The sequence below is a fragment of the Cyprinodon tularosa genome, unplaced genomic scaffold (assembly GCF_016077235.1).
Source record: "Cyprinodon tularosa strain WSP-4 unplaced genomic scaffold, ASM1607723v1 ctg364, whole genome shotgun sequence".
In the NCBI taxonomy this organism is placed as follows: domain Eukaryota; kingdom Metazoa; phylum Chordata; class Actinopteri; order Cyprinodontiformes; family Cyprinodontidae; genus Cyprinodon; species Cyprinodon tularosa.
Window position 1 is genome coordinate 321896 of NW_024039079.1, and position 143222 is coordinate 465117.

At 37.0% G+C, this 143222-nt stretch overlaps 5 protein-coding genes and 1 long non-coding RNA gene across 10 annotated transcripts in view; 5 read left to right on the top strand and 1 right to left on the bottom strand.

Moving 5' to 3' along the window:
- Positions 1-2476, top strand: part of si:ch211-106h4.4 (MAM and LDL-receptor class A domain-containing protein 1) — a 41055-nt gene extending 38579 nt beyond the window's left edge. The window contains exons 45-51 of the mRNA XM_038295973.1: positions 276-513; positions 681-840; positions 915-1029; positions 1762-1876; positions 1992-2088; positions 2187-2262; positions 2336-2476. Of these exons, the coding sequence (XP_038151901.1) occupies positions 276-513; positions 681-840; positions 915-1029; positions 1762-1876; positions 1992-2088; positions 2187-2262; positions 2336-2428 (894 nt within the window). The 3' untranslated portion in view covers positions 2429-2476. The remainder of the gene's footprint in view (positions 1-275; positions 514-680; positions 841-914; positions 1030-1761; positions 1877-1991; positions 2089-2186; positions 2263-2335) is intronic.
- Positions 2477-7733: 5257 nt separating this feature from the next.
- LOC119790463 (peptidyl-prolyl cis-trans isomerase FKBP1A-like) lies at positions 7734-12030 on the top strand. Its single transcript, XM_038295992.1, has 4 exons — positions 7734-7872; positions 7953-8000; positions 8471-8583; positions 11308-12030. Exons 1-4 carry the CDS (start codon positions 7836-7838, stop codon positions 11431-11433), a joined length of 324 nt encoding a protein of 107 aa, XP_038151920.1. The 5' UTR covers positions 7734-7835; the 3' UTR covers positions 11434-12030.
- A 6377-nt stretch (positions 12031-18407) lies between these two features.
- Positions 18408-57182, bottom strand: LOC119790464 (rab effector MyRIP-like). Of its 3 annotated transcripts, XM_038295993.1 has the most exons (17): positions 56954-57181; positions 54139-54310; positions 45382-45603; positions 43714-43850; positions 34671-34751; positions 33327-33424; positions 32364-32444; positions 32004-32147; positions 29577-29712; positions 28647-29197; positions 23662-25407; positions 22389-22445; positions 21725-21898; positions 20969-21130; positions 20686-20784; positions 20529-20589; positions 18408-19791 (listed from the first exon to the last, which is right to left on the bottom strand). In XM_038295993.1, the coding sequence occupies exons 2-17, from the start codon at positions 54246-54248 to the stop codon at positions 19772-19774; spliced, it is 3879 nt and encodes a 1292-aa protein (XP_038151921.1). In that variant the 5' UTR covers positions 54249-54310; positions 56954-57181; the 3' UTR covers positions 18408-19771. The 3 variants fall into 3 exon arrangements, with proteins under 3 accessions (XP_038151921.1, XP_038151923.1, XP_038151922.1); XM_038295995.1 differs by lacking the exon at positions 20686-20784 and having other exon boundaries at positions 56954-57182; XM_038295994.1 differs by lacking the exon at positions 22389-22445 and having other exon boundaries at positions 56954-57180.
- A 2851-nt stretch (positions 57183-60033) lies between these two features.
- On the top strand, positions 60034-63150 carry LOC119790467. Its single transcript, XR_005281722.1, has 4 exons — positions 60034-60166; positions 60260-60304; positions 62461-62553; positions 62767-63150. It is a non-coding gene; the product is annotated as an uncharacterized LOC119790467 (long non-coding RNA).
- An 11454-nt stretch (positions 63151-74604) lies between these two features.
- On the top strand, positions 74605-91183 carry LOC119790461. Of its 3 annotated transcripts, none has more exons than XR_005281721.1 (4): positions 74605-74728; positions 74869-74943; positions 75556-75642; positions 89616-91183. XR_005281721.1 is itself a non-coding variant. In XM_038295989.1 (2 exons), exon 1 carries the CDS (start codon positions 82567-82569, stop codon positions 88801-88803), a length of 6237 nt encoding a protein of 2078 aa, XP_038151917.1. In that variant the 5' UTR covers positions 81205-82566; the 3' UTR covers positions 88804-88807; positions 89616-91183. The 3 variants fall into 3 exon arrangements, 1 of the variants encoding a protein (XP_038151917.1); XR_005281720.1 differs by lacking the exon at positions 89616-91183 and adding an exon at positions 80789-81165 and having other exon boundaries at positions 74610-74728; XM_038295989.1 differs by lacking the exons at positions 74605-74728; positions 74869-74943; positions 75556-75642 and adding an exon at positions 81205-88807.
- A 38831-nt stretch (positions 91184-130014) lies between these two features.
- On the top strand, positions 130015-140182 carry ackr4a (atypical chemokine receptor 4a). Its single transcript, XM_038295974.1, has 2 exons — positions 130015-130103; positions 138889-140182. Exon 2 carries the CDS (start codon positions 138894-138896, stop codon positions 139989-139991), a length of 1098 nt encoding a protein of 365 aa, XP_038151902.1. The 5' UTR covers positions 130015-130103; positions 138889-138893; the 3' UTR covers positions 139992-140182.
- The last annotated feature ends 3040 nt before the right edge of the window (positions 140183-143222 follow it).

Below are 143222 nucleotides of genomic sequence, written 5' to 3' on the forward strand. Positions count from 1 at the left end.
GGTATATGGTTCATTCATTCAACAGTTGAATTGGATCGGTATCGGATATCAGCCGATAAGCTCAACCCAGGTATCGTATCAGATTGGATCAGAAAAAAGCCTGGATCGGTGCTTCTCTAATTTTTAGTCCTAAAGATTTTAGAAAAATCTCAATTTAGTTTGACCCTTTCCTGCTGTTATATGCATAGTTGTAGTTAAAAAAAAAAAGAAAGAAAAGAAAACTCCTTATAGAAACATTGACTCTGAAAATAGGGACATGTTGTATATATTTTTAGATTGTGGTGGAAGGTGTGAAAGCCGGCCCGACCATCGAGGGAGATATGGCCTTTGACGACATAAAACTCACAAATGCAGAATGCATGAATCATAGTTTCTGTGACTTTGAGAGCTCCTTCTGCCACTGGAGCAATGTGGGTGGGGGAGTTGACCAGGGAGATTGGCTCCTTGGAACGGGAGACTCCCCAAACCCCAATACTGGACCAACTGTTGACCACACTACCAACTCTTCATACGGTAATATGATGTTATGTACTTGATTGCATAAAATATTTGTTTTATAATATATTTGCAAGATCGTAGGTGCACCGATCTTAGTTTACTTTCGCCAGATCTTAAATAATTGCATTTCTAGTCTTATTATGTCATGGGAAATTTGATACACCTTGCCATTTCTTCCTCAGGTCACTACATATATGTTGACAGCTCAGTGGGTGAGTGGGGAGACATGTCGTACCTTGTCAGTGGTGTGGTCCTGCCATCCTCAAAAGATCACTGCATTAAATTTTGGTACCACATGTATGGCAGCCATGTTGGGACCCTTAGCATCTACATCAGTGACAGGTGTGAACATTAGCATCAAAATGAAAGTTTGTTAATTGCCACATATTTTTTTTTTAACTTCTTCTGATTTACAGGAAAAGTCTTGCTGAAGGTAACGGGTTAGAATATCTGAAGTGGACTAAAACGGGAAACAAGGGAGACCAGTGGCTGGAGGACAGTGTTACTGTTCAACATGAACATGATTTCTGGGTAATAAACATATATGCATTCTAAAATATGTCTCAACTGTTAAAAAATCTAAAATGTAGAATTAATTAAATTAGTGTCACTACTTTAATACAGTATTGCCACAATTTCCCCTTTGTGGGACAATAAAGGGATTTTCTATTCTATTCTAATCTGTTTTATGCTACAGTATGTTTTTCTTTAGAATACAGTTAATGCCAATGCTATTTATATCACTGGAAAAAATCTGATTTTAAATTATTTACATTCCACCAAGATCCAGCTGGGAAGGTTTCCAGCAGACAGTACTTCTTAGCACCTTCAGTGTTTGCAGCAAAATCCTAAACGTCTTAGATGATAGATAGATATAGAGGGTGGGATTATTTCTTCCATAATTCACCTCAAATTTCCACAGTTAGTTACAATTTTTAGGTATCCTGGCATGTGAAGTTCTTTTAATTAAAAATGCATTGACACTGGTTGTGCTTTTTTTGTTCTAAAAGTACAGAACTAATAAATATCTGCTTTATCATCTAAATCCAACATCAAGCTCAATAGATAGTACGGTAAAAGAATTTAAATTTTTTAAAGAGATTACAAAAGATGTTCTATTGCCCACCACGCTAAACAGAGCAACTCTCTACACTTGTTTGATGAGATGCAGAAATGTAAAGGCAATAATAAGAGTTATTGGGAAATTAAAGTTTGTAAAAAGATATTGCTAAATCATTGATTGTTATATTTTTCTTCCTACAGCTAGTGTTTGTGTACCAGAGAGGAATGAGTACAGGTGGAGATGTTGCTCTTGACGATATCACCATCCTTCCCTCAAGCTGTGTGCATCCCATCTCTCCTCCCTCAGATGATACAAGTATTCCTCTTACTTAAATCATGCGTACCTATATGCCATTCTGTCTTGAAATAATTACTTACTTAATTACTTCAGTTGCAGGTATTTATCTCAACATGGTTTCCTGTTTCTGCAGATATGCTGTCTGTTGGCCTTGCAGTTGGTCTGACTTTGCTGATTGGAATCATCATCTCCATTTTCCTTTTTATACTAAAACGAAAACAGAATTCAGTGTATGCTTTTTTGTTTTTTGTTCACGTTTCACATATTGTAAACATGATGTGTAAAAGATATTATGTTGTTTATTCATTTTTTGTCCCATATGTTACAGGAACCAGTCATCAATAATCAATAATGAAGTAACTAATGAAAACTCTGTGTTCGACCAGTGTGACAACACACAACATGTAAGTTAGTATTTGTATTAAATTCAATTATATTATAGAGAATTATATCATATTATCGTTTGTTCTGTTTCAGGATACAGAGCAGGAAGCTGCACTTGACTTCTCCTTCTTCAACAAACTTTATGATCCATCAACACACACTCCTGAAGCTTCCTCTGAGGCTTAGCCTGTGTTTTATTTAGTAAAATATATAAAAACATCACGTTTGTATTAACTATATTACTCCTTCTTTCCTGCAAATACTACTAATCCTAAAAGCCATACTGTAATTTAAAAAAAAAAAAAATTTCCAAAATTGAAACGCAATTATCTTTTTTTTTCCATTTTACTAAAGGTCTTTTGCTCTGTAGATTCAAAATAATTAGTTATATTTTAATCACAACATAAAGTGAAAATTGTTATGCTAATTTTGTTTGACTTTCAACATGTTTGGTAAACTAAAAAACTAAATCATAACTGCTAAACAATTAAATATATGGTGGTAAATGTCTACCGTTAATGGCTGAAATTCGAACATTTTATGTAAAATCAGTCAGTAGGGTTGTCTGGCACTTTAAAGGCAGTTACTGAGTTACTTGGCTGTGGTGCATTGGAAGTGTATATATATATATATATATATATATATATATATATATATATATATATATATATATATATATATATATATATATATATATATATTTATTTTTTTTTTTTTTTTTTTTTTTCCCAGTAAGTTTTTCTAGATATAACTGAGTAAATGTAACTGGTGACTACTGCCTTTGCCTACTACCTTTGAAGTAGACAATTAACCTGGAGCTCAGTTAAAGATGAAAGACAGCCTTTTTTTTTTTTTTTTTTTTTTTTTACTCATAGAGAACATGCATTTGTTGCATCTTTACTGGGGGGGTTATGTGCTCCCGGGCCTTAGGTCCCTTAGTCAATGGCAGAATCTGTTCCTGTGTAACCAGCTGCTGGAGAGGTCATGCTAGCTGATGTTCAGGAAGTATTTTAGCCAATTCAACACACAACAAGCCAAAACATCATGCCAGATGCATCTGATACAATTCTAAATGGGGACATCTGCTGGATTGATATGAGACCTACCTTTTAGTGGGTATCCTAATGTCTTCATTAATTTGTTTGTTCCATAATAATACTTCTGATAATGATAACATGAATATTTAATAAAAAAATAAAAAAAAACAATTGTATGACTTGTTAACTTCTAATAAACAGCCCTTCTGATGCACAACAGCACATGAATGTTGTGTATATGTGAAAGTGTAGTCCTGTTGTACCTCAGACTGATGATGCACCCCAGCTTCTACCCCAGGATTCATGCAAAGGTCTGTGGGATCAAATCTTGCCTGGGTTCTGTTGCTTACCTTGCCACATATGTTATTGAATGTTGTGCAATTATGCCTTTAACTATAATACTAGGTGGCTTTTTGAATGTTAATGAGAATATTGGAAGGGTAGTGCTTCTGCAACTGGGAATATGATAGTTGTGCTGCTTTGTTTTGTAGTTCAGGAATTTTTATTGAAAAAAAAAAATCATTTTAACAGTGCTTGGATATAAACTGCTCCTCTTCTGCCTCATTACCTTTCAGGCTCTAAAGAAGACCTGCATATATTTCACAGATGTTGCTGGCATTAATAAATTGTTTTTGCTATTTTATGTAATTTAGGATACACAGCAGTAGGTTTGGCACAATATTTGACTGGCTCCTATATATATCTTTTTATTTCCACTGTGGTATCTGCTGCCGCACTGTGTGTCTTCCATGTTGCATGTACAACAAAATTAATACCTTAATGAATAATCGTTGAAATTGTTTTTAGATGTTTTGATAACTAAAATGATATAAACGAACTCTGCTGTCAATTAGTTCCCACAGGCTTTTCCCGTTCTTATAGCCATATTCCTTCTGTGGTTCTGCTGATGAGGATGACCATTTTAAAGAGAAGAATAAATCACTAAATAATTCAGCAGTTGATCTATGGCACTGACTCTCCTTCCATATTTCGAACTCCCTTTACTCACTCGGTCACTAGAGACTGACACTGGAGTGGATTTTCACTCCTGTCCTGTCCCACTCCCACAGAAAAAAATTGTGTCCCGTCCCGATCCCGGGCCAGAGTAGAAATCTAAATCCTGTCCCGTCCCACTCCTGGTGAAATTACTCCCACTCCCATCCCGCTCCCATTCAGAATGACTCCCGCTCCTGCTTCACTCTCATTGTTGTTGTTATTTATCGAGCGCTGGTGAAAAACTCAGAGCGGAAGCACTGTTGGTTTTTGGGTCGTGTAGTTTTTTTTTACTCGCATTATAGTGTAGGCTTCAAGGAAAAAAACTACAAAATGGTGGCGCCAGTACTGGATTTCTTTTTCTTTCTATTTTATTTTATTTTTTGGCATCGATCCTAGTTTTTTTTTAGTTACTATTGGTTTGCTCCCGCTCCCGTCTGCTCCCGTTAATGTTTAATCCTGTACCGTCCCAATCACGTGATCGTTACTAATACTGACTCCCATCCCACGGGTCACAGGATTCCCGTGGGATTCTCAAAAACTGTCAGTCTCTATCGGTCACACACACATACCCTGAGTCACAAACCTTTCACTTCAACACAACACAAACACAAATCCTTCTGTCAGTAATTAAATTCAATGATCTTCTCTAAAGTGAACTACTAAAACCTATAATCTAGAACTGTTTAGTTGTGCCATGGAGATAAATATTTGTTGTAAATAAATAAGTACCGTAGATGGGCTTCACAGTGGTGCAGTGGGTAGCGCTCTTGACTTCTGGGAAGAAGGTTCTGGGTTTGACTCCTGGCCCAGGGGCTCTCTGCGTGGAGTTTGCATGTTCTCTCTGTGCATGCATGGGTTCTCTCTGGGTACCCCGGCTTGCTCCCACAGTCTAAAATCATTCTCTAAAATTTTCTTGGATATGAGTGTGTGTGTGCATGGTTGTGTGTTTCCGTGCGATAGACTGGTGACCTGTCCAGGGTGTACCCCGCCTCTCGCCCATAGACTGGCAGAGATAGGTATCAGAATGAGGATAATTTTTCCCAATTTTTGCACCAGTTGTTGTGATGACATATTGCTGGTCCATAGGAGCTGTTTTTCCAATTAGGTTTAGGGCAAGATGCGACTTGGTTTAAGTTTCTGATTTGAGTGAAACTAAACACAACTCACACTGGTAATGGTAAGGTATAGGGTTATTGTCAGGGTTAGGGCATAAAAGAGGGTTCAAGATTACTAAAAATCAATGGAAGTCATTTGGAGTCCACATATATCCCTCATTATCTATAGCCAGGCGTATATGCTGCTGTTTTAGAATAAGAGTGAGGATCAATTTAGTTTGTGTTTGTACATGTCTAATTTAGATGTATATGTGTATGCAGCAAATTCTAAATTATAGCTATAAAATATGATTTCTGTCTCTGATTTAAACTGTAAATGACATCAATAACGTCGCAAGATCAATCAAATTTCCAGCGGAATGGAAAAGAGGTTGTAAAGTTGAATTTATTGTTAAAAAAAATGCAAGATTATATAGTAAGAATAGAGAAAATGGAACATCGTTGATGATTAAGAGGTATAGAGGCTGATCTTTTATATTTGGGTTCATCATCTAAATAAGTGGTCCTCCTAATTGTCAGTCATTCTGGAGATATGCTTACATAAGGCTGTCCTATGTGCTTGCCCCCTTAGCTATCTGTTTCTTCTGCTTGTATCATGCACACTTTCAGCCACATATGTGTGGTGTTCTACGGTTTCAGACAGTCATTGAAGCTCACCTTTATCACTGCAGTTCTTTGAAAATGGCCTGGGGTCGTAAGAGAAAAAGTACCTACAAAGTGTATGAGAAGAAAAAAAAGGCCTCAGAAGAGGCAGATATATCTCAAAATGCTTTGCACTGGGAGCTCTCCTCGCAAAGCACTATGGGATGTGCTGTCATGGCGGCCCGCTTTCCCCACAGGCTGTCAATATCTGACAGCAGCGACTAATAGCAAAGATGGCACAGGAACTGTGCAGTGAAGGAGGAGTTAAGTGACCAACGGGGCAAAAAGCAGTGATCATCTGTCTGAATGGTCAGTTAACTGAGTTTGCTTTTATGTGCTATGAGAGCAGCACATTTTAAACATGATGTGCACCAGGTGAAATGGGCCAGTGCATGCTCTTCCATGTGCATTTTTTTTTAATTGGAAAATTAAGAAATTCACAGTTGTTCTTAGTTAAAAAAAAAACAACTAAAGTTATGGTATTTACAAAGGAAAATAGGAGAGGGTATAAAATTAAAGCCATATAAACAAGAATTAGAACAAGTAAAAAGTATAAAGTTTCATAGGGATATGGTTTGATGGAAAAAAAATAACATGGAACACTTGATATATATATATATATAAGAAAAACACAATTAGCAATAAAATATTGGTTAAATGGAACAGTTGAACACGTAATGTTGTACTGTAATAAATATGATGAGGAGAGACAGCAATTAATTCAAAATTTAAAGTATAAAAGTTAAATTAGATTTATTTAATTATTCAGAAGTCATTCAGACAGTTGCATTTACAGGATAATATTTCGATATCTAAAAATAACACATTTGTATAATAGAATTTAGTTCCTGAGAGTCATTCCGGGTGATTTGCACAGATTCTAAAGCTGCAATAGAAAGCATTCATTCAGGAGGAAATAATAGGAAAGACTTAGTACTAGAAATTTATAAGAGTTTGTTTAGGTTATTTAGCTATGGAATAGATGTTCAGTTCTGTTGGGTTCCAGCACACAATGGGGTGAGAGTAAATGAAATAGCAGACAAGATAGCTAAAAAGGCTTTAGGAAAGCAGAATTAGGTAAATCAATAATTAAAAAATAAATAAATAAAATTAAATTATGGCAACAAATATGGGATGAAGATGAGAAAGGAAGAAGATTATATAGGGTTAAAAAAATCTGTAATTGTTAAAAATTATGGAGAAAAAAAAAGGGAAGAGATCATTTATTCTAGATTAAGAACCAGATATACCTACTTGAATGAAATTTTGTCTTTACTAAGGAAGAGAAATAATTATTTATGTAAGGATTGTGAAAGAAAAGAAAATGTGGATCATGTTTTGATGGATTGCATTAAATATGCAACTGAAAGAGAGAGGATGAGGAAAGTAATTATGGAAAAAGGGAGAGAATGGAATATTGAAGGAATTTTAGGGACTGATGGAGATAGGGAGGAAATTTGGTTATTAATAAAGCAGTGTTTTTATTTTAACATAACACAAAAATAAAAAATAGAATATAGTAGGTGGAACTATAGGGCTACACACTCGTGTACAGTAGGTGGCGGTATGCACCTATAAGCTGTTTGTAATTCGCCAATCTAACAAAGAAGAAGATGGGTCATTCCGGTCCACACCAGTAGATGGCGGAAATGCATCAATCTGCTGTTTGCCAACCGCCGAAAAGATTTTAAAGAAGAAAAAGAAGACTGGGGTGAGCTCTTCTCAGCGACGCTCCTGCTCACTACCGTTGTGCGCACGGACACGCCAATTTCCTGCAAGAGGGCCAACTGCATCTAAATAACAATGGGAGTTGAAGTAAACACCCTTAGACCTGGAGACGGTAAATATTTCTTAGCATATTCCTTACATTTCATCCAGCATTTTATTGCATTGGAATAACGCTCAGGCTTCTGTTTTCAGGAAAGACTTTTCCAGTGAAAGGACGGATGGTCAACGTGCACTACGTCGGTGAGCATTGTTTCATTTCTCGCTGCTCAAATACATAAAAAGAAAAGCTCGCTCTCTTTTAACCTGATGAATGACCGTACCCGGTTAAACCGACGATGTTCAAATCGAGTTTCAGTTCTTCACCAATGGGAAACCTTCGCAAGGTGTTAAAAGACAAGAACTGAGGCTAACGTTCCAGCTAGCTTAGCTTAGCTTAGCTTAGCAGGGAGGGTGGGGGCGGATGGCCCTGCTCCTTCTGGCAATGGACAGAAGAATAAAGCACACCCACGGCCATTGGAAATTAACCCATCATAGAAAAATATAAAACATTAAACACAATTTCGGTCAGTTAAATGTAATTAAGGGGGAGAAGGACTAATTTATTTCCCCATCTGCTAAGGCTGAAGATGTAAAAATGCTAACCGTTGCCTGACAGCAGCTCAGTGTTTAATGTAGGCGTGTCTATGTCATATATGTTTTTCCCCAAACAGGCACGCTGGAAAACGGGAAGAAATTTGACTCCTCCAGGGACCGGGGCGAGCCCTTTAGTTTCAAACTGGGAGCAGGTGAAGTCATCCGTGGATGGGATGAAGGGGTTGCTCAGGTATGAAGAAAAAGAAATGCAAAAAAAAAACAAAACTCTATAAATTCAAATTTGCAAGCTTTGTTCCCCAGTGTAGCTACCCCCTTTTTAAATAAGAAGCTGCTGTCAATCACAGAAAATGGGTTCTTTGTCATAAATGTAATGTTCTCTCTGATTCTGTTGTTTTTGTTTGTGGAACTAAATTTATGATTATCTTACAATATGATCATATTACCTCTGGGTTTGAGGATTTTTAAATGCACATTGAAAAAAAGATTGGATTTGGGTCATATAAGCTTGAAGCAGTTAATGCATTCTGATTTTTTTAATTTAATTAATAACCCAGCCAAATTTAAGTGATCAAAATTTTGCTACGTATATAAAATTGGATCGCAAGGTTCGAGGGGCAAAACCCCTCTGCTCTGAAACACTGGGTGTGTGTCCTCTGGAATGCACTGCAGCCACACCATGGTTGGGTACCTCTAGGGCTGGTATCATGCAACATATAGAGCGGTCCTCAAATCCAGCACACCTGAATCGAATGCCTATATTACCACCTCAGTATGCAGATTATGACCAAGTCCAAATACCTGCACACCTGTGCTTCTGTAATTCAAATTCCCATTACTGCTGATGGTTTGGTTCGTAGTGGGTCCCAATCTTCCATAGTGGTCTTTTGCTCCACCCCCATGCACCCTTGATCAGCACTTTAGCCAAGTACACATCTATGCAGACTTTGAAGTGTATTGCCCACTATTCATTGTTGCATGTGACATTTTATGCAAAAGTGGAAATATTGTGGTGATCCAGCTCCTGTGCTTTGCCACTGCATTTTGATAAACATGTAAACTTCTTGAAAATTATCCCCAGGTCATAGATACAGTTTCTTCACCAAACTGATATTCAATTAATAATCCTTCTCAACAAGATTCTGTTTTATCGAAGATCAAGGGTTGTAGCACATGGTCAACTTTCTTTAAACATTGGTGGGTAAGGGGAAAATCTCTATTAACTATTTATTTGATGTAATTGGTAATTTTAGAATATTTAACCAAGCTAAACGTGACCTTAGAGTAACTCAATCACAATATAATAAAGTATACAAAGACATACCTTAGCCATTAAATGCAATAGATCATGATCACTCTTAATCAATGTGATTCATTATATTTTCCCGGCCTTCCAAAATGAAATAGAAATGTTTGATAATACTTGATGATCAATGTACTGTTCAATAATTAATCTGTCAGTAAAAGATTTTCTATTCAATTATTTTAGACAAGGAGCTTGTATAGAAAGATATACACAACATTTAGTAAGAGTGACCCTCAATAATACCCTTAATTAATTCACTGGGCAATTTCTGCAGTGGTCAAATTAAAATGCCAAACCAGCCAAATAGATGTTAATACATTTTTAAAGTAAATTAAAAAGGAAAGAAATTCCTTTATTTTCTATGTCTTATGGCCATGTCTTACGAAATTGGTAATCACAATTGATTAAAAATTTTTAATTAGCATATAGAGTCTACATTAATACTCATAAGTCAGCCCTTTTGATTTTCAAATAACTCATTGCTGTAAACCAGGCATCCCCAAAGTCGGTCCTCAGCGGCCGCCATCCCGCAGGTTTTGGGGGTTTCCCTGCTCCAGCACAGCTTTGGGGATGTCTGCTGTTAATGGAAAGTAGGCAAACCTTAAACTATTTGTAAATGATTGTTAGATGATTATCCTATGAATATGATAAAACATAAGTCTATAAGGAAATTATTTTATGAAATGTTTGAATACTTTTTTCTTAATAGCCTTTTAATTTTCTTTAAACATTAGGATCCAGTTTGAATTATCACAGCATAGATGTTCTCTTTCAGTCTAGTGTCTCTTTTTGTATCCTCTCCTCCCCTATGTATTTTTGTTACTTTTTATAATGTCTATTTCATAAATTAGGGTTTGTAGATGTATGCTTAATTTGCCTGTGCTGGGAAAAAAAAGGTCTGTTTTCAGGTATAATTATTAAAATGATTTTACTGTAAATGTTTTTATACAAAATCATTTTGTGTTGTAATAATTTTTTAGCAGTAAATTTGCCAAAACAGGGACTGGATCAACTCATTTTCAATGTCTCCATTACAAGGTGGGATGCCAGCATTCTCCCAATTCACCAGGTCTAGCATATTTGTAACCTGCACACTCAAACCCACAAGTGCTCTTCAGTCATATGCACACTTCAGGTTTTAGTGTGAGTATTGGAACGGAGTCAATTTCTCCAGGGTCCTGTTAATTATTTTACTTTATTTGGGCATTTTGGACCGAGGACACATCTTAAAGGTTGCAGGACAACTAACCCTGGAGCAAACGAGTTACCCACCCTGGCAACACCCTTGGTGAAAAACTTTCCCAAGTTACTACGGCAACAGCTTGTGATACATGGGAAAAGCTGGGTCACAGTGCTGCCCTTTTAGCTACACTCAAAAAATGTAACCATCATGAAGTTCTCAATGGCTGGAAGACCTTTTACATGTTTTAAACAATATTGTTTGATGTTTAAAAGAAAATGAGAAAATTCCCTTCAGACAGTGTTAAGTGTTCACCGGAGGTCTGGTAACATCTTTGACTGGGTTTTACCACAATCCTCCCATCGATAAGCAGCTTCTGCCTTCCATTTGGCAGTGGTTTCCCCTTCATCCTGCATAACACTGATCCAACATTACTAAGATTTTCCATTCTCTCATCTCGACCTCCACAGATGTCTGTCGGCGAAGTGGCAAGGCTGACCTGCTCTCCTGATTACGCCTATGGCAGCCGAGGATATCCACCCATCATTCCTGCAAACTCTACCCTCATCTTTGAAGTGGAGCTCCTGAGTTGCTGAGCTTTTTTTCTTCTTTACACTGAAACTTATCCTTGACTATTAATTTTGGGTCTTTCTTGTTCCACATCTATCAAAAATGTTATTTTAATTCACCAAATATGATTGAATCGACCAAATCATGTTTAAAACCAAATGGTTTTAAATTGCATTACTTGGACAGTTTTCAAATACCAGAATTTTTAGCTGATCGATTTTATTTTCCTTTGTAAGTGAATTTGATTCCTAAATTAGATCTATTGAAGGCAAATCAAGAAAATACAAGTGTCATTGAACACAATAGCCTTTGTGGCAAAGCTGTTAAATTTTACATTTTTTCCCCAGTGTTTTAAAGTAGTGCATTTGTTAGTGATGTAACCACCCCAAGTTAAAAATGTGATTTCCTTGGATATCTTTCACCATATATTTCCTACTTTAAAACACAATAAGTAAACCGTCCTGAAAAGCTAGTAGTTTAGATTGGTTCCTTTTTTTTTTTTTACTTTAAAATCAATTCAAAGTGTCCTTGTGTTGTGTCACAATTAAAAACTTGTTTTGCAATGCAGTTTTTCCTCTTCAGTGTAATCGATTTGTTCTGAATAAAACCAGAGTACTGTACAATATATTGTCATGTGTTTTTTTTTCAGGTAGCATTACTTTTAACTCGAAGTAGAATATTATAGAAACGTGTAACTACTGCGGGTTAGAAAGGTAAACCCAGTTTGTATTGTAGAATTAAATATGTGTTCTCATGAGAATCTAAAGTTTGTTTTCTGGGCTTGAAGCCATGATTATCAAAAAATACTGCTGCCATCAGTCTGTAATATTTACTTTTTGAATTGAACTGTTGGGGTTAGTATTTTAGTGTTCCTTTCTACCAAGAGGCACAGCAGTCTTTAAGGCACACTGCCCTGTTTGTAGATCAGGAATGCTCAAGTCCAGTCCTCAAGAGCTACCACCCTGTAACTGGTGCATCAAAAATTTGCAGGATAGTAGCTCTTGACTGGACTTGAGCACCCCTGTTCTAGATGTTTCCAAATTTTCACACACATCAATTGATTGCAGGTTAACAGGCTATGGTGAACCTAAATCTGAATCAGGTGCTGTATGTAGAAGTAGAGAAACTTCTCAGACTTACTCGGTTGTGGTCATTGAGGTCTGGTGTCTGTTTCAAACACCCGGATTCTAGAGATTGCATGCTGAGGTCTTTAAGCCCTTTGAATTGTGTGTGGATGCAGGACATCAGTCAAACATGCAGTGTCTCCTGAGGGTTAAGTTGATGGGTAGAGGCTTTAAGGATCTTTGTGAGATATTTTCATCCAGCGTCATTTTGAGTTCGGAAGTAAGGGTTCATCAATGTTTTTAAGTTAAAGTTAAAACTAAATAAATATGTCAGCACAAATACACCTCAACAACATCTAGAGAGAGGTCTAAGATTAAAGCCTTTCATCTAATTAGAAGTCTGATCCTTATTCAGGAGATCCAAACAAGTTTTAAACAGTGTCTAGGTGAGTAACATTTAAATAGCACCTCTGTGTGATATGGCTGTACATTTTATTCTGATTTTATGAGTTATCTATGAACCATTTCATTCTTTCCCTTTTTGCTGTCACGAAGTGCCCAATACTTGTATGTACTTTTTATTAGTTGAACCTTTTAATTTGTTGCTTTCAACACACACACAAAAGAAAGTTGAAAAAGGCATGGGTTCTTTATTTATAAAACATGTTAGTTTTTTATGTTATGGTTGACAATACATGGCAACACTATATTATTTAATCTTAAACTTTGCAGAAGCAAAAAGGAAAAAAACTGTCTTTACCGCTGCTTCCTTCAGAGAGAGCTAACCTTAAAAACAGACTTAGCTGTTTTAGTGGTGTATAGGGATTTATACTATATATATATATATGTATATAGATAGATAGCTGGTAGAGTGGGCTACAGGGGTAAACCATATGAAAATATTCAGAGAGTTGAAAAGAGAAAGTGTGGCAATATATTTATGATTATTCTCTCTCTATAGATCAAAAAGTAGACATGTACTGCAAGATCCTCAGAAAATGAAAAAAAATTTTTAAGGAAATATCTGTGTAAATGAAGTAAAAGCAAATGGATTTTTTAAATCTGAATGATTAACATTTCTTAAACGTTTTTTTTATTTATTTTTTTTAGAGAGATTCTAGTTTATGCAAACCACCTAAAGGTTCTCAGTTAGATAAAGTACTAGGTAGTTTCCTGGCTATTGGAAACTGAGATCTTTGACCATACTTGCTCAATGGCAATATTTTAAACCCATTCCAATTATTGTGGCAAAATTGTGAGTAAGCCCACTTCCTTGGATAGGAAGCAAACCCCACACATTTTTCTCAGGGGGGCTTAGAGTCAGGGCTCGTTGCATTCACCTGGAAAGTCTGCATTATCTTTTCTCTGTCAAAAATAGTCTAAATATGGCTCCTTAAACAAAAAAATCAAAGGTTATTCCAGTTCAGTCGTAGGCTTGTAAATCCTACAGTATCATGTGGTTCTTCAGGTTTTTCTTTGAGAGGGGAAATTCTGTTTCAATTCCTTGCTTATTGCATAGAGGCAGATGAGTTTTACAAAATGAAGTGACAAATATCGATAAAAATGTGTTTTGAGAAAATAACTTGACCTGCTCTACCTCCTATGTCACTCCCCAAGAGTGTAAATAATCATTTTAAACTCCTGCAGTGATATTATATGTCTGTGAATTGCTTTAAGAACCAGAATGTATTGGTTCTGGTTTGCAGCCACATAAAAGTAATAACTACTGCTTCCTTCTTTTTAGAACCACCAGCGGCTTTGATAGAAATTGGCAGGAATGGGTTGAACACCGCTGCCCAGAGGTGGTTCTTCATTTTTTTCCCTTTCTATAAACACCAGAAAATGTTTGTCTCTGATCTTTTCATTGATTGTTCCTCAGTTTAACTGCACCGTCGTTGTGTTTATTAAAGAGTCTGGAAGAATGGAACATCATGCAACACAAAGCATTTGTCATTTTCTTCTACATCCACTTCAAAGCAGCAGAGGATCTTAAACATGACAGCATCCCTTTCAGCAAGACATCCACCAATAACAAGCTTTCATCATACAGCAGAACTGGCAGTGAAGAAAAATCAAGTGCACAGAGATCAGCCATGACATCTGCAGATGGTAAACTTTGAAATCTCACCCACAGTAAAACTGTTTTTACACAACTATTCAAACCATTTTTCTGAATTTTAGAAGAGATCCTAGTTGTGTTTATTGCAGCTATCAGGGCAGTCAATGGTTTCAAAATGACTGTAGAAATGCATGCTTCTGATAAGTAAGAAATGGAGATAAAAGAGACCCCTATGTTCTAAAGTTCCCGAGATGACGGATGATTAAGAAATAAACTCTTCTGTTGTGAAGGCATGACTACCCTTTTTGGTCTTTCCCAGAGGATTATTTAGTCATACCAGTTGTGTTCAAGAGGCTTCCTAACATTTTGAAGCTTTTTTATGGTATCTCTGCACTTGGTGTTTGTTATATAACCTCTTTTTGCAATAGAGCACATATTAATTTCATCCAGTGAGATTCTTATTGTTGCTGGAGCCACATTATTGATGGATCCCCAAAGACAAAAATAAATGTATTTTTTTTTATCTGGATGATTACTGGGTATACTGAAGTTCAACAATTAAAAGATGCAATTTTTTTTATTTAAAAATACCATGGTTCAATTTTAGCTATAATTACAATAAGTTTTATTTATAATTATAGCAAATAAGCTTGAAATAAAAGCAAAATAAAGTCATAGATTATGTTTATTCAATCTCTTTACAGATGGAAAGTCTAAGAGCTCAGAGGAGAGTAATAAAGCAATATCAGGTGGCCTCCTGGCAGGCATCATCATGATGATAGTACTGTTAGTGGCTGTTCTCATGTCTGTCTTCATGTACAATCATCCCACCTCCAGTTCCAGTCTCTTTCTCCTAGAGGTCAGTATACATCAGCAAAAATGTTTTTGTCTTACATCACAAACCACATACCCAAATAAAAAAATCACAAAATCGAGGGCATTTTTTTTCTCCTTATAGTCAGAATTCAGTTTAGTTTTAACCTCCATCAAACACTTTTAGTTCCTGACATAGCTTTTTGTTTAAGTATGGAGTTACTAATATATTTAACTTCAGAAATACATGTAGGAACAGAACTTTTTTTTTTATCAAAAACCTAAAGTTTACAGGTGAAAGCATCAATATCTCATGAAAAATACCTAAATCTATAAAGAAAAAAAAAAAAAAAACTTAATGCTCTAGATGCATAAAAGCAGGTAGACATTAAGATTTAGTTACATGAAAAAGGTGAGTCCAAAAAGCATTGACATAAGCACATCTGTTAAAATGTTTTTTTCTTGCAATATGTAGGCGAGCAGCTTCTCTCGATAGAATGCAGCAGCTGGATACATGGGGAAAATAAAGCCATTCAGATGGGTTTTAGATAATTAAGCTGATACTGGAATTACTCATCATAGGTTTTTGAATTCAAAATAACATGTCATAAGCATTTTCCATACAGATAAATGCTATGAAAATATGTTCTGTAAAGAAAATAAATTTAAATAAATTTTAAATAAATATATTTGCCACAGAGTGTCCAACCCACTGGCCAATCCTGAGGTTCAAACAGGGCTCCAATTAACCATCCTACACTGAGCTGTAAGATCTGTTAGGCTTCAGGGCACAGCTGCTTCTCTGTGTAACATCCATTTTCTGTTGCAGATAATTGACACATTCACTTTAGGCAGAAATGGTATTCAAAGACTTAAAAAGTCAGTGAAGATGCCTAATAAGCCTAAAAAAGTCCTTAAAAGTAAGGGCAAGAAACTCTTGGTTTTCTTCTAATCAGGGTCTTTATTTTTTTCATCGAAGGCCTGCAGGGAGCAGGAGGCGATCCTGCTAAACATTTCCAAAACATTCCCCTGAAAGATGGCCTTAATTTTCCAGAGTTGTCTCGTCCACACCTACCTTACAAAGAGGAATGTCCTGTTTGAGTGTCATATCTTGATCTTTAAAAAGCAGACAACATTCCTTGTCTGCCTGAGACATCATCTGTCCTCTGGCAGGCAATAACCTGTGATCTTTAAAGCCCAGTTATTTTTTTTTTTAACAGCAATTCCACAAAGCAGTAGGTGCTTGCAGCTTTTCAATTTTATTATTTTACACTTAAAAGGAACAAAACATTTTCTTATTGCATTGCTGTACATAATCCATGCTACAATATACATAAGATGGAAATACAACAATTAAAGATTAGCTCTCGTTTCAAAATCTCAAATGTAATGGATATAGTTTTTAACACCATGCCACATTTGCTGTTGTGTCTGTCATTTGTGTTTTAATATACATTTTGCCTTTCTTGTATAGTATTGTTTTTAATTTGGCATTCACATATTTCACATATATTGCTTTATAAAAGAAAATCTATAAAATGATTTAACATAAAATCTTTATGCTGCTTTGATTTTAAGATTGTTCATGTATCTCTGCTTTTATTTAATTTTCTTTGGTGGGTTAGTTGTGTGTAATCAGGTAGGTCACTGTCAGTGGACTGCATAAAACCTTTGATTACTGATCTTAAAATGCAGTCGTTTTACTTACTGCATACTGCTGGTCATAAAAAAACTATTGTTTTAATTTTTGGTAAAATGACTTCTGAGGCCAAAATTGTAATTTGTATTCCTTAGGTGAATCTTGAATCTCATTGTTTGTGAGGTTTCTGTTAAAAGTTTGTTATCCTTCATTCAAATATTGGCATCACCTAAAAAGAAAAATGGGAAGTGCTATTTTAGTTTCCACTCTTTGAATGTCCAAGATTGTTGCAACTGGCTCTATGCCCAACTTCAATACTTCCTGAACTTCACCCAGCCTTTGTTTCCTGTCTTTCATTACTGGACAGCTTGATTAATCCGGGTGTGTCTGGCAAATGTCGTCATGGTTACTGAGATTTGTCCAGACTGGTCAGTTCGTCTGTCCATAATTAAAGACAGGAAACAAAGAGCCAAATTGTGGTCTGCAAGGAGGACTGGGTGCATAAATGGAAGTTCCACATATGCGTTGCACACATTCACAAGACACACCTCAGCAACAAGGCATTGCATGTTATTGACAGCTTGTTGCAGTGTTTATCACAAAAATTCATAACTTAAAGCTCTCAAAATTTAAGTCAATTTAAAAATTTTCTTTGGTCTATTAACCTTGAGCCCAGCTAGCCCTGTACTGGGCCCAACTGACACCTGCTCATGTTTATCTATTTATAGAAATGGCCAAAACACAGTCACATGGTGTTTCATTCACACGCCTTTCAAATGGGGCTGTAAAATTTCTAAAACATGTTTCAAAATTATTTTTTCACAAATATTTTATGTTGTATAGCTGTGTGAACAAATAAAATGAGATTTAAAATTCCACCTGGCATGTGTGACTCTGTGGGATTAATGCAACAGCAGGTATTCATTTTTACCCCCATCCCCTTATAGCCAGCATCATCGGAAACTAGAGGCTCAGACCTTTCCAAGGAGGGGTTGGAGGTAATTGTGTGACCACTTTAGGTGATGTAGCCGGCATGCATTACATAAGCTTACTCTGTTATTCTTATTTTCTATTCAGTTTGTTGATATTATTATTACATTTCAATGAGACAACGGCTAAATCTGGGGAGCAAAGGCTTTGCTGGTCTCCAATAATGTAAATCAGCATATTGGTCTGGCCAGATTCCCTCTTATGAGTGGAAAAATGCATTTTTGCACTGTGTCAATATCACATTTCCACTAAAACATTTGTGGGACAAACATGCTTATACTTGTTAAGTCCAAATGTGCTTGAGGTATAGTCAAAATGGGGATCTAAAAAGTCTGAGGGTTCATTCAGATTTTCAAATGGGGTTTCATGGTGTTTTGCAGTGTTTATTTTGAAAAAAAAAATGGTGAGGCTCAATATTTTTCATTTTTTTCTTTGTTTAATCACCTATAAATCAGACATGGTGACATTTAAAATAGTGGTTCCACCTGACAAATATTCCACAATGCCTTTCTGTCGTACAAATACAAAAATTTGTATTCCCAATGTATAGTTTGGAAGCTGTACTTGCTTTAATTCACATATGTAAATTCAGGCGAATTAGCTCCTAAGAACCTCAGGGCTTAAAGTAGCCTTGATATAATAATTCATCATTACAGGGTAAAAAGGTTAACTCAACAGCACACTTTAATTCACCTGTTCATGCAGCAGTATTAAAGCATATAATGTACATGTTTACCGTTTATCTTATAGACAATCTTAAACGTTTGATCTCTGGCAGCCGGTGATCATGGCAACAGTCGGGGCCAAAGCTTGGACTGTTACTGAGGTGATGACAGCTTCCTGTTCAGGTAGTGCGGGCAAACGCTATATCAAAAGGTGAGGGTGCAGTTATACTGTACCCTACAGCTGTGAGAGCGCTTAACAGCAAGCGGGGGTGAGTAGGAGTGGTAGCCACTTCAGGACGTAGTGGAGTTGGGCATATAGGCCATGAACTCAGTTTAAGACAATTCTCTGTAACATGGGAGGCTGAATAATGTTAATGAAATCCAAATGTCACGTATTGAATTAAAAAAATCTTGAAAAACTTAAAACACATTACTACAAGAGGTGAAAATAACTGTCATGAAGTGCTCTGCAATAAACTCCAGAAACCACGGCAACGGCTCAGTACAAGACAACTGTTCTGACAGAATGATCACATTTCCCTCTTGACTCATGAGGAAAACCTCCTCTTTTTCTCGCCAATGTTTGCCAATCAGCATCGAGCAGCCAGCTTCACGAGCCACCCCTGCTCCATAGACCTTCTAAGAGGTTTGATGATCTTCAAAATTTTTGCCCCCCTAGTACTCGATGAGAAATCGCCACTGGCCTCCTTTCAGCAAGTTGATCACTAATAAGAACAAAAGATGAGGAAAGAACAACACAGCAGTACTCTATAGCTGTTGTGGCTGGAAAAAACTCCAACACTTTGCCTCCTTAATTAATGTTGACAATTTGTCTTCTGATTGGAAAGTTTCAACAATCACTATTTATTGAGTTTGATAACTATAAGTTGTGGCACAATTTTTATTTTTAACCTATGCTTTATCATTTATACGTTTAACATTTGCATCAATCTTGGAATTAAAAGACATTTTCATAGACAAGTTTACAAAGGTAAATAAAACTTTGGACCCAGTTTCTTCCCATAGTGTTGCTCCATATTCCTTAAAGGCAGCTGGTGTTTGAATATATAAGATTGGTCTGTTGATTGCAGTTGAATAGTTGAAGGCACTGCTGTTAAACAGGTGGAAAACTGGTCATTTATCTTCTTTGCCTTCTAAAAAGGAAGAGACAAAACATGCAGTTTGAATTCAGAAGAATCATGGAACATTAGTTGGTGTCTAACTCTGACATTTTGAATCATTCGACTCAGACAGGTAAATCTAGGACGTAAGAAAAAGCACATACATCCATAAAGCAGCATATATGCACCGCAATCTCACAATGTTTCTCATATAAACAGAATTATGAAACTACAATGCATACAATCATACATTAATCCAACATATGCCCGAATCAAGAAATACAAATTTAAATATAAACTTTTATTTAGAAACCTTGCTAATTTTTTTCCCTTGCAAACCTCTTATAGATTACATCGCTTCATACAGGGTAGAATTAAATTCTTAATAGAACTTAAAAGTTGTGCAACATCAAAAAAATGCTGCAAAACTTGTTTTGAACTTTTTATGTTACTTTTCTGTTCAAGCTTTGGAGTTTGTCCTTCAAAGTGTCAAATCAGACTTTTTTTTAGTTGTTGGTGTAATTCCTGCGCACATGCATCACTAAAGTTCTTCCAGTATAGATATGGAAATTATGCCACATGCATGGTACAATAAAAAGAGGGACATTTTCCTGCTACTTGTCAAGTCATACTTTGATATTTCTTTATTCAGGAACTATTTGTTTATTTTGGTTGAGGGTACCTAGATCAACAGTGGGCTGACATTTTGTACAGTATAACGTTATGTTTGCTCAAATATAAAATAAGATGGAGTGCAAATGCAAACTTACCTTTTACTGGTGGTGCTGGTAATCTTCTTCTCTGATGTTTTGAAGAGTCAAGTGTCACAGACTGCCAGAACAAAATATATAGAAACAAAGTTTAGTCTTTCAACAGCAACATCTCTCTGACATTTGCATTTTTCTTTTTTATGACACCGTAGGTAACCTTATCTGTGGTTCCCCTGGTCTTAGTGAAACAACACTGAGTGTCCACATTGAGGCCAGCGCTCCTAAGAGCAGCAATTCTTGCAGAAATGTCACATATCTAAATGAGAAAGGAGAAAATTCTGACAAGCATAGGTGTATTCGGCCATTTTAAAATCTATCATTTAGCATCAAATTGGTTCCGTCCACCCTTTATCGGTGTTTGGATCCAGTAATCAACAATACATTTAGTACATATGGCAGTTCTGGGCTAAAGCATTCCTCTGTTCTCTTTATAAACTCACCTGTTGCTCAGACTGCTGAACCTTGGCGGCTGCTGCTGCCACCTGCTCCTCCAGATAGGATAGCTCCATATCTGATGTGGAGCTGCTAATTTCTTTGGCACACTCCTCCAGGTCACCCAGCTCTGCCTCTAGGCTGTACACAGAACCAGCTGCTACATAAACCTGCACAAAGACAGAACCCTTAATGATAATCTATCTATCTATCTATCTATCTATCTATCTATCTATCTATCTATCTATCTATCTATCTATCTATCTATCTATCTATCTATCTATCTATCTATCTATCTATCTATCTATCTATCTATCTATCTATCTATCTATCTATCTATCTATCTATCTATCTATCTATCTATCTATCTATCTATCTATCATCTATCTATCTATCTATCTATCTATCTATCTATCTATCTATCTATCTATCTATCTATCTATCTATCTATCTATCTATCTATCTATCTATCTATCTATCTATCTATCTATCTATTCATCTATCTATCTATCATCTATCTATCTATCTATCTATCTATCTATATATATGTTTTGGTAAAATAAGTTGAAGGTATACATGTTGATTTGAATAAAGAGCATTATTTAATATTTAGTCCACATTTTAACTTAAAGCCTAATATATATCACATGCTTCACATAACTGAACAATAAACAAACAACAAAATTCTTTTTACTTTTTTTGTTTTTACGAGGTCAAAAAGTCTTTGAGAACTGGAATGTGGGATAAGGGAAAGCTTTTCTCACATTTTCCTCAAGTTTCCAGAACTGTTGGTCCAGCTTCTTGGGGTCAGTGTTTGGGAGCAGTGTTATTGTAGAGGTTTTGTCTTGACCCTCCACTTCCTGGAGCAGGTCCTCGGTTGCATTCAGCACCTTCAGCACCTCAGTGGTGATGCCGCGTAGAGACGCTGCAGAGTATCTCTACAGTGCAAAAACAGGTTATTTTGATTCATTAATGTCGGGGAAAATGTATAAATTCATAACTTGAATAAAGCACTGGATAGATTTTTTTTCTTCTATTTTCTTTAGATAATTAAGCTGCTACTGGAATTACTCATCATAGGCTTTTGAATTCTAAATAACTTGTCATAAGCATTTTCCATACAGATAGATACAGCCGCTTTTCTTCTCTTGCATATATTCATCTGATTACTTTTAGTCTTTACTTTTAGATATTGAACTAATGAGAAGACTGCCAGATAGGCACCGGCCCCACCGGCCCCACCGCGATCCTGACAGGACTAAGCAGGACAAGATGGAAGGAAGGGGGATTAAAAAAAATATACAAGACAAGAAACCTTATGTTTTTATATTGGAAAGTTTTTCTTTACCAATAGTTGAATTTTTGTGGAGATAATTTATTCTAGCTTTATGTATCCTGGTTTTATATTCTGTTTTAACATAAGCTCACCTGCTCCAACAGAGATGACATTAGCTCTATGGTTTTGTAAAGCTCCACAGCCCTACCCTATGGTTAGTATAAAGCAGAGACAGAAAGAGGATTAGAAAGCACATAGAGAGGAAACAAGAGTGAGATGTCAGTTGAGCAGAAAAAACAATCATCTTTAAAGTAATATTATCATATGCAGTATGACAGATGTAGTATGACGTAGTTCAACATTTGCTGAACATCACTGAAATCAGCGTTAAATAGATGTATTTCATTTCAAACTTAGCAACTCAGCAATAAGTTCAAAATTTGGCTTAGCAGGTCAGAAGGTCGGACAAAGAGAGAGAAAGCATGCAGCATGAAAAAACAAAGTTCATTATTCTATTTATTTGGTAGAAGTTGGCAGGTATAATTGTGCAGAATTAGTTTGTTTTTTTCTGACGTAAGTATAAATATATGCCAATTGTATTGCATCTATTTTGTATTGTACAACGAAGGAACTATTACAATCTGAAGAGTTTTTACTTCAGTTAATGTTAAGTTATCAGAATTTAAGGGATACATCATTTCAGTAATAAAAACTGTAGTCTCACCATTCTAAAATTTGGTGTGACTTAACAAGATGTCACTTAATATTCTACACAGCAACATTTAAACGAGGAGTTCAAACAATACTTCTTTCAAGACTGATAAAAACTTATGACCTATTTAAGTCCTTTTCAACATGTAAACAACAGCATCAAATACTATTGTTGGTGTGGTGGAACGTTTTCATTTTAATACAAAATCAGAGACAGACTGGCAGCACCATATTTCGATATTCCACATAAGGGAATAAAAAAATAAGTAAAAATAGAAATTATGTTCAGGTTATTATTAAAATTTGCACTTTTATTGTTAGTCAACAACAACAATAATGTATAGTGCATGCCAATTTAGTTTAGACTAGTTTAGTTTTAAAGGCATGGAAAGAATTCAAGAAAATATAAATATATATATATATATATATATATATATATATATATATATATATATATATATATATATATATATATATATATACCGTATATATATATATATATATATATATATATATATATATATATATATATATATATATATATATATATATATATATATATATATATATATATATATATATATATATATATATATATATATATCAAAGTGGTTACATTTCATGGAGAGTGAACTTGCAAAGTATAGAGCCTACTTTTTCATTTTCTCCCCAGCTAATGGAAAAGTAGATGCCAGAAACAGCTGCTGTACTCACGTTCTGGATTTCCTCTGGTGAAAGCAGCTCCCCTAGATGAGCATAGGTGCTGCTCTCATCTATATTTCCTTCTGTTTCTTCTTTCTTAACTTGCCCACCTCTCTCTTTCTGCTGATAGTTTCTTGCATCTGTTTTCTCCTCGGCTGTGTTTCTTTGTTCATCCTGGTTCTCAATATCCTCTTCGTTTTTTGGACTTTCCAGCTTGGTTACATTTATTTGGGGTTCTTTAATGGTTGTCTTATCTCCACAGTTTTCTTCATCAGCGTTTTCAAGTCTACCTGTATTTTTACCTTTCCGCTGTTTATCAAAAGTCTCCCTATGGGTTTTCTCAAATACTTTTATCAATGACTCTGATCTCTCGCCTGTCTGCTCTGTAGCATCTTTCTTCTCATTGAGTCCCCTCTCTCCCTCTCTGTTGTCATTCTGCGTCCTTCTTTGTTCGGTCGGTCCAGCCTTGTCCAACATTCCTACCTGCATGTCCTCCATTGTCATCATCAACAGGCTGCTGATTATGTTGTGAAATTCTACATTGTCCTCCTTGGTTTTTGTGTCTGGTTTTATCTTTCTCTCACTCTCTTTGCTTTCTTTAGGAAACTCATTATCAACCCTTGTATCTGTCCTCTTTGCACCAGGTTCATTCTCTTCAGATTTTGCCTGCTGTAAATCTTCTGTGCTTTCTGTTTTTAATGGGATCTCCTTTCTTTCGACTGACTCTTTAAAGATTTCCCTGTATTTATTGTATAATTGCCCCATTCCAGTTGTTTCATTTCCTTTTACTCCCTTACTTTTCTGTTTGCCAGCTGGAACATCCTCAAACTTTAGCTGACACTTTTCCCTCCCACTCCACCGTTGCTCCCTTTCTTTAGTTCCATCTGTCCAATCAAACATCTCCATGTCTATGTCTCCAATCGATTCCTGTTTTCCTTCATTATCTTCCAGTCTGTCCAGCTCATCCTCAGTGGAGGAAAATTGGGAGGCGCTTACTAAACTGGCTAAATCCCGCAGCTGAGTTTTCTCTGGTTGTGCCCTCCACAGCTCGTTTTCATCCACTCTATCCTTCTCTCCTTTTTCCCCCTCATCCAGCTCGTCCTCAGTGGATGAGTACTGGCTAGCATTGACTTCATAAGCTAATCTACATAATTTAATAGCCAGATCTTCCTCTTTCCAATTATCTTCTTCCCTGTTATTCTCTTCTAAACCTATCCTGTCCAGTTCATCCTCAGTGGATGAGAACTGAGTTGCTCTGACTTCTTTTTCCAGCTGACACAGCCTAAAGGCTATTCTCTCTGTCTGTACATGCTTATGTCCTTCTTTAGTTATATCTGTTTCTCTGCTCGATTCTTCCTCACTTTGTCCCACTCCATCTGGCTCATCTTCAGTAGAGGAAAAGTATGCAAGGCTGTCCTGAGAAAGAAAACTGTATAATCTGTGTTTGACCTCCTCCTCCTCACCATCATTCTCTTCTTCACCTGCTCTTCCTTCTTTCCGGTCAAAATTCATCTCATACTCATTTTTTTGTTTTCTGCCTGACTGCGATCCATCATTACTTGTATCTATTTCCTCGTCTTGTTCTTTTTCGCCAAGCCCAAACTCATAAACACTCCCTGGGCCTTTGTGCCGTTTGGTGGTGAATTTACTGACAGTCTGGTTGACGGTCTTTTCAGTGATATCAATTTTGGAATTAAAAGGATCAGGAGTTTTAGTTGCAGAGGAATGTGAATAAAAACGGCCTTTGTTGTTTAGATCCTGAAAATATATAAAATGACACAGTTAAAAATACAAAGCTGTGAAAGTATTTTTCGTCAATCACAGTCAAAAGCTTCATTAGCTTTAAATTTTATATTAATACACAGAAATGCACTTTTTATGTTACATACAATAATCAGAAACCTGGAAGCTTGATTTATTGTTAAATAACCAAACTCTGATTTAGACTTCTCCATAACTAAGTCTTATATGTTTACTGCGAGCCCTCGTCATGGGTCTCTGTTCTTCTCTCTATTGGTTGTCTGCATTGGATTTTACTAATGAGGATCAGAGTAAACAGAACTAAAAAGAAATGCAAATCAATACCAACACTTTTCCTGTTTTTATTTGTAAATCACCTTATAGTTTGTTTTATTCTACAACATTAAAACCTGATGGGACTAAAAGGTATGCATACTAGGTTTGCTTTATACTGCTCTTTAAAAAACACTCCTGCTCTGCCTAAATAAAAGTAATACGTCAGCAGTGATTTAATGAATTTAACGTTAATCGGTCTCCGCCAAGTGACGTCAATTGTTTACCTCGGGCGCGGTACACTATGCCTTTTCCACTTAAAATGGCGTCTTAGCAACAAATGTCACGTGACTGGCGGAGACCGATTTTCCTAAATCCGCCCCTGTTTTCAGGCTTATGTTAACTGTAATGACTTATCTTGGACAGGCTGCTATGTAAACAGGCCTTTAGTCCTTCGTTTAGCTATGCTGCGGTTGTTTACACTACACCTTTTCCAACTAAAATGGCGTCTTAGCAACAAAAGTCACGTGACTGGCGGAGACCGATCAGTAAAAAAAAAAGAAAAAAAAAGGAATCATTTTCATTCCGATCACTAAGGGCCGGATTTATCAAGATCCAATTTTGCGTGCAGTAATTTGCGCTCGCAAACTGGAATTTTGCGCGAGGGGCTGAACCATGGTTTGCGGGTGATTTAACAAGAGCGATTGCGTAACTGCTGGCAGGTGCAAAACTGTTGGAGACGCCCTATTTAAATGATGGTTTTGCGCGTTTGGTGGTTTGCGGCATGGCGAGTTTGGACAGCAGAAGGCGCAAAAGGAAATTCGACCCCATGGAAATGGAGGTATTGGTGGATGAAGCCAACAAACATTTAAGTGAACTACAGCAAAAAAGTGTGACTGTCACACAGAGGAATGATATATGTGAACAAATCTGTAATAAAGTAAACGCTGTTGGTGAAACCTTGCGAACAGTGGATGAAGTAAAAAGAAGATACCAGGATATTAGAAGGCGAACCAAAGAAAAACTGGCATATAACAAAACATCTGCGAACAAAGCAGGAGGGGGCACAGTAGATGAGATGCCTCTGACCAGCATTGAGGAACAAATACAGCTGACGCTCTGTGAGGAGCAAATCACTGGAATTGCAGCTCCAAAATGGCAATGCTGGATAAACGAAATGTTTTGATGATCGTTTCCTCGTTCATTCCAAAAGTATTCACACGGAGTGAAAAAAAGCGTTCTCTGCGTCTCCTTGCTTCATTTCGATGTCTCCTTCTTGCGGCAATAACCGCTGCCATGTGTGCGCAATTACGCATACAGACCATTTGCACCTTCTTTTGAAACGTGTTAAATATAGAGTCAGATACCGTTAGCAAAATTGCTTTCAGGTTTGATAAATCACTTTGCGAGTGCTAAATTAATATATTTACATGTTCTCCTCCCACAAGACGCACTTTTGCGTGTAAACGCCCCATATTGCATATTCATTGCAGAAAAAGTACTAAATGGATAAGAGGCGCTATTTAGCACATTTTAAAGACCAAATCCTTTTAGCACGCTGTTGATAGATCAGTTTGTACATTTTTTAGCGTGCGCAGTGAAATAGCTCACGTTTTTATACACGCAAACCTTTGATAGATCCGGCCCTAAGTCTGGGACCGGCCATTTGTGTCCAAATATAGTAACACCTCACTTGTGACATCCAGCGCCATTCTCCCCGCTTTACAAACAAAATCAATGGGAACTACGAGACACATCTGCAATCAACAACAATTATTTTAGATTTCGGGAGGACTTCACCATTGAAATTTGCGAGAGCTATAGTTTAAGTGACAATGCCCACATGCATGGCAGTTGGATGTTGTAATACATCTGGTGAAAGTGAAAAAAAAAAAAAAATTGTTATTTCACCTTTCCACCACAGGCTTGTCATGGGATTGCCAACTTCAAGAGAGAGGATTTGCCATTGAAGTTCTAGCCAGAGAAAAAATACGTAATATGTAGCCCAAATTTCACAGAAGACTGTTTTCAAGATGACTTGATAAAAGCACGTTGTGACTAACACCAAATAGAGCATTGGGACTTGCTCAACAGCCGATACCACACCGTGACAACACAAACTGCTAGGTGGAAGTTGTGTTCTACAGTATGACAAAATTCCAATTAAATTAATCTTAATTAAAAACAATTATCATTTATTAAACAGAATGTAATCCTTGCAGTTCAATTCAGTTTATTTATATAGCGCCAATTCACAACACATGTCATCTCAAGGCACTTTACAGTTCACCAGATCATACAGTCAAATTGGTTAAAAGTTTTCTATCTAAGGAAAACCAGCTGATTGCATTGACTCATTAACTCAAAGACAATCCCTCACACTAAGCATGCTTGTAGCGACAGTGGAGAGGAAAAACTCCCTTTTAACAGGAAGAAACCTCCAGCAAAACCAGGCTCAGTGTGAGCGGCCATCTGCCGAGGCCGACTGGGGTTCAAGGAGACAAAAGCAGAGATACAAAGAGGCGGCTCCGTCCAGCTAACACACAGCCAAGCAGACGAACTCTGAGCCAACTCCTACGTCAGAGGATGAAGAGAGCACATCCAGCCAGTCACAGTCAGAGAAACAGGACTACACTGAAAAACAGGCCGATCTCCAACATCTACAAACAGAGGTGTTCATGGCAGCTGCACAGCTGATACTGCTGATACTTTCATATTTAAAATACTTTCAGAAGTTTGAATTCTGAAAATAACCAGACTTTTCCTTTAATAAATAGCTTTTAGTTTTCATCCTTATTTAGCAGCATAAATACAAATAAAAAATAACTAGTTATTAGTTCAAAATTAACCTCAAAATGTATGGTTTTAAAAAATATTTGATTAGATAAGTTGAATAAAATATTAAAATAATCAGCAGTAATCTCTCTGTATTCAAAAGCGTGATTGTGTCATTAGTTTGTCATTGAATCTGTTTCCCTTCTTACCGATGCTGAAGAACACGCTGCTGCTTCTTTTTTACACTCTCGCTTCTTCTGAACTTTTCTTGTTTTTCCCTCCTCTTCATCATCAGATATCTTGAAATCATCCACCTCTGTTTCTGCTTGTTTCTGGTTAAAGTCTACATCGATGATGCTTGTCCTACGGGATGAAGTAGGTTTCCTGAACTCTGCAGGCCCCTTCCGTTTTAGGAGAGCTATTAAAGCTTTGCTTTGCCTCCGGTTCCCCTCAGAGTCCGAAAACGGATCATCTCTTGCTACCTGCTGGTCGGTCAGAGCCATGATGCTGTCACCATGATCATGCTGGATGGAGCTGTCACCCATCATCTTCCTGTGGATCTCCTGTAGGACAGCACCCCAGGAGCTGTCTGGCTCTGGTTTGCTTTCATTGTCAGAGCCTAGGCTTTCATAGGCAGAGATCACTCCGGACTCTCTCTCCAGGGCACTGTAGACCAGACTCTTTCTCTTAGTGAGGAGGCTGGGCCGGGACAGCTGGGTGCTCTGCAGGGCAATCCAGTTCCCGTCTGGGCTTTTCAGTACTGAAGACAAACATTTGCAAACAAGTTCCAGTAGATGCACACAGGCAAGTATTGTGCAGACAAGTAGTCTTAGCCGATTTTTCAAAAAAAAAAAATATCAGCACTCTCAGATCTCGGACTTTAAATATGAAAACAATGAATCAGTTATAGCTGGACAAAATGAGTTTTAGATTGATGAATGGTATACTGCTTCTCTAAGACACTGGGACAGAGTATAAAGTTGGAAGATGGTACATTTTTCTATTCTCTATATTTCCTTTTCTTTCTTTTCAGACCAAATGAATACTTACACCAAATTATAACCTTATTTTAATCAGAAAAAAAAGTCACTATTCTATCTGGATGCACAAAGTCACTATGAAAAAAAGCCTCCTCTTACCAGAATTGTCTAGTTGATCTACACTCTTCCAAGCTGTCATGGCTGACGCGCCGCCCTCTTTCTTTAAATGCGTAGGTAAGTCTAGTTTAGGAGCTAGTGGGTTGTTATCCAGCAGAGTGAAGGCTGAATGGGATCTCTGAGGAGAGGAGGAAGATACTCAAAGCAAATGTCCAAATGCAAAACACAATTCTTTAGTGAATCTGTTCATTATCGCACTGAAGGAGTTTGTTTCACCAGCAGAGGTCCCTGTAAGCTAACAAGCTCATAAGAGGTCATTGAAATAAAACAAATACAACTTCTCTTGAAATACAAATACAGCTATAAAAGGGGAAAAAAAATGATATCTTTGTAATATTCTATAATATATATTCTATAATATAAGTTACATGAGATTTGTTTATTGCTGAGTTATAAAAAAAAACAATCAAAACCTGCATAAAAATAAAGGCCAAAGCTTCTCCAAATGAATAAAAAAGAAAGAGGAGCGTCACACAGGGGAGGATTTACCATTAGGCAATACTTGGCAGTTACTTAAGGCCCCAAGTTCCTGGGGGCCCCATAAAACTCTGTTTACATGAATGGTTAATACAGCTATTCCTTATTTGTGCACAATAATTATGTTTTTGACAAAAATCCTGTCACTAAAAAGCCATCAGAACTCTTAGAATTGTTGGGATCCTCAGGCTTGCCCACCAGAGGGTGCCGAGGATCCTCTTCTGCTCTCTTTGTCTTTCCCTTAGGGCTGGAGTCACTGTCAAGGTTCTGGAGATTACCCTCTGCCTCCAGCAGAGTGCGCCGTGGGTCCTCCTGAGCTGAACCTCCCACACACCTGTGGCTGATCTACTAATCAGGAGGACCACAGTATATAAGCTGACTTCAGACCTTGATTCCACGCCGCAGTGTTGATCTTAGTTGGTTAGCGTCCTGAGCCTCTGTGACTGAAGAATCTTGGTTATCTCTAGATTGAGATCACATTCTAATCTCTCCTTTATCTGTGCCTCACAGGATTCCTGTCCCTTCGTAAAGCTCTGGACGAGCTTAACCTCCTGTCTCCTCGTAAAGCTCTGGATGAGCTTACCCTCCTGTTTCCTCGTAAGCTCTGGAAGAGCAACTTCACTGGAACCCTGTCTCTGGTCTGCAGCTCAGGGAGAGCAGCATCCCAGGAAACCAGTCTCAAGCCTGAAGCTCTTGGAAGGTCTAACCGGCTAATCTACCCTGGTGAGCCAACCCGAAGATTTCTACATGGATGAAACCTGACGACTTCTCTGAGGAGTTTCCCGAGAGGTTCCTATGTGGATTTCCCCTGTTGTTCCCTACGGTGAGCTGGAAGCTCAGCCTGAAAGACCCTCCGTGTTTTCCCCTGTTGTTCTCTGCAGTGAGCTGGAAGCTCCAACCCAGGACTGCCAGACTAACCCTAAGCTAGAAGCTTAGCCACACCTGAACTCAGCTACCAGCCTTCTTCCCTTCCTTGCACAGTCCCCAGTGAACCAGCTCCCTGCCTGAACTGTTCCCTTTCCATGACTCATGTTTGTGCCACAATAAAGTCTTTTGGACTTTTTACCCAGTGTCTCCGTGGTGTTCTGCATACTTGGGTCACTTTAGAGAATCCATCATGACAAGAATATTATGTGTGTCTCAGCCACCCCCCCCCCCCCCCCCCCCCCGTTGTCTAACACTGGATCAGTCCATTTGCTGCACATGTACAGAAAGGTCCAAACAGACACCAAACCATCTGAAAACGGTTCGAAGAGCAGTGTTGACTACTTAGCACTTTTGTTGCTATATTAAGTGACTTTTCAGAACCCTCTAGCGATTTTTTTTTTTTTTTTTTTTTTTTTTAACCGCCAAATCTAGAAACTTTCTTCTACTGGTGAAGACTTTGGCGACAACATATAAAAGCTACTGATCTCCTCTATCTTGTCTGCAGTCATGATTAATGCAGCTATTATTGCATACAAATGAAAAATGGAGAACAGATAAGCAGATCTTGGCTTGCCTACAGTGAAAAGAAGGACGGTGTTCATTTACTTTTGCCATCACCTATTTGGAAACACAGGAAGGAGAAATCAGTTAAGTGAGATTAGTGATTGGAAAAAATCTTTCATTCCATTTGAGACAGCATGAAAAGTTAGCTGAGAACAAAATATACATAGAAAGGAAAACGCCAAGAAACAGGACAAGAAGAGAGGGACAAAACATAGAACAATTGATGTAAGTCTATTCTATTAAAATATCTGTATCTTTATAGTGGGTCACCTTTGGTGGCCACTGGTAGCTACCTATGACTGCTATAAATATTCTCCATTTTAGGCCTTTCACATAATAAATAAAAAAACAAAAAACAAACCCACTAAGACATTCAAATATTTGAGCTGGAAATTACAATGTTTTTTTTTCCACAACAACATTTTTTTCTTTTTTTCTTACCCAGATATTTGCTTGTTGTGCCAGAGATCGAGAGGACTGATCGTAGGCAGACTGTTGATGATGATGGTCAGCGATGTGTTCAGAAACCCAGCCAGGGTCATATTCTGCTCTCATCTGAGCCAAAACATTTCTCCTGCTAATGATCTGACACAAAACAGAAAAAAGGATTAGCTGTACAAATAGCTATGATTAGAGCTGCAAATGAACCCCATATTTTTATCATGTAAATGAAGCATACATTTAACCCTCCTGGTGTCGATTTTAATGTACTTTTCATAAACTTAATGTACGAGGTAATTAAAATGTAATTATATGCACATTCTATAATTATATAGAACATCTGCATCAAGCTCCTTTTACTTTTTGCACAATGGTTTGGGCCAGTTCCTGGATGAGCTCTCCTCTGTGCTCCCGCAGATAAATTGCTTCATTCTGACTCTCCTGAGAAGAAACAAACACAATAAGGAAAGCTATAGAGCACAGAGTAAGCTGATTACCTCTCTATATGGATACACTAAACATACATTTTTGCTGTGCTAAGTTTAGAAGCTTAGGGATTCCTACAGAGATTAGTGTTATGGGAAAGTGAACAAGGGATGCACTTAACTCACAGTCAGTCTAAACAATATCTTACAGTAAGTATGCATAAGAGGACTGAGGACTTAAACGTTTTCTAGAGATTCTACAATGACAAGTGAGAGTTTTTATCTTAGTAAAAGGTGTTTCATTCAAGACTCAATCTGATATATTCAGGCCTGATATATTCAGGCTCCTCTTTTTAATGCATTATATTTCCTATTGATGTTTACCATCAAATAACATCCTTCTGCTTTTTCAATGGTTCAAAGTTTCCTCAAACAGTCAGTAAAATGGGTTTTTTCCAAAAAAAGAACAAATAACTTTGCATATAAATGACCAAATACTTTTGCAAAGCACTGTTATTTTGGATTCCAGTAGTCTTCTAAAATTGAATAACAGTAACTGAATTCATCTAATAGAACAAATTCTGACTAATTACTTTGTGGTATCAAATTGTAAATTTAACAGCATTGTAATCCTGATTGCTTCAATTGATCTGATCCAAGCTGACTCAGACGGCAAGCAGACACATCATATTATAGATGGCTTTACAGGAAAACTGCCGTTTATGCCAATATGTTTGAATTATTAGTCTACAAAACATTATTTTTACATGGGTTGAATGCAGTGACTGATTTAATTGTAATTAAAAATTTTTAGGATCAGTTTCAGTACCGTAGCCTAAAACAAATAAAGAAGGACGAAAGGTAAAAGAAGGTAAAAGGAAAGAAAAATCAAAATAACCTCTGAAATGGTGTCAAACTCAGCCTTGGAAATGGCGTCGTCTATAGCCTCCTCTGCAACCCGCAGGGCCACACTGAGCGTCTCTGCCACGCTATGCTCTGAATACAGACAGCACACACTCTGGGGCTTAATCATTTCAAAATGAATAAAAGATGTGAGTAAAATGTTGTCAGTGTATCTCAGTTTAATTCTTACTTCACTCTCATACCTGAAACCCTGGAAAAAATTGGTATCGCCACAGGGTAATGGTGACTTTTTATTTTAGTTTGCAAGCACTATTAATGCAGAAAACTGGCAGGGTGGGGGAAAGTAGGGACATAATGCACTAAGCTGGCATTTCTCTGTGATACTGCTAAAAATCTTTGAAAAATATCAGAACTAAAACCCTTTAATGTCTCTGCAATGTCATCACTGGAATGGGTGTATAAAGTTTTTAAATTTTATAGCTTCATAACTTCATAATTAATAATATCTAATGAAAATCCCCCCAAACTTCTTAAATAAAAATGCTAATTAAATGCTTATTTATTTAAATAAAACTATACTCCTCCGATCTATCTCTAATTAAACACAGATTATTTTTTATTCTGCTTATTTATTTTTGCTTGAAAAATCTATTTAGAAAATCTGTTCTAGAAATAATGACAATTTTTTTTGACAACTGTATTGAATCAAAACAAAATTTAGGTGGCAAGACTGTAATTAGACATGTAAGTTTTCACTCAGAATATACCATCATTTCCATTCTTCTGCTACTATTAAAGCTGAAGTCTGTAAGTTTTTAAAAATCACTTTTTTGTCATATTGGCTAAAACTGTCCCTATGCCCAGACAGCAGTACATGTGATATGTAACCTGTGAAAAAATCTGCTTCAATTGGTCCCGCCTACTGCCTGTATTTCAATCTGGAAAAAATAATTCGGGACGAGTCAAAACAACCAATCACAGCCAGAGGAGCGTCTGATGGAGTGTCAATCACAGCTCACACACACTGAATCCCGCCCCGCAGATGCTGTGAGAGGGGTGGAGCTTGGAGGTGGGGCATGAGTGAAGCAGAGAGGGTGGGGGAGTGGCGTGAAACCTGTTTTTCTTCAAATTTTCAGTCGAAGTCTGCTCTCTTCTCAATGTTACAGACTTCAGCTTTAATGTGAAACTTGATTGAAGAAATTCCAAATGGGTCAAAAATAAAATGAATGCATCCACTATCTAAAGAGAATCACAAAATCAGAAAGTAAGATGCCCCATTTTTTCTGAATGTAGCTGCAACTGACCTTCAGTCTTTAACCTTCATTTCTAAAATCAATATTAAAATCAAGCTTGATTATACATTAAACTATTTTTGCACCTTCAGTTTGCTGGTAGAATGTTGAGTCACTCCCATAGACACTGCCGTCAGTGAAGAGGCTCTCATCACAGGCACTGCCTTCTGCAGAAACATAAAGATGTGGACAGGTATTAAGCGAAGAGTGTAGAGTGGGCAAACATTATACTCAAGTAAGAAAAGTACTACTTTGATATATTTCCATCTTAGAGAAGCACTAAGTAGGCATCCAAAAAGTTGTTCAAGTAAGAATAAGATATATTCAGTAAAATGGCTACTTAGTAGTAATCATAATAACAAAATCCAAAACATGAAGATTGTTGAAAACATGTTGGTTTGTCATTCAGTGAAATAACTATATATGTAGGCTGTGTTTACAGAAATTGTACCTAAGTAAGAGTGGCAAATTAACTTTCAAATATTAATCAAATAGAAGTTAAAGGTACCGGTATGCTGCAGCAAAACTAGTATTACAGCATTTTTTTACACAACTAAATGTTACTTAGTAAACATCAAACAGAACTCAGCAGAGATTTAATTCAAAACCACATCACACTAAACCTTTAGATCAAATTGAGGATTAAGATTATTGAAGTATTCATTTACTTAAAGCGATAGTTCGGTATTTTTGACATGAATCTCTATGGCATCCCCATCACCAGCGGCATGCAATCACACTGACTTACCCCTGGCAGCGTCCTGTGAGCAGAGTTATCGTCCAGTTTTGGTCAAGCCAAAAGTAGTCCGGCAGGTTTTTAGGAACAGCGAAATAAAACTTTTCGCCCAACAACAGCCATGTCTCCCTCCGCGGCAGAAGGAGACATGGCTGTTGTTGGGCTCGCTGTCTGAATGACGGCGCGCACTGATACGAACAGAGAGAAAATAGGACCAATTGATAACAACGTGTGACTTTTTCCCACTACAATCTTTTTGGGATGCAAAAATATCGCTCTTTTGAACACATAATGTTTTGGGAAGAGAAAAGTTTTATTTCGCTGTTCCTAAAAACCTGCCGGACTACTTTTGGCTTGACCAAAACTGGACGATAACTCTGCTCACAGGACGCTGCCAGGGGTAAGTCAGTGTGATTGCATGCCACTGGTGATGGGGATGCCATAGAGATTCATGTCAAAAATACCGAACTATCCCTTTAAAACTTAACATGTCATATCACAGGGTATAATAACACATCTGTCCAAATGAACCAAAGTGTTTTTGCAAAAGTATTTCAAAATATTTTCCCATTTTGTCACATTATAGCCTCATTAGGATGTTATGTCATAGGATATTGGTGTGGTTTAGCAACATGGAAGCCATTGTTGAAAGTAAGTCACAGGAAGTCCTGTTTAGAGTTTTCTGCAAGTTATGTAGGGGAGAGAGAAAATAGGAAAAATGTGCCTCAGTTCCCTGAGAAATATGCTGTTGGCCAGAGGTGGAAATTAGGGACATGCAATTAATTGCTTTTGCATTATAATCACAATTTAACAAAAAGCATTTTTTAATTCTCAGAGACAACTAAATTTTGAATTGAACAGGAGTAAAACACAAAATGTATCACTCTACTAACTCACTCTATTAAGGTGGCAGTTATACGCTTAAAGTGGTTTTGTCTCCACACAAAAGGGAAGAGAGAGTGGCAGCTGGCAATCCATGTATGCAAGAAGTAAAGACTTTTTCCACACAGAGGCTACAGTAAAATCCAACAAGAATGGACTCTGGTAAAGCAAGTCATGAAAAAACTACCACCCCAGTTTGAAGCATCTACGTGGTTGTGGTTAGTGCAGAGTAAAATCACATTTGCAATATTTATCATGATCTTGGTGCTGATGACTGGCTTGATTTTTCATTCCATTCACCTGCCTTGCTCTGCCCAGTTTCTCATCATGGCTCATCTGTCTTACCTGCTGTAGTCTCTATGCTGATGAAGGTTCCCAGTCATCCAGGTCATAGTCATTCCGTAAAAGTTCAAAAAATCCACTGGACTTGGTTTCCAAGATTTGAAGACGTTTCGCCACCTCTCCAGGAAGCTTTCTCAATTCAAATGTCTGGATCCGCAATGAGTTTGAGTCTTTATATAGACAAGGCCTTGTATTGCTTGGAAGTCTTAAATAGTCTCTATTTAATCTGCCTGCTTCCATTCATCAGTTTAGAGAGTAGCAGTGTTTTCTGATTGCTTGATCCTGACCCATTCTTCTTTTGGACCTCTGAGCCAGACTGTTCCTGTTCTGATCTGTTTGCCTGACCTGTCTTTGGACTCCTGTTGGATTCTGCCTGTTGACAAAACCTGGATCTGCTTCCTGACACCTACTTCCTGGATTTCTTTTCGGCATCTCTTTGTTTCTCTGATCTTCTGGCCCAGTCTCCTGTGAACCTCTTTGACACTGGCTTTGGCTTAACCCTATGGATTTTCCTGCCTTCCTTCGTCTGCTTGGATCTGATCTCCTGCCAGTTCTGCTGTCTTTAAGATTTAGGTGTCTGGAACTCTCTGGGCACAGTTCACCGCGTCTTGATGCCAGCCATCTGGCTGGAATCCACTTCTTCCTCTGGGCACGGATTGAACTTTAAGACCAGGTTAGTGGTGGTCAGTTTCGTAATCATCTTCGCCAGATTATCTTAGTCACTAACCTGTGTTTTCCTCCTGCAGAGGTTCCTACCTTAGACGCCCTAGCTGCTCCCTGCGGATCCGTCAATTTTAAATACACAGCCTTTGAAATTTCTTTCTTTCCTTTGTTCTGAGCCTTGACAATATTGGATGAAAATAATTGCAAATTTGATATTTTGATATTTGACAAAATAACCTCTGTAAAAAATCTGTTTTATCATGGTAAGGAGTTGTATCGTTTTTTTGGGATCAGGATACAATGTTTTCAGATATCACACAGTATGTCAAGATACTGTACGATTCCATTCAGTTCAGTTCACATCTCTGTGAGCAATATGATGTGATGTTAACCCTTCTAACAGTTATATGCATTGATATCAAGACAAAAAATACAACTCAAATATGTGACCATTTTGTGGCTAAGCATTTACAGGTAGCAGGCAATTAAGTTAAAAATGACATTCTCTATTTCTAAAAAATTAAATAATATAAATAAGCTCACCTGTTCACTTCGCTGTGTGCCTTGTGAATTTAATAATTCATGTGGTGCAATGTATTGTTACACCTCTGGTGCTGCCGTAACCAAGTGAGCTGGCAGGGATAATTGTCTAAAAATGGAATCAGTATAAGTGGGTTGAAACTGGAAATGACTTGAGACTGGGACAGAGGTTTTCTCTGTAGCAGGGCGATGACTCTAAATGCCCAGCCAGAGCGTCTGTTCAAATCCAAAGCATCAAAAGGTGTTTTGAAACATTATTAGGAGAACCTCAATTTATGTACTTTGGCTTTTCCCCCTTTATTGTTTGTTTTCAATTTGCACACATGCTTCTCATATTTGACGAAAAACAGAAAAAAGGATAAACTTGCTAAGCTAAAACACTAAAATAGATGAAGTAGAAAACAATAATTGTACAGCAGAGTGTAATCACAATTTAGTGTTTCCTCATCTAAGCCGTTTTTTCACATCTTGCAACTATTCCTCCAACAATGCAACCAGTTGTGATTATATAAGTGCATTAAAGAGGCCCTGCATGAGGTATTACATGAAAACCTGAGCTGCCTGCGACAGACTCTTATTAGAAAGTACAGTGTGGTGCACATGGATGCTTCCAATTAATTTAAAAGGCATAGACAGTGATTCAGCTTAGTGGTGATAATTCACTATATAAAAAATGCAAGATCTAAATTTTCCTTCCTTCCCTATAATCTCTCTGATGTGGAATTAAGAAAATAAAGGATCTATACTGTATTTTTGTTTATTTTGTAGTAAATTATAATGATTGTGATGTCATTCAGCCCCAGCCCATAGAGATGACACAACTGTATGAGCTACACTGCTGCCAAAAATGACTGCAGCCCTGAATCTACTAGTATATAACCATAGCCTAAATAGGCAGTTTCTTATTAAGATTCTGATCTTAATATACTATACGTGCCATATAAGCTGTAGCCGTAGTGAAGATTTATATTTATAATCCTTAAAATAAATAAACTATTCACTGCAATGGAAAACTCTCTCATTAATAAAAATAAATAAACACTTTAAGTAGTGAGTTTTGGAGATCTGTTCCCAACCCTAAACATGCCCCTTACTGTGTGGAGTACCAATATAAACCTGGGTGCTCTTGTTGTCTAGTTTCTCGGATCTAGTTTTTAAATATTGCTCTAAAGCTAGGCATAGACAAGTTCAGTTAGTAGTTTGAGCAGCTACATTTTTGCAGCTATTTTCTGGTTTATGAGGATCAGCACCATGTGCCTTATTTTAATGGCATGTTTTGTTGCCCTTCCTAATTCGAAGAACGGCTTAGCGAAATGGACTACTGTGACATGAACTGTGACATCTCAATGGCAGCAGTTCTTATATGGTTTGAAAAACCAAATAAGTCTTGCATAGCATTATGCACAAGCTTAAAATAATTATGTTTAAAGTAGCACCAAATATGTAAAGTTAACAGCTAGTTTTCTCTGGAGTGGCTGAAGAAGGACAAGGCAAGCAGTGTACTACCTCTGGCTCTTTGCACAAAGAAGGGCAAGGGTGGCTTCTAGGCTCCGTTTGGGAGATGGCAGTTTGTGGCTGTGATGTGGGCTATGTTCGGAGCAGCAAGTAAGGGACGAGTAAAGTGCTAATGCTTGCTGCAGTTTGCATCTTAAAAGGGGAAGACACTCTGTGGCAACTCTGTGGCCCTTGGCAGTGTTGAATCAGGCAGCATTCCTGGCTTTCTTATTATACATACCCATCATCAGGGGAGTGAGTAGAGGTGCTTTTGGCCTGCTCAGTCTATGATGGAAGGTCAAGCAGATGGCCTCTTGCATGGCCAAAGCAAATCTTGTCCACCTTGATTCAGTAAATGTTCAACAATGAGGACTTTTGCATCTCCAATTCTTCCCTGCTAATCCAATAACAGAGGCAATTTCGCTACAATAGGCATACTTGAACAAGGAGACAATTACCTGCCAGCTCATCTGCAAACAAACTGTTCTGCATGTTTTTTTTTTAGGAAGGAATGATAAAAGAGTAGGTCTAGAGTCTTCAACAGGCAAAAATGACAGAGGTCAGCTGAGTTGTGTCCTTTGTTTGTGAACTGCTAAAAAGAAAGACGGTGTGTTGTTGTCTTTTTATCACTTCTGGTTAGGTTTGAGCTACAAGGCTTGCTGGGAGATATAGTTACAGTGGCAGCCATTCAAAATGGCCCTTCCCTGTCAAAAGCCAGCCGAATGGCAAGCCACTTCCCACCAACTCCCAGCGAAATCCCCTCCAACTTTCAGCCACTGGAGTGATCCCCTCTTGCATACTTTTTTTAGTCTGACTTTTTTTAGTCTATACCCGGAGCTCACATCTCTCCAAAAAGGTGTGAATGAGAGCGTCACAGACTATATCATCCATGCAGAGACTGCTATTACAGTGCTACATAATGCAGGAGAGACTTTGAGTGATGGCTTGTTGACTGCAATGGTTTTAAAAGGCCTGCCTGACATATAAACAATTTTCTGTACATGTTACGCAGTTTGATGAAAAGTTTATTTTTCCTGAGTTTAAAACTAAACTGAGGAGCTATGAAAGCACAGAAAGGTTTGGTTTCCACAACCAAAACTGTATGAGAAAAAAACAGTCCCACCTGAAGTGAAAGTAGAGATGTGTGAGACAAACCTAGAATTTGACAGTGAGAGCAATGCTTGTTATCCAAAGAGAGAGAGTGACTTGTGATGGACTCTTTAATAGAGAATTATACTTTTACATAAACAGCCTTACCAGAGGTTAAACATGCAGTGGGGGGTAGATGGGTTTATGCTGTTAAAGGAATTCCAGTGGAAACTATTTACAAAGCCACATATGTAGCAAAAGGTTATAGTCAAGTGGCTGGTTTAGAGTATAATTAAACTTTTTCACCTACAGCTGATATGAGCTCGGTTTGTTTTTTGATGGAGCTTGTAGTTCAGTACAGTTTGGGGATACAAAAGCATATCTCCAATCTAAGAAAGGAGAAAAACTGGTGGGTAAACTGAATAAGTCACTATATGGTTTGAAGTAGTGGTTACTGGAATAAGATGCTATATTATTTTCTTATTGAAAACTGGTGTTTTTCAGAATACTGCAGACTATTGTGCTTATTGTAAGACAGTTGGAAATTAAACAATCATGTTGATTATTTGGACTCATGATCTTCATGCAGGGATTGATGTTAATATGCTCAGTGAAGTGAAGGAAATTTTGGGAACCAAATTCAAAATTAAAGATCTTTGGAGATTATTTCCTTGGCATTGATTTTGTCCAGACAAAAGGGGAAGTCAAATTGATTCAAAAGATATATATCACAAAAATTCTTGAAAGATTTGACATGACTCACTGCAAACCATGAACAACACCGTTTGAAATGGAAATGACATTTGACAATAAGGGTGCACCTGCTGAGCCTAATAAATATCCTGAAGTGGTTGGAAGTTTGCTTTATGTAATGACCTCTACTAGACCAGATTTAAGTTTTGTTGTTGGTAAATTATGTCAATACTTGTCTGAAACAAAAAAAAAAAAAACATTGGGTGGCAGCTGAACATGTTTCAAGGTATTTGAAATGCACTGTGGATCAGGGGTTGTGTTTTAAAAATCAAAATGTGGACTTGAAGCTTGTGGTCTATAGTGATGCAGACTGGGCATCTCACCAGAATGACAGGTGCATGTTTCTGGTTACTGCTTTAGTTTGTCTGAGACTGGGCCTGTTGTTTCATGGAAATATAAGAAACAGCCTACAGTTGCTTTATCGACACGTGAAGCCGAATACATGGCTCTAGCTGCTACAACTCAGGACAGCATGTATCTTGTGAATCTACTGAAAAGAAATGAACACTTTGAACTTTACACCTGTGAATATTTTTGAGGACAACCGGGGTGCTATTGCCCTATCCAAAAACCCTATATCTCATCAGCGGTGTAAGCACATTCACATAAGGTACCATTTTGTCAGCTCTTTTGTATCTCACGGAAAGATTGTTCTTCATTACTGTCCCACGGAAGATACGTTGTTTTCACTAAACCTATAGCAAAAGTCAGGATGGACAAATTTAGATGTTTCCTATTTGGCATGTAAATCACTTTTGTGAAATGAAGGTGACTTTACAGTGTATGTAATTTTTTTTTTCAATCTGGTAACAAGTGGAGCTGTTGACATCTGTGTCCCTAATTGACCCTGGTATCCACTTTTGGTGTGGGTGTGGCTACACAACGGAGTGCAATCATCAATAAATGGTGGCAGCTCATTCAGAAAAATGATCGCATTCAGGCCAAACAAAAATCCATCTCTCTGTGTATTATCTTGCCTCTGTCTTAACTCGGTTGATTAGCTCTTGTGGCGATGGCTGTGCCCAAAAGTGACTAGGGTAGTTTACTTGTTTATATTGCTTATGATACACTTCATTTTGTCAAATGGACTTCCTACATAATGTGGGCCTGTGATAACTAAAATTAGACCTAAAACATCTGCGGGCAGCAGTACCCTGGCAGCAGGACTAATTGTATAAGCCTTCACTAATTGCATTATTTGCAGGATGATTTTGTTTTGCTTTTCAGACAGAGATGTCTTTAGGCATCCCTGATTCTATGGGTTTATTTTTCCAGGGAAAATGTGTCACCGTCATGAACGTTACACAAGACTGAGGATTGCTAAGCTTTTAAATGTCAGTTCAACTGTTGCTAATGCCATTCATCCGGCTTCTGTTCATATGCAAAGTAACAATAATCTATTTCTGTGAGTCATTTGTTGTTGGATTTTACAAATGAAGCTGTTTTCAGCACAGGTCAATAATGAACACATGAAAATGCAGGACCCTGTGTTCTACAGAGCACGAGGAAGGGTGGCATGATTTTAGCCCACATCGGTCATCCACCCACAGGGTCATCAGCTTTGCATCATGAACAGCCAGTGACCTCTCCTCCACAAAACACACATATCTCTCTAAAATCCTCTGGTTCAATCAGACCAGAGAATGGAAAACTAATGGTGCGGAAAAAAGCTACAGCTTCATCCGTGACTGGATCTACATGCCGGAACAGATGCTGTTGGGAGAAACACTGTAGAATATAATAAATTCCTTTTCAGCATGGTTGCCTCCAGTAAAGCTGTTCATTCAGCTTTGACCGGCTTTGACAGAAAAGATTTCCCTCAAGGTTAACTGAATGTTTTTCATTACATAAGGAGTCAAAGCCCCTTCCCCTCACCATCATTGGTGAAACATTAAAGTTAGGGAAGAGAAAAAAATAAAGCTTTTGTTAGTGACATTAAAGGTTCTGAATTGAAAAACAAAACATTTAACAAAAAATAAAGAGCAGGTTTAACATTTTTAAGTTTTATATAGCATGTACTTAAATTCAAATAATGTTCAGATAGAGATAAATAAGACAGACAGACACACTATACATACCTTTCATACTGGTCTGTATCTAATGAGCTTTGCTTAAATGCAGAATAAAAAATAAATTAGTGTAACATATTTACCTTTTTTAGCAATGGAGAACGATTCTAAACAGAGCTGTTTAAAAGGACAATGGGGCACATCTCATAGGTGTTCCCCCTGAACAGCTACAGAGCAGGTAGGATGGTCTTGTGAATGTGCAGTAATTTAAAAATAACTGCACACTTGGGCTTTTCTTACCTATATTTCGACAAAAATTGGCCCATATACCACTGAGTACAGTTGAAACTACAAGTTAATTTTGTTACATTTGCAAGATATGAAAGAGGTTTTGTTACATTTGCAAGATATGAAAGAGGTAAAGTTTAAAGTGTATTTCAAAATTTAAAATCTGTTTATTTGCTTTAATTTGGAATACCTAAATTCTGGCCTGCATTTTTTTATAGCCACAAAGCTCTGCAGGATTTGAAAGAGCTAAAGCTGCTACAGATGATTATACACAATATAATTCTCTGCAGAATAAACTCATAGAGTAAAATCAGTTCTGAAAGAGTACTTTACCAGTAAGCTCTGAAAGAGCGCTGTGCCCTGCCAGGTGTTTTCTGTAGAGGGTCTTCAGCACTTTCGCACTGCCAAACCTTTTAAAGCGTTTCTTGACATTTGTGTAGAACCAGTCGAGTGACTGCCTCTTCAACAATCTGAGAGACAGAGATTAATTTAATCTTCAAATTTACCTAATCTAAAACCTGTTTCTTACTTTACAGTAATGGTGGTATGTGGGTAATGGTGCTCACATGATAACAAGCAAGTCTGTAAAACACAGGGCAGACTTTCTTACAATTATATAATCTTCTAAATTGTTTTTCTTAGCCCCTTATAAAAATCGACAATCAAACAACATACACAAAAAAATAATGATCAGAGAAAACAGATGTTCAGACTAGTATAATATCAAAATACACAAAAGTTGAGTTAAAAGCAAGCAGCAGCTAAATGGAGGTATACAACAAATAAAAGCATCAAATATGTATTTACAATGTGGCAATCTAAGTGTTTGAGTGTTAAAATGAGGCAAAGTTTCCAAATCTGGCTGAGGACTAAGCTTCTTTTACATAAACTTATCGAGGGTAGATATACTGAGGTAACATGTATCCACATAACTTATGATAGAGAAAAATATGTCCTTTTCTTCAGACCTGTTACAAACAAACAAAGTTATCCTGTCATTCTATCCTCAAGAATTAAATATTAAAAAGATATTGAAATGCTCCAAATCAGACATATATGAGAAAATCTTTAAACAAAAATTAAGATTTTTTCAAACCAAATCCAATTAATTGACCCCCTGCCCCCTTTGGTTTGATAAAAACAAACTACAAATTACTAATTTATTAAAAAACACAATATATTTCAGCTAGTGGTGTTACAAACTGAGCTAGTTTATCAGTTATGAACATATCTAATGACAAAAAGTGACTGGCTGATGTCTCTTTGAACTTAAGAAGCCAAAGGAGTGCGTGGTGGGATTTTCCAAAAGATAAATCTTCATAAACCACCAATCCTATTGATCTATAAAATTCATTTACCGCCCAGCCTTAATATGGACTAATTTTATTCATTGCAGTTGTCAATAAATTTACAAACAAAAACTCTTAAATATAGATTATTGTTGAAATAACAACTTTGTTAATATATTCAATTTAGTCAATAAATCATTTCAAAACTGTATATGGCTCTATTGTAATATTTCACATGTTGAAAGAAAAAGTGAACTGTCCAAATAATTGAACTGTCCAAAATGATCTGAAACCCTAATCCAAAGTAATTGGTGACTAATTTTTATGGCACTTACACTGGAGAAAAAGTAGTTTTAAATATGGTGCTGCTAATAACTGAGTACATATTTTGTGGCTACTTCCATCGCTGGATACAAGACAAAATCCCGGCTTTTATTTCAATCACTACAAAGGCAGAAATGATGAAAGATTGTTTTCTAAAAAAAAATTCTTCCGATTATTTCTAATATGGAATAAAAACTTTACAAAGGTTACAATGTTTGAGGTTAACACAACTTTACTGAAGACATTGCTCAGACATCTCATTTTAAAGCAAAATCATCACCTCCATGAGTCAAAGTTAGACCCTTATAACTTTTGACATCACTGTCAGAACCTCATGTCTAATTCAACCTCCTTGTGTAACACACAGACCCGCACACGCTGACCTTACCTGCTCTTTTGGCAGGCACAGCAGAGCCAGGCTTTGCTCCGCTTGCTGTAGACCCTGCAGGCTTTGCAGACATTGTATCCGCAGTCCTTACACTGACGCTTGGGGTTGAGAAGAAAGGTGAACGGCGAGCAGCAGCGGATGCAGCAGCGCTGGTTGAAGCAAGTTTGCCTTGACAACAAGAGGCAACGATTACCCTCCTCATCCAGCTCCTGCTTCAGTTCGCTGTGGGGAGTAGAGGATGGAGAAAGAGGAAGGGGGAGAGGAGGGTTAGAGGCAGAGAGAGAGAATATCCAATACAGATGTCTATCCGTGAGAGCATGAAGGATAAATTTGTTGTTTTTTTGGGTGAGGGCAACAATCAAAGGTTTTCCAATTTAATAGATTGATTCCACATAACTTCAAATTGACTCTCTGCTTCTGATTGAATAAAATAAATAAAATCTGAGTTTTTGTTAAACAGTAATGCTTTCCATTTATATTTGTGACATTTAAGACACCTTTACTGAAACCATGTAAAAAAAAAAAACATAAATACTGAGGCGTTTCAACACCTCATTACTCATTATTTTTAGTGTGAATGTTGTGGTTTTACTCGACTGGGATCATTTTGTGTAAATGACTCAAGAAACCAGGTAAGGAGAAAAATAATCAGAAAAGCTGTAAAGTAAGCCTTGGATATGCTGCAGAAGCTCAAACATCCAACTAAGGTAGAGGAATCTGAGGGAACAATCACAGGCAATCGTACACCACATCATCTGGCATTTATGGAAAAAATGTGACAGTGTGGTCCAGTCACTGTGCTCCAGACTGATAATGCATCCTGGCTACTTGGCCACAGGGATATCCCTATGGCTGACTAATATGGATGCCCTCAGTTAAGTACATAAGGAAACTTAGGGGCTATGATAGTCTTGAGACTGGAACAGAGGTTTACCTTTCTTAAAGAAAGCAATGCTTAAAATGTACTCAGAGCTGCAGTGGCATGTCTCATGCAAAGCAAATTAAAGTGTTAAAATTGCAAAAGTCCCTGGTTAATTAGAACTGAGAACTTAACTTTCAATTCTATTTATCCAGAGAACAGCTGATGCTTTTAATCCAATTTGGTGAAGCTCAAGGGCGGATTTAGAAAAATTGGGGCCCTATGCAAAGACTGCCATTGCACAATGGTGAGCATGTAAGTAAAAACGTTCCAAAGAAAATGTTAAACAGCAGCAGAGGTAGCCAAAATGAGGCTTCCAGCTCATGGAAAAATGCACCAGATGAGCATGAGAAATAATGGCTGACTCCAATAATCTGACGTAAGTCACACCAAAAGGAAGGGTGTTAAAGAAATTAGAACGACAGGAGCTCCAATCATTTATGGCTGATTACAGCTGAATAATAATGAGCCACACTAGATGAGGGGCTAGGGAAAAAAACAAGTCAATGACGATGATTATAATTAGCTGTTTCCAGTTTAAACTGGATCAGCTTCACTTGTTTCTAAAAATCTCTTTCTTTTAAGATAGTTTAAGGTAAGCAAAGTTTATTTATTAACATATTGTTGCTACAAGCTGATTGAAATTGTTTTATACACACAAGATACACAGTGGAAAGAACATTACAGAGGTCAGTAAAGAAAAACTAGACAACATAAAATACTAATACGGTAGTATTAACAGTTTAAATAACATACTCAAAGAAATTTCTAAACAAATAGGGGTTTAATCTTAATTTAAATCACCTTAGGGTTTCAGGACCTTTAGTCTCCTCTGAGTTTGTTCCAGATTAAAGGGGCATACAAACTAAAAGCTTCATCTCTTTGTTTGGTTCTCGGTATTTAGACTAAACATGGGCAAGAAAACCTTAGAGGTCTGTAATGTACTTTGGTGCAAAGAAATTTAGTGATTTTAAAGCTAACAGGAGTATTTTAAAGTCCATTCTCTGAGATATGGGGAGATATGGGGAGCCTGTAAAGACATCCACTGGGGAAATGTGCTCCAGTTGCTCTGTTTAAGTGAGGACCCATTCAGCAGCATTCTGGATCTGTCTGATTGACTTTTAAGACAGGCCTGAGAAGACATCATTGCAGTGACCAGTTCTACTGGAGGAATGCATGAATTACATATCCAGTGTCATACAGCCTTAAGCCTCATTCAGTAAAAACAGCAAGTGACCTGTGTTGAACATTTCATTCAAAAACAAACATAAGGCCAAATGACCAGGGTAATATTATAATACACTACTATATAGAATTTCAAGAAACTTCTTAAAAAGTTTAGATTGTAGATTTTTTCTTTGCATTTTCTGTCTGTATGCGTGCAAACTGCAGTTCCATTGATGTCTGCAAAAACTCTTGTGCTCTCTGAGAGGGCTGCAGTTTTCAGCCCTTGTCTTTTTACATGCAGTAAGGTCCAGCTGCAGATCACGCGGCTTGAGTGATAGTAAAATAGAGTTTCCATTGAAGTTTTGCAATATATATAAGAATTTCGATACAACCCAACAAGTACTACTGCCTTGCAAGTTTTACATGTACAACCTCAGCTGTCTCCAAGTTCTGCAGAAGTCTGTTTTTCACTGATTCATACAAGTCAGTTGTGCGGAAGAAAAACATGTAGGACAGTCGTGCTTTAGGAGCAGGACTGGGAGGTACTGGTCTAAGTCAGGTCCCTGGTCTTTGTTCTAGTCTATTGTTTTTCAAGTTTGTTTATACTTTTGTGAATGTAAAAAGGTTATTTAAATGTGGAATTACTTCACATTGTTCTGTTGCTGCTGTTCTGACTGCTGAACAATATCAAATATCATTTTACAGTTTATGGCTGTTGTTGCAAAACAGGTGTATATACATGATGTTTAAATTGTACCTGTAAAAACCTTTCTTATATTACTAAGACAGCCTGTGATTCCATGTGCTGTATAAGGTGCCTTTGTTTCCATTTGAGCATCTGCCCCAAAAATGTTGTGCACGTTCCTGATTATCCCCTAATCACAATAAAGACCATTGATTCTTGGTTTATCAATGCTTATTAGTTTTTGCTTATTTTTTAAACATTCAATTATATATTTCTTTTATTTTCAATTAAAACATCTTTATGCCCATATCAAATCCTTATTTACCACCTTCAACACAGGTGTCACCGTTGATCATTATGTACAATTACATAATGTACATTAATGTGTAAAATTAAAAGCCTTGCTGACTGACCCCAGTGAGATGCTACAGTGGACGTTGCATTGATTAGATCTACTACTGTTTGTCTGTGCAAACTGTTTTGTCTTTCAAATAAACACAAAATGACTGCCTTAAATTATAATATTTATCTTGCTTTCTCAAAAGTATAAAAGTATCAAAAGCTTTCTTTGGGGTCAATAAAAATGTCTCCAAAATAAAGATCTTGTCTATTGCCATAGATAGTTCTTCACCAAGACCAATCTCTATACATAAGTCTTCTGGGGTCCCTTTTCATGAAGCAGGTTTAACAAATTCAGATTCAAATCCACAACTCTAAATTGATCTTTCCTAAAGTCACAACAGCTGCTATCAATCAGTTCAATCGATTTTAACTAGGTCCAGTTTAGGCTTGTCCCGATCCGATCCACGTATCAGATCGGGACGCCGATATTGGCAAAAAAATGCGTATCGGCAAAGCATGTAAAATGCCGATCCAGACTGCCGCTCCAGTTTTTTTTTTAAAAATCCAGTCCGTATTTTCCAGTTTCGCCGATTGAAACGATCCATTCCACTATTTTGCGCCAGTGTTTCCCTGTTTTGCATTTTTATTAAAACTTACAGTAATACTTGCACCTTTAACTGTTTACGGTTTTACTGTTCACTGTGCAATTTCAGATTGCTATTCATAATTTTGCCCAGTTTGTGTTTATCTCTTAATAAACAGGTAAGTTTGTTGTTACCAATTATTGTGTTTTATTCAATCTCACCTAATTCAGCTGGCTAGATGTTATCAAGAGTACTAAAACCCTTTTCAACATGAGTCTTACAACTAAGGCTAAATACTTTAACTTAAACTTAAATACATGCTCGGATAGGCTGGTATCGGCCAGTATCGGTATCGGATCGGAAGTCCAAAAACAATATCGGTATCGGATCGGAAGTGCAAAAACCTGGATCGGGACATCTCTAGTCCAGTTAGAGTTAAGCGCGTGCGCAACAAATATGAAAAGCCATTATCAGTGGAGCACCGATTCGACGAGTCACCATGACAACAGGCAACAGGAAGTGCCTATTTCAACCAACTGGAGCTAGATATTTTAATGCAGAAATGCAAGAAAATAGTATAAAAAAGGAGAACGTCTTTAAAAGACATCAGAGCGGAGACAGCAGACACTCCGAGTTTACTGAAGAAAACCTGCTACCGACCAGGTTAGCTAAGGGGAGAATGTTACTATTGTGACTGAAACAAAGATTGAATAAACTCTCTTTGTGAACTGCAAAAGTCAGAGTTTCCCTATTTTCAGGTTTAGACAACTTAGAGTTTTCGGTAAATCTATTTCATGAGATGGACCCCTGGTTGCAATCTGCATGAGAGATAAACCATACCATGGGAACCCTTAACTTTTAACCTGTAAGTCCCTATATAACTACAAAACTTTAACAGTGTTCTCAGAAGCCTAGCTCCCACTGGAATGGCCTCAGCAGCCTGCCCATAATTGAAGCCTAATACTTTATATAAATAACCCACAGACACAATATTATCAGGCAGAGTCAGGCAAGAAAGATGGAGATGCTCGCAGCGAGACAGTGAAGGAACAAACATAGAGAGCAATAAAGGAACTTACATTAGACAGAGCAGCCACAGACACTCCAAAATGCCTAATCAACATGCAGTGCAGCTCTGTCTTCACAGGTTAAAATTATTATTTTTTTAGGCTTGAGATGTAAGAAAGAGACAGGAGGGACCTAAGGCATGCAATCTGCAACAGTCTCCAATATATCTAGTGTTTGTATGAGTGAGTACAGAAAAAGGGTCAGAGGGGAACAACTACTCACCTCAACAGCTCAACACCTGTCCATTGTGATTATTTATTTCTGTAAAAACTAATGTATAAAAAATATTCATAGAATAATTAAAGCTAAAATCTTTTGAGGTGTGTTGGTTGATGGTGCTTCTGTCAATTCAGTTAAATTGTGCTTTTTTATTATGGCAATTAACAACATGTTTCAATCAAATCCCACGGACAGATTGGTAAAAATTGTTCCATCCAAGTAAACCCAGCTGATTGCATCAAGTTAATGACTTCTCTTCCAAGAAGAGTATAAACAGCAGACATCCTCCTGCATTGCATTGCTTTAGTTTCATCCACAGATTCTTGGTTAAAGTGTAAACAGAATTAGGTTTCTCATTTGTTTTTTTTTTCTTTTGTTTTTTTTTCTTTGCAAAAGAGAGGAAACTGTTGATATTTTAAGTGAAGCTAGAGCAACTTAACAAACACTGTGAATGTGCTCATTTATTTATTTTTTCCCCCCAAAACTTTAACCTCTGTCTGAGCTTTGAGTGAGAGGGTACAATTATAAATAATTTTCCTCCTGATGCCTATAATTTATGAAATAAAGAATGAGAAAAATAACAAAATTATATAAAACATAAATTACAGGCACAATTCACAATTAAACAAACTTGAGCCAAATTCTTGACGAAGCAACTCAATTTTTAGCACATCTAATCATGGCTGGAAAATAATAAGATTAGTTGTTGTAAGCTCATTGTTCCCAGTAGCTCGACAAATAACCACTTTGTCTCAACGAATTGAGGTTCTGGGTTGCAACTATTAAAGTGCTACTGTTATAGTGGCTTTTCAAATTACAAATATCGTCATTCTAACACAAACTTCCAAGAATGAGAAGAATACGTTTTTTATGTATGTATTTCATGCTTTCATCAGCTTGATAAACAATGTGTTGCAAATTTTTTTAGTGATTAAATTCCAGATTCAAGAATCAATAGAACATTCTAGGCTTGTCCCGATCCGATCCATGTATCGGATCGGGACGGCGATATTGGCAAAAAAATGCGTATCGGCAAAGCATGTAAAATGCCGATCCAGACTGCCGATCCAGTTTTTAAAAAAAAATCTGGTCCGTATTTTCGTTTCGCCGATTGAAACGATCCATTCCACTATTTTGCGCCAGTGTTCCCCTGTTTTGCATTTTTATTAAAACTTACAGTAATATAGCACCTTTAACTATTTACGGTTTTACTGTTCACTGTGCAATATTAGATTGCTATTCGTAATTTTGTCCAGTTTGTGTTTATCTCTTAATAAACAGGTAAGTTTGTTGTTACCAAGCATTGTGTTTTATTCAATCTCACCTAATTTAGCTGGCTAGATGTTATCAAGAGTACTAAAACCCTTTTCAACATGAGTCTTACAACTAAGGCTAAATACTTTAACTTAAACTTAAATACATGCTCGGATAGGCTGGTATCGGCCAGTATCGGTATCGGATCGGAAGTCCAAAAACAATATCGGTATCTGATCGGAAGTGCAAAAACCTGGATCGGGACATCTCTAGAACATTCATCTGAACCCATGAAAAGAATGACTAAACTTCAAACAGTATTGGCTGCACCAACAACCTGGTGCATACAAACATATTTTATGAAATGATGACATAAAGGCAATGCAGCCTTAAGGCAAAGCATGAAGACCTAAGAAAACACTTGGAAAGCGCAGACGTCCACCAAGGAGCTAATTTCTCCTGACATATTGTGACTTTCACCTTAAGCTAATACCTGTATTCATTTAATCTTTAAAAAAAATTCCTGGATCCAGATGGTGATCTGGATCATCACCAAAATATAATGGACAGACAGACAGACAGACAGACAATTGTCCTGAAAACATAACCTCCTAGGCTTCAGAAACTGAAAATAATAGTGAAAAAAATCCATTTTTTTTTTGTAGGAGAAGTTTCAGGTCATTTTTATTTAAATAAAATGTTATGTAACCCCTAATAACTAATATGCAGCAGGGCTCAAAAGTTTACAATAATGACCCATTTTCCATCATAGTTTACAGAAAGGAGCAGTGCTGAAAGGGATTAGTATCACTGTGGGAAATGTTAACCATTTTTTAAAATCTTTAATTTTCTGATATTTTTTATTTGAAGCTTGGAATACTGACTTCTTTTTTTTTTTTTACATTCCGAGAAAAAAAAACCCCATACTGGTATGAGTTGCTGGCTCAGACATTCCACATGGCTACTCCCTCATTCCACATACGGTGCTTTTAGTTGGGACCATTAGTACGTATCCAAACCTACCACTCTTGATAAACAAAAATTAATAACCCTTATCTCTTGTCACCCGTTGGCAGAAAAAATCCCAGCCAATTCATTATTTATATTAGAAAGAGGGGGGACACTTCTTGTTGTCTAATTTTCCTGTTTTTTTTTTACTTTACTAAGATTTCATTTCCAATAGTTTTATAAGCATGTATCTTTATTTTAAAAGTATATAAAAAAAATAAAAGCAAACTTTAAAGCTAACAAAATGCTTGCAAACACACCAAACAATCAATTATTATACTATTGTATAGTTCAAGGAAGAGCCTTTAGCAAGATAAAAAAAGCTAAATGTTTTGAAAAATACCTGGACTCTGAAGGGCTTTGCTTAAACCTTTTCTGCTGTTGTATAAATTATAATCTTGTGCATTAAGCATATTGTTTAAAGACACAATACTTTCTATTTAGTCAAAAAAAGAAAAAAATATATCATTTTTTTAACCTGATAGACAAAACCTTTCAATTTAAGGCCATTTTTTGTTAAAACTTGATGGAAATAACCGCATTAGGCTTATTATGTTTCTGCACTGGCTTATAATTGGGCCCACTGAGCACAGAGTATTTTATGTTTTCTAAATAAAGAAAGAGAAATATATTTTTATTAAAAAGAACTTACTGCAAAAGGTAATGCTTTATGTCAATAAACAAATTGTTTCTTATAACTGCTAGTCACAAATAAAATTTTACACCACAGCCTTCAAAAACCAGACTCAACAGGAAGGCCTTTCACTTCCTGCTCCCTGCTTTTAGAACACAGCTTGTAGACAAAACACAGCAAAGGAAAGCTCCCCCATAGTCAAAACATGCTCAGAGCGCAAACAGAACTACACCTCAAAGGGACCATTGAGAGTTTTGTGAACAGGGCTTATTTAATACAAAGGTTAATATGTTTGTTTTTTATTTAGTTGATAAGAACTAAATGACTCTGAGGCTGCAACAAAGTGTTTGCTTGGGTTATTAAGGTAATAAAGAAAGAAGTGATTGAAGAAAACATGAATGTGTTCAATGAATGACGTTCACTGCATACATTAATATTTTAGTGAATGGTGTACTGAAGGGATCAGTTTTGAAGTAATACATGTAAATGAGAACCACATTCACTATGAGAAGAACTTGCCTTGATTTATCAAATTTATTTAAAATAGTTAAATTATAGGTTTGTGAACTTCATTTTTTGAAAACGTTAACTGTAAGGATGAGCTAGTTCATTTTCATGTGTGTGAACTAAACCTTGAGCTCAATCTTTTTAGTTGAACTGGCACAACATTGGCCAGGAAACCAAAACTTGCATCAGTAAAATTGGTGATTCGAATGATTAACAGTTCTTCTATTGTGGCTCCATTACAATTGGACAAAGCTGAAACATTTTTTTTTGCACAAATTAAAATTCTGAAAATAGCTCCACATAACAGAAGTTTTGCACCTCTATGGGGAGATTATTACAGGCATGATGAACACTGAAAGACAGAACTGACCTTAGTCTCTCATCCTCCTTCTTGCGTAGCCTCATATCTCTCTGCACTACCTGCAACACATGCGCTGCCTCGTCATCATTAAGACTCGTTAGATCCAGTTTCCGACCCATCTTCAACAGCCACTATTTGTAACTTCACTTCTCCATCAAATTTATTAGTCTGTTTCTTTCATCTGTAAAGAAAATTTTGGAATTTATCAGCAGAAAACAATTAAGCTGTAAAAAACAAAAATACAACTTTGGGTAAAGCATCATGGTGAATGGCAAGCAACTAAATGCTCCTCAATGCTAACATATTTATTCCCCTATCATTTCTATTAACTGTCCCAATAAAGAAAAAAAAAGACTAATAAAAAATGTGTCAACTCTTTTAAGCTTTTCAAATAGAATATTAAATATATTAAATATTAAATAAAAATGCAACATTTTTCACACTTTTGAAAATTGATGCATGGGGTGAAACATTTTAAAAATTCTCCATTGTAATTTCCACTTTTTAATTTTTTATTTTTATTGAATTATGTCTCTCACAGTGCACATGCACCTAAGATGTAAATTGTTGTAAGAGGGAGAATTTGCAAAATCACAAAGTGTTGAATTACTTATCTTTCATAACTGTATTTCAATACCAGAAATAAAGTTGGAAATTAATAAACCAGAAATAAATATTATAAAAAAAATAATATCAGATTTTTCCTGCTTGACAACAGCCATCCATATTCTAACCAATCACAAAATTGTTCTCTGATGCGTTGGGAAAAGCTTCTTCCCGGATATTGTGTCAAGAGCCCAAAATGCCGCAATTTTGTTCTTATGGCTGCGAGAGATGAGAAAACTTCTCTCCCTCTCACAATGTTTATAGCGTACTTTATGGTTATAATTGTTGCCAAAAGTAGCTTAACCGGGTATTACATCTTCTAGGTGAAAATACACTGTAGTTTTCAGATTAACTTTTTCAAAATTTGAAAACCAAATAGGATTTTTTTCATACACTTGACAATTATGTGTTACTTCATGTTGGTTTATCACATAAAAACCAAGCATAGTGCTATGAAGTTTAAGGTTCCGATGTAAAAATAAAAATAATAAAATGCAATGCTTTGCAAGCTAACACAGAAATTATACATTTATCAACCTAAATTTTAAAAGCCTGTATGTTTACCATTTTAGATCTGAATATTGTGCAAATTCTAGTTCTAAGACCTAGGACAATAAGAAATATTAGAAATAGCTGTGTAGATATAGATTTTATGAAATTTCAACTTTGATTTAAAGTAGCTATCAATACGCCGGATAGCACATATTTACCAGATTTACATTTACCTTTGATGCTTTCAATATATTTTAGGCTGTTATCATAAACTATTAGGTACATGGAGCTGTACAACCCTTGACTCTTCACATAGCATGCGACTTGATAGTTCATTAAAATAGACCAATACATTTCAACTGATTAAAGTCTATCCGAAACATTTTTTATTTCAATAATTCAGCCCAAAAGAGTCAAAATTATTTTTTTGCATACAATTCTCCTATTATTACACTAGGATTTTGAGATTGTAGTTTACAACTCATGACTTTCCAACAATGTCTTTAAACCTTCAGCATTATATTAGAAAAATATACATTCTAAAAATAAAAATAAAGTTGTGTTACTCAGGGGCGGAGCTAGATGGGGGGCCGGGGGTGGCCATGGCCATCATTCGCCACCCCTACCATTTTCTCCCTCTAACACAGATGGTGGCAGCAGGAATACTCTCAAGTGGAATATTTAAAACATTTATATTTCTTGTGGTTAATTATACACATCAAAATACTAACATCAAAGATGATAAATACAGAATTCATGCTCTTTTCAGAACTAGATTTTGTGCTATATAAATGTATGTAAAGAGAAAATGTGTCTCTGCAAGTCATCTGGGAGTCTTCAGTGAAATCATAGATAAATAACTATTCTAATAAAAACGTAGGAAATAATCAGTTTGTTTATCAGTGTTTGTAAATATCAATTTTTATGCAGAATGTTTATTGATACAAGCAGGTAAGTAATGATCTAAAAACTAAAAGAATTTTATCCACTTTATCTTTTATTTAGAAAGCACAGATGTTTAAATATATGTGTCTAATTGTTAGCAAAGGCTATAGGAAAGTATAGTTTGTCTTTATTTAGAAAATATGGATGTTTTTCTCGCTAATTTTACTGTAGGTTGACCCTGAGATTCTGCAGGCTATCCGCTTTCAGCCACCCCTCAGTGTACATTGGTTACCGCCTGGCCACCCTAATAAAAAAGTTCTGGCTACACCTCTGGTGTTACTCTTATGTTGTTCTCTGTTTTTTGTTTGTTTTTGAAAGCCATCACATATATGGGCTGCAAAGTCTGTAACATCCCTGAAATATTTGCTAATACATCCCAAGCCACATTTTTGCAGGAATTTTGCAAAGATCCCCAATCCTACTCTGGGCTTATATAATACTATTACTACACATATGCTGCTATTTAGAAATAGAAAATTATGGAATTAATATTCTATTTTGTTTAGGCTTGTTATTCTAATACAGGAAAAAAACTTTACGCTTTACACTATTTTAACTAAAAAAAAATATATCCATTTAAGTTAAATAATACAATGATAACTTATGTAATTAGAACCCTTTCTAGATTTAATAATCAGTAAATTGTTGACATTCCTGACCAAATACAATATTTGGTTCATTTCAGATATTTTTCTTTCTTTTTTCTATAGTCTAAATGATGTGATATAAATGATGCAGGTTTTGCCCTTAGTGAATATTTTAACAGCCATGAAAAACTTACCGATTTCCTGAGCGATTATTGAGCCTCTTCACGACAGTAAAAGAGAAAAGCCCGCTTAGTTAAGCAGTTGACTAGAGAAAAATGCGCGAATATAGATTTATGACATAGAAATTAGAAAAACTGAACTAGATAAAAAGTTGAATCAAAGAGAGGGCTGGCGGTTGAGGCGCTGCAGCACCGATTAGAGTAGCTCTGAGAGGAAATCAGGATAAACCCAGATTAGTTTCCACTTCCAGCATTTCTCTGAGGGTTTTGTGGGGGCTGGGGGGTAATTTACTGATTTACGGTTTTTAAAGGAACGACGAACAGAAACATGAAGGTTTAAACAATATATTTGCTGTTGGAAGCGTCAGATTTTCTTATTGTCATTGTTTTTCCATTTTTAGCATTTTTCTGGTCCCTCCGTTTCAGTTAGATTCTGTGAATGGTCCAGACAGATAAACAGTTAAACTGAAATCAAAAATGTCGCGCATAAAATAGAGGATATCAAAAAAAAAAAAGACGCAGTGGTTAAATGGTGACATCTAGTGACCAAATGGAGAACTGCAGTTTGGTCCTTTAAAAATCCCCTTACATAAAAGGCCTTATCTCCTAAGAATTTTTTCTGTGACGTCAATTTTATTTAAGGTTGATGATCCATGTTCCTTTTTGATCAACAACATGAAAGACCTGTTTTCACTGGCTTTGAACTCAGTTTGAGGAGACTCTTTTATCATTCTTTTTCTAATTTTTAACTAGCATTACTCCCTGAGGATTTTTTATTTTGTATATAGGCCTATATACATATCTATTGTTGCACTTTGGACAAACACACCTGTATTAAATGTGGTATATAATTAAAACAGACATTGACATAATAAAATATACTTTTAATATATTCTGTACTGTTAGTATAGCCAGAAACTGATAAACTTTACACCCACTTTTAGTATTTCCTGTAATGTCAGTTATTGATAATACACAATGCGGCCTCACTTTTAATATCTCATTTATCAGTTACTTCTTATGTTGATCTATTAAATATAATGTAAAATATATTTTTTTCTATAATAGAGAAAATATTTCTTACTCGGGTATAATATGTAAAAAAATAATTTATGTGGTGTAGCCAATGTTTTAAGAATTAGTTAAATGTCTTTATAAACATTTTGTAACAGTCCTCAAGCCTGTGTATGACTTTCACAAAAGACGAAAAATATCTTATTGCCTTGCTCCATCTCGAAGAATAGTGTGTCATAAAAGCAGGCCCTTTATGGCATCACACAGGGAAATAACCTCTCTCCACAGCTATGGGAGCCAACAAATACATGTATACGTGCAAGTTAAAATTATGGTCAACAACACACAATGGAATTAATTCACAATAATGTTATAATGATCAAAATGCAAGAATTTATTAACAAAAATAATTCAACTCCTAGTCAAACACATTTCAGTTAAAATGATAGACTAAAGTGAAACTAAGAAAAAGCTAGGCTAGTATTTACAAAGATAAAAGAAGTTAAAATTGTTGAAAACCATAATAAAAAAAATTAAGAAAAAAACAATCATACAATGCTAGCAGCGTTTGTCATTGATTTTATGCTTGAGAACCAAAGTTTATGTTGAAGAGGTTGAATTAAGGTCAAATTAGCTTATGAACTAGTTTAGAGCAATTGTCAAACCAATTTAGAATGCAAATCCAAGGAGGAACATAAAACATAATTTGGTCAAATAATGTTTATTCAATAATTAGCTTATTTGGAATTAAATAACATTTTACTTAATTGAATGTTAACCTTCTTTGATAATCTCTTGGCTAATAGTTAAAGCTAAAGCTCATCTAATTTCTCCAGGCTTGACATTAAACAATTGTAGCTAGCAGACACAAGGGAAATAATACCAAAAAACTATTTTGGTCATATTTTGGAGACTGAATATAATGAGCACATTTGGAAGCATAAATGTTTTTATTAAATTTATTTTTAAACCTATAGTGAAATAATGATTGTTTTAGCTATATAAACAGCTCAACAGCTCATTGTAGCATGGGATTCTGTGCTTGTTTGTTTTCTTTACACTACATTAAACACATAACATGATCACGTAAACCCCAAAATGTTAAGCTGGAAACTCTCTCTAATTTTGCCAGACCTGCAACCTCTGTTGATCTCCAATTTAGAAAGGCAAGGCTTCTCCTGTTTTCAGCAACTTATCATGTCAGGCCTGTTACAGGGAAGTTAATTTTCTTTCCTCTAGGTTGAAAGCCAATATAACCCTTTTTTCTCAATTAATCAAAGATGGAAAGCAGGTTGTAGAAGTGCAAAACATTATGCAATTCCAGGAGAATGGATACGAAATAAAAATGGATTGAAAAACGTTCCAAAAAAAAACAAAATATTTTTTTAAGCTCAATATAACATCAGGTATTTTTTTAACAACAGTGCTTTTTGTAGCAACTAAATACTTAATACAACCACTACCTCGGATAATTGTAAAGAGAGAATAAAGGTTGCACCATAAACTCCTCCATTTGGTAGATATGAAGGTTTTTGTCTGAGAATTCTTGCTAGGTAGAAACATTTAAGCCTGATGCTCCAGGGCCGTAGGCTGCACTCAAATTGCAGTGGATTTTTGCATTAAGGAGATAATCTGTGAGCGCATGTTAGAAGGTTATTGAATGCAAAGCAAGTACAAAGAAAAGAAAAACAGGCTAGTTATTTAATAAAATAGACAGTCCCACTTTCAGCCATCAATTCTGTGTTAATGAAATCTACCTTGTTTATTGATTTTTTACACTAAAGATAAAATATTTGTTAAGGCACATTAAATCACATCACTGTAGAAGTATTCAGGTTGCTGTTTTACGTTCAATTCTACATAACGATATCACTGACTAAAGCTCAAAGAGCCTGTTATCTGTAACTGTACATTAACACATTACTGTAAACTTTACCCCCGACTATCTAAAGTCAACCCCTTTGTTACCTTGTTAAGCTTAAAAGTATCTGAAAAGGAAGTATGACTTTATCAGTACAGCAGTTGAACATTGAAAATCAAAAAGTGCTTACACGGGCACTCCTTGCAGTGTGTCTATAAATACCCCAGCTTCAACTGACAGCAACACAGAATAGTTTCTTTGACTATACTAAGAGGTAATAAGACTTACATCATATTAATGCTAAATCATTTAGACTGAAAGGGAAAACCAAGTCGGGTACTTCTATAAATCCGGTAGGAAACAAGTAAATTGGAAGATCTTATGAAAACAAACAATAATATTCCCTTATGTCTATTCTATGCTCTAATCCGTTGTTTTCTTTCCAGAAAACTATTTCACAGGACAATATTCTCCTTTTGGGTTTAAAATCGGTGAGTGCCTGCATAGTGTGACTTTGATCTCTTTGCAACCTAACTACATTTTCTATAAGAAAAAAGAAAATCTTGAAAATATGTGTGTTATGGAAAAAGCATATTTTGATGACTATCATACAAAAATAGGATATTGTCAGTTTTAAGTATTTTTAAAGACATTTTAAGATAAATATTCAAATTAATATGATACTTAAAATATGAAACTGATACTGTTAGATTATCTAACAGTATCAGTTTCATATTTTAAGTATCATATTACTTAAAATATATGTGTCAATACTCTGGGGACTATTGGCACATATTATATTTTGTATTTTTGTGTGTTGGGAGCTTAGTATGGTGGGTTTGGATGGTTTGCAGCATCAGGAGAAGATGTTGCCTTCAAAGATATTAATATTTCTTGTGTAATTGATTTAAATGAGTTAAATTAATTGCGTAGCAGGCTATATTAAAGTTCAGCAAAAAATTAGGCAGGTCATAACAATTTTAAATACACAAGTTAGCATAATTCATACTTTTACATCAACTAAAGAGTTTAAGTTATGCTTTTGTTTGCTAAACTTTGAATTCTATGTTATTCTAACTTGGAATCCTGAATTTTCCAACTTATGTGAAAATAGTGGTGACTAGAAAATGTATAAATAAACAACAAATCCTGAACTTCTTACCTAAGAATCATAGTTTTAAGTACAGTACAATGTTATTTCAATTGGCAGCAATTTGCATTTGTAAAAATTTAAACTTAAAGGACTACTCAGCCTCTGTGATGCTCTGACACTCATATTTAACTCAGATGCAGTCAATTTCTTCTGATCCTCCTTGAGATGGTTCTGCTCCTTCATTGGAGTCGAGCTGTGTTTAATTAATCTGATTGGACTTGATTAAGAAAGGAATACATCTGTCTATAAAAGACCTTACAGCTCAAAGTGTATATCAGAGCAAACTAGAAACATGAGGTGGAAGGAACTGCCCAAAGAGATCAGAGACAGAATTAGGGAAAGACACAGATCTGGCCAAGGTTACAAAATAATTTGAGACCTCAACGCTACCTAGACCTGGCCGTTCAGCCAAACTGACCAATCGTGAGAGAAGAGCCTTGGTGAGAGAGGTAACAAAGAACCAAAGGTCACTGTGACTCAGCTCCAGTGATGCAGTAGGGAGATGGGAGAAAGTTCCACAAAGTCAATAATTACTGCAGTCGGGGCTTTATATCAGAGTGGCCCAACGGAAAGCTCTCCTCAAGACATGAAAGCCTGCATAGTTTGCCAAAAAACACATGAAGGACTCCCAGTTAATGAAAAATAAGATTCTCTGGTCTGATGAGACCAAGATTTAACTTTTTGTAATTAATTCTAAGAGGTATGTGTGGAGAAAACCAGGCACTGCTAGTCACCTGCCCAATACAATCCCAACAGTGAAACATGGTGGTGGCAGCATCATGCAATGAGGGTGTTTTTCAGCTGCAGGATGGCAGGTTGCAATTGAAATACAGATGAATGCGGCCAAGTACAAATATATCCTGAAAGAAAACCTCTTCCAGAGAGCTCAGAACCTCCGACTGGGGCAAAGGTTCATCTTCCAAAAAGCCAATGACCCTCAGCACACAGCTAAAATAACAGAGGAGTTGCTTAGGAACAACTCTGTGACCATTCTTGACTGGCCTCTTACAGCCAGAGCCCTGACCTAAACCAAAATGAGCATCTCTGGAGAGAGCTGAAAATGGCCATCCACCAACGCTCACCATCCAAGCTGACAGAACTGGAAAGGATCTGCAAGGGAAAATGACTGAGGATCCCAAAATCCAGGTGTTAAGAAACTGTTGCATCATTCCCAACAAGAGTCATGAATGTACTAGCTAAAAAGGGTGCTTCTACTTAGTACTGAGCAAAGGCTCTGAATACTTATGACAATGTGATATTTCAGTTTTTGCCTTTTTAAATAAATTTGAAAACAATTCTACAATTCAGTTTTTTTTCTGTCAAGAGGGGGTGCTGAGTGTAAAGTAATGAGAAATGAAATGAATTTGATTGATTTTAGCAAATGGCTGCAATGAAACAAAGAGTGAAAATGTAAAAGGGTCTGAATTCTGTATGTATAGTTAAGCTGAAAAACATCTTTTTCGTTTCATATAACTGTAGTATCACTATTTTCAGCCTTTATACCACCCCAGAATCCAGCTGTGACCTCTGCTGTTGGAGATAAGCTCAACTCTCCTTAACTCTTCTTTCTATTCTAATATCCATACAGTATGTAAGTTCACAAGTTGGGAAACTAGGGGTAAAAATACCATGTTCATAAAATGTATTGTGTGTATTTTTAAAGCAAAATATGTTAGTATTTTGGCTAATATTTAAAATGGCCAGACAATTGGTTACCAGTATGAGCTAAGTTGAATAGAATAGACCAGAAGGGCTAAAAGTTTTAGTTGTTTATGTGACCAAATATGTTCTTTTTTTTAGATAACTTTTTGCAGGAACTTCTACCTGTCTACTTAGTGAACCAGCAAAATGGGTAACGCACCATCGGAAGCTACAATGGCCAACCTGAAATGCTGCAAATGTGCTTTTCCTTTGTCTCCGTGCACTTCCTTCGATAATTATTACCAAGATACAATTAATGGCCAGCATGTCTATGTATTCAATGGAGGGGAGTACTACAGACCTGTTGGCCATGATAACATGTATGAATGTAACTTCTGTTTCCACCGTGAAAAGATATAGGAGACAAAAAGAGGAGATGCAACAAAATGAGAGGAGAGAAGGAACAACAAATAGAGAGGAGTGGAGATCACTTAAATCACAATTACATGAAAAATCACAGAATATCAAAAGAGGTACAGTATAGGAAATTACAGAAAAGTTGAATATTAGTCAAATATGAGTTAAATAAACAATTTCTAATTGCAGATTATATCAACTGGTTGTTTTGATCCATGACAACATGAAGCAACAAGATATGATTTCTTAAAAATATATTGTGGAGAAATAATTTTTTTAAGTTCACCGTGGAGTAATATCTTGAAATATTATAAGGGATTGTTTTGGAAGGACTGGAGTTAGCCCTGTTGCCTTCCTTTCACAATGCTCCATTCCCTGTTTTAAAGGACATCATAAAAACATTTTTCTCCCAAAAATATTATAAAAATATATATTATATATAATAAAATATTATAAAATTATACAATTATGTTCAGTTTACAGTTGGTTGAATCTTCAATGTCTCTCACATTGAAGATAAATGCAGTGTTTTACATACAACACCATTACAAAGAAACTGCTCCATACTTGAATTTTGCATAAGTTTGACCTCATCTGTCTTTGTTTGATCATTCAATTTCAATCACAATTTGTCTCCCGCTTTCCCAGAAGAGAATCTCCATGAAACCTATTCTTTGATATGATATTTAATTCACATTGCTTAAGAATCTTGTGTATTATTTCATATGTGATTTTCTTAGTGAATGGATTCAAACATTTGTGTGTATTTTGTCTGTAAGGCTCTTAATTAAAAATTGTAAAGCACATGAAATGCTTTGTGATAGAACATTTCTGGTTGGTTATTAATTAAACTTTTAATACCCTTAAGCTTAACTCTTTTTTTCATGTATGTTTTATTACCCATTCTGGTACTGGTGGTAAATATGTTATTTAATTAAATATTATTTGGACTGTCGTATATTGTTTATGAACACATTGCCTAATGTCTGTGTTAGAAAAACAAATAAAAAAATAAAAACAAATAAAAGTGTGAATTGAGTTCATTCATTCAAAATATGTTTATTTCTAATGAAAGCTTATTACCAATAATTACTCAGCTCCAACTCAAACATATTTCAGTTAAAAACTCCTGGATAAAAAACAGAAAAACAAAGAGGACCGAAAAACATGGTTGACAACAATAACCAATGGGATAATGCAATGATATTACAGGTTAGCATGGATTTTATATTTGAGAACCAAAGATTACCAAGAAGGATTGAAAGGAGAAAGGGAACAACAGTGTAGAGAGGAGCCTGCATCAAATGCTGCAAAGCCTCCTACCAGAGGGCAGAAGGGAGAACATTCCATGGTGGGGGTGTGAGGGATCATTGTTATGGGCACTGGAGGCGTAGCGCTGGGATGGAATGTTTTTTATGGAGGGAGGAGGAGCCTAGATGATCTTCTCGGCTGTTCTCACCACCCTTCTCACCTTCTTCCAGTATGCGGCACTGCAGTCCACCACAAAGGGAGTAAGCTGGTCAGAACGATTTCTATGGTGCTTCTGTAGGAAGTCGGGAGGATGGGTGGGGGCATGGGCTCTCCTCCTCCTCCAAAAGAAGCACATGCGCTTTTGTGCCCTTTTGACCAGTGAGGTGGTGTTTCAGTCCAGGTGAGGGTGTCTGTGATATGCACCCCCAGGAATTTGGTGCTGCTGACCACCTCTACTGCTGAGCTGTTGATGAGCAGTGGAGCGTGGTTAGGCCGGTTCTTCCTGAAGTCAACAATGATCTCCTCAGTGATCTTCTCCACGTTCAGGATCAGGCTGTTATTTCTGCACAAGCCCACCTGTTGCTCCACAAAATCTAACCACCAGAATGATCCAATCCACTGTCTCAGTTCAACCATTAGCACGATCAACCGCCTTGTCTTTGTCTCTTCATCTGCGCTGTCAAAGTGCATCAGTACGACCACCACAATATCTCAATCATCAGTTCAGTCTTCAACTTCATTCCTCGGTCAGTCTAATCACACTTGTCAAACAATTATCTTCACTATCACTAACCATTTAATTCTCATGCACTAACCATTCCCTCCTTACTCTCAACTAATTTAGATACCTTCCTGTTCTGGATATTGGTTCCACTCTTAGCTAGTCCACGGTACCGGTACTCTTTTTTATTTTTTTTTTTTGCCTGGTAAGACTACTCTAATCTTTTTTTTTTAGGTTACTCATCCAAGAAAACATAGAACCTCAGCATTAAAGTCTTCTGTTAGTGGCATGGGCACCAAAGACCTTATTTTATTCACGTCAAATATGCATATATGTAATTCTATACTTAAACCCCAGTCAGCCTTAACAAATGGTCACTCACACTGAGGCTGGTCCTACGGAGGTTTCTTCCTGTTAAATGGGAGTTTTACTCTCCAATGTCACTATATGCATTCTCGGTGTGAGCGATTGCAGAAGACTCAAGGAGTCTGTGAAATTAGCTGGTATTCCTCAGATAGAAAACTTTTGACCAATCTGAACAGTTTGGATTAAGTTTAAGGCATAAAATAAAAGACATCTAAATAGAATGTTGAGCAGAGAAGTCTCTGATGTGGACACTGGTTCACAGTTTGGAGGACTTGTCTTGACCCATCAAGGCCAGCTCTTTGTTTCATTATGCACTTTACTATGTACTTATCGAAGCACTGCAAACATTTAAGCTTGAATTTAGAATTTAAAAACAAAAACTACATAACTAATTATCTTATTTGGGAAATATTTAAAGAGTAATGACCCAACCAGGAAAATGCCTGTAGAAACTGTGTTTGTATTGCTAAAAGTATTTGGATGTACAAAATGACATGAAATAGACTGTAAATGTTTTTGTAACATCCAATACCTTTTTTTTTATTATTGTCTTCAATGGTAAACAGAGCACTTGATTAATATGACAGATTAATGAGAATTTACTGTGGGAATTAAATGTACAAAATTTCAACATATAATTAGAGATGATGATTAGAGATGAATGTACATTGTGCCTCTCAGCTTTCTTTATATCAGACGAGTAGAAACAGGCAAAACTTCACTGAACCACAGCTGGCATATCATATAGAGGGTTTTTTGCCTAGACTTGTTTTTGTGCAAGGACATGCAAATTTCTTTCAAGGAACAGGTGCTAAAGTTCAGAAATGGGCCATTCTCTGCAAAGTTGCAAAAGACAAAGACCAATATTATTTTACCAAGATTCGAGTTCAAACCACTCATTCTGAAACATTTTTGTCAGCATGTTATTTTAATCCCCACAAATAAACAAGTTCTATACCTACAGAAGAGGATTAGGGGCACTCGAAATTAGTTTTTTATTTAATTTTAGTTTAACATGGGAAAAAGTCTGAATTCTAACTTAAATCCCATAAATCTGACTTTTTTCTCAGAATTCTAAAAAAACATTCTCAGAGAAAAAAAGTCAAAATTTACTTATATGTCCAAATCTTAAACACAAAATACAGAAAAGATCTGTTACTTACCATTATTGTAGCTGGTGTCGCCAGTTCGCTCAAGACACACATACGCACATTTGCCAGTATGTTTTCAGTCTGGCTGCACATCCTGATTCACACTCCATTCCAGTAGTTGGCGGTAATGCCCCTCCAGAAACAGAAGAAGAACAACAACTTCTACTTCAACTATAAACAACAATCGAAATCTTCTCCACGCAACATTTTAAATAATGGCATTTTAAATAATAACACCGAAGTACAGCAACAATAATCAAGCACAACTTTCTGAATGTTACGAGCGCCGCCATTTTGATTTGCTTGATTCCCTCCTTCTTTGTCTTCTTCTTCTTGGGTTTTATGGCGGTTGGCAAACAACTTTTGGTGCATTACCGCCACCAACTGCTTGATTTCCTCCTTCAATACTGGCAGTAATACCGCAAATCGTCACTAGGAGGCGAGGAGTCGAGGAACCGAGAGAGCGTGATGTGTAAACGGTCGTCAGAACCGAGCTGGGCCTGGTTAACTGATCCGAGCTCGGAGCAGTCTTGGCATGGATCAGTTTTTCAAGGGTAGTGTAAATGGGGTATAAGTCTGTCCGCTGTTGCCCCCTTGTGTTTTCTTTTCCCTTGGCTTCCTCATTAGCTCTAGTCACACCTGCTCCTTATCAGCTCATTAGTCCTGCCTTTGTTCACTCAGCCATAAATACACTCCCTCTGCAGTCCCTCTTTGCTGGTTCCTTGTCGTACTTTGTCCTATCCTGGCTCCTCATGATTGTTTCCCCTGATGTCTCCATGGTCCTGGTTTGTGTTTAATTCTTTTGTTGGTTTTTTGGATTCCTGTTTTGATTTACATTTTTAAGTTGGATTTTTTGGATTACTGTTTGGATGCCTGTCATCCTTAATTAAACCTTCAAAGATCTCACCCCTGCCTCTCAGCTTCTGCTTTTGGGTCCTCACAAAAACCTTAAAGCCAAACCTTGACACATATATTGGCAAAATCTTTAAAATGTTTGTAAAAATAATGCTTATCAGACCTACAACTCAAAAATGGTGGATATTTAAACACTGAATCCATAATGAGTTAACATCAACATTTTAACTGTGTGATGTTCAATGTTTTTGTTTTTAAATTGACATTTTTTTAAAAACATTTAACACCAGCTGGGATGTTTCATATTTATAAAATCATGTATATACTAAACTTACACCAGCCTAACCAACAACCAGTCGGTCATTATGAAGATGACTGATTTCAAGTGTTGTTGTGTTTTAATTTTTTTTTGTTTGTTTGTTTGTTTTTTCTCAGCGGACTTGAATCTTTCTCCTGTGCTTGGCCCATGTTTGTTTTGGACATAGTGCCTATAAAGAGGGCTAATAGCTCTTCATTTCCAGCTTCCACTGTCTTAGACATTGACTGAGCAGTTCGTCACTTGGAGCCATCTTCCTGATGTATTCTTGGAGCTTGAATATTTCATCTTCAATTGTCGCTTCTGCCTACTTCTTTGCACTTAGTAGATAGTCTGTGGATGCTAGATTTGAGGTCTATCCACCTTGCATGGTTGTTTAGCTTTGGTGTTGATTGCCTTGACCTTATTCTTACAATTGAGCTGACTTCTCAGAACTTGCCTTACTCATCGTAGGTACTTGGCTGTTGCTGGTTTCCCTGTGGCTTCTTTGTGGTTTCCATTTTCCTGTGGTATTCCAAGGTACTTTTGGCTTCCTTTTGCCTCTGCTATTCCCCCTTATGGGGGTGCGATCCCCTCTGTGTGGATTACGTTCCCTCTCATTGTCACCAACCAGCCACATTTCTCCAGCCTGAATGACATTCTGATCTCCCTGCTATAGATCCTGTTTGTTTGGATCAGTCAGATGATGTCTAAATCTTAGCATACAGCTTGATGTAGAGGAGATGACTGATAGTGACCCAATTTCTGAGTTGGTATCCATAGTCAGTCTTGTTGACTGTTTGACTGAGGGCATCCAGGGGGACAGGTAATCTCTTTGCTATATTCCACATTTGATAGAGATATTTGCCATATGCTTGAAGGTTTTTTAAATTTAAACATCTGTCTAAATAAAAAAAAACTGTGAGTTCTACAACTTTCTACAACAGCAATTTGAACATAGAAATGAACCATTTAAGAAGTCTTCACTGCACATTCTACTAAATGTAGTTAGTTCCCAGCTTTGTCTCTTCACAGCACCAACCCATTTTGCTTGAGCCTGAGGGTTGTAAGGTAATCGATAACATGAGATGCTATCATTTCTTGCTTGTCAGTTGGTACATCGGTAGGGTAAACATGGGATTATCATACTTTTGCTGGTGTTTTCAGATTAATATGGAGACAAACTACAATAGCTGCTGGTAGTTTTGCATGTGTGCATACCTCTTTCTCAATATAGCTTGTATGAACAAGACATGAAGCATATGGCTAGAGAAAAACACTGGAGTGATGACAGATGCATACTTAAAACTTTAGCTTGTGCAATGTCTTAGCTCGCTGCCATTTTTACCTCTCACTTTTATTAAGAAGACAACTCATAATAAGAAAGAACAATGGAGTGTTTTTTTTATTATTATTTTATTTTATTCTGTGCAAAGCAGTCCTCGAAGTTCCAGAATGCGTATGCACAAGCCTGTAGCTGGTATTTTTGGCTCATTACTTAATGTAGATCCCATTAGAGCAGATCACTTCATTTCTAAAACAAGAACCCTAGTAACTCACAAAAAAAAAAAAGATATTTCTCTGAGCACAATTTTGTAAACTTTATATTGTTTCAAAACTAAAACTAAATAAAAAATTGCCCTTCTAGTGAAAGTTTTGCATTTTAATAAGCCCTCTTCTTTAGTTGTACAATACATGGTTTTTAAAATAAGTGGTCTGGCATTACAAGAGGTTGCTTTTTATTGATTTGTTGTTGGGGTTTTTTTCCTGAGAACTATGGCTAAGAGAGAAACCCATTACACAAGGGTTTACAAGGGTATACAAAAGACAGATAAAATTACCAGAGCATTTGTTAGATGGTCTGCCTTCATAAAATGAGGATATATTAAAAAGCAAAATAGCAACCTTACAGGACCCCAGAAATGAATGCGATTAAAAAAATGCTGATAATGGGACCACTAATTCTATATTATTTTTAGAACGTGTTATTTCTGAAAATAAATTCAAGGATTTATGTGAAAAGCACCTTGAGGTCCAGTCACTCTCTTCTAAATGACAAGGAACACTTAAAAAAGTGAAGCAAAAAAATTCTAATGTTATGAAACCTTCTCTTTGTTCCTGTGTGTTTTTTGCCCTTTAGGGAAAAAAATGTACTGCTCTTTCTGAATCTAGCTTGTTTTAACAAGTCATAGAGGAATGCTTGGCTAGAGAATAATGCTGTAACGGTGTCAGACACATGGTGAATATGCACTATTTGTTCTTTTAGAAGGTGCACCTAATGTTCAATGGGGCAAAAGCATTTAGTCAGCTAGTTCTATATTTTTTTTATCATAGGGGCACTTCAACTATAAGACAAAATGATACTGCAAAATCCAGAAAAAAACTTGTTTTCATAGAATTTATTCCTGAAATATGAAGGAAATAAAGTACTGTACATGGTCAATATTTAAAGATCAGCTCAATACTTTATAGCATAACCTTTTTTGGCAATGACAGTGATCAAATGTTTTCTAGAGATTTAAACAGGTTTCCACACATTAGCTCCTTCTTGTAAGAGTTCAGATTAAAGTAGGCTACTTTTTAAGTCTCATAACATACTGGCATTACTGTCATTGTCATGGTTTTAAGCGCGCTCTCCATCTCTCTCGCTCCTTCTGTACTTGTGTCCTTCCTAACCACTACTTCACATCCATAGATCAAACAGGCTCCAGTTATGTGTCCTGTCTCAGCGCATCCTTTTTGTGGAGACACCTTCTGCTTCATCAGTCTGTGTGTTTAATAAAACGCTTAAAACTGCCTTTGCCTCCCTGAGTGTGATCTGCATGTGGGCCAAACACTTAAAAACCATGACAATGACAGTAATCCCAGTATGTTATGAGACTTAAAAAGTAGCCTACTCTAATCTGAACTCTTACAAGAAGGAGTTAATGTGTGGAAACCTGTTTAAATCTCTAGAAAACGTTTGATCACTGTCACAGGTGCCAACACGTCATCTCAAGGTACAGTTTAAGAGATCATACGGTCAAATTGTTGTTGTCAAAGTTTTCTATCTACAAAAAAAAGGGGATTGCATCGACTAAGCATGCTTAAAGAGACAGTGGAGAGGAAAAACTCCCTTTTAACAGGAAGAAACCTTCAGCAGAACCAGGCTCAGTGTGAGCGGCCATCTGCTGAGGCCGATTGGGGTTCAAGGAGACAGAAGCAGAGATACAAAAGGCAACTGTAAAAGGAGGCCCCGTCCAATTCGATTCAGTTCAGTTTATTTATATACTGCCAATTCACAACCCTTGTCATCTCAAGGTACTTTACAATTCAACCAGATCATACAATCAAATTGATTCAAAGTGTTTTATCTAAGGAAAACCAGTTAATTTAATTGACTCATTGACTCAAGGTAATGTCTCACGTTAAGTCCAGGAAACACACAGCTAGCAGAAGAGATCCGAGCCAGCTCCCATGTCAGAGAGTGAAGAGAGCACATCCAGCCAGTCACAGTCAGCAAAACAGGACTACAATGAAAAACAGGCAGATCTCCAACATCTATAAACTAAGCTGTTGATGGCAGCAACACAGTTGATATTTCTCTCAAGGATGGTGTCACAGCCAAACAGGAACAGATGAGGCGAAGCTCCTATGAGAAAAAGCAGACATAATGTTAGAGACTGAACTAACAGATTCTGCAGAGTGGGAGAATAGAGATAGAATGGTGAAAAAGGGGTTCCTATGTCCTCCAGAAGTCTAAGCCTATAGCAGCATAGAGATAGCTCAGGATAACCTGAACCCTTGAACAATAAGCTTTATTGAAAAGAAAAGTTTTGCAGATTGACCTGCAGATTGAGAGTGAAGTGCTCTGTTAGGAACAATCATATCTCTGATATAAGATGGAGCTTGGCCATTTCAGGCCATTTGAGAAGGAGGATTTTAATTTCTATTAAATTCTATTCTTGATTTAATAGGAAGCCAATGAAGAGCAGCTATGATAGGAGAGATACGATCTTTTTTTTTTTTTTTTTTTCATCAGAACCCTGGCTGCAGAATTTTGGATCAGCTGAAGGCTTTTAACTACAGTTCGTGGACTTCCTCATAGTAAAAAATTACAATAGTCCAGCCTTAAGGAAACAAATGCATGGACTAGTTTCCCAGCATCACCCCTGGACAGGATAGTTGTAATCCCAAAAGGAAGGAGAGGTAAGCTTGACTTGAAGAGACAGAGCACGTAGGAACACTTGGAGCGGAATTCAAGGCGTGACGCAACCTGAGAAGCAGAGGTGTATCACAGAGGTCTTCAATAGGGGGTACACGGAGGTACTCAGCTATTTAACAAAATGACAAGAAAAAGTCTCAGCTTATTTTTATTCTTTTTATTAAGGTTTGAGGATAGGAAGGACAAATGGAACATCTCAAAAATGACTTTCGTGGAGATTTTAGACAAATAATACAGTTTTTTTACTTGTAGAACACGAAAGGTTGTTGTTGACACAAAGTTACAAAAGTATTGTAGCCTAATATGTCTAACTGACCGAGCTAAAAGAGGCTAATCTTTTAGCTACTGAGCACAGATAGCTACAGTGCTACCAAGCTCTCTCCTTTTATATGATGGTTTTGAGGTTACTTTGTCCACCATAAACAGATTCAGTTTTTTTATCGACCAGGTAAAACTTCATCGGTCATTAGACATGCTAACACTACAGATGCTCCTGGCACGGCACACTGACACAGCGCAATGTTATTATCGTTGTCTGGGCCACCATAATGTTTTACATCATGCGGCAACGTTCAGCTAATCATGTAGCGTAACGTCTTTGGCATGCACAGAACCCGAGCAGATCTGACCACCCGAGCAGATCTGATACCAACACCGGCAGGAAATTGCTAGTGCTGCCTGCTGGCTCCTGACACTTATTATATTACTATTTTATTCTTGTAATGTTTTGACTTTAATCTGGTAATCCTCAGATTTTAATCTCAGTGTATGATGTTATGACTTTATTTTTCATAATATTGCAACTTCATTTTTATAATTTCAAAACTTTAATCTTACAAACCGAACACTATGAATTTATTCTTGTAAAGTTATATCTTCCTCTCAATATGGCACTGACTACATCGTAACGTTAGAATAGATTTTTGCCTTTTCCATTTCAAAAGTTAAAATTAAATGCCTAATTTTTTTATAATTACTTTGGATTATCTTTTTTTCTGAATTTTGTGGTGCCTTTTTGAGGCCATGGGGGGCATAAACTACTGTTTTCCTAACATAAGACCTTGACTTTAATAAAAAAAAATAAAAAAAACATTGGCTAGGATTTTGACCTGCCTTAAAGGTATAAAGGACGATTGTTTATTTGGGTGGATCATCTAAATGAGTGGTCCTCCTTATTGTCAATCATTCGGGTGATATGTTTACGTAAGGCCTGTTAGCTACATTTTTCTGTGCATGCACACTTTAAGGCGTATATATCTGTGGTGAGCTACAGTTTCAGACAGTCATTGAAGCTCACCTTTCTCAGCACAGTTGTTTGAAAATGGCCGAGGGAAGAGAAAACAAGTCTGTGAAATGTATGAGAAGAGGCTCTCAGAAGAGGCAGATATGTCCCGGAATGCTTTGCATGGAGGGCTTTCCTCGCAAAGCATTATGGGATTTGCTTTCACAACAGCCCGCAGTTGCTACCCGTCAGCGGCAACTACGGAGTTACGAGACAAACGGAGCAAAAAGCAGTGATCATCTGTCCCAATTATCAGTTAACTGAGTTTTCTATAATGTCTACTACATAGTCCGCGCTCTATATAGTGATTGAGGAATTTAGGGGTTAGGACAGATGTTTGGGCACAGTAAGCTTGTATGAGCTTTGAGAACATTCCAAAACAGTAACAAAACAATTCACTGGACTTTGTTTCCAAGTTTGAAGATGTTTTGCCTCCAATCCAGGAAGCTTTTTCAATTCAAAATGTCAAAAATAGCACTGAGTTCAAGGCTTTATAAAGTGGACCAAAGCAAAGCCTTGTTTTGGCTTAGAAACATTTAAATTGAACCTGACGAGCGGGTCCGCCCCTTTGGAATGGGGGTTGTTTTGTTTCTTTCCTCTCAAAGACGATAGGTGGTTTGAGAGGGGTGTGAAGGAAACAAAGAAAGAAAAACAAACCTTAAACAGAGGGGTTGTACAATTCGGTGAATGAGTTAATTCCTTCCCGCTATAATCGCAACCCACACCCCATTACAGGAGACCAGAGTACCTTGCCATCAATTCCCTTTAACGACCCCCTTTCAGAGAAATACAGTAGACAGGCTTTGGGTATTACAGGCTAACAAAGAAACAAAATGACCCCCATTCCAAATGGATGGATTTACTTGTCAGGTACAATTTGCATGTTTCTAAGCTAAAACAAGGCTTTAATTATGTCCACTCTATAAAGGCTTTAACTCAACTCAATTTCTGACACTTTGAATGGAGAAGCTTCCTGGATGGGAAGCAAAATGTCTTCAAACCTGGAAACAAAGTCTAGTAGATTTTTTTTTTTAATGACTATGAGCTGGATGTCTAAGAATCTTTACCAGCATCTATGAGAACAACAGCTTTTAAACAACGCGCATGCTCTTGCACACTTATTTTTTTTACAAGTGGAAAGGGTGGATCTTTTAAAAAAAATTGACAAAATCCTCCACAATACCTTAAAGCTATTGACCTTTAATGTAAAACCATTGATTCCTTCATGTCCTGACAGGTAACAATCACAAGCTGTTCTGATAGTATTAAAAACTACCTTCAACACTTCTTTTGCACAGTATCCCCGTCACATTCCCTTTTTCTTGTTTTTTTTTTTTTTTAACTTCACTTTATCAAAGTTTTTTATCAAGTCTTTGCAGCAAGTTATGAATCACAAAGCTGTTCAGAGAGTTTATTATTTGCAGTCTGAATATTGTGCAACTATACCTCCTTGACTTGAGAGGCGTGGCGACACCGGGCTCACCTTAAATATTGGCTTCGAGGAACTTTGGACTGAGTCATGCACCTCATATGCATCCCCAGATGTGTTCAAGTTCATGAGTTGTGACTTCAGCTGAAGGTGATGTAAAAATCTAAGCTGTTATGAGATTACCTTATCGTTGACAGACCAACAAGTTGTGACAATATATAGTAAGTTTAAGAAGAAAATTGTCATTCAGATATCTTTCTGTGCTGATTAACCTTTTTTTCTTATTTTAGTTGGTGCTCCAAAGTGGCTGCATTCCTTGCTACAGCCAGACTGCACTCTTCCTTCCTGAGACATCGCAACTACTGGTAAGTGCATATTTATTTTCCACCTGGAGATGCAGGCCTGCAAAAGAGATATAGACGAGTACTTAGGACAAAGATTGCCTCAAGTCTCATAGCTCCAGTGTGAAGTATATTTTGGTCAGATCACCAAGCAATGCTGTGTTTGCTTAGGAAACCATCTGATCAATAAGGGCTTACGTAGTTTATCATATAAATACTTAATTGCAATAAGGTTCATATCCATACAGATTGCTGCACTATTCCCTAAACTTTTCCTCTTTTAATTTATTCTTTAAAAATCGCTATCATTAGTTTTCTCTCTAATTAATCACTTTTCCATTATAAAATGTTCAATGATAATAACAATAAAGTTGTCCACCACTTACAGTTTTGTTAGTCTTGCCATTCAGGTGTCTCTCATTTGGGTTTCTGTTAATCACAAAAGTTTGCTTTTGTCTTCATTTCCAGATAGAGGATACCAATGTCAATCTTAGTCACAGAGCTGTTCAGAGAGTTAGATAGTTGCAGTCTGTTTGAGGATTATGCACAGATAAAGTTGTCATATTAACTGTGTTTCATCTTGGAGAGCTGTCACACATATCTACATATGCTGACATACATGCTCTCTTGTTTTAGCTTGTTCTCCAAAGTGGCTTCTGTCATCATTACAGTCACACTGCACTTTTGTGACTAAGTGTCCTTTCTGAGCCAACACAACTACTGGTAAGTGCAAATTTGTTTAGCACCTTTTTAGCTTTTGAAGTCTATTGTGGTCACATTACCCAGCAATGCTGAGCTTCCTTAAGATGCACTCTAATCAACACAGGCTTAGCTTGACATGTGAATACTTTTTTACAATCAGGCCCAAATCAATACAGACCACCGCACTATTATAGCTCCTTCTTATACAGCTTCAGAGGGAAAACAAACATTCTCGTCTTGCTATATATAGTGAGGACCAAAACCTGGTAATAGCCCTAAACTTAACTGTTACCATTGCATACCTGTGAAAACAAACTTGTGAAGACCAGGCAAATGTTCTCACTATACAACAACCGGTCCTCAGTTTGATAGTTAATAAAAAAAAAATGGTTTTCACTCTTATGCCATGAAAGGAGCACACACACACACACACCCATGCTTCCCCATATTTGGCTTCTCAGCCTACAGCTCCACCTCTCTTTAGGATAATTACAAATGCCTACATTGCCTTTTTTAACACTCTTTGTATAAAAAACTGGCTTAGGAATGTGTTCCCATTCAAACCTTAAGTTTGGAAAATAATTAGATTGTATACTTTCTCAAAACATTGTTTAATCACACAGGTGCATCCTATATAGATTATTTTCATTAATACAAAATATACATTTTCTTTAGGGTTGAGACAGTCTAATCATGTAACAAATGATATACAGCAACAAGCATCCTGTAAAAAATGTTTTTTTTTTTTTTTTCTGTGCATTTATTCCTACAAAAGTTTTGTTCTTAAACAGTTAAACTGTGCCTTACTTTAATATTTATTTTGGAAAATCATAAAACCTTTGCAGAGTGCCCTTCAGAAAAAGTATCTCCCATAAAATGTGAATACCTTTGCAAGATTAGGTTCCTCTTTTACCTAGCATTTGTGTTGCTGTTTCCTCAGGCAATTCATCCATAAACTTACACATTTTATATGCTGCTGTTTCTGAATAAAAGCCCAAAACATTTACAATACACATTTACTTAAATCTGATGGACCATGAGCAGGAGAGGTTCTTGCAAAAAAAGATGAGGTGGTACAGGTCTACATAAGTTGGCCGGTCATTAATTTAGTTGCCATTAGTTTGGTGGACTTGTGGATCCAATCCAGGACAGAAATGAAACTCACCCTCATTAAATTCTACTGTAATGTGTTCCATGTATTTCAGTCTCCCAAAAGGGTAAAATTATTGGTTGTTACCCCCAAAACAGTCAGAAAGCTTAGGTTTACACAGATAGTGCCGAAAAGAAAAAATCAGGACCAGTTGAAATTATTCAGACACAAATTGGTATCTTTGACATATTTATTTGCTAAGTATCAGTTATATAAATCTCTTCATGATTTTTTTAGACCTACTTTCCTTCTTCACTCTTTTTTCTATAATGATCTACCTCTTCCCTCTTTCACTCTGTAGACCCCCCTATGTATATTACCTTTTTTATACTTTTGTTGAAAATAACTGAACTCACATTATGAGATTGTAATCATAGTTACTTTTGATAGCTGTGTTATATCAAGCTATATCAAGTATGAGCTTTGAAAAAAGGAAAATAGTGTCCTTGAATGTTTACATATCCTTCCATTAAAAACAGAAAAAAACCAGATGCCATTAAAATAAATTTAAATGATACATTTAATTTATAATATTTATTTATAATAATAAATAAAATTGGAAATCATGACATTCGATTTGAATATACATTCATCTATCCTTCCATTTTCTCCTGCTTAGTCCTTGTCAGGGTCGCTGTGGGGCCGGTGTCTATGTACGGGCGAGAGGTGGGGTACACCCAGAACAGCATGCAGTCTGTTACAGGGCAATGCAAAGACAGACAAAGACACACAACCATGCACACAAACACACTCACACATAAGTAAAGTCAATTTGGGTAAGAATATGCAAACTCCATGCAGAAAGACCCCGGGCCAGAAATCAAACCCAGAACCTTCCTGCTGCAAGGCAACAGTGCTAGCCACTGCTTCACCATGCAGCCTGTATATATACATATGCATATATCAGTAAATAACACAATTAAAGAAGCCTGATGGGGGTCCTAAATTAAAATTTTGTTGAGCAACACTTTGATTACCTTGCAAGAAAAATAAATCGTGCAGGATTTGTAAATTTATAAACTACCAAAAATAATCTTGCCAGAAGAAAACAGACGCCTTTAGCCTTAACACAGAAATGTTATGGGTAAATGAAATGCAGTGATGTGTATGAAGAGAACGCGTCAACTAGAGCTGGAAGGCAGAAGCAAATCAAATAACTGGAATAATCTTTCTTCTTTTTTTAAAATTAGTAAAAGGACGCAGATTTTGGTTGGAATTACCAGTTAACTCTGTGAACTAAACCAAGAATGTCCCGCGTCGTAACATGCTACTTTGGCTGTGATTGGCTAAAAACTCAACATGGGAGCCCTGTATGAAGCTAAATCGGTTTCAGTTTTCACAAATACACATATGTGATTCATACATGCACATTACAAGATCCACACATGCACAGAAAGATTCACACAAGCACAAAAAAATCAACACACACGCAGCAAAAGATCGACAACTGCACAGCATGATTCATGCAACCACACAAGATCCACACATGTACAGAGGAAGATTCGCCAAAATATTTCTGGTCCATAAACAATTATAAATTAAATTTCATAGTACCAGTAGTCTTTAAACTTCAATGCATTTGTGTGGATTTTTGAGACTGCCCTGACGATACACAAATGCATTGTTTTAAACAGGGGATAGTTTGCCACCAATCACAAAGCTCCCTTGTGTGAGCCAATAACAAGAAAGTACTCCATGTGGGACGACTATCCCCAGATCCCACATCCTCCGCTCTGCCCCACTCTGTTCCAGATAGCGTGCACAAAGCAAAGCATACATCCTTCTCGGTTCCTCCCGTCTTTCTCCGCTCCGACTTCCTCAGAGCTTGAGGACAGCATGCGCTATATTATTATTTAATTCGTAGGAGAAAAACATGCAGTAATGAATGCTCAAATTAACATGACATCATTAAAACTCACCATCAGCATCAATCACACACGTTTCTGTCCAAACATTTTTCTTTTTCGTTGTGGGTCTTTGTAATTAGCCTGGGTGCCATTCCGAACTTTGTCTCGCCCACAACGTTTGAGGTCGGGAAGTTCGGTCTGGCATTGCTTAATAGTAGCGCGAGTATGCTCACACAATATCTGGCGGGCCAATCAAATTGTCAGGGCGGGCTTTATACGATGATGGACAGATGATCAACAGTAACGTAATCAACCACGTCACCAAAGCGCGCTTGGGTGACAACAACAATGGCTGCCGCTGGAGAGTTGAGGTGAGTAGATTCTGCTATTAGGTCTGTTCTAGAAGATATCGACAGCAAATTAATATTAAAAGAGGAACAGAGAAACGCGATCAAGGCTCATCTTCTTATTCTAGGCGTGAAACTGCAGGCTTTGATTTTTGTTGACAACAACTATGCCTCGCTTAACATACGTCCGCACTCCGTTGCTCTTATTGGTTGTAGGTCTATCCAATTGAGTGCAGAGGCATTTTTTTCCTGGTTCGTTCGAAACACGCCCCATAATTACAGCTCTATGGAGCAGTATCAGACTCATATTCTGACTAGAATTGAGTAGGACTACGTCAGGCTACCTTGTAATAGGAATAATCTTACAAAACTGGTTTGTTCTACAAACTCTGCATCCCTTGGTCCATGCTTGAGATAAGAAGTTTGTTTTGAAGTTGTGAGAGGCAGTCTTTGAAGCTGTTGTGACTGGATTTAATGATTAAATATTTTGATGGAGATGAGTAATCTGCTTCCTGGTATGTTGAGGTACCAATAGTTTGCATCCAATAATTTAACTAAACTAAACATTAGTTTTTGGGAACGTATAATAATGCTCTAATTTGTAGTTACCGATGTCCTTACCATATTTTAATTTCACAAACCGTGTCTTCTCAACGTTCTTTTTCCTGTTTGGTGCGATTGGATCTTGACCTGGCCAGACCGTAGCGGAGCAAAAAATAGCTCAGCTCCGTATTTCGATGGTGAAGGACGGAGAAGACATATGTGGACGGTGACATTCGAAAAGCAGTACTGGTGAATGTGGCACAGTTCTTATTGATTAACATATGTGCGGAAGGGGGATGTGGAATCTGGGGGGTAAGTCATATCACGTGGAGTAGTTTCTTGTGACTGGCTTATCAATGGAGCTTTGTGATTGGAGGCAAACCATCCCCTGGGAAAAAATGCATTTGTGTATCAAGGTCAGGAGAGTCTCAAAAATCCACACTAAAATGCAGTGAGGTTTAAAGACTACTGGTACTTTGTAATTTAATACATAATTGTTTATGGATCAGAAATACTTTGGTGAATCTTGTGTAGTGCATGTGTGTATCTTGTGTGCTTGTGTGAATAGTTCTGGTCCTCTGTTGATCTTGTTCTGTGCATGTATGAATCACATATGTGTATTTGTGAAAATTTAGACCGATTTATGCTCCATAGACATGTACCCAATCAGCTCCAAGAATTGTACTAAATATCCTTCACTTTTGCAAACATTTTCTACAGGATCCTTTCCAAATTGATACAGTAAAGAATTCAAATTTATCTACACATATCCAAATAGCTTACGCCAGGTTAACACTTTGAGGCAATCACTGAAATCAATATTTTATTTAACTAAATTATAATTTTGTAAATTCTTAATTGCTCATACTCTAATTAGTTGTACTCGTCGTCTTACAATTCAAATTCCTCTACTAACTTGCACAAAAGTCCTGGAATGAAACATTGTTTGGGTTCAGAGCTGGGACATCTCTTTAAAACAAACCCTTGCAGCTTTCCACTTTGTAGAAATGCTGCCAATATAGTGCTATTTTATATCATCAGATGGATAGTTAAAACAAAATTGGAAATCTAATACTTCTTCATGAAACACCAAATTCAATAAGAAAGGGTGATTTGAAGTAAAAACTATCCTGTTTAATTGGTTGTTTAATACCATAATCTTAGAAAGTTGATGTGTAATTTATCTGAACTTTATAGATAGAGTACACTTTCTTTTCTTGAAAAACAGCAAGAATAATAATTTCTAAAAATATCGAATTTGTTCTTTTCTTATCTTTCAGGTAGACACCTATTGCACAATCAGACTGCTGTATAAGTTTGAAATATATTACAAAAATGGGAAATGTACCATCAGAAGCGAACATGGGCAACAGCCTGAGATGCATTAGGTGCAACAGAGTCTTGCCTCCGTGTAGGTCCTTTGACCATTTAAGACAAGATACAATACATGGGCAACATGTTCATGTGTTCAATGGAGGGGAATACTACAGACGAGTTGGGTATGACAACCAATATCAGTGCTCAGATTGCTTTTATAAGGCAATCAGAGATGATGAGCGTAGAAGGGAAGAGGAAGAAAAAAGAAGGAGAGAGGAAGAAAGAAGGAGAGAGGAACAGAGGAGAGAAGAAGAACGTAGGAGAGAAGAGGAGAGAAAAAGACAGGAGGAAGAAAGGAGAAAGGAAGAGGAGCAAAGGAGAAGGGAGGAGGAGCAAAAAAGGGCAGAGGAGGAGAGAAGAAGACAAGAAGAACAAAAAAGGAGAGAAGAGGAAAGACAGAAAGAAGAGATGAGTCAAAGAGTACAGGAATCAAGGGAACGAGCTACAGAGCAGTACGAGAAACAACAGAGAAGCAGACAAGAACATCAGTCCAAACATAATGTTCTGATTGGGCATTTGGATGAATTTGAGAGGGACTATAAATCCTTTAATGGGAAAGATGAGTTTGTAGAAATCCTTTCCCTCAAATGTAACATTGATGCTTCAGATCTCAGTCTCACCACCCCAAAAGCTGACCTGTTAGGGAAGATCCTGTCAGCTCTTGACGATTTTCTGTTTGATGAATGGATAAAGGATCCCCCATCCAGCAGCACTTTGCAGCACACTCAGGTTTACATCACAGAGCTTTGTGCGCTGTATGTGGAAGTACCAGAGGATGTTTCTCGACAAAATATGTCAAATCATGTGCAGTCTTTGGTTGGGGCCATCAGCCAATCAGCATGCAGCATATCTGAGACTCTAGCATTGACTCAAGCTTTGTACGTCACTCTAATGCACTACATCAGTGAAAATGACAGGTCTGATGCTGATGCAGTCATAATAGCAAAACAATGGGGTAAAGAAGAGCTCACGATGAAGCATCTTTTTCCCATTGAGTTCCTGAGCCTCCTCATTGTGTCCTTGCATAATACAGTTAGCAAAACATCTACTTTTATTTTAAAAATGGAAATCCAGTGTTTGAAACTTCTAATGTCCTCTTTAGTCAACCTGAATGACAAAGAGAGCCACTATGCATCAACTGACTTGATTCTTGGACTTGTCGAAAGAGACCAATGGACACCAATGGAGGCAGTAAATCTGCTAAAAGCTATGTCATTGAAAATCACAGAGGATGTTTTAACAGCTAAAGTGCTAACTTTGGTTGAAGTTTATGATGTATCACCAAGCTGGACAGATGATTCTGGATCCTCACTCATTCAGGCTCTTGAAGGTGCTAATTCAGAAAGTTTCTATCAGGATTTCCATGACATTCTCAAAAAGAAAGACGAAAGCAATCTAGATGTCGCTCTGGCCAACATTAAATTGTCACAGAAGTTGGATGATGCCAAGATTAATGAAATAAAAACCGTAGTCTCAGGTGCTGCTCTTCTGTTTTCAGAAAATGCTACCATAGGATCTTTCAAACTTGAGGAATTTGAAACAAAGAATTTACAGACCTGCCTGTCTCAGCTCTGCAGAGCAGTTTTTGACATCAAAGGCTGGTATCCTACAATGAAACACATGGTGCAGTGGTGTGTGTTGGTCCTAACTGGGAAAAATTCAGTACCACAGCTGGTTTCTGATGAAGAGGACCCATGTGTCATTGCCATGTTTGCTGCTACACATTTCTACATGGGGAAAAAAAATTAACATTATAATGAACTCTGAAAGTGATAGTGAAGACCAAGCTAAAGAGTGGTATGACTTTTACAAGAGCCTTAACATTTCTGTCAGAACAAACATCAGGAAAGAGAATGATTACCCTTTAAAGGAGATATTTGAGGCTGATGTCATCTATGGTACACTTAAAGACTTTGTGTCTGACTACGTTCTATACTGGAAAGAGGTCATTTCATCACAAATCCCTCACCTTGCAAGGATATTCATCATTGAGGAAAAATGTATAGTTGCATCACATACTCTGGATCTGCCAAGGCTCAAGGATATTGATTCCCTTTCTTCTGCTGCCAAAGTTCTACAAACACTGGCAGGAAAATTCTACACAGAAGACTTGGAGCAGAGAGCCGGTTTTATCAGGGCTGTTTTTCAAGCCCTACAGTCAAACTTAAAAGAAGGTACAAGCACCAAGGAAAAAATATCCAACATCCTTGAGAAAATGATTGGAAAGGAACTTCTTCCTAAAGAGTTGTATAGTCTAACTTTTCTTGAGAATCTGCTGCAAGCGGTTACCAATGAAAAAGAAGCTAACAAAAGAATTACGTCTTCTGCTGAAAAATGGTGCTTCGACAGTATATTGGTTGCTTCAGAGCAAATTAAAGACTTAAATAAACAAACCAAAGAAGTCTTGCAGATGGTTTCAAACCTGGGACAAAAAAATCTCTGGTCACCACTGGAACTCCTAACCCTCCTTGGAGCATTAATTGGGCACCATCATAATGAGGGCTGTGTGTCCATCATGAAGATTTTACATTTAATGGAAACATATCAGGTATCTTCCAAATGGACAGATGAGAACAACCAAACTGTCATTAGTCTGTTAAAGGCAAGCAAAACAGAGAATCTGATTCAGAATTTAGAAAAAAGTCTTGGAGATGAGAAAATCAAAAGCATCGACATCCTTTTTGATGAACTAAGGCAGAAGAAAGATATTGATGAGGAAACGCTGACTAAATCATATGAAATTGTTTCTTATGTAACAGACCTGATCAACACTGGAGAAATAGAAAAGCACAATGACATAAAAAAAGCTAAGCAACTCAGTCAAAGCATGGAAACAGTAGATCTTAAGGAGGTATTGGCAGTCTTATGTAATGTCATCAACCTGAAAATTGCCAAAGGGAAATGGTGGCCAAGAATCAATCAGATGATAAGCTGGTGCCTCTTGGCCTTGTCCAACACTGGAACGCTCCTAGAAATGGGAACTGGAGAAGGAAAGTCTTGTGTCATAGCAATGTTTGCAGCACTCCGTGTGTTCAAGGGTGAAAAGGTAGATGTGGTGTCAAGCTCATCTGTTTTATGTCAAAGAGATGCTGCAGAATTTAGCAACTTCTATGAATACTTTGGCATTACAGTTGACACAAACACAAATAAAACTGAAGACAGCAAACGAAAAGAGTGCTATCAGATGGACATTGTCTATGGGACAATCGAAGCCTTTGCTGCTGATCACCTTCGCCAGATATTTGAGATGAAAGATGTGAGGCCCAATCGCAGCTTTCAGTGCATCATTATTGATGAAGTGGATTCTCTACTGCTGGATCAGGGAGTGCAGCTGACTTACCTATCCAGCCCCATGGTCTCCATGGAGCATATAAACTCTGTTCTGGCCATGATCTGGGGCCATGTCCAGCAGTATGGATTCCTGTCTTCGGGACACCAGTCATTTGTTCAAGGTCCTCCTGCATCATTCTTTAGGGCCATCTTTGATTCAATCAACACAGAAGAAACTGAAATTGAAGATCCAATGGACATTTTACGTATTGCTGAGGAAAGCAACTCTGTGCCACAGGGATTTACAGATGATATCCATAAAGGTGGCAAGGACGATATTCTTAAAAAGCTGAAAATTGTGAATCAGGATGCAATGATAAAAGTTTTTCAAGAAATGGAGGACTATGTTCCATATGGTTTCACCATTTACACATTAAATAATGAGGGACTGCTCTGTCTGAAAAAACTCAGTCCATACAACACAAATCAAATTCCAGACCTAAAGTTCCTTGTCTTAGATGAAGGATTGTGTTGTCCTCTCTATGACTCAGAAGAAGTTCTCATCAAGCCCATTGCAGAATTTATCTCTGAGAAGATTCAATACACTCCATGCCCAAACAATATAGAGAAAATTAACATTCCTGGTTTTTTGAGGGATCTCATTGAAAAGAAAATGCCGTTGTGGGTAGAGAATGCCTTTCTGGCTAAGCAGCTCAGGGAGGGACAAGACTATGTGGTAGAAAATGATAACATCTGTCCAGTGGACTTCAGATCTACTGGTATTATTGAACTGAATAAGAAATGGGGTGATGGCCTGCAACAGTTTGTGGAGATTAAGCACCAAATAAAGCTGAGCACAATTTCAGCAGTGACAAACTACATTTCTAATATTGCCTTTTTTCAAAAGTACCAGGGTAAGATATATGGAACCACAGGGACACTTGGAAGTGAAAAGGACATTCTATTTCTGCAGGATCTTTATCCAAACCTGTCTGCATGTAGAATGCCAACATTCAACAGAAAGAAACTGTATGAGGTCAAAGGAATTCTGAAAACAACTTCTAAAGAGTGGAAATCAGAGATAAAACAAGTTGTAATGTCTCAAATTTCCCCAAACTCATACAGAGAGGGAAGAGCTGCCCTGGTGATCTGTGAAACCATCAACAAAGCCAAAGAGATTTATGAAGAACTGAAAAGCACCATCCCTGGTGAAATCATCCTTTACTGCCGCAGTGACAAAGACAGTTTGAGTAAAATAGAAAAGGAGCTTGTTCCTGGTGATGTTATTGTTGCCACAAACCTTGCTGGACGTGGCACTGACATTAAAGTCTCCAAACAGGTAAATAGAAATGGAGGATTATTTGTTGTTCTGTCCTTCCTTTCTGAAAACACCAGAGTAGAACTCCAGGCTTTTGGTCGAACAGCACGCAAAGGAAAACCTGGATCTGCTCAGATTGTCACATGCAGTGAACACCTGCCACATGATTTCAGCACAGCAACATCTCTGGAGGAGGCCAAGAGCGCAAGGGACAGACTTGCTGTAGAAAAGATAGACTATATGATGAATGAGGTGACTGAAATGAATCTGCGGGAGGAGCTGTTTTCAGAGTATTGTGAGACTCTTCATGATATTTACAAGAAAACAGATGGCGATGACAGAAAAGTTATTGTTGCTGTCATGAATGAGTTCTGGGGAATATGGCTGCAAATCAAATCGGAGGACATTGAGAAGCAGAAAAAAAATGAATTGCAGCAAAGTCTGAAAAAGGATTTGTCCTCAGCAAGACAACAGTCTTCATCTAAAACTTCACCTTGCTCAAGTATCTATCACTACATTGATTTTGGAAATATTTCTTTGGATGAAAAAAATTGGACAAATGGTGCTAGGCTGTTTGAAAAGGCCATGAATCAAGATGAAACTTGGGCAGCCATTGCTTTTTACAGTCATGCATATTGCACTATAAAACTGTCTGATGGAGATTACCTCACAAAAGCTAAACAAGATCTTCAAAAGGCACAAGAATCCCTAAAGTATCTGAGTGAAGAATGCATGGTCTGTTTGCAGTTCATAAAAATGGTCAATGTGGACTCGAGCAAAAATGACCCATCCAGCCTTGAAAAACAGATAACAACTAAGTGTAACATGTACAGGTTCTTGGATAAAAACATTTCTGAGGCTATAGAAAAGCTGGATGAAATCAAAGGCAAGGGAAGGGATGCTGAAGCCAAAAAATCTCCTGTTTACTCCTTGGTGTCAGATGCTGATGAAGATCTTCAATTAGAAGCTGATAACCTTTACAGACGTGGTCTAAAATATGTTTTTGCTGTTGAGGAAAAACCTCGTTTCCCATGGGAAGGTCTGCTGGTTTTCTTGCTTGGAGTAATGCAGATTATTGCAGGAACACTGCTCACTGTATTCACAGTTGGTACTTTGGCTCAAATTGGAATGGGACTAATCGCTGAAGGAATATCCGACTGTATTGAAGGTATTACAGCAATGGTGACAGGAGAATTCAGCTGGAAAGAATGGGCTATTGGGAAAGCCATTTCAATTGGTGTTTCTATCATATCATTTGGAGTTGGAAAAATAATTTCAAAAGGATTTAAAGCTGCAAAAGCAGCAATTAAAGCTGTAGGTAAAAAACTGAAGGCATTGCCAAAGTTTCTCTCAAAACAAGCTAAAAACAGTTTAAGCACTGTCACAAGAACAAACCTGAAGAATGCCGTAAAACATACAGCAAAAACGATTGTTGAGGAAACACTGTTCTATAGCCTTGAGAAAGCAGAGGAAAAAATGTTTGAAGAAATTTTAAACAGCATCAAAGCAGAGGTAGCAAAGGGAGTTGTTAATGACGTGAAAGCCAATCTTAAAAAAGAACCCCTGGCTGCGTTAGTGGATACTGTTATCCTCTCACACCTCCTACACAGAGAGCGACTACAATATCTCCTGGAAGATGACAAAAGTAAGAAAGATCTCCTTTCCATTTACGAGAAGTTAGGAAAGTCTGCACTACAGCCATTTTATGCAGACCTTACTTGGCAAAACAAGCTTGAATCTTCAATTATTAAGGTGCTGGACAGCGCTAAGGAAGGAACACATGGAAAAATGAAAACAATTTTGACTGCTATTCAAACTACCCATTATGCCATTCTGGCAAGAGATGCCATCGGTGAAGTGCTCACCCTCTCCAGCAAGTTCTTTTCAAACCTTGAAAATGAACTGAAAACATTTAACGAAGACAAAACTGAAAAAGTAAAGCGAAATGAACTAACTTCCTCTGAAATTGACATGGTTGACAAATTCAAGCAAGAGCTGGCTGACACCCTCAGCACGTTACTGGCCGAGGCTTTGGTCGATGTTTTCAATAACAAGTTTTTTAGTCACCTTGTTTCTCGTGCACAAAACAAAGCACACGAATCTATCAAGAAACATGTCAGATCTGGTTTAAAGAGTGAAAGGACAGAGGAAAAACTTAAAGCTGGACAACACAACAGCTACATAGCAAACATGCCAGTAAATGCAAATGCCAAACTTGCTGGTAAACTTTCAAAAGCTCATGCTGAAAAGATCAAGAATAAGAACACTCCTGGTACCCTTCTTGATATCAGAGTCCTGTCGGAGGCTACTGGTACAAGAGTTGTTATTCTTACAGAGAACAAGCATGGCAAACTCACCAAAATGCAGGAAGTTAGTCCAAGCACTAAATCTGTCAGTGAAACAGTGACTTTGATCTACAGGCCTAAGGGCACTGAACATCCTAATGGCCATTATGATGTGTCAATCAACAATAAGACAGTGAACATAGACAGCAAAGGAAAGAATTCTCTTTTTCATGCTTTGGCAAGAGGCATGAAACCAAAAGCCACTGACTCAGAGATTGCTTCAGAGGCAACCCGTCTCAGATCTGTGGAAGCCGACACTCTCCTGAAACAATCTGGACAATGGGAATCTTTCATGAAGCGTAAAGAGTTGACTGAAACAATCAGAGGAGGAGACTGGTACATGGCAGAGGCAGGCAGACCAGAGAGAATTATAAAAGAAAACAAACCGTTTCTGCAGAAAGTAACTGGAAAGATTAAACAGTACAAAGGATATTTTCAAAAAACAGTTATTCCAACAGTTGAAAAAAATGTCAGTGCAGATAAGCAGCCTTCAGGCAGCAGCATAGTGGGAGCTAAAAAACTGAACAAGAATAGCAAATTAGCCATGGCAATGCTGCAAGTGAGAAAAGATACCAACACAGCATCTGGTTTGGAGAAACAACCAGCTGATCGCAACCTTAAAGATACAATTGATGACATTTCTTCTCTTGAGCTGAAAGCTTTGAGATCATGCTTGGCTACCATGATAAGCAAGGATGATGTTGTTGGAACCTTTAAAGTCATGACTTTTGGTGCAATGTTCAGATGCCAGCTGAGTAACACCAAAAATGTAAAAAACAAGAAGAGTAAAACCCGGACTGCCATGTTTGAAAAAAGTTTTCAAGAGTTCAGTACACAAATGGTGCAGCAATGGTACAACATGCTTCAAGGAAAGGGTGTCATGACCAAAGATCATCTTACCACCATCACGGAATGGATCAACAACCAGGGCTACAAGAATCAAAATGATCCATACAGGAAACAATTGTCCAGAGTCCTTTCATAGAAAGGTAAGTTGAAAGATAAAGTATACAAGAAAACCTTTGTAATTTTGCTGAGAAAATATTTAAGCTACTTCTAACCAGTAACCATTTACAGTACTTCTTTCTAATAAGTGCCAAAAAACACACAAAGCATTTTTGAATAATTATTCAAAATTAGACTACAGATATATTTGATGGCTGTGTCTACTCTGTAAATAGTTCATTTTGATTTGTTCATCTTGGCAACTGTTCAGATTAAGAAAGGTTATTACCAACTGTTCTGGCTCACTGGTAGTGCCAGGAGTCTAAACTTCGTAAAATACATATTATAAGTACTCTATTTACAATCAGGGATAGGAAGAAGGTGGTCTCAGAATCATGGATATTGATATCTGTAGACAATTCTGACATTACGAACTTATATAAACCGTTAATAGTTAAATTACGTTTAATAAATGGATAGTTTTAAAGTACTTGGCCAAAAATATTGTCCGGCTGATGTTTCTGTTTATGTCTACTTTGCATCAGTATAGAATTAATGCCTTAATGTCAAAACAGAATTTTACCTGATTGTTGAATGACAGACATTTGTTTTTATGGCACAGCATTTTCAATTCTGTTAAATGTAATAGTTGCTTTATGCATCTTTGTTGCCTTTACTACAGATTGCGTAATCTTCCTTTTCTCTAAAGCAATGCTTTTACCACTTATGTGCATTTCCACTCTTAGGCTACTAGTCTTCACCTGTGAGCGATTAGCCAAAAAACTAGATTTTAACTGAGAATGTATTTTGTGTACATCTTAACTTACCAAATTGTCTGTGTTTCCTTTACAGTAAAAGCCAGGATGACGTTGATTAACAAGAATAGAAACTACACAACTCTTCCACCTGCCTGATCATCACCATTATGTATCATCACCTTAACAGGCTCTACAGCACATGTAAAAGTCAATGCCTGCAATCTCTCAAGAGCCAAAAAAATATAATGCTAATGTCAAATTGAGGCCTATATTACTTCAGAGTGTACAGAAGGATTAAAACTGCTAAATAGAAACAAAGAAAAGTTAAAATAACAGAGTTCTTTCATGCACGTTGGGCCAGATATAACAAAAAGTTGTTATACCCCACTTTACAGGTAAAATATCCATCCATTCCTCTTCCATTAGCCAATAAACCTTAGTAATAATTTTGGACTGTGGAAGAAAGCCAGAGTACCGAGAGAAAAAGGGGCAACATATCTGGAATCCTCAAAATACGTTTTTTTTTTTTTATCTTATTACTTTATACAACTGATTAGGCACTTTTGATTTTTAGAGGAATCTGATTGATATACAAATCGTTAAATAAAGGTTTTAAATGCATATAGATGCATAGTTTGAATATATTTTTTTACTTGATTGCTTTGGTTTTTGTAGGTTTAAGACAGATCATATTAAGATAACATGGATGATAAGTGATAAGTCAACCTTAAGTAAAAACTATTTTAAAGTACAAAGTGAGTCAAATTTAAACAAATTTTGTTTGATGCTTTGCTTTATGTAAAAATAGAAAAACGAGTTTGCTGTAATGACTTCATATCATAATAACAACAAGTTAATGTGCCTGCTTTTTGGTGCCATTATGGACTTTAATGTGTTCCAAGTATAGTTATGCAATTTATGTCTTTTTTTCAAGTTTTATTAGCTTTTAGTTCAGATGTTAGTGATCTATGGGTATTGGGAAAACTCTTGGGTGGGAGTGTGTTTTTCGGTCATTATATTAGCTTAAAATATTAAGATCTGTGTTATTTTCAGGTTTAGATGATATTTTGGTGTTTTGCTTGATTAATTGTGGTGATGGTTATAACAAGACATTATTGTGGTTTCATTAAAGTGAGGTACTAAGGAAAATATATATATATCCAGTGTTTTATTATATCAGCATTAAATTTGATTCCTTACTTTTTCTGTGTTTCAGAGAACATGTAGTAGAATGTTGTAGACTAACTAAAGGTAATGGATAATGTTTGTATGGTTTTTGCCATTAAATGTTAAAATGTTAATGTTAAAACTGTTTTTAAAAGAAGCAAAAATTATAATGTTCTGCCTAGTATGAGAAAAAAAAATCCTAGATCTTTGCATATAGTAATTATAAAGCCAAGAAATTTGAAAAAAAGATATGTTTAAGATTCTTTTTATCATTTAACCATTATTTGCTTGGTTTCTTTTATTTTGATATGTAATTGGAAATAAAAAAAAACTATGGAAAGTTACAGTATGTCCACTTGATAAAGCCTGTTTTTTTTTATATTTTTTCTTTAAGTTCATAGCGCTGATCTGCTAGAAACTTCATATATTTTTTGTAATCCTTTCAATTTTGGCTGGGTTGTTGAGGTATAATAAAAGTTGCATCTTTAAAACTGACTTCAACTGTCCTGTTTTTCTGAGAGGGGTGTTCTCACATTTCAACCTGGAGAAACTCACACAGAGAAAAGCAGCAATTGGAAAAGTATTCAATTTATTTATACAGGTATCACAATCATATTCCTCAAAATATTTCTATCTAAGGAAAACCAGCGACGACTCATTGACTCTCTGCAGTCCCTCGCACTGAACATGCATTCAGTGACAGTGGAGAGGAAAACTCCCTTTTAACAGGAGAAAACCTTCAGCAGAACCAGCATTAGTGTGAGCTGCCTTCTACCGAGGCCAACTGGGGTTCAAGGAGACAGAAGCTGATAAAAACCATAAATTAAATAAGTACTTTGGCGCACGGGCCCCTGCAGAAGTCTTTGAAGCTGTGAATCAATGTACGCTTGGATGAGTAATCTAGAAAAGGATTAGGGTAGTCTTCACCTAGGGCCTGGACATTGGTGGTAGAATAAGCCAGAGGCTGAGGGGGAATGTGAGTTGGAGGTGGGTGAAGGTTCCATTGTGTGGAGACAGAAGCTGGGCCGGGAGCTAAATGAAGGGGATCTTGACAGCTCATTGGTTTGGAGGAGATGTGGTCCTTACAATGACTTCCAGATTGAATTTTAGCTTAAGCTTAATTTCCTTAATAAGGCTTGTAGTATTTAGTTCATTTTTTATTTTGTTCAATTCTCCATTGTCATATATATATACAAACATTTACCTTATATAACCCTCTCTTGATATTTGAACTATTTAGTTTACTCTAAGGTGACCAGGTTTCTGCAATCTAATCTGGGGACATTTCCACCTCCTTCATAAACATAATCAATTTTCATGAAAATTAAAACAGTATGCTTTCATCCATTTTACATATTTATTAATATTTAAACAACAGAAATCAAGTGTAAAATCTAGGAATGCGCCTCTTCATTATCAATGTCCTTCATGGGGCCTCAAATTCCTGCCTGCTCTGTTTTACTCTTCTAAGTACAATTATCTTCCTTCTGTTCAACTGATCCTCCCATTAGTGTTCCATCAGTTTTCTAAACTTCTTCCTCTCCTCTTCTATCAGTCTTGCACTAATACTGTATAAAACAGGGACATAATACAATCAAAACCCCTTCCCAACAAATACAATTTCATGATATATATTATGATTACTCTAATTATGTTAATTATTATTATTGCTAACCTGATTATATACTAAAAAGGCTAATCACCACAATATTTGGAATTACAGTTAAAAACTACATAATCAATTACCATTAAACAGCTGTTTATCTCTTCTTCCATCATTCTTAGATCTTGCAGATCTTTTCTCATTCAGTTTTACTTTTACTGGCTCTTTTTTTATATAATGAGGAACTTTCATATATCCAAACTGAGTGGTATAATGGTAGACCTAAGCCTAGAAGTCTATGCTCATAAATCACAACCACAAAATAGCTAAATGTATAACTCTACTTATAATAATCAACAATCTGAAGGCATAAACTAAAGGTCACCAGTTCTGAAAACATCTTCAGATGAACCCTTGTTGATTCTTGGAGAACCACAAAACCAGATTAGGGCCTTACAAGGAGTTTTCAATCATTCTGTTTAATGAGTCTATTTCCTCATGCCAGCTGCAGCCAATGGTCTGTCTTACTTTTTGTTGATTAGCCTGGTTTATGATACATGACTGTTCCTCATCTTTACCAAAACAAAACACATCAAATACCTTTTTTTTTTCAATGAACCTGGGTATGAACCAAACATTTATTACAATGATCAGCCCAATCCAAATCAAATGAACCGATTAACACTTTCACCATAACTTAGGGCAGCGACCGGTCGTCATAGAGTCTGTTTTAAAGTGCTGCGCTCTGCTCCTCATCTATACGTTAACAGCTGCAAGTCAGCCATTTAACAGTTGTTTCTGTGTGCAGCATGGTTGCACGCTCTTTCTACTGTAATAACAGTCTACACGCAAAATTCTCCCCCTTATTCTTAAAACAGTAAATAGGGGACATTTCCTGGGACACCTTTAGCCAGGGATAGGTGGTCCAAAACGGGGGCTGTCCCTGGAAATTGGGGACATCTGGTCGGCGTAGCTTACTCTTTTTCATTTTACTTTGAGTTATTTGTGCTAGTTTTCTTACAATCATAAAAATAAAAAAATCTATTGTATAATTTCTGGTAGCTGTTACTATGGGACAATAGTTTTATGTTTATGAAACAAAGATTTGACTATCTTTGAAGTTGAAAGCACATGCACAAATAAAAAAGTTGAGTTGTACAAGGTGTCTAAAATGGTGGCAGTTATTTAATTTATTGCTCGGTTAACATGACAGAACTAGATCTGCAAATACAATATATGCTTATCATTCCTGGATATAAGGCAATATTCCTTTCAGACCTCAAAAACAGCCTGAAGCAAGATAGGTTGTGCAGGAGAGAAAAAAAAAAGCCAACTAAACGTTACATGAATTGCCCAATGGCTTTAAATAATGCCATTTAAATAATGTGTGCTTTCTTTTCATAATACGTGTTAAAGCAGGCACACAGATGTTTTCCAAGAAAACCAAGTCTAGGCACCACACAACTTATTAAATTTCAGAAGAATTTTGTCCTTCAGTAAATTCCTCCCTAACACTTTTCAGAATAGCACGACTTCAAGCTACCCTTGCATAGATATGCAATTTTCATTGAGCATGCAATATTTTAAAGGGTCAGCTGCTTTGTTAAGAAAGGGCTTTAATGAACTTTTTTTTTAAAGGAAACCCCCCAGAAAAGATTTCTGATTAAATCTAATCAGGTCTGATTAAATTTATATACCACTTATACCACAATGATGACTCATCATTAATCTGCTCTAACATCTCAGTTTTTTTGAGAGGGTGTTTATACTGTTACGTATGACCAGTGATGCATAAATCCACAGCATGGGCAACTAACTCACTCTTATGAAACCTGATGAACATTTTAACTAAAAATGTTTTCTGTTTGTGCAGTTGATAGCTGAGAATTACAGGGTTACTATTACAATATAAGAAAAATTAATTGTAAATCTGTTTAAGTGGTTATTTTACAAAAAAAAATAAAATGTTCAATAAACTTTTTATGCCTAGGGATTTATCTATAGCTAGGTGCAATGGAAGTAAAGGAGGAGCAACTTGTATGTTCTTATTTCCACCAGCCACTGGCCTGAAGGTGTAAGGCATTTTCATTCAGGCAAATTTTTGCAGGGCTTCCAAAATAATGGGAAAGCATGCTGCTCAACTACATTGAATCACCTATCCCAGGGCCTTCAGTGAAAAGGGGCTGTTTTTTTAATAATATGACCCTAAAGTGAGAAAGATTTAACCTGATATTGTTTAACAGGGCTCTTTTTTTCGGAGATGAGATTTTTTTACAACTCAATTGAAAAGATACAAATGAGATGAGCTTAAATCATTTTGATTTTACGATTATAGAAGTATCAACATGTAATTATCACTTTACTCAACATCTAACGGGAATTTCAAATCAGATTTTCTAGCAGTTATTCAGTATTGTGTCTGCTATACAGTTTCGGATGTGCATTATTAATTGAAGGGGGAAACAGAATTCATTTCTGCACTGACTAGGTAAAGTCTAAAAGCACCGGTGTTTATTTAGAACTTCAGACTAATTTAACTTATTTCTGACAAAAAGATACTCCCAAAACAGCCTGGAATAAGCTGTTTAAGAATTCTGCCATGATAAATATCAGCTTACAAATGTGAGCCGCAATACTAAGAAATACTAAAGTATGGAAATAAGAGAAGTTACCAATTGTAAGTGGATGACATATACTAATCAATATGCTCCTAACTGGTAGATGACACCATGACCTGTATTTCAGATAAGATAAATGAATGACATGGTACTGGCAGTGAGATATAAATAATTTTTATTACCCAAAGCAATGGCTATCCAACTGGGGTAGAACAAAATCTTGTAATAATTTGTCTACAAAGTTTTAACTGTGTTCATCTGCTGTTTCTGGGCCTTGAAATTTGCCTGGCCAGCGAAAGCAATTTGAATGGTAGGCAAATTTGCCAGAAGGGCAAAAGGCTCCCTAATTGTTGTGCACTTTTGTACTACTGTACAATCCAAGAAGATTAAAAACACATAGTTTTACAGTTATTATGAGCTTGAATATATAATTCATATTAGGCTTGTCCCTATCCGATCCACGTATCGGATCGGGACGCCGATATTGGCAAAAAAATGCGTATCGGCAAAGCATGTAAAATGCCGATCCAGACTGCCGATCCAGTTTTTAAAAAAAAATCTGGTCCGTATTTTCCAGTTTCGCCGATTGAAACGATCCATTCATCTATTTTGCGCCAGTGTTCCCCTGTTTTGCATTTTTATTAAAACTTACAGTAATACTTGCACCTTTAACTGTTTACGGTTTTACTGCTCACTGTGCAATTTCAGATTGCTATTCATAATTTTGTCCAGTTTGTGTTTATCTCTTAATAAACAGATAAGTTTGTTGTTACCAAGCATTGTGTTTTATTCAATCTCACCTAATTTAGCTGGCTAGATGTTATCAAGAGTACTAAAACCCTTTTCAACATGAGTCTTACAACTAAGGCTAAATACTTTAACTTAAACTTAAATACATGCTTGGATAGGCTGGTATCGGCCAGTATCGGTATCGGATCGGAAGTCCAAAAACAATATTGGTATCGGATCGGAAGTGCAAAAACCTGGATCGGGACATCTCTAATTCATAGATTGCATTTTTAATAACCAAACACACACATATGACACTGATTCAAAGTTCATTTTAAATTAATACATCTAATATTAAAACCCTTCTAGATTACATGACCCAAGTGAAGAACAAATGCCCAACAAAAAGTAGTAGATTCCCTTGTCTGTTTTCAGAACCACATTCTTCTCCAAAACCGTTAACTCTTGGACAGTTGAAGATATTTAAAAACTCCAAAACGTATCAGAAAGCAGAGAAAAAGACTTGCGACCCTACAATTCTAATCATGGTGGCTCATAGGACTTAAGCATTGCTGTAACACTCCAATCACAGGCCCAATTCTTCAGCGCATCAGATGTTTGTAAAGTGAGATTTTTAGGAGTGACAGAGGTGATGCCTATCAGGTGCTTGAGGACATTCTAAACTCAGGGAAGCGGACTTCAGCTTGAGCTGTAGTTTTCTGCTAGGTCCTAGTGCTAGTGTAACATTGGTTTTGGACAGTAAAAAGTCCTCCCCAAAATTACATCCGTGATAATGTATATCAGAGTCAAGTTCATGCTAGTTTGTGTCCAGTTGTGTGTCATTGTGGTTGGTACCATTTTAAAATCTACTTTTAAATTTACTTGCATTTGGTTCTAATTAAAAAGTTTAATTAATTTCTCTGTGCCCACATTTTTTATATGTTTTTTATAATTTATGTTAGTGTCTCTCTTTAATCAAGCTCTTCAGATAATTCCTTTTCATTTAACTTAAAGCGTTTTGTGTTAGAATAATATAAACTATAAATTCTATCAGGAATTTTGTTTTAGTTCCATAATGCCTTAGTACTTGAAGTCTGTGTCGTCACATAATATTCGGTCCACTATTACATTCCCCATCTAAAGGGCTGGTTATACTCCGCGAGCAGTGTGTCGCTGTGAGCTTGTCGCAGGTATGACACAGATATTTTAAATTTATGCCCTGCTCTATGTTATTCCATGCCACAACACAAGAGGGACAATCACGAAGTATCTGTGGGTCTAGATACGGCCGAGGCGGTGAGGAAGTGCAAAAAATGCAAGGGGCAAGTTTGTGCGACAATGGAGGGAAATGAGGGCGAAAAAGAGCGGGGATCCAGGTGGGAAAAGGGTCCCAGCGTTCTTGCCCACCTAGCTCTTCTAGCTGGTCCATCTTCACGAGTCGTTTTTTAACAATGGTGGTCATACAAACAAAACAAGCCGGTAAGGTACCAAACAGGAAATATGCATACTGTAGTTCAGAGCGAATGTAGATTTGACCAATCAGAGGGCTCCTGTCTGTAAACCACAAATAAATATGCTGCTTTTAATGTAAAAATTCTAAAAACGTAACACACTTCCCACAAATGCAATAGCTTCTGCCTAATACAAAATGTATTACATTTGTGGAAAATTATATAACTTCCAGCAAATGTTATATTTAGGTGTTTAGCACCAAACTGTATGCCCTGTACAGTCTCATTAGTAGTGGGCCTCTATCTGTGCACAAAGCATAGGGTTTTAACTTACAATCATAAAAGATGGTATGTGTCTTTCATTCACCAGCTGAATTGATGCATTTTTCCTTCTTGCACACAGAAACCAGATACCCATCCCCAGATACATCCCAGTTAATTATAGTACAGGCTGCTGCTCATTTCCGTTGAACCTGCTAGAACAGGGGTGTCAAAGTGGTTCCAGAAAGGGCCGTGTGGCTGCAGGTCTTCTTTCCAACCAAGCAACAGCACACTAGACTCCAGTCATCTCATCAAGTCATCATGTTCAGATTGGAGTCACTTGATGAGATGACTGGAGTCTAGTGTGCTGTTGCTTGGTTGGAAAGAAGACCTGCAGCCACACGGCCCTTTCTGGAACCACTTTGACACCCCTGTGCTAGAAGGTGTCCCAGTAATTACTGCAAGTAACTTCATGTTGCCTCTATGACCTCAACTTATCTCACATCCTCAGACTCAAACCCTTCCTTGACTTAAGCATCTGATGCAAAACTCAATACATCTACAAGAATAAAGCACTGGTATACTTTTAAAGCAAGTTCACTTTGTATTTCCAGAGCTTTTTCAGTTCAAGATAAACTGCTAAATATCATTAAACATTTAGGTGTCAACAAAATAGTCAGAACAGTACGCATCCACAGGAGGGAACTTGCTCCTCCTATACTTAAACTTGACTTTGCTTATCTTCAGAAGAGCTATTACTGCTCCAGTGGCTGTGGCTGATCTTGCACTGCTGTTGGTTTCAGAAACTGGTTAATGTAAACAACTAAGGTTAGGTGGCTCATAATTATTTTTATACTTACAGAAGCAATCAACCTGGTAAGCAACTGGCTAAGCTAAATTGCTAGTTCAGGTGAGCATATGACAGCAGCTGTCTGGAGTGAACTTAAATTGGACTTTGCAGAACAAGCAATCTTGGTTCACCTTTGGGAAAGAAAGCAGTCAATAGCTGCCTCCTCTCTTTCTACTTTCTTTCCTTTTCTTTTCCTTCTTCTATTCTTCTAGCTGAGTCCTACCTGGAACAGGAGGATGGGGTTAGCTGGGTTAAGAAGGACCTTCACATATTCAAACATCTAACAGCACTGTTTTTCACTGGAGATGCTGATGAAAAGTGATTTCTAATGAACTTATTATTTAATTCTATAGTGCAAAGGAACACAGGTACATTAAAAATGCTAATAAATAAGAAGCTTGTTTTGCTTTACTGAACAGAGTAAATGAGAAAATTTATGATTTAGTGGTGCACAGAAATCTTACATATTTCTCTAAACAAAACCTTTTTTGTGATTAATATTTCCCCTTCAACATAAAGAATCACAAAACCACCTGTTATGAAAAATGTAAGTACTCTTGATACAGACATTGAGAAACAGTGTACTCATACGTGACAGAAAAGCGACCTGATTTTTTTTTTCACCTTATTTCACTGCAATGTACATTTTGTATTATCTTTCTTTTTCTTCTTTTTCATGCACTGGACTTTAAATTGTCTTCTTTCTTAAAGCTACAGTGTGTAATAATTACAGGGATATACAGTCAGAAATATAATATATTATACATAACTATGTTATTTATCATCATCTACGAGCTCAGCCTCTTAACCTTAATATTTGCATTGCCTTAGAATTCGTTATTTATAATTACATAGGAGCGGGTCTCGCAGCCATGGAAGCAGACATCTTTGCGCTACGGCAGCGCAGAGCCAACAAACTAGCGATTGCAAGATTGCCCATTACGCTCGAAAGTAACTACGGCAAGTTGAGAGAGATGAACTGAGACGGTACTGAACACACAGTCTAATGAAATACTATCTGTAAAATTATCTATGTAAACAAACCTCATCACTTGAGAAGGTAGGTGATGCGGACGTCGTGGAAGACATTTTGTCCCGTAACGCTCGCCGTACTGTTGGGGGGGAGAAGCGGTGGGGGAGAGATGTTCATGTTGCTGCGGTCTGCAGTCTGGATGTTAGATGTCGCTGAAAATTACACACTGTAGCTTTAAAGAAGCTATATGAATAAACTTGCCTTGCTTTCATGCTGACCAGTTCATTTTTCCTTGATCATTACTGGGGACTGGGAACATGGTACAGTATGTTTAGTATCATAGCATTTGTCTAATTCATCCTTTTGTTTTAGTGACTGTTGCTTTGTTGACACTTACTTCCTCAGATATACTGTGCGTGTGTCACTTTGGTTCCCGTTATTGTTTATTGTCTAATATTTTGTGAAGTCAGGAGACTGGGACAGTTCCTGATAGGTATTGTAGCAACAACCTATAGCCTCCAATTGGATTTTTAAATTGTTAAGTTTTAGGAAGAAAGTATACTAACAAAGAAGCTTAAAGGCAACCAAGTAGACAAAACTCTGCCTCGCGACAACAGAGAATGTTACCTTCAAAATTGCAGGTTCATAATAAATAAACTGAAACCGCACAGAATAGGGTTTTTTTGGCTCCTGCAGAAGTAGAGAGCCACGTTCAGTCACATTTGCTCTCTGGTGGGTGTCCTCAGCAGAAGCCTTTTATTAGCAGATCATAACACATGGGGTGGGTTACAGAACAGTGTTCTTCTGACAAGGCAATTGATCAGGTCATAGGACAAAATGCTCTTTCTGATTGAATCACAGAATAGAGCGGTCTCCCGATAACTGTGATTATCCTTGCACAAATATCAGCAGTTTTCTACCAAAGTTGCGAGACAGTTTGCAGTAAACAGAGTTAAGCATCTCATTTCTTTAATGTTCTATATGCCCATGCATTAATTTTATAATCATCATCGAATAAACCTGACATTTCCCTCCTCTTGTGCATATAGAACATCAGCACGTAGCACTTCTAAAAAGATTTGTACTACACACATCATAAATGCATTACAGATAGGGAATTCAGTAATTAAAGATCAATATGTAAAAAACAAAAATATCAAAAGGATTAAAATGTAAAACTTCAGCAAAAATTTAAGATTTATCAAGCTTCAAAAATCTGTCCCTTGAGCAGGCAAAAACTCTCAAATAGAGAAAAATTCCTACCCGACCCCTCCCTAGGAGGCGATCATTATCCCTATAACAAATTACACAGTTGCCACACCATCAGTATCTTCACCAGTATCCTGGCGGAGTTAAACATAAGTTACAGCTGAAAACTGGATTAGAGTGGATCCTATCATTCTCTGAATCATTGACTGGAGACATGACATTAAGCAACAAATAAAAAGGAAAAATATGAAAAACAATCCTACAAATGGTAAAGCTATTTTCATCAGCACCTGCCACCATGATCCCATGGTGAACCAATCTTTAATCAGCTTACAATGAGTTTGGTGGATCCAAGTGTCTCTCTCCTGGATCTTCACAGCGGTTGGAGTTGCTAGTTGCACAATGTAGGGTCCTTCACACCTTGGAGCTGACCAATTTTCCCCTTGATTGTTGGGATCCGGAGGCTTGCCCACCAGAGGGCGCCAAGGATCCCTTCCTGAGGGCTTGTGCTCACCTGCAACACCTGTTTTCCATCTGCTCATCAAGAGGTCCCTACTTAAGGAGGTGGAGAGCTTCACTCCAGCGCCAGAGTGTTTGCCAGTTATGGTTAGCAAGCCTGAGCCAACCTGCCTGTCTGAATCTTTGACTCCCTGAAAACCTGAACCTGACCTGTTTTGTCTTCTCTGCTTCCCAGGTTGAACCTGTCTGAAACCAGAAACCCTGAAGAGTTTCTCTGTTGGAAATCTGTCCGTCTGATCTCTGAAGAACCCTGGAGAATCAAACCTGTCTAAGACCAGCCTGCCTGCTCTCTGAAGAATCTGGAAGGGAAACTCAAACCTGTGATCTGAAAACACTCAAACCAAGCTCTGCCTCCACCAAGCCCTCAGCCTGCCGACAGCCTCTGGACCCTCCTGGTTCCCCCCCTCTGCCGCTCTGCTCAAACTCCAGAACAGGTACAGACCTGCACCTTCACATCCTGCAAATTATCTGGACATCTGCTAACTCCTCTGTCCCCCTCTGCAGTGAACCCAGTCGTGACCTGTCCAGGATCTGATAACCCCCTGATCTGTTTTATTGTACTAACTCTAAATAAACCTTTGAACTTTTTCCCTGTCTGATGAGTGTTCTGCACATGGGTTAGGAACCAGAAACCAAAGATGACATTGATGAATTTAATCAGCACTCGGTCTCCAGGCTTCAGGCCTTCCTGTGGGGAAACAAAAGGAGCTCTGGGCAGATTACATGTTCTTTGCAGCATGTGAGACATGCTCTGCAAAAATTTTAAAGTAGTTATTTAATCCTGCAGTTGGATTAAATATTTATTGTACTATACTCATCAATATCTCTCCTCTGGAGACATGAGTTTTAAACTCATGGCTCAAAATAGCTACTGCTTTTAATCAGAATCAGAATCAGAAATACTTTAATAATCCCAGAAGAAAATTACTTTTGTTACACGCTTCAGTCACAGTTATATATATATATATATATATATATATACATCCAACTACACAATATAATAAAAATAAGAATATAGGGGGGCTACTGTTTCCACGGGTCTCCTTTAACCCTTAAGAGTAAGACACTACAAGTATGAGCCTATTACCGTGAGGCTGCAAACACAGAGGTCATATAACTTGCTTTACCGTCAACTGTTTGGATGAACGGTTTTTCATAATTTTGTAGAGCCAAGACAGTTGCTGAGAAAAGTTCTACTTTTAGCTATGTGAATTGCTGTTCTATTTCTCTGACATAGCTTTAGTGTGTCATAAAAAAAACTTAAGAAAAGCTTAGTTTTTTTAATAATGTGGAATCTAAGTGCTGCAGTAATTGCACAATTCTAAAAAGACATTCTTGTAGCTTTTTACCTTCTTCTGAAATAACATGGCCCAAACAACAAACTTGTTTCTGCACCTGCTAAAATTTTTATAATTGGTTTTATACTTTCCTTTGCTTCACATTTTAGCAGATATTGTTTTATCCTTGGCCTGTATTGCAATTTAGGAACTATTTTAACTGGATCTATAGTTGTCGACATTCCTACATAAATTTTTCATGTAGACCACAAAGCATTTGGAATATCTTTGAAATAATTTTCATCAAATTGTGATAGCAAACAATGCTGAGTTATGTTAACACATACTAAATCTTGAACGTGGGGTTTTACATTAAATAGAATTTTCTAAGACTGTTTCCATAGTTGGGAAAAATAGACATAGAGTTGAAATGCTAAGCATGTTGCATAAAACACGGAAGGATTTAATTGCAACACCATTACAGGTATTATTCCTTCATTCCCCCCAGCGTGGCGAAAATTGCAATGCCTAATTTTCCATCCTAGGATGTTTGATTAGTTGCTGATTTTACAAAGATGAGCCTTTTAGATGTTTTAGTATTTACATTATCTTTAACACAAGTATTACAGGCTCCTGAATCGCATATAAGTCTAACTGCCTGTCCATTAATTGCTAGAACTAGTCATGTTTTTTCTTTTAATGCATTTAATATCCCCCATGCTTCATACACATCTACAATTTTAACCCCTCAAAATGTTTTTATTCCCTGTATGTAGCTTGCATGACTAAAATAATTTTCTAGTGGTTTGGAGACCCTGCAGGCGCACTAGGAAGGCCGTCAGTCAGATCAATGCTGCAGTCATTGACCCACATGACATTCCCCTCCCCCGAGGCTGCAGATGCAAGCTGTCTCCCTCTAAACTGTGTTTCATTATCTTTTGGACACACAAACAACTTAAAAGACCCACAAACATAACTTTAAAGACAGAGACACATAACATTAAATGACGGACAAACACGACATTAGATCTATTTATTTATTTTTAATAATAACATATCTACTTTGCACATGTATTATATCAACAACTCGCCATTTGGAGCTCATTCAACTATTTATATATATTTATTTATGTATTTTTTATTTATCTATTTTGTCACTAGTGTTTGCTTCTAGCCGCCACACAACATTTCTCCATTGATCTACTTCCACACACCATCTATTTCATACTTTTACTTCAATTTCTACAAGTATTTTAAATTACTTGGATCAATCTCACACAAACTATCCATACCCCTTATAATTTTCTCTACACTCTTCCCTGAACCCATCCTTTTTTAATTCTTTTACCTCCCTGGCTCTCTTTAGTTATTTTATCATTTAGTACTCATTATTTTATTATTTTGGAATAGAGGCGTCCCTCAAACCCATATATTTTTTTAACCATATATTCAAATGTTTATTTTTTGTTGGATCCTGCACTTCTATAAACTTCTAATCATAGATTTCAAATTATCTCTAAATCTATTTTGACCTTTACCCATTTTTAAGAATTTAGTCCAGTACAAACACCTAGGGTATTCTACGCACTGGAAATTTATTCAGCAGGACAGCACCCAAACACTGTTGTGGTAATTTCTGTTTCTACCTTTTCAGGTGAGAAATTCTTGCCTCTGCATCCACAAGAGCTGTACTGTATTAAACCCCTGCTGTGTTAATATGAAACAACAGAACCCAACGGTTCGATTGTTTCCTCACACACTCTCACACACACTTAGCTTGCACAGTCACACCTATCCTAAGGCCTATTAAATTTTTTTATTTTAACCAACAAAGACAAAAAACACCTATCGTGTACACTCACCGGCCACTTTATTAGGTACCCCATGCTAGTAACGGGTTGGACCCCCTTTTGCCTTCAGAACTGCCTCAATTCTTGGTGGCATAGATTCAACAAGGTGCTGGAAGCATTCCTCAGGGAGTTTGGTCCATATTGACATGATGGCATCACACAGTTGCCGCAGATTTGTCGGCTGCACATCCATGATGCGAATCTCCCGTTCCACCACATCCCAAATATGCTCTATTGGATTGAGATCTGGTGACTGTGGAGGCCATTTGAGTACAGCGAACTCATTGTCATGTTCAAGAAACCAGTCTGAGATGATTCCAGCTTTATGACATGGCGCATTATCCTGCTGAAAGTAGCCATCAGAAGTTGGGTACATTGTGGTCATAAAGGGATGGACATGGTCAGCAACAATACTCAGGTAGGCTGTGACGTTGCAACAATGCTCAATTGGTACCAAGGGGCCCAAAGAGTGCCAAGAAAATATTCCCCACACCATGACACCACCAGCCTGAACCGTTGATACAAGGCAGGATGGATCCATGCTTTCATGTTGCAGACGCCAAATTCTGACCCTACCAATCCGAATGTCGCAGCAGAAATCGAGACTCATCAGACCAGGCAACGTTTTTCCAATCTTCTATTGTCCAATTTTGATGAGCTTGTGCAAATTGTAGCCTCAGTTTCCTGTTCTTAGCTGAAAGGAGTGGCACCCGGTGTGGTCTTCTGTTGCTGTAGCCCATCTGCCTCAAAGTTCGACGTACTGTGCGTTCAGAGATGCTCTTCTGCCCACCTTGGTTGTAACGGGTGGTTATTTAAGTCACTGTTGCCCTTCTATCAGCTCCAACCAGTCTGGCCATTCTCCTCTCACCTCTGGCATCAACAAGGCATTTCCTCCCACAGAACTGCCGCTCACTGGATGTTTTTTCTTTTTCGGACCATTCTCTGTAAACCCTAGAGATGGTTGTGCGTGAAAATCCCAGCAGATCAGCAGTTTCTGAAATACTCAGACCAGCCCTTCTGGCACCAACAATCATGCCACGTTCAAAGTCACTCAAATCACCTTTCTTCCCCATACTGATGCTCGCTTTGAACTGCAGGAGATTGTCTTGACCATGTCTACATGCCTAAATGCACTGAGTTGCCGCCATGTGATTGGCTGCTTAGAAATTAAGTGTTAACGAGCAGTTGGACAGGTGTACCTAATAAAGTGGCCGGTGAGTGTACACTTCGGAGTCTCCAGCTCCAGGCCCTCGCACGCACCGGATACCCAGATGCCACATCTGTCAACAAAACTTGGTTTCGTCAAATATCCCTGCTGCAGCTGCAAACCTTACTTAACTGTGTTCTTATCTTAAAAGAACACAGAGGGTCCCAGACCCATACGCACAGAATACCGATCCCAGATCTATCACAACAAAACCCTGTTTGTCAAATATTCTTGCGACTACAACCAGTTATAGCTTTCACATGGTCCCAGACCAACTTTTGATTAAAAGATTTAGGCCTACCCTTTGCTGTGCAGAGCAGTTCCTCTGGAGACATCACCAAGATGCCCAGGGCAGGGATGGATCAACCTATGGGCCCCGTCCGGCGAAGGGAGGACGGCTGTCGACAGATTCTTGGCCTTGGCCCCACACGGTCCTGGACAATTGGATCTAGCCTCCCAGGTTTCCACACCAAAATGTTACGTTCAAAATTGCAGGTTGATAATAAATAAACCGAGTCCGCACAGAATAGGGTTTTTTGGCTCCTGCAGGAGGAGAGAGCCACGTTCAGTCACATTTGCTCTCTGGTGGGTGTCCTCAGCAGAAGCCTTTTATTAGCAGATCATAACACATGGGATGGGTTACAGAACAGTGTTCTTCTGACAAGGCAATTGATCAGGTCATAGGACAAAATGCTCTTTCTGATTGAATCACAGAATAGAGCAGTCTCCCGATAACTGTGATTATCCTTGCACAAACATCAGCAGTTTTCTACCAAAGTTGCATGACAGTTTGCAGTAAACAAAGTTAAGCATCTCATTTCTTTAATGTTCTATATGCACATGCATTAATTTTATAATCATCATCGAATAAACCTGACAGAGAAGTATTTTTAAAAAGATTTAAATTGTTAGTACAATTTCATTGTATAGCACTGCTTTTGGAAATAAACACATTACAGGAAAGCTTACTTTTATACCAAGGGTTGATCAAAGAGAAACATTAATTTGAAGTTGTTTGTTTTTTGTTTTTTCCTGGCACGATTGTCCAGGCACACCACTGCTAAAATGACTGAAGTAGAAAATCTCTTCCTGGCAACAACAAGGGCCTCTAAAGGACAAAACTATTTGAACATTTTAAATTAGACCAAAACTTAGTAGACGTTTTTTAATAAGTCTCTGTGATGTATTGTATGATTAGTATTAAAGGGGCATAGTCACTTTTGACTTCTCAGATTTATACTGTATGAGAAGTAAAAGTTTATCACTTTGCCTTCATACAGTTTTTTTTCTGTAAGATTACTAGGTTCTAATGGTATATACATAATTTTTGTGTTTTATGCTCTAATTTTTTTGCTTAGTTTTTTCTGTGTATAATTACAATAACAACGCTATGTGACCTTGTGTCCTTTGATGTCTAAGATAGGTAAAAAAGAAAGTAATGGAATCAAGCAAGGTAGGACTTCCAAGCAAAAAGTTCAAGATCCAGTGTGGAAAAATTGTGAAAAAGCGTAAAAGACAAAAACCTTTGATTCCAAGATGGATAAGACTTGAATTGTGCTCGGAATACAATTCAGTTTTAATCAATTCAAAAACACAAGAATAATATATCATTTGTAGTGGTCTGTCTCCCACCGGCCTAGAGAAGCCTCTGGCCAAAGACATTGTGCTGTTGTTAAACAGTCTTCTAAAGAGAATCCTCATGGTTTTTCATAATAATGAAGAATTCTTCTTTTTAAATTATCTTCAGAGATTCAAATGCAGTTTCAGATCCATATGGACAACCTCAACCTTCCGCTCACCAAAGACTTTGCATCCTGCCTTGATAACGTTGGGTTTGCACAGTATACAAAATCCCAACCCCACACAAAAGAACATTTTGGATGTAATCTGCTGCTACTGTCTCACCCCCTTTTTTACTTTTAAACGGATGGGGGGTTTATGGGGGGGGGGGCGGATTCAGCGTGTGTGAGCTGTGATTGACACTCCATCAGACGCTCCTCTGGCTGTGATTGGTTGTTTTGACTCGTCCCGAATTATTCTTTCCAGATTGAAATACAGGCAGTAGGCGGGACCAATTGAAGCAGTTTTTTTTTCACAGGTTACATATCACATTTACTGCTGTCTGGGCATAGGGACAGTTTTAGCCAATATGACAAAAAAAGTGATTTTTAAAAACTTACAGACTTCAGCTTTAACATTATTGTATTTTACAGCCCAAGAAGGGCTTTAACTCCACTCGTATCTGTTCCAATGGTAAAGTTTCCAATTCTCTCTTCTCTGTATGCAAAAAACATTCTCAGGCCCCCCGATTCTGTCCCAGCACATTTCTACTATACTGTCTTCTACGATTCTCAAATGGCCTTTTCAGCACAAAAAATTTAATCTTTTCACTGGTGCCATACCCTCTACATCTCCTCTTTCCTTTTTTACTTATCTTCCCTCTCTGAATCTGCACTTCTAAAAATTACAAATGATCTCATGGCAGCAGATTCTGGTCTCCTCTCCTTCCTTATAAACTCCTTGATATCAGTGTGGCCTTCAACACCATATCACACTCCATCCTGTTCTATAGATTATCCTCTCTTGGCATCAACCACATCCCTTTTAACTGGTTTGAATTATACATCTGTGGTCAAAGTCAATTCATTCAGCCTAAATCTTTGTACTGATGAACAGTGTTGTATTGTAACAAAGTAAAAATACTTCACTACTGTACTTAAGTATATTTTGGAGTACTTTATACATTCCTTGAGTATTAATTTTTTTAAATATATTTCACGTTTACTTCACTATATTTCCAAATTATATACTTTTACTCCCATGCATATTCAATGTTTGATTTAGTTACTCGTTACAAACAAAAGTGAGAGAGAGAGAGAAAAACGCAAGTGTTTTGATATCACCTACTGATTGACTGTTACAAAATAGGGACCACATGGAAGAGGAGACGGAGACAGCGACTGCAACGTCGGACTCGGATACAGGGAAACCACCAGTTGGTGATAAGAACTCATGGCCATGGACTTGTTTAAACACAATGTACTCTTTTGTGGGTGTTAAAGATTTGTCGTACCGTATTAAGTGTCTGTTATGCCTGCCCAAAACAGTGGAAATAATATCTGCCTGTGAAAAGTCCCAGCAAGTTTTACACAAGCTGGGATTATTTTGTTTCAGCTAAGCCAGAAAACTTGGTTATTATGCTGAGGATGACTGGATGACGTCATCATTTACTCTCTGGATTTGGAATCCCAAAAAACATGTCAGATCTGTTTTGTTACGCCTGTTGCAAAACCAGTTGTTTGTTAAGGCCAAGAAATGTGAATTCCATGTGGACACCATGTCCTTTTTGGGTCTCCCCTGATCAGATCTCTATAGATCCCACGAAGGGGGCAGAAAACATCTTCACAGGTATCTGGGGCGCGCTAACTTCTACAAAAGATTGATCAGGAACTACAGTCAGTTAGTGGTGCCCCTTCATGCCCTCACTTCAACTAAGATTAAGTTTGTTTGAAATGACCAGGCTGATAGAGCCTTCTTGAAACTGAAGTTCTTGGTCACCTCTGCACCATTTCTGGTTTCTCCCAATTTATTGTTGATGTGAATGCTATGGTGTTTTCCTGTTGCTTGCTCTGGTTGATAAAGGTAAATTATCAGCTCTGTGAGCTTTCTGGCTTATTTGTCTGGTCTCTCTTTTATTTAGAGACAAACAATAGGCTCAATAAATGCTTGATTACTCCTATTTTATTTTTTCATGAAACCTAAAAATGAAATAACAAAATAATAAAAACTTGCAATGATGCTCCTTTTCAGACAGCAACCAGCTGGTCGGGATTATTAATGATATGATTTCCCTCCGACATTGAAGAATATACTGATTGCTTAAAAAGAAATATATAAGCTGAACACACAATTTTAACTTTACAAATCCTTTCTGAATAAAATGAGAGTGGGGAAAAAATGGGTCACGGTACTGGGCTCCTTTTTCTGCTCTCCACTTTCTCCTTCCTTTCAGTTCTTTTTTAAAACCCAGAATTTGGGGTGTTGCATTTTTCAGCCATGGACGGTTTTTCAACACTGCTTCTTATTTACGCATTTTGTTGTTATTTTATTATTTTATTATCACTATGTCAAATGACATGCAAGTGGTATATAAGCCCCGGCACGAACAAACTGCCAGTGATAGATGGGGAGACATGATGCAATGCAGAACCTGAGGACCAATTTCAAAGGAGGGAGGCTGTCAATATATTCATGCTTTGTTTCAGTTTACTGCTGAAAAATAAGGGAGAACATGAAGATTATTTCCTTTACTGATGGAATTTCTTTTTGTATTTGAAAATTATAGCAGGACAAATCTTTTACCGGTATTCTTCTTTTGGGCCCCCCTTCTGTCAAGGGCCTTTAGAATTGTCCTAACTTTTCCCCCCAATGCGGCGCCCCTGAGTACGGGGGTCAGTGCGGTTCTTAGTCACAAGGCTTGGGATGGGAAGATTCATCCATGCGTTTTCTTTTCAAAGAAAGTTTCATGTGCTGAAAGGAACTATGTAGTTGGGGACCGTAAACTGCTGGTGGTCAAGTTGGCTCTGGAAGAGGAGCCCAAGACTCCTTTTCTGGTTTGGATCAATCACAAGAACCTGGAGTACCTGAAGTCCGCTTAAAGACTTGATCCTAGACAAGCGAGGTGGGCACTTTTTTTAATGCTTTAATTTTCCTTTCTTACAGACCAAGAATGTTAAACCTGATGCTCTGTCCAGGGTGTTTGAGGTGGGCGGGGAGAGATCAGGTGGTGCAGAGGAATTGGTCTTACCAGAGGCTGTAACATGTTCTATCACTATGGTTGACATTGAGAAAGATTTAAGGTAGGCTCTAATCAACCTTCTCCAATTGACTTTTCTAGTGACTGTTTGTTTGTTCCTGATGTTTTGAGAAGGAAGGATGTAGAGCTCTGTCATGGTTCCCATTTTTTTTGTCATCCTAGTGTTCGGACTTTGTACGGACTAAATTTTGGTGGCCTTCTTTGTCTTCAGATGTACAGTAGTTTGTGGCAGCTTGTTCCCTCTGCAATCATTCCAAGACATCTGAGAGACCTCCATCCAGTTTTTTTCGACCGCTACCCATCCTGTCTTATCCTTGGTAACATAGCCATGGATTTAATTACCGGGTTGTATTACTCGAATAACAATATTACCATGCAGGTAATACTGTTATTCTCACCATTATTGACAGATTATCCAAAATGGCTCATTTGGTTCTGCTGCCCAAATTCCTTTCTGCCAAAGAGATGGGGGAGATCGTTCCTCTTGAGGTCTTTCGCATGCATGGTCTCCCGACAGACATTTTTTCTGACAGGGGTCCTTAGTTTGTTTCTCAGTTTTTAGGGGGGATTCTGTTCTCTCTTGTGGATCTCTGTCAGTCAGTCATCAGGTTTTTACCCCTTTCACCCACCCATTAGTGCCCTCTCCCCCTCAGCTTAACAATCTGGGTGTCATCTTTGATAGCACCCTATCTTTCAACCCTAAATCAATAACACAATCAGGTCTGCATTATATCAATATTCTCCAGCCCTCCCTCTCTCCCAATCCATCGCCATCCTGGTGCACAACCCATCTTGACTACTGCATTTCTCTTCTTTTTGGTCTACCCCAAAAATACACTCCATTAACTTTACCTGTTCCAGAATTCTGTTGCCCGCATAACCAGAACCCCCTCCTCAAATCATATCCTCCCTTTTCCACAACAACTTAACTGCCTTCCCATCAATTTCAGAATTATGTTTAAAATTTAGATGTTTTTGTAGATCAGGCCATTAACAAGCTCGCCCCTCCATATTTATCTTCACTGCTCCAAAATGTTGTTCCCTCTTGTTCCCTCAGAACCTCTGCCTCTCCGTAAATCACTGCTCCTAACCCTAAACTGGTTACAGGGCTCCAGGGCTTTTAGCAGTGTCAGCCACAAATTCCAAACCTCAATAATATCAATTATTTTGTTCTTATAAATCTTACCCCAAAACGCACCTATTCAAACTTGCCTGTAAACTTTGACGTAATTCACTTCATCTGTAACACTGCCATGTTTTGCGTCCTTTCTGAAACTTGTATATCGGTTTTGTTTTTCTTTTATCCATGTATTTTCATTCCATTCTGACTACTTGTGTTGTTCCATCTTCTCTCACCCTTAAGTACAGTGTCCTTGGGTTTCTTGAAAGGCACTTTAAATGAAATAAATATTATTGTTATTAATATAACTGGCCATCAAAGGCTTCTATAGTAAAAAGGAACAATAGAGTACTGGCCCTTGTGGTGCTTTTGTGCTGCTGACTACCCAATTAGACATTTGACTTCTCAGTCTTAAAAACGGTGGTCTATTTTTCAGGTCATCTCGATCCAGTTAACTGTTTATGCCTCCAAATAAATTTCTGAATTTAATTAAATAAGGCAGGATATCTTCCACATCACTGAAACCATCTCCTAGGTCAGGCGTGTTGTAGAAGTGTTTTAGAATTCCATTGAGCTGCTTTGCACAGGCCTTCAGGACCCTGGGGTAGACACCATCTTTTTCTGGTGCGTCATTGCTATTCGGTCTCTGCAGCTGTCTATTTACATGTCATCTAGAGACAGACTAGGCGAAGGCAGTGGGAGCAGCACCATCTAAATTACAGTGAAGAAAATAAATATTTGAACACCTGGCAATTTTGCAAGTTCTCCCACTTAGAAATCATGGAGGGGTATGAAATTATCATCATAGGTGTAGCTCTACTGTGTGAGACTAAATCTAAAAGGAAATCCAAAAATCACAATGTATGATTTTTTTTTTACAATTTATTTGTATGATACTATTCCAAATAAGTATTTGAACACCTTAGAAAACCAATGTTAATATTTGTTTCATTAGCCTTTGTGGCAATTACAGAGGTCAAACGTTTCCTGTAGTTTTTCACCAGGTTTGCACACACAGCAGGAGTGATTTTTGCCCACTCCTCCACACAGATCTTCTCTATAATGGTGGTTGCGTATATGTATGTATATATATATATATATATATATATATATATATATATATATATATATATATATATATATATATATATATATATATATATATATATATATATATATATATGTATTATTATTATTATTATTATTATTATTATATATATATATATTTTTTTCTGTGCGGTCCGAATGACCCACGGACCGGTACCGGTCCGCGGCCCGGTGGTTGGGGACCGCTGATCTAAATGGTCAATGGCAGACTTAAGACAGGCCTTAAAATGTGCTGGTTTTAGCAGGGGAACCTTCTGTGCCATGCATGATTTTAAACCATGATGTCTTAGTCTATTAACAACAGTAACCTTAGAAACGGTGGTCCCAGCTCTTCTCAGGTTATTGACCAGCTCCTCACATGTAGTTCTGGGCTGATTTGTCATCTTTCAAAGTTAAACCGGTTAAAAACATTGAGCAATATTATTGCTCAGTAAGTATAAAAATAATGATTAAAAAGTTTGAAATTCATTAAAATGTTCTTAACATGTTAAAATAAGTTTTGAAATATATATTATGTTTATAATGTTAATTATTTTATTTTTAAAAATGTATCTGTAAAAACTGTATAAACCAGCATTTATAGGCTTAAGATAGATGGGGCCAGAAGGTGACATGACAAGGTGCTGCAGGATAGAGGAGAAACACAGGGGAGAGAGACTGGAAAGAGAAGGTAAAAGAAGCATGTTGAAAACTGTAACGAAAAGAGACAGATAAGATTGGCGGCTTTAGTAATAGGGTGTGTGGGCCCACAAAGTTCATGTTTTTGATTAATTGTTTTGATAAAACTGAAACAAGGATCTCTCCTTTACCTTTAAAAGCTGTTTCAGTTTTATTATTTTCTTTTAAAAAAGAGGGAGAATTAAGCTACAACTTCCTGTAAAAAAAAAGGGAAAATTCATCCATTGTTTATGAATATAAAGGTAATTTTTTTTGAATATTTGTTTGTTTAAAGGATGAGAAACTGTGATATTTTTATTTTATTTTGAGATTGTTATAATCATTTTGGTATGAAGTAAATAATTGAGAACTAATTTTCTAACACATCGTGTGGAGTATTTTATCACTTTAAAGGAGGAATTCATTTAATTCTGGGTGTAAAATCTTTATTGATTATATTAGTTTATTGGATGTTCATAGGTAAGTTGTAAGTTAATAGGTGCATCTAATTTAGGATAATAAATGGGGTTGAGGTGGACATTTTGAAGGCAGACTAACAGGTCTTTGACTACTCTTTAGTCTATGCAGTGTGTCCTTTTTGACACGTGTTTCTTATAAAAAGATCAGCAGACAGGGATTTTAGGTGTTGGAAACTTTCCCCCTCTTTACTGCACTGCCAAGTACCTTTACATTTGATGACATCACATTACCAGCTGTAGAGGCAATCAGCAGAACAAAATTCCTGGGGGTGCACAGACAACCTTACCTGGACTGTGAACCCCATCTCACTGGTCAAAGGCCACTTGTACTTCCTGCAGAAGATGAGGAGAGCCCACCTGCCTCCCACCCATTCTCACAACCTTCTACAGAAGCAACATAGAGAGCGTTCTGACCATCTGTCTCACTGTGTGGTGTGGAGGCTGCAGTTCCGCAGACTGGAAGAAGCTGAGAAGAGTGCTGAGGACACCAGAGAGGATCGTCGAGGCTCCTCTTCCTTCCATTAAAGACATTTCATTCCAGCGCTGATTTTCTGCTGCCCTTTGGGGAGATACTTTGCAGCAATCATTGCTGGACCAGCAGGTTGTGCAACAGCTTTTTCCCCACTGCTATCAGATTGTTCAACTGTTGAAACTCTAATCAAGAGTCTGCATCACACGTGAAAATATCATATCTACACTACCAACGTGGCTGATTTTTTTCATAATTCACTAAATAGAACAAAACTCAGTGCTCGACTGCATTTTGCACTACATTCATTTATTTACACTACACTGAACCTTTCCTTATCAATGCCTTTTCCACCATGACTTTAAACTGGTTTTCCTTTTGTCCTACACTGTCTACATTCTTGATGATTATAAATGATAATGTTCATTAAACTGTTATAAGCTACTCATTCACTGTTTCATTTTGTATGCACGTTGTTTATACAAAATGACAATAAAGTTTGTCTAAGTGTAAGTCTTTACCTCGAGTATTAGTCCCTCATATGAATGGTCAATCGAGTAATCTTGATGTGACACAATACGAGTGTATTAAAGGTTTGCATCGAAGGGACAGAAGAAAAAAAATATATAGCACAACTCCTTATTTCATTTCCATCCCTAACCCAAACTGCATCTTTTGAACATGGCACGCACCTTCTCCTCTTTTTGTAAGGTAGGAAGTGCCAGACAGAGAATCATAATTAACATACAGGTAACTATAATGATAACCTGAATGTAAATGTTTTAAGTAGTCAAATTCATGGTGTGCACTAAACAGCAGTAAACTTGCTTAGATCATTAAAAACATCCAAGACATTCCTTTCTTTCTAGTACACATTCAGCTTAGCTGGAAGTTGAATCCCTCTTCTCTCAAGGATCTTACACATTCAGCCTTGATGTTGAGTCATTACTTTGCTGGTGTAGTCAAGAAAAATCCTAACCTTGTTTTATTCGCTGTTCCTTGGCTGTGCTTTGCAAGGTGCAGAATAAGCTCTGTCATCTGAAACTAATATATTGGGGATGTGCACCTGGTTTGGGCCAATCGAGTGAAATTGGATTGCAAGAGAAAAATGGAGTGCATTGTACAAAGAACGTACAGAAAAAACGTTCTTTCTGCCATTGTAAAGTTTGCATTTCTTTCTATCCTACTTCTGCTTTTATATCTTTAATTTTGTTTTTTGCTTTACTGTGAAACATGTTATAGGTGCCCTATATATTATAACCTTTCCCTTAAAGCTCTATCAGCATTTGTTTCAGTTTTTTTTTACAGATACATGGAAAGTGGAAATTCCCATTATGTCAAAATAAGACTAAATAAAACACCACAATACAATGCAAAATGTTGAAAATGCCTTTATAATTGTAAGAAAAAAATATATTTTTTCAAAAAGTTAGTGTCTGTTTAAGGTATGCATTTGATACTTTTATTATGGCAGGGTTGTATAAGCTGTGCTAATAAAGCTTAAGCTCAACTCTAACTAGTTGTTTGAAAAAATGAACATAACAGATAAAGATGAGAAATTAAAGAAAAAATGTAGTCAGATGTTATATAGTCCATCTTCATGGTCTGGGACTTGCTTGCTCACTGAAAAAGAAAAGAGATTTACTGAGCAGGCAGGAAGCATGTTTTGTTCTTCTAAAAGGGTAAACAGTTTATAAATGTCTTTATCAAGAGTATTTACATTGCTCCATCACAGGTGGTGGATTGGTTGGTGGTCTAAGCTGCAGGAGTAAAATGAAACAGAAAAAAGGTTTAGGTACTTTTGCATAAATATGAACGCTATCTTTACATAGCTGAAAAGTAACAAATTTCCTCATTTTATTAGTTTTAGAAATCCATTTTAATCAGCATCACTAATGTAAAAGCAAGGTTAGAAACAGCTTTTAGTTTGTGAATGCACTTCTTACCACAGCAAACCCACATCCTCCTGGAAGTTCACTACAATGAATTCCGCTCCATCCCTGCACCCAAAAAAAATATTTATGCATAATTTATTTTTCATATCAACAGGGTCAAACATCTGCTTATAATTATTTAGAATTTAGATGACCTCACAAAACACAAGAAAACTGACTTGGATTCAGTTTTTGCTTATAGGAGGTACTATGTGTATATGTCTATATCTTCAAGACCATCAAAATTCACTTTATACCAGTGGAACTTGAACTAAAAACCACTATACATACTTTACAATCCAGTAAGTCCCTAAACACAGAACCAGCTTAATCCTGCTCCACATAAAACTAAGACATTTGCCTGATTCTTACTTTAACTTGAAGAATATAGGTCAAGTTGCCTTCAATCAACTTACCTAGAAAAGACTTCTATATTTTTTCCAAATACTCTGCAATACTCTGCAACCTTTACCTATGATAGCTGCTGCTGCAGGTTTCTTACCAGATTCCAATATTCCTGATCCCTTTGGTAATTGGGCACCAGAGGGGCAGCATCTGCAGATCTGAAGGCAGCAATGAGCAGGAAAACCTGCAGACTGAACAAAAGGAGCAGTGCAGATCTGTCCATGGTAAACTGCAGAGTCTGACGCAGCTGAGAAACATTCATCGCTTTATAAATTCCCTGCTAACTATTCCCACATGGACATAAGTGGGGACTTCCAAAGAATGTTATATAACAGATCTAAATGTTCACTCATGTCTCTGCACAAATGGAAAAAAAAAAGGGGGGGGGGGGGGGGGAATTGGCATCCATATATTCCAATTGGAATTGGAACCTTTCCTTGTTCTGGTATTGCATAATAACATATTTCTAAAAAGACACTGTCTTCTCACAACAGAAAGGAACAAGCTCTCAAACAGTGCCTACTGTATATGCATGCAGCATGCACATTATGATCTGTAAAGTGAATTGTCAGGTTATGTTCTTATGGCCTGAGGTTTCCTTTTCCTGTCAAACTTGTTTCTTTACCCTGAACACCAGCTTCTGACTGACCCTTTGATGATAATCTTCATTTTGGATCTTCACTTTCTCCGATATTACTTTATGAATATTTGTTTCATTATAATAAGATTTTTCAACTTCAGCATATCGGATCTGATCTGTCCTGGAGTAAAATTTCCAGCCACCATTTATTAAGCCAGTCTACTTGGTTTCTGCATCATGGTTTTTGTTTTGAGCAGCATTATTAACATTATTGTGTGAAGACTGAAGAGGAGTTTTATAATCCTGAAAACTTTCTCCTTTGTTTGGATCTTCATGTTAAATAAAAACTAAGATCATTAACTCTCCAAATTAAGGTTGACTCATCGATCACAAAAAAAGAACCAAAACATTTATTTATGTCAATTAAAAACTCTAATTGTTGCTTTTTCTCTGCATGAGTCCCTCCATGATGAAGTCATTTCAGTAGTCTAATGCTGTATTTGTGCAAAAGAAGTGATGAATACACATCATGTTTATATCTTGTCAAAAATATATAGTTTCTGTTTCCAGCCAAAGTAAGGTTGTTCAAGTTTTAATCTAATATTAAGTATGCCTGAAGAGTTGTTTTATCTTACATGAAGATTCCCTCCTTTTGAATCCAGAACCTATTTGTTTTTAAAAAATATATTAGACTTAGAAGAAGATTCACTGCTGTGACAAACAGCAGGCACTCCATGTTTACAAAATTATTAGGGGAATTTACAATCCCCTTGGGGAGCAGTGGGCTGCCATTGTGTCGCGCCCAGGGAGCAGTGTGGGGTTAAGGGTCTTGCTCAGGGAACCAGCGTGGAGGCTGTGGGGATCGAAACAGGTCTTGCCACTTTCTCAGAGCACAAGAGCAGTGCTTTAACCCGCTAGGCCAACTGTACCCTTGACCTCATGTTTGGTTTAAAGATTATGATAATGCCATTTGCTTGTGCATGAGTGTGCCGTATTGATTATATGTAACGTCTAAATTCCACAGCTCTACGAAGCCCAATCAGCATCCAGAGTTCATCTTAAAAGGTCTCCAAATCCACAACTCAGTCTGCCAGCCAAAGAGCAGGCAGTGGTTGCGCTATATCTGACTTGATTCAAATGACACCGATTCAACCCTCCTCCATTCCCTTCTCCACCATCGTAGCTAAAGCTTAATCTGACTTTTCCATGGTGCTTTTTCTACTTCGTCTCCATCAGTGTGTCATTCCTCCTGGATACTTACTGCGTTCCCTATCATATCCGCCATGTTGAGCCTGGTTCTGCTAGAGGGGTCTTCCCAAAGAGGAGTTTTTCCTCTCCACTGTCGCTTCATGCTTGCTCATCATGGGCAGGTTTATACAACCCATGTTTGTCCAAACTGGACTTCCCTCTTCCCAGTGAAGCACCAATATCAGTTCACGTAGTCTACTGGATCTCACAACCCAGCTCAAGCACACCGTCACTGTCTGGACTGAACCTACTTCATCTATCTCCAACACCAGTTTCAGGCCTGGGGGGTAAACATCCCTGTTCTTATACTCCTGCTTATGCATATCAAAGCAAAATTCAGTGGTAATGTTTCCTGCCAAGGTCTGTTCACCAAAGTAATTATATCATTAAAATTCTTCTAATTGAATTTTTCTTTCCATGTGAGTTTATCAGATTGAACAGCAGACACATCAGATCTGGTGAACATGGACGAAATTTTAGAAGTGGGTGGAATGCAATATAGGTTCAGCATGTTTTCTAGTAGTTCTATGTTTGTTTCCTCCGCTTTCTCTTTCATCGCTGTAATCCCTGTCCCGACAAAATATATGGATGCAGGACATGAACAGTGGACTATTTGGGGTGCAACTGGAGGATCATGAAGTGGATCTGCTGCTTTATGGAACCACTGAAGGTGTTGTTGGTGGAGGGCTTTTACACAGTTCTTTGAATGTAACTTACACCCTTATGTCTCTTTCTTTTCAGTCATCCTGGCAGCAAGCCTAATAACCAAACATACAAACACATGCATCGCATGCAAATGACACCGATTCAACCCTCCTCCATTCCCTTCTCCACCATCGTAGCTAAAGCTTAATCTGACTTTTCCATGGTGCTTTTTCTACTTCGTCTCCATCAGTGTGTCATTCCTCCTGGATACTTACTGCGTTCCCTATCATATCCGCCATGTTGAGCCTGGTTCTGCTAGAGGGGTCTTCCCAAAGAGGAGTTTTTCCTCTCCACTGTCGCTTCATGCTTGCTCATCATGGGCAGGTTTATACAACCCATGTTTGTCCAAACTGGACTTCCCTCTTCCCAGTGAAGCACCAATATCAGTTCACGTAGTCTACTGGATCTCACAACCCAGCTCAAGCACACCGTCACTGTCTGGACTGAACCTACTTCATCTATCTCCAACACCAGTTTCAGGCCTGGGGGGTAAACATCCCTGTTCTTATACTCCTGCTTATGCATATCAAAGCAAAATTCAGTGGTAATGTTTCCTGCCAAGGTCTGTTCACCAAAGTAATTATATCATTAAAATTCTTCTAATTGAATTTTTCTTTCCATGTGAGTTTATCAGATTGAACAGCAGACACATCAGATCTGGTGAACATGGACGAAATTTTAGAAGTGGGTGGAATGCAATATAGGTTCAGCATGTTTTCTAGTAGTTCTATGTTTGTTTCCTCCGCTTTCTCTTTCATCGCTGTAATCCCTGTCCCGACAAAATATATGGATGCAGGACATGAACAGTGGACTATTTGGGGTGCAACTGGAGGATCATGAAGTGGATCTGCTGCTTTATGGAACCACTGAAGGTGTTGTTGGTGGAGGGCTTTTACACAGTTCTTTGAATGTAACTTACACCCTTATGTCTCTTTCTTTTCAGTCATCCTGGCAGCAAGCCTAATAACCAAACATACAAACACATGCATCGCATGCACATGACACCAATTCAAAGATGAATGGAAAGTAGGTTTATTTATTCATTAATTAAAATGATTAAAGCCACTTATTCGATTTCATCCGCCATAGTATAAAATACAGGCTAAGAAAGGAGAGGGTTATTTTTCTGACGCGCAGCAGTCAGAACAGATAGATAGCAGAAAATAAAGACTCTTTCCCAGTCCTTTTATGCCCTAAAAGTACAACTCAGTTATATTAATTTTTAACAGGGATCTCAGCTGGTTACTTTGAAAACTAAATATATATTTGTTTACATTAAATTAAAAAAATGTATTTGTAATGTGTACTCTCTCTAAAATTCTCTCTCTGGGAGCAGAGGGATTAACAAATCATGAGAGAAACAAAGAGCCAGACAGCATTGTGTGGTAACTTCATGGTGTTCTGTTCTATTTTTGCTGTAACAGAATGTTGTAACTTGACTCCAATATTTGTTCATATTTTTATGAGAACACTGATAAGGTTATATATAAAATTTTTCTGGCATGGTTCATTTTCAGATGGTAAATAGCTGGATATCAAATGTGAATAATTATTAACTTCCCCACCCTAAGCAGTCTCCTTTCTATTTCAGGGAAATAAGATCACAGCAGACAAAACAGATTAAATAAAACATTATGTTAACTAAAACTGAATTTGACTGTTTGCTTCTGATTGTTAATTCTTTTTTTTTTTTTTTGGTTTGCTTCTCTTGTTTCTCACTCGACAAGAATTAGGCTGCAGATGGTCCTCCATTGCAACAGAAAAAGGAAGCAGAATTAAGAATGTTTTTTTTTGCTTGTTTTACGCTTGTTTGACGCCTAAAACATCTTTTCAGATACAGGTAAAATGCATTACGTTTGTCCGTTTCAGCTACTCTAATTAAAAATGGTGACGCAACATGGCCTCTCTCATTCTGTGCACCACCTCTCTTGTGTTTCTAAACTATTAATGTGATTTGATTGGATTTTTGTAGAATCTGTATTATTTAAAGCCACACTTGATTTTTGTTAATTAGAAGACAACTACCGTATGTTTCACACTGTCCCTTTAGGTAAAGGTTTAAATTCAGCTACCTTAAAATCTTGTGGTATATTAGGGATAGATAAACCACATTTACCTTTACCATTTACCTACTGTATATTCAAAAAATGTAAGACTTATGTATAATAAAAATATCATCTGCATTGAGCTAACTCTGAACCAGAGTAAGGAAGTCTGACCCTATACTTCGGTGATTTTACGTCAGGTAAATTAATACGGATTATATATTAGAAAATTGTTATAACTACTCATTAACTGAAAGTGTCACTGATTGTTTTTTTGTTTGTTTGTTTTTTTGTATTCTGTTCATTGACATTTTTTCTATATCCTTTTGTCACTTTTTCAAACCCTAACCTTGTTTTTCTTTCTTAGTTGGAAATGTCAAATGTTTACTGTCTCTGATGAACTTACAGCTGCAGACACTTCTATCAACGGGATGTTGACCCAATGGGAACACAAGAAACAAAAATAAATGTTGCAATGCTCTTAAATAGACAACTGGATGTTATCACCATGTTTATCAATGGAAAAAGGAGTAATCTCTTTGTTTCAGCAGTTTTCTGTTTTCTTTACAGAAAACAAAACCACTTGAAGCCAGGGGACACCAACAGTTCTCTAATAATGAGAGTTAAGACAGCTGTGGGCTCAAAACAAATTGAAGGAATTTGTTGATTACATATTAAACCAGTGTTTCTGAATGCCGGGGTCAGGCCCTATGGTTGGTCTAATGATCCTCTACTGAAAAAGTAAATAAAAAACATATTTGTGAAATAAATCAAAAATGTTTGTATTGCCCACATTTGTTGTACAAACAAGTTAATAATAAGTCATGTCGTATCAACATTAGTTAGGAATGTAAATCTTTAAAGAAAGTAAATATAGGGGAATGTTCATTTATGTTAGAAGAAATTAAGACAAACTATTTGCAGTCATCAGAAGATACAGTTTTTCAACTATGTCTGTGGTTTCATTGTTCTCGTGATGTTCAGTTATTAGCACACCGTTTATCAACTGAAGGCGTTTGCAGGCTGAAAGCCTAAAAGTTAAAGACCTAAGCAACGCTGCCACCTTGTGCCCAAAGAGGTGAACATCAACAGCTACCAGGATGACCAGAATTGCATCCCATCAATACCCTGAGTGGAGTGTCAATCAATGATATGAGTGACTATTTGCTAGTTTTTACAGTATTTACTATTAATCACATTTAATAACAATGTGACTCAAACATGTATTCAGAAGAGTAAAAAGAAAACAGGAACTAATGCATTTAAAAAAGGTTTACTGGCAAAACATTGGAATCTACTATACAGAGAAAAGGACACAAATGTTGAATGTGCCATTTTTTGACTTAATTCACCCTGTATGATGAAACATTTGAAACCATACCACAAACGATAAAAGGTTTTAAAAAAGCTAATAATAAATAGATAGAGTTTTATCAGATATTAAATTAAATGACCATAACAATTGGAGGGGCTGGGTGGAAGGGTGGCTGTTACCTTTTGAATTTTCTGAAATAAAAAAAAAATCAGATCAAACTCTTTGCAGTACAAATTCAGTCTATCATGAGTAATGAGAACAATAACACATTTTAAGCAGTTAGCAGTTGGTATATAAAAAAAAAAACACTGTTTAGGCACATCTCAATAAAATGGCATTTATTTAAGAACTTCACTGCAAAAACAATCCAGAAATAAGTAAAAAATGGCTTAAATTAAGTATATTTAGCCCTAGTTTGAGCAGGTAAATAAGATGATCTGCCAATGGAATTAGTATTTTCACTCTTAAAATAAGATAGTTAGATAATATTTACTTGAAATAAGACGATAAAATAGTTTTTTCTTATTTTAAAAGGAAATTGTCTTGTTCCATTGGCAAAGTGTCTTACTTACCTCCTCAAATCAAGGAAAAACGCACTTATTTTAAGAAAAAATAACTTATTGAGATTTCTATTTTTTGCAGTGTTCAATGAAAGTGTGTTATATTCTGTATGGATGAATAAAAAATATATTTGCATGAAGGACTTGAATACTGCAGTGAACTGGTGACCTGTCCATCGTGTACCCGGCCTCTCGCCCAGTGACTGCTGGAGAGAGGCACAAGCACCCCTCGTGATCCCACTGGGGATAAGCGTGTTAGAAAATGGATGGATGGATGGACTTAAACATAGTTTGTCAGCTATCATAAGTGTATTCACTCACTACTTAGCTTCCACGGCTTTTGCATAAATATCTGTGCAAAACAAATTGGACCAAATTTAGTGGTCATTCATATTATTGATCCAGAAATTATAATTGAAACAATTTGTGCTTAACTTATAATATAAATACCCATGTAAACACCCTTTGCAATAACCCTTTATAAAAAAAAAAAAAAGCTATCATATGAGGAAGCACTGTATTTACTCTACTGTATATAATTAATCTGCAAATGGAGGGAGGTCATTAAAATTTGCTCTAAGTTTGAGAAGATAGAAAGAGTGAACTGGGTTTCAGATGTCTGCAGATGACTTTATCACAATAACAACCCACCCAGAAATTTATGATGAAATTATCTAAATATTCAAAATATTAAATATGGACTAATCGTAAGACTAACAAAAAATGTATTTTTCTGTTGAGGCTGTTTCTATTAATAGGTTTCAGTGAACAGAAGACAGAAGCAACAGTTTTTAATAATGTTTTTTTATTTAATATTTTGCTTCTACTAAAAAAAAACCAACAACTATTGCTTCATAGTAAAACTGTGTTTCTGTATAAACATTTAGAGCGACAATGTGGTCCAGGGGTTCTTTTTTTGGCCCTTGGAATCAATTTTTTTTAGCTTATTATTGCAATTCTAAAAGAATAGAAAATGTGTCCAGCCCGCAAAGCCAGTTGATACAAAAAAGATGAATTTTCAGAAGAAAAAAAAAATCCCACAGAAGTGAAGCTTTTCCAAAAATAACATCAAGTTAACATTTTCTATATAATACTTTTTTATCGATTTAATATATTGTCAGCAAAATGTCCAGTTGACTAATGGAAAATACACTATATTGCCAAAAGTATTTGCTCACCTGCCTTGACTCACATATGAGCTTAAGTGACATCCTGTTCCTAATCCATAGGGTTCAATATGACGTCGGTCCACCCTTTGCAGCTAGAACAGCTTCAACTCTTCTGGGAAGGCTGTCCACAAGGTTTAGGAGTGTGTTTATGGGAATTTTTGACCATTCTTCCAGAAGCGCATTTGTGAGGTCGCACACTGATGTTGGACGAGAAGGCCTGGCTCTCAGTCTCCGCTCTAATTCATCCCAAAGGTGTTCTATCGGGTTGAGGTCAGGACTCTGTGCAGGCCAGTCAAGTTCATCCACACCAGACTCTGTCATCCATGTCTTTATGGACCTTGCTTTGTGCACTGGTGCACAGCCATGTTGGAAGAGGAAGGGGCCAGCTCCAAACTGTTCCCACAAAGTTGGGAGCATGGAATTGTCCAAAATGTCTTGGTATGCTGAAGCATTCAGAGTTCCTTTCACTGGAACTAAGGGGCCAAGCCCAGCTCCTGAAAAACAACCTCACACCATAATCCCCCCTCCACCAAACTTTACACTTGGCACAATGCAGTCAGACAAGTACCGTTCTCCTGGCAACCGCCAAACCCAGACCCGTCCATCAGATTGCCAGATGGAGAAGCGCGATTCGTCACTCCAGAGAACGCGTCTCCACTGCTCTAGAGTCCAGTGGCGGCGTGCTTTACACCACCGCATCCGACGCTTTGCATTGCACTTGGTGATGTATGGCTTGGATGCAGCTGCTCGACCATGGAAACCCATTCCATGAAGCTCTCTGCGCACTGTTCTTGAGCTAATCTGAAGGCCACATGAAGTTTGGAGGTCTGTAGTGATTGACTCTGCAGAAAGTTGGCGACCTCTTCGCACTATGCGCGTCAGCATCCGCTGACCCCGCTCCGTCAGTTTACGTGGCCTACCACTTCGTGGCTGAGTTGCTGTCGTTCCCAAACACTTCCATTTTCTTATAATACAGCTGACAGTTGACTGTGGAATATTTAGGAGCGAGGAAATTTCACGACTGGATTTGTTGCACAGGTGGCATCCTATCACAGTTCCACGCTGGAATTCACTGAGCTCCTGAGAGCGACCCATTCTTTCACAAATGTTTGTAAAAACAGTCTGCATGCCTAGGTGCTTGAATTTATACACCTGTGGCCATGGAAGTGATTGGAACACCTGATTCCAATAATTTGGATGGGTGAGCAAATACTTTTGGCAATATAGTGTATATTTAGTGCACCTACCAACTAACCTTGGTTAAATGAAGCCAGATTTTTTCTGACAGATTGACCCACATTAAATTTTGAATTCCATACAAAAAATTAAGAGAGTTCACTTAAAAAAATCAGGGCATTCTATGCTTTTATTCTAGCGGGATGTCCCTATTGTTACTTAAGTCAGACTAGCGTTTGTTGATGCGATTAAAGTTGTGATGTTTTATATATTTTTGTTAAGCTGGTAAATATTAGAAAGCAGGAAATACAATAAACTGTTGTTTTTATTGATATAATATTTTGTGCTTTTACAATTCTCTTTTTTGATTTTCACTCAGTGTTGTATTAATAATTTCAGTCACTCACTGTCAACACTTAAAATGTCTCACTCTGCATCTGTTGAACTATATGAACTACTGACACAAAATAGCTATGAATAATTTTCTTATTGATTGTGATGCATTTATATGAATAAACGGCATCTTAAAGAGTTGTAGGGATTTCAGTTTTCATATCAGAAAAATGCATTAAAAGAATGAATTCATTCTTGCCAGAGATTATTCGGTGAGGATTTGCGTAATGTAGCGTTGTTTTCTAACCCTTTTAATTGTGTACAAAAAGTAGCAAGTTTGTTTTTGTTGCTTTGGACAGGAAATGTCTGAGGAGGGAAGGTTGAGGAAGGAAACAAAGATAAACATGCACAGAGTAAATGTTAGGATTATGTAGGTTATGTCCAAATAAACCATGTAGTGCATAAATGTCATCATGATGACACACCCATCTTAATAATTTCCTGGTTTACTTAGACTGCACATAAAGAGTAATTTGTTGTTGGAGAGAATATAAAGACGTGCAAGTCTTGAGGCTGATTCAGACTCCCGAGATCATTCACCATGGACAAACGTTTGCTGCTGGTTCTGTTGTGCCTGCAGGTCTTCCTGCTCATCACAGCCTCAGAGACGGAGACTCCAGAGGCCCCTCAGGTAATAAGTGCCACTAAGGAAAAAATAAATGCCTTTTTCATATTAATTATGCAAATTGATATCATTAGGTCTTTTGTTTTGTCTTTTTACAGGTGGAGAGAAAAGCTAATCCTCCCAAAAAAACTAAAAGTTGTAGGAGGATAAATGGCAGATGTGTCCGGCGTCCGGTGAGGCCTAATTCCTCTGTTGCATTAACTGCTTTAGATATATTTAATACATTTAGTGAAAGGTGTTTTCTGCAATGGGTCAGTTTTAACTTTAAAAGATTTTTATATTTGTGTTACAGACCCAATCAAATGAACAATCAACATCCAAACCTGATTATAGGTAATCAATCATTTTGAAACAAATATTCAGGAATGTTGATACTAATTCAAAAAGCCTAATAAACCCTTTATGGCAAAATATGTTTAATAAAAATTGTTTTTTCACAGACCTGGTGTTTTTAGTGCTATACTGAGAACCTAAAGCCAAGTGGACACAGAAGGCATCATTTATGAGTGTAAACCACATTTGAAGACTAAAAGTTTTTTTGTTTTTTTCTTGAAACTGTTGCATAGATGATTATAAAATGAAATTATGTATCTCTCTTTTCTTCCTTGCAGTTTTCTGCACTTTCTTCCTGTATATGGTGAGCTATAAGGAACTAACCGGAGGAGAGGATTTGGAATCCCAGCTTCTCTTCCTGAAAGTTGTGCATTTAATAGGAATTTCCTTTTCTGCAAAATTAAAATTCTTAATTGCATGTGCTTCTTAATAGTATGTCTTTCTACAACCTGATTTATTAACTTCCTTCAAAACATGTATTAGACTCAGTATTTGTAACAAAGAATCACATCAGTGCTCCTGTGTTGTTAATGTGGAAAGGAGGTTATTAACGAATGGGTCTAAAACCCCACCCAGGCATCCTTTAAGACATCTGATTCAGGAATACACTGTTTTGTATCAGCTTTTGTGCACATCGTTTAAAAGTATCATCAAATTAATAAAAACTTAAAAACCAATTCATTTGTGTGAGTGTAATCCGTTTTTACCTTTTGTTTTATAAGGTGTTCAGTTTTCAAATATTTTCTTTGACATTCTTAGACCTCATTAGAGTTTTTTTCAGAAAACACAAGTTGTATTTACAGAAAGACAACACATTTATTCTTATGCTTTTTGTGTTTTTCCTGCATTAGTGCATAACATTGTTTGGTGCTCAAACTGTAAACCATTTTTTTTAAACCAGACTATCTAAAAATAAAGAAAAATCTCCAATTCAAATAATTCCTATACAAAGATTTAGCAGCTAAATTATAATTACTATAAATACTTTACTATAAATTACTAAACAATGTTAGGTGTATGTAAAAAAAAATTGAGTCAAAAATCACCAAAGGAACCAAAGGAAATGCCCCTTTTCTTTGTTCTTTTTATGAGTGATTTAAAGAAACACTTGCTATATATTTTATTCTGAAAGGAATGTGACTGAGTATTCAACACCCAGAGTAGGAAGCAATGCCCACACATTTTCAGATAAAGGTTTAAAGCCTGAAGTGGCAGTATTTGGGAAAATGTTAGAGCAGAACCAAAATGGAACTAAAAAACAAGTTCAGACAGACCATTTATTATGGGATATTTAGTATATGGTTTTCAAAAAAAAGAAGTAATTCTATATTTTGCAATATAGAGCAATACAGCAATTTTCTGCAATAGGGACGCTGTTCCTTTGCCAAATCTAGATGAGGGAAAAAAACTGATCACACACAAGCTTTGGATTTTATTGAAGCAGATGTATAAACCAACATATAGTTTTTTAAAAACATATTCCTTGACCCTTATTATATTATTATATATTATAACCCAAAAGTTCAGTGTAATAAAAGAGTGCATTAGAAAATGTATATGGGCTTTATTTATTTTATTTTTTTTTTCAGATTAAATTCTGAAAGGTGTGGCATGCATTTTGTAGAAAATACTTCACAGATCCATTGTGTTTACGTCTGCAATTTCCTTTTGGAGTATTTTTCTTTGCACATTTAAAAACAGAAATAAAAAAAAAGTCAGATTGGTTAAGAAGTATTTGTTGACATGAGTTTTCAATTTTTTTTATTCTCAAGACTTTGGTCTGGATTTTCAATGGGCACTCTAACTCATATTATGCTTTCATTTAGTTGCATTGCAAATCATGTTATATGTTAAGGTTTGTTCTCCTGCTGGAAGGCGGACTTCCAGCCCAATGGCTATTGCTATCATGTTTTCCTCCTGGACCTGCGTGTTCCCAGTGAATCCCTGTCCTTCCTGAAGAAAAGCAAGTTTATGTCCCCAAAATCCTATTCATGAGCAAAGAATGAGAGGGAATTCATATATATTTATGCCCATATCTTGATTTGTGACAGAAAAATAAACCATTCTATCATTTGGCTGGTAAGGCAGTGCAGTAAGTTGCACCTAAAGGATTTTACTTGATACATGGAAGAAAAACAGCCTTAGGACTGCCCTTTATGTATGGAGTGATGCACCAGTGTTTGTGCTGTTCACCTGGTGTTGTCGTGTTCCTACATTTCTGCTTTGGACTCAATCTAAACATAAAAGGACATTAGATATAAACCTTCCAGATGAATAGTTTTAGCGGTGTGGTTTCTGTCTTCTGTCTCTTAGTCATCTTTATGTGAGTCATCATCTGCTGAGAAAGTCATGCATGTGTATTATTACCAGGGGAACATGGCTGCTGATTCTCCTTATGCGGTGAGACTTCATTTACCATGAATGACTTCTACTACTTTATTTGGTTAACGATGATAAAAATAACATCCTCCGTAACTTCTGGAGTTAGTTTATATATTCCGAGGTATGGAAGGTGTCAGAGGGTTTATGTTGAGACGTATAGAATGAAAACTGTTTTATTCCACATCTGGTCAATATTTACCCACTTTCCATAAAAACACACAAGTAAATGAAACCGCTTTATCCAAATCCTTTTTTGAGTTGTAACCTAAAACATGTTTGAATTCCTTTCTTTATTGTAGCTGTATTGTTTATCTAGAGAATAACAAAAGTGGTCAAGGCTTTGTTTGCTTTAGTCAAAAACCCTTCCTGATGCCGGATGTAATGACAGATGGATCTAGTTTAGGTTCATTCTCTCATCTGCAAATATATATATTTATTTTTGCTGTGAAACACACATTACTGTAGATTTCTTCTTGATTTCTTCTATTTTGTCTCAATTTAATATTTTAGAATATCAGTTAAATGGTACTATCAGACAAAGATAACCTAAAGGAATAAAAAAGATATTCTCCAATTCATGGAAACTTTCCTCTATGTGAAAAAGTAAATTCCCCTCTAAACCGCTTTTTTGTCTAAGGCATTTATGACAAAGAAGTATAAGTTTTCTAAATCAACCTGAAGATATTTTGTCTCTTTGAAGAACTGAGTCACATTGTAGGCTAGATATGGTCTAGTAACGTAAATAAATGCTAAATAAAATGAGCTCATGAATGGTAATTTATAGAAAGATCACAAAGCTCCATTTTTCAAAATTTTTGCTACCACTATGTTTTGTCTATAACCTTTAAATTATGTCTTCACAGCACTGTAGATCAGTGTTGTACAGTGGGGAAAAAAATTGTATCATAGCACAGAAAAATCTTAACCGTTTATTGATAGTTGACAGAGCAACATGTAGCTAACAGATGGCTTAAAGTTTAAGTTTAGATGTATTGAATCAGTCTGCTTTGTAATGATATTTACGCCTAAAAGGCTCTTAAAATGTTAAGAACTGCTGGTTTGACACGTTATTAGTGATACTTTAAATGTACACTTGCACAAACAGAGCTGGTTTTTTTATGATCAATTAAAGTGAAACTTCAAAGGTTGTTTTTCAGTGCATTTCTAATGAGTGCTTGTAAATGTTTTTTTTATTGAAGCAGCTTTGCCTGAAGCGCTCTTTGAAGCAGCTGGTTCCAATCTCCGCCCACTAGTGCTGCACCAGGATCTGAATCAAGGCAACCCTGATCTCCACACAGCAGAGAACTACAGTGCAGAAGCCTGGAAACAGAAAGAGCCAAATCCAACACAGTGAGTAACTTACAAATTCATATGTGCAGAATGAGGTTAGTAAAATCTTATCCTTTAGGATCTCAGTATTTTGATATTCTTAGAGGAGCGGTGTTTGTTGTAGTTTACTTTCCTGTTTCTTTGTTTTATTTGCCAGTTGTTAGAAACTGCTCTATATAACCCTTCATTTGTAACTTAAAGTTCTATATTATGCTAAAACAGGTTTTCAAACATATATATTAAAAAAAAACAATGTGTTAATTCATGAAGCTCATATTAGAACATGACTTAAAACATAATACCATTATCAATATGGTCTATTGTTAGAAATGCATGAATAACTTTAAGCTTTGGATCCAGTGTTTGTCACAGCTTGACAATTTTTAATGAATGTATTCATTAATGTAGCTTTCATTTGGTAAACTTGTATTTGTATTATTTTAATAAACTGGACATGCATTAAACATTGCAATGCTTTGAGCAACAACATAACTTGATGGAGCTGAATTCTTGTCATAAAAAATTTTAATAAAGTCCTAAATGTATTAGACAGCCCCTTTTGGTTTTATTCAAACATTGAAAAGCAAAATGAGAAAGCCACTTGTCATTCAATAAGTTAACAAATGTGCCTCAGGATGCTGAAAAGTTTCAGTGACAGCCTGAAAGTTGACTGTTGCCATGGTTATTTGGACAATTGGGAGGAGACTTCTGGGTATTAGGTTGATTTGCATACAGTATGTATTTTGGGAGTGGGGCAAAATATGTCATTTTTGACATCAGCCTCATAATTGATAATGCCTCATAACTGATGAGGCCCATCATTTCTGACATGATCGACTCCTTTATTACTCTTAAAATGCTACACATCATTTCCCTCTTATATTATTTTGATACTGTACTTCAGAATATGCCATGAAATATTTATTAAATGCTCCAGACTAAAAACGTGACTAAAACAGAACTAATTAAAGTAAGTATGTGATATTTTTCATCTACTCAGTCGGACTTCAGAGATTTAATGAGCAATATCTACCAAGTAGCAACAGCATGAAGGTAATATGAAGAAAAGTCGACCTGGACTTTCTAAACCTGGACTATGATTCAAACAACGCTATAAAATGGCTATTTCTAGAAAAAAGAAATTCCAGAAAATAAAGATATCAAAGTTTACAAACTGTATTTAAAAAAAAACTGCACTAAGTCTGGAATGCACCATTTTTTATTCTTTTTTTAGATATAGATAATGATCCATTGATTATCCCTTGCTGACCTGACTCCTTTAAATCATAACCCAGAAGACCTGAGGCTACATCCACAGGAAAGATGATTTTGTAAAGTATTCACTCAGGGCGTGAAGACTAATGCATGGAAAGAAAAAAATATATCTTTAGAAAATATGAAAATCATGTTTTATTCTATATTCCCTGAATAATTAATTTCTACTTTGCCTTGGTCATCACATAAAATCCCAATAACTTCAAATAAACCTATGATGTTTTAGTGATGTGACAATACACTTAGGTATAAAGTGGCATGAATATTCCTGTAAGGCTCTATAAGAACTGCGGTAAAAGATCATTTCGCAGAACTCATGGTGATGAGGACTTCCTCATTTTGTCATCTACCCAGTGGTGAACAGTTGTTGCGGTGAAGCAGAACATATGATCTAGCAGAAATAGATTAGTTTCATGATTATCACTTGTTATATTGTCATGTGATCCTAAGCTCCGTGGTTGAAATGTTTTCTCTCCTCTTTTTAGTTCTGCCGGCATCTTGACTCTTAATCCATTTCCTTTTATCGTTGACTCTTACATTTCGCAAAATGACCAAAACTGATACAGTTTCTCCTGCTTACATCGTATACAGCTTTTCCAGACAAAAGACATGACGTCTGAACCCCTCAGACCAGCTGATGCTTCTGCATCAGTGACCTTAGGAAGTTAAACAGTTGTTGCTGCTCACTTGTCCTTTTTAAGGCATGCATTCTGTAAGTGCTTTGCTCTGCACTGTGAAATACTTGGGGGTTTTTTGTGCACATGATCTGGTTCATATATTCTGCTGTCCCTGTTTGGCTTTTGTTAAAGTACGTTTGTCAATTTGTCGCATTTCTGAAAAATTAGATTAGAGATTAGATGAGATGAGCTTTATTGATCTCACAGCGAAGAAATTCACTCGTCACATATTGGCATAGAAGTTACAGAAGGTGCAAACAGGGAGGAAAAAGGTGCATTAAGAATAAGCAATATATATACAGTATATCCAGGTATATACAGTATATCAAGATAAATAGGATTAAGGATTAACTTCAGAGATGGTCTCACATTTACCACATCAATGTTGAAAACCTTCGAGGCTCTTTATTCTTCCTTCCATGGTCTAGACAGGGTTGTCTGAAGCTCTGCTGGGCTTTCTCATTTTTTGTTTTTATTTTATTTTTGGTGTTGTATCTTTATTATGATTATTCAAGGTATAAAAGTAATGAATATTGATTAAACATCCCTTATTAGATATGAAATGTCTTTTCAATTATTGCCATGCTGAATTGGGCCCTTTTTCACAATCCAAGCCAGCTGGCATGATGATATACAGCAGAGTATTGTCTGGAGATCCCAATAAATCTCCTGCATTATGACACTTCAAACCATCACTGCTCCTCTTCTGTGGCTTGTCTGTGTAAACTATCATCTCTATGTATTAAAACTCACCTGCACCCTACACAGACATGACAATCCTCTGCTTGCATGATCTGAGTGTTTCTTTTGGTCTCTGCACGCTCAGTTCCCCTCTTCATCTTAATCATTAGCAGCAGGGTTTTCTCTGCAGCAGCTCCACTACAAACAACTACTTTAAGTTTTCTTATAGTAGTTACTTTAAAGCAACAGGTGTTAAGATCTACAGAAAAGCTCATATTTATAAGCACCCTTAACAAAGTGGATAAAAGGCCTTAAAATAAATTCACGTTTAATCTCAGATGTATCAATGTATTAATTAGTGGAAAGAATCCTATAAAATACAACATTATATTCAACAAATGAGCGTTTCAATTAAAAAATCTAAATCTCTTGCTGGATCACTGAGTTTCCTTTTCTGGGTTTAAATATGAGTTTCTCTTTGGCCACTAGGTTGATGGGGATTTGTATTCATACTACCACCAAAGATAGTCAGCAGGATAATAAGGGAAGTTCAAATGTTTCCTAAGCTTAATGAGAACTGCAAAAAAGAGTGGCATGTTTTTAGCCTGATAAACCAGACTATATTTGAGATTAAATGTGTAAATTTGCAGGCAAAAAGGATTTTGGCCACTGGCGGATAGGGCTAGTTTATAGACTAGCATGTTGTGCTAAGATAAATTAAAAATAAATAACTAAATATAAATCACTAACTGTTTTTTTTTTATTATCTGCATGTAAATTAGTTGATTTGATAGAATACTGGCAAAAAAAAAAATGTTCATCCTACTATTCCAAATATAAAAAGCTGCAGTTTGGTCATTGCTAAACTGAAATGAATAATCCATGAGAGTGAATATTTGGAAAAGCTGTCATTTGCAGAGTACAGAGAAGAATCTGTGATGCTGTGGGCCTTGCTAGAGTAGAACGTCATGAGATGTTTCAATATACAAGGATCTTTTTAATACAAATCCGGTGGTTCCAGAAAACTTAAAATGCTTTTTTTTATTGGGTCTTTAAGAAGGATTATCGTACAAAATATACGGTCAAATTAAAACAGAAAAGTTTGGTTTGATTTAAAATCAAAGCCTTTGTAACTTGTTACCATGTCTTTTTTTTTTTTTTGTCTCTGAAAGGACGTAGGAAAAAAATCATGTCTTACTGGCAAAAGGAGATTAACAGGGTCTTAATGTTTAATTATTATGTTTTTTACTGAAATTTGACCAAATACTGTCCACTGAAGACCATGTCAGAAGCAGAGCAGCAGCATGTTATTAAACACTTTTTGAGAAAAGCTACATTGGAAACATTAAAAATACATTTCTATTCAAACAAGTAGATTCATATCTAAATTAATACCTTTATCATTATCATATTTATGGCTTCAGTAGAAATCTTATTTTTATTAAATTAAATGTTTTTAGTTTTTGGTGATGTAGATGACTAAAGGATGTGATTTTGTCTAGAAGTATGATTTCTATGTCTGCTAAAACCAACCTCAGTGACTCTATTTTGGCACAATTTAAGTATAATTGTCGACTTGTCACTGATTAACAAAATGAAAAACAAAGAAGTAAAAGTTTTATTTTTAGATCACTGTTACCTTCAGCCTCTTCCCACAGAATGAAAATAAAGAATAAAACAAAGAACTGATGAGAAGGTGTTTCTATAATGTGTCTACCAGGCCCACTGTTACCCTGACATGATCTCTGACCAGTATCCAAAAGCAAAACAACCTTAAAAAATACTGATAAAATTCTGATGAAATACAGATGATGAAAAGCTGATGTGTCTTAAACCTAAGAGCCAGAGAATTTCAGGCATTTTGTTTTTAGCCTCTGCTTGTGGAAACTTGGTCTCCTCCTCTGGACTGTGTTCTTATCTTTCAGCAGAAAGGCAGATGAGCTCATGAAGCGAAAGGTTTCAAAAGTGTAAAAAACAGGCCGGTCAACACAGGATTAGCTGATATTGGCATACTATAGTGAAGCCAGACATATTGGCTGATCTCTGTGCTCGTTTCTGTCTGAAACAGAGGAAGTCTAATGTGTTTAATAGTATGACATCTGCAGTCATACTATTAAATTCCTCCAGTTTCTCTAGTGCTGATATGTTAATATCTCAATAGGATATCTATCGCAGATCTCTGGTAGTTTTGAAACCCCAGCAGCATTTCTTAAACACATCTCTGTTAATGGTCATACATCTTTTGGTGTTTATTATTCTTAGACACAGCTGGAATCTTCTCCTCTAGAAACAACATCCTTGTTTTCACAGATGTATTGAGTTGGGATAGGCAGAGCAGGAAGGCCAATCAGGCACAGGTGTATGTCAGAAAAACAGGATTCTTTAATTTAACCCAAAATATAAAATGTAACAAGTACAAATAGGGAGCGAGAAAAGAGGTCAAAGGATCGAAAACTACTGAAAATATCTGATACAGAACAAGACTGACTCAAACAAACTGACCACACTTAATGAGACAAAGGGGAAATTAAACAGTGGCTGATCAGTCCACAAAAGAAACTCATGGAGCAAAACATACTTAACTAAACCAAATAAAGTGAAACCCTATTTCCCCCCTTTGCATTGATGTGATACGGTCCAAATCATCTCACCCCTTGGCCACCTGCTGGTTCCTCAGCCAAGGGACAGGAGCAACTGCAAAACTCAAATGGAAAATGAATTAAACACAATTATAACAAAACAATAATACAGTGTAATAGTGATGAATAAATTCTAAATAATGTGATTTCTCTGTAATGAAACCCTGTATACAACAATTAAATGACATAAATTGTGTTTAATGCCACATCTGTGTGGCTGTAAATACAGCAATTACATGAGCTAAAGATGATTTCTTGACTAAGTCAAATAACAACAAGATAATTCATTTTGTGTTGGGAAGGACTAATGTTGTGGTAGAAAGGATCGGAGGGGTGTACATTGAAGATCTTTATGTTTGAAATACAAAATGATTTACATCCAGACATGATAATGGGATAGGGAATTCATATAGAACAGAGAACTTAATGAGAAACAAAAGAGGTTATTTTATTGTGCTATTATGAAATATCATACAGAAATAAAAGCTTTCGTCCTTTGTGGAAAAAAAAGAAAAGTTTAATAGTTTTAGGGAGATTTTCTTGAAATCTTTAACATATAAAATAAAAAAAAGAAACACCAGCAAAGGAAAAAGAAAAACTGTCCTCTTTTTTCACCCAGACAGGGACTTATAATATATGCATTACCTCAGTATACTCTCACTGGAGGTGGAGAGGTTTATTTTGTAAGCTTCAAAGTAAAAGCAAAAATGTTTTGAGTGTCAAGATATTACAAAATGAATAAACTTTAAAGAACAGTTTGTATTTCAAGTTTGCCCTTTGAAATGACTGAAAACACATCCCTACTCATTTTTTTGTCTGTCTTTTATTCTTTGCTTCTTACATCAAAGACGAATTACCAATACTTCCAATTACCCATTTTTGTTTTTTGTCTGTTTTTTAGTGTCCAGAATGTAAACAAAAAATGCCCTCCATATTTAAAAAGATTTTAAGCCTTTCTAAATAGTAGTCTGATTTTGAGTATTAAAACTATAAATGTTTTTTTTTTTTTTATCAGTTTTAAAATAATTTTATATAAAGATTTAAAGTTTGAGCAGAGTTTTGTTTTGTAAAAAAACAAAACCAAACTGTAACGAATCAACAAATAAACACTGAATGGAGGAAGCAACAGTTAGATCCAAACGTGCTGTGTCTAGTTTGAATGGGTTACAGGAAAGGATGAGATCATCAGATGGATAAGAGACTGTAATTGACCTGCCCTATACAGTTATTGCCAAGATAATGTTGCCCTCCAAATTTTTTCTTGGTAAGTTGCAAATACACCCAAATTACTCTGCCTGAGTTTAGAAATGTTAAATAGAAAGTCTTCTGTTTTGAATTTACACCACAATCTCTAAATTCTGCTTGGAGTTTTAGTTCCACGTCCCTTAATCAACCAGAATTTTGTTATAAAACAAGTCACTTTTTGTGAAGTCACACCCAGAACATGTGTAAATGCTTTACCTCATTGAGTTTTGTTTGATGAACTAGTGACCTGCCTCATTGCTTTTTCCCCACAGATTTTTTTCTTCCTTTTTTATATAGTTTGGTACTGAAGAGATCAAAGTTATCCATCTAATGTGCACTCTTGAATTCAGTAATATATGTTTGGTTTATCAGCATGGATGTAATCTTAGTCAGTGTTTGCTTTTGACCTTTCATGTCCAAAGACTCTTTGCTGTTCAGCCTCAAAGGCTGAGATTTACCTTATTAATTAAATTATATCAAATGTTCTTTAAGCTATGGTAATGTAAACCCTCTTGTTTCCTTTTGATAAATAGTACAGAGGTCCTCATAAGGTTCAATGCTGAATGTTTAGAAAAAACACTTTTGTTTGAAGAATATATTGGAGATCTGCACTTTAAGTCAAAGAGATGGTTAGAAGAAGAGCAGAGTAGACAGTGGAGGTTCCTAAATAAATGGCTTCACAGGAAAGTTCCTACTTTGGCACCCATTGATCTAATGCTGCCCTGGACATCTGCTCATCTTAAGTGCCAGGTTTATTCATGCAGACATTCCTAACCCGACCCAAACAGTCACTGCTCTGAGATGATTCTGATATGGCTTATCAACATTAAGATTTTTTTTTTTTCATTCACTTTCTTTCTCCAACTTTGGATTAAACTCAGAATTAGAATTAGACCATCAAAAAGACCTCCCTCTTGACACTTTAACTGTATTTGAGTATTATATTTTTACACTATGACTTGGAATTATGAGAAATCCAGAGCGTAGATTAAAACCATAACCGTCATGTACAATGTGTTAGCGACGATGGATACCAAAAAGAGGTACTTAAACGGATTCCAGAAAAGAAAAAGAAAAGAAGAGCTGGTGGAAGAACGGAAAAAAACTTGTGATTGGGGTGTTGTACTTCACATGAGGCCCACCCAGATAATGATTCTTACGTGCCTATTATTGTGTCGTTACGCCATTGCTACATAGGCTGAAGACCTTAAAGCTACAATGTGAAATTTCAGCGATATCTAATGGTCAGGTTGCAGACTGCAGTAAAATGAACCACCATCCCACACTGCCTCTCCCCTCCAACATGACAGAGTCCTTCATGGTTAAAAATGGCTTCTGCAACATCGCATTACTGTACCTATCTTGTCAAGTGATGACGAGATTCATTTAGAGTAGATCGAAGCATTAAGCGTTTAAAAAAATGGTTTTAGTTTAACTTTAGTGCGATTTAACCAAGCGGACAAATTCGATCCTCCACTGTTCTGCCTCGATCCTCTATTGTTGGCCTTTAGTTAGCTCTGGTGAAGTGTAACCTCATGGGGGCCATCAGCTCTCTGTTTCGTAGCAGGCCTCTCCGAGCTGCCACTGTGCTCTTCAGCTTTCCTCCTGAGCTAATAGCGGTGAGCTGCCACTACTAGCTCTGCAGCTGTGGTTCCTTAGCTACAGGGGGCGGCCCTTGTTTTGGGCACACCAAAGCAATTACGGACTGATGGAGCGCAGCAGAAAGATGTAATTCTGCTCAGGAAAAACACAAAAATGAAACGACCGGCAATTCAAATTAGTCATCTTCATAATAACCAGGCGGTTGCCGATTATGTCCGTCGTAAATCTAGTTTACATGGATAATTTTATAAATAGTATAGTACTATTGTTCTAGTATAGTACTAGTCTGTGTAGGACTGGATATAGGCTTAACTTTCGAGCCTCTATTGTCAGCTCTGTGCTGCCGTAGTGCTGTCTGCCTCCACAAATGCAAACCCACTCCTATGTAACTACAAATAGCAATTTCTAAGGCAACACAAACAAAGATTGAGACACACACTACATGGATGATAATAGATAACTTACATATAGATTATATATAGGATTTATGCCAGTAAATCCCTGCATTTATTATACACCGTACCTTTAATGTTACAGATCAAGGCAAGTTGAAACAATTGAATAATCAGTATTTAATTCTGAAAGACAAACATAATTTTTTGACACTTAAGAAATCATATTACAAACTGTCATCAATTTAAATACTTGTAAGAATTATTCAAAATATTTTTCTTTTCTTTTTAACAGATATCATGGCTGTCTCACATGATGAGGACTACTACTACCATGAAAACATCAGCCTCAACTACAGCTATGAGGACTATCCAGCACTGTGTGAGAAGGGTGATATCCGATCTTTCGCTGCCTACTTCCTTCCCATCATGTACAGTCTGTGTTTAGTTGCAGGACTGACAGGAAACGTTCTGGTCCTGGCAGTATACGCTTACCACAAACGGCTAAAGACCATGACGGACACATTCCTGAGCCACTTGGCCGTGGCCGACTTGTTGCTTCTCTTTACGTTGCCTTTCTGGGCCGCAGATGCCGCCAGAGGCTGGGAGTTGGGGGACACCGTCTGTAAAATCGTGTCGGCCTGCTATACCTTGAACTTCAACTGCTGCATGTTGCTGATGGCCTGCATCAGCTTGGACCGCTACCTGGCGGTTCTCAGACTGCAGGGTGAAGCTGAAAGAGGGAGATTACAGAGGCTTTTTAACAGGAGGCACTGCTGGAAATGGTGCTTAGCTGTCTGGGGAACGGCCTCTCTTCTTGGTCTACCAGATTTAATCTTCTCAGAAGTATTGTGGACATCACATAGGAATGTCTGCGTGGCCATCTACCCTTCATCTATGGCTCGAAGTGCTAAAGGTATTCTGGAGGTGGCTGAGGTTCTACTGGGATTCCTCCTTCCTCTCCTGGTCATGGTGATCTGCTACTGGTCTGTTGGTCGAGCTCTGAAAAGCCTATCCATTGAGAGCAGGGGGAAGAAGTGGAGAGCTCTGCGGGTTCTCCTGATAGTAGTGGGGGTGTTTGTCATCACTCAGCTTCCATACAATGTGCTAAAACTGCACCGTGCCATGGATTTAGTGTACATATTTGTGACCCACTGTGGGACAAGCAAGGTGCTTGATCAAGCAGCCCAGGTGACGGAAAGCCTTGCACTTATTCACTGCTGCATTAACCCAATCCTTTACGCCTTTATGGGGTCCTCCTTCAGGCAGCACATGGTGAAAGTTGCTAAGAACTTTGGAGAGAAGAGAAGAAGGAGGCCACAAGGAAGGGATGAAGAGTTGGACATGTCGTTTAATTCTCACAGTGTAACTCTGGAGACAAACTCGTTCTCAGTTTAAGTTCATCCCATTGTTCTCCAACTGTTTTACTGGGTTACCTTTAATGGTCTTGAAAGTATATTGTGTCAACCATGCATGTAATTAGCCTGAAGAGTTAATCACCTGCCAACTGGAGCTACCTACACTACAGCCAAATGAGGAAACTCTTTAATCCAAAATGGACGTTGTTTCAAACAAAAAATGCTTTAAAGGAGAAGTTCGGTTTTTTACACTTTAAGCCCATTTTCTGTAGTGTCCAGGATGAAATCGAATGATCGACACCAAAAGTTTGACAATTGGTCCTGTCTCTGCTTTTTGGCTCATTTAGAATCACCCCCTGACTGCTTTAGAATGGCTAGCATAGAGCATGTCCGATAATGTCCTTAAAACAACCTTAAACGTTCTTTTTTTTTAAATATGCTACTCACCGGGTCGTCAGCGCTGTTCAATGACGTTCCAAAAAAAGTTTCGTAAAGAAAAAACGTTCCTGTAGTGTTTTATTTAGCATTTTGTAAATCCCATTGAGTTCTGTAGGAATAGTCAATATTCCGCTGCCACCGGAAACGGAAATGGGGCCTGTTTACACAGTTGTAGTCTTTTCGCTTCACTCTGCGTACTCCGACGTCGAGAATCAAGAATCCACCTTTCGTATTCCATTTTCAGAGTTTTTTTTAAAGTGTTTAACAGAGACGTAAGCACCTCGACGTCGGAGTACACAGAGTGAAGCGAAAAGACTACAACTGTGTAAACAGGCCCCATTTCCGTTTCCGGTGGCAGCTGAATATTGACTATTCCTACAGAACTCAATGGGATTTACAAAATGCTAAATAAAACACTACAGGAACGTTTTTTCTTCACGAAACTTTTTTTGGAACGTCATTGAACAGCGCTGACGACACGGTGAGTAGCATATTTTAAAAAAAGAACGTTTAAGGTTGTTTTAAGGACATTATCGGACATGCTCTATGCTAGCCATTCTAAAGCAGCCAGGGGTTGATTCTAAATGAGCCAAAAAGCAGAGACAGGACCAATTGTCAAACTTTTGGTGTCGATCATTCGGTTTCATCCTGGACACTACAGAAAATGGGCTTAAAGTGTAAAAAACCGAACTTCTCCTTTAAAGAGAAGCAGGAAAGAGAACATCTGAGAAATCAAAGATACACTGAAGTGGTTAACAATTAATAAAGAATGGATGCAGGTGGCTACCTCTGAATTTGAAATATGGGTCTGGAAAAACATTCATCCAATCGTTACATGTTCCATGCCAAAGGACAGAGGGATATGATGATGACTGATATTTTCTCTCTGCACTTCGAAGTCTGATTTGTCAATTCCAAGTTGGAATAGCAGCAGTAAAACATCCACACAAAAAAAAAGTGATCATCTATGGAAAGTTAACTAACAGTATTATAGGTTAATATCAGTGTATTACTTTACTTCATAACCTTTGATGTCTTATGTTACAAAAGAACATCTTTATTGATAAAAGCAGTAAAATTTTCTCTTTAGAAAAGAATCAATGAAACAGAAATGAAGAAATAAATATTTTAATAATATTGGATTTTTAGGTTTGTTGTGATAAGAAGCCTCTGACTTTCTAACTTAAAATCCTTGCCTAAATGGATATTTGTGAAAATGTTTTTTTTCCCCCAATTTCTTTCTCTTTATGGTTTTGTAAAAGTATTTATCAACCTAGAAATAAAAATTAATCTTGTTTTAATAGTTTTAAAATGTAAAATAATAGCAGTACTTCTTTTAAAACATATGAAAACAACTGATGTTATCTATTAAACTAGGTGAGTATTTCAATGTGGAATTGAATTAAAACATGAATTAATACAATATATGCACATGCTTTGATCGTCTCATAGATTTGTATCAGAATTAATTTCCTTCACATTGAAAAAACAGGTTATTACAAATAAGAACAAATATGGACTTTTGAAAATAAAACCTCTTCTTCCTAGACACTAATGTTGAGCGGGCTTTTAAAGCAACCTTCAGAGCTCTTTTCATTTTATAGACTTACAAACTGGCTTAGATTTCACCCGTTTCCCTCCAAAATGAAGCCGGTAAAGTGGTGCCGACTGCCAGTACCTTTTGTACATCTGTCAAAGAAAGCATTCCTGGATCAGTGGGATCTTAAACACTGTCAGCTGTAGTGGAATGCTTGGTTCTTCTTCCTGTAAAAAAAGGGAGTATTTCTCTCCACTGTTGCCACAAGCATGCTTGGTAGGAGGGTTGCTGTAGAGGAAATGACAATGCAAGCGTCTGTCCTCTGTCTTTATATGCCGTTTTAGAAGAAGTGAATACTGAAAGTCGGTAAGTTCATGCAAGCTGCTGGGTTTGTTTAGATGAAAGTCTTTTTGATAAAGTATAGTTTGATCTAATTTAATTAAGTGCCTTGAGATTACATTTTGTGAATTTGTACCATATAAACAGATTTACCTGAGCTGAATTGTTTTAATTTTATAAGAAATATTTATATTTTCAGTTGATTATAACAAGCTAACTTTCTAAACAAAAAGCTAGAGCCAATATATAGATATATTTTTGATCAAAGCATATCTGTAATTCCTTTTCTCTTGAGACTAGATTGATAAACATCCAAGCTTTCATCCCTTTAACTGCACAGCTAGTGTTCCCGTCTTTGCTGAAACATTATTTAGTTTAAACTATTTATATAGACATCCCAGTGCTTATATAAAGTTATGAGGGACATATTTCTCCTGGCTTTCACTGAGTTTAACCCTCTGATCAGCTCAAACAGTTCAAAGTACACATAAGATAAAACTCTTGAACTTTAGACAAACAAAACGAAGCTGTGTTTTATAGGAGAGTTATATTCTAGTAATTTATTGCTCATTCTAATCATATCCAGAGTGAGCAAATGCACCAGATGTCCTTGATGGTGCACATATGTACTTCTGCTAATCAAACACACATGCCTTCTCTGACTCTGAATAAAGCTTGGGCACCTTTTTTTGGTTTGCTGTAAACACATTTCTCTTTGCTGTTTTTTTTCCTATCTTTCAGTCAACTGTGATGCTCAGTTCTGCAAAAGAAAATAGCAATACTCAAGACAGGTTTGACATCCCAAGGGATCTGTATCTCATACCAGCATACCCTGATTGTCATTTCCTGGAATGCTTTTAACATCTGAAGACAAGCTTTCTGCAAACATTCGCCTCGAGTTTTCTTCCCAGCGAACACAAACAGCTACACATCAGAAACCACTTCTAGGAACCTCTC

Excerpts from the sequence above, each read along its gene's own strand:
- LOC119790463 (XM_038295992.1), top strand. The coding sequence starts at position 7,836 with ATGGGAGTTGAAGTAAACACCCTTAGACCTGGAGACG. Across the intron at positions 7,873-7,952 it reads CACCCTTAGACCTGGAGACG|GAAAGACTTTTCCAGTGAAA; the intron begins GTAAATATTTCT and ends TTCTGTTTTCAG. Across the intron at positions 8,001-8,470 it reads GGTCAACGTGCACTACGTCG|GCACGCTGGAAAACGGGAAG; the intron begins GTGAGCATTGTT and ends TTCCCCAAACAG.
- LOC119790464 (XM_038295993.1), bottom strand. The coding sequence starts at position 54,248 with ATGGGTCGGAAACTGGATCTAACGAGTCTTAATGATGACGAGGCAGCG. Across the intron at positions 43,851-45,381 it reads TGTGCCTGCCAAAAGAGCAG|ATTGTTGAAGAGGCAGTCAC; the intron begins GTAAGGTCAGCG and ends TCTGTCTCTCAG. Across the intron at positions 34,752-43,713 it reads CGCTCTTTCAGAGCTTACTG|AAGGCAGTGCCTGTGATGAG; the intron begins GTAAAGTACTCT and ends ATGTTTCTGCAG.
- LOC119790461 (XM_038295989.1), top strand. The coding sequence starts at position 82,567 with ATGAAGAGGACCCATGTGTCATTGCCATGTTTGCTGCTACACATTTCT.
- ackr4a (XM_038295974.1), top strand. The coding sequence starts at position 138,894 with ATGGCTGTCTCACATGATGAGGACTACTACTACCATGAAAACATCAGC.